At 40.0% G+C, this 144,179-nt stretch overlaps 4 protein-coding genes across 8 annotated transcripts; 3 read left to right on the top strand and 1 right to left on the bottom strand.

Annotated features, from left to right (window-relative positions):
* The first annotated feature begins 44,655 nt into the window (after positions 1-44,655).
* SNX16 (sorting nexin 16) lies at positions 44,656-74,492 on the top strand. Of its 5 annotated transcripts, none has more exons than XM_051609908.1 (8): positions 44,656-44,713; positions 49,519-49,981; positions 53,610-53,696; positions 58,768-58,916; positions 64,786-64,855; positions 71,243-71,379; positions 72,560-72,676; positions 72,964-74,492. In XM_051609908.1, exons 2-8 carry the CDS (start codon positions 49,610-49,612, stop codon positions 73,067-73,069), a joined length of 1,038 nt encoding a protein of 345 aa, XP_051465868.1. In that variant the 5' UTR covers positions 44,656-44,713; positions 49,519-49,609; the 3' UTR covers positions 73,070-74,492. The 5 variants fall into 5 exon arrangements, with proteins under 5 accessions (XP_051465868.1, XP_051465872.1, XP_051465871.1 ...); XM_051609912.1 differs by having other exon boundaries at positions 44,674-44,713; positions 49,519-49,804; XM_051609909.1 differs by lacking the exon at positions 44,656-44,713 and adding an exon at positions 45,028-45,416.
* Positions 74,493-82,081: 7,589 nt separating this feature from the next.
* CHMP4C (charged multivesicular body protein 4C) lies at positions 82,082-99,853 on the bottom strand. The gene is made up of 5 exons (XM_051609913.1): positions 99,395-99,853; positions 92,183-92,360; positions 91,153-91,267; positions 87,570-87,678; positions 82,082-85,230 (listed from the first exon to the last, which is right to left on the bottom strand). The coding sequence occupies exons 1-5, from the start codon at positions 99,588-99,590 to the stop codon at positions 85,166-85,168; spliced, it is 663 nt and encodes a 220-aa protein (XP_051465873.1). The 5' UTR covers positions 99,591-99,853; the 3' UTR covers positions 82,082-85,165.
* Positions 99,854-100,887: 1,034 nt separating this feature from the next.
* ZFAND1 (zinc finger AN1-type containing 1) lies at positions 100,888-110,203 on the top strand. Its single transcript, XM_051612025.1, has 8 exons — positions 100,888-100,972; positions 102,296-102,338; positions 104,089-104,128; positions 104,487-104,614; positions 104,700-104,791; positions 105,624-105,748; positions 109,422-109,577; positions 109,745-110,203. Exons 1-8 carry the CDS (start codon positions 100,918-100,920, stop codon positions 109,913-109,915), a joined length of 810 nt encoding a protein of 269 aa, XP_051467985.1. The 5' UTR covers positions 100,888-100,917; the 3' UTR covers positions 109,916-110,203.
* Positions 110,204-115,150: 4,947 nt separating this feature from the next.
* On the top strand, positions 115,151-126,550 carry IMPA1 (inositol monophosphatase 1). Its single transcript, XM_051611146.1, has 9 exons — positions 115,151-115,254; positions 116,956-117,037; positions 118,173-118,306; positions 120,207-120,311; positions 121,245-121,290; positions 121,432-121,540; positions 122,251-122,359; positions 123,803-123,954; positions 124,697-126,550. The coding sequence occupies exons 2-9, from the start codon at positions 116,975-116,977 to the stop codon at positions 124,813-124,815; spliced, it is 837 nt and encodes a 278-aa protein (XP_051467106.1). The 5' UTR covers positions 115,151-115,254; positions 116,956-116,974; the 3' UTR covers positions 124,816-126,550.
* The last annotated feature ends 17,629 nt before the right edge of the window (positions 126,551-144,179 follow it).

The raw sequence follows: 144,179 nt of genomic DNA, 5'->3' as shown, positions 1-144,179 counted from the left end.
CCCCCGAGCACTGCTACTTTCAGCTAACTATTGTTAACTACTGCAAACAGAAGGAGGTTTAATATAATCCATTCAAACAATGGGGAAGTTAAGCTTCAGCTAGTAGACATGAGACAATCTCAGCTAAACTCAGTCGATCATGAGCTCTGTACTCACTGCCCTAGGGAGCACAGCACTGCTGAGGTTGGAGAAGGTGGCAGAGCCTGGAGGCAGAGCAGTCTGCTATGTCCTGCTCTTGACAAAAGACCAGAGGCACCTCACATCCACCACCATCCTCAATTGGCAAACAAACAAACAAACAAAACCAAATAAAAACCCAAACAGAACAACAACTAACCTAGCAAAAGAGGACCAGGAAGCTATAAACTCTGCTGAAGCCACTTGTGCAATGCTGATGCAAAAAAGGAAAATGCAAATCTGGGGTGTACAGGTGTGGGTGCAGTTCATCAGACATGGAGGTGGCAATTTAGGAAGCCAAGTTCAGCAGAAATCAACAAGACTGATAAACACAATATATGAGGAGTATACAGCAGTGGGACTGGTTTAGCTTCAAACAGAGAAGAGGCATAATGAGAGTATGTGAAATATTGTCATAAACATGACAGTGATTAATTGTTTCCTCTGTACCCTCTGTAAACAAGAAATTGGCAATGCTGGTAAGAAAGAAGATTTATGCGAGTTGTAGGGAAAATCTCTCTGTTTTTAAGGAAAGCTAAGGCCTGAAGCAGCTGGGGAAGCTAAGAAATCCTTGTTTTCAGAGGTTTTTAAAAGCAGATGAAGCATTATTTGGACTCTTGCCATTTGGACCTGTTCTTACAGTCTCAGCTCAAGAGATTCAATAATATCACTGATTCTCTTGCTTATTTCTTATCAGTATTTCTTTAAGTCACGGGTAGATTAAAAGAAACATGACCATAATGCAAGTCTAAATGGAATACAGAAGAACATATGTGCATTATTTCTTTCTCACATTTCCAAAAGCCAGACTAGCCACACTGGAATCAAGGCAACTAATAAAAATCAACAGAGATACTCAACAAATTTTTTTAATAGAGAAACACACATGAAACCAAGACATGTAGACATCCTGACAGACAAATGCTTTCCCTTCAGGACCATCATAGCCTATTCAGTGCTATCCTATAGAACTGGATATTCAGAAAATGGAAGATGCATTTCTGATTTGCAAACTGATTATCTAGGGCCTGATGCGGTGATGCATATTTAAATACCTTAGTGCCACTTGACACACACTAGGATATCTGACAAATCCCTGCAGTGCTGGTATATATTTCACAAGACTTCTATGAGACCTATTCCTTTCTGAAAGCTGCTAGAGAGATCCTGCTGGATAGCTCAGATAGCACTAGATGTTCATGCTAAGCAATCAAGTCTAAGGACACTAAATTTGGACTTCACCCCTCTCAACTTATCCACCAGTCTAGAAATGTTGAAACCTTAAGAGGAGGTGCTAATATAAATAGCTTCATACCACCTTGTTAAATCTTCTTGACAGAATGGGAAGGAGCACAAAAAGGGGTCAGGGATGGGGAAGGCAAGTCAGCATTGCTTCACTCCAAGGATAAGCAGCAGATAATCTGTTTCTTTGGGTAAAAATACATGGTCTGAATGAAAAAAACACAACATAATGTGGACATCTTTCTATGAAGCCTCTTGAGAATACGAATGTGATCACCTTGTTGTTGTTTTAAATAGGTTATTACATACCCCTGACTTCTCTAAGCTCTATAGCAGTATTACTTCACAAGGAAAACAATAACCCAGTGGTAAATTATAATATTTCTATGACTAGTGTGAGGAATTGTGGATAAGAAGAAAAGATAATCTCTGTTTAATCTTCAATTCATGTGCTACCATGATATAAACCCATTGGTAAATGGGGGGCAGGTGAGCAGAATAGATGCCTTGTCTCCTACATACAATACAGAGTCATCTGAAAGTTTGCCTCTTACTTTGCTTTAGCACTATAATTTCTCATAAAAGGTTTGTGAGCTTACAATAATTGGAAAATAACTACTAAAAAGAATGGCATTTATCTTCCCTTTCTGGCATGTTCACTGTGGATGCAAGAGCCTAGGGAAGGAAAGAAATACTGCAGCTGAAATGCCCATTTGTTTTTCAGTACAGGAAAAGGGGTCCTCAAGGGGTGACTAAAATACCCAAAGGATGCATCTTCTAAACATCCAAACAATCCTTAGTTAACTCTCTGTAGAACTGCAGCAGCAGGTAAGGAAGCTGCTGAAAACAAGTGTTTATTCTCTGCAGGGCATTTTTTGTCCCTCCCTGCTGTTAAAACTATTCTTACGACACCAGACACTGCATAATGTGACATTTCAAATGTATGCCACTCTGACAATGATGTATGAGGAAACATTTACAGACTCTGGCACAAGAAGCAAAATTAATACTGGAAAGCAAACTGCTTAGATTGGCTGCTGTTTCTCAGTTTGCAGAGTAAATATTCAGCGCAACAGTTAAACTTGGGAACACAAATAATTGATAGCTTTCAAACAATGACTGTAAATATTTACAGCCTACCTGCTTAACTACCTGTTTTCTTCCAGCACCAATGTTATTCTGCTGCAGGCATGTCTGGCTATATGCTCAAATGGGGCTCAAAACAAATCATATAGTATGAATTAATTATGTTATTTATGTAAAGAAATAATTTTTAAGATTTCAAAGAGAAAAGGTTGCAAAAAAACAACTGCAGGGAATAGTCCATGGAAGTCACTCAAGAGAAATTCTGAAAAATGGAAATTAATAGAGTAGTTGTCCCTGGCCAAAGCATTAGGTCTTCTTCTGGACAATTTTTAAAACAATTTGTGAAAGGAAAATCAAGAATAATACTAATTTTTTCTTACATGTTTCCTTCCCCCTCTGCCCTTCCATGGGTAGCACCTCCTGTTCATTCAGGATGCATCCTCACACTCAGTTTACCTTAAGCTCAGTAATTTTAGAAGAGTTATCTTGAACCTAAAGAAGAAACATAAAGCATGGATCAACATGAAGGGAAGAGGAATAATCTAAGTGTGGGTGCCAAGAAGGAATCAGAAAGAAAACAAAAATGTTCTGCTTAGCAGAAGCAGGACAGAGAAAACAAAGCATCATGCTTTAAATTGCAGCCTCCACCCAATCATTTGGTTATTTTATATTGGCAGAATAGATCATGCAAAAATTACAAAAATACCAGTAATACATCTAATGATCTCATCATAGCTAACATTAGTACAAGGAATGCTTTGGTCTACATTTTCAAGTGGGTAGCTAAAACAGACAGCTGTGTTGCCAAGGACAATGTAGCAGATGGATCTTCCCCAAATCTGTTTTCTAGGCTGACAAGACAAAAGCAAGACTCATATGGCCTTGAGCACTGCTAGATGAACTGTTTGCAGGTGATAAAAGCTCTGTAATCTCTAGAGTGCAGCTGACTCAGCACCACTACAGCACATTGCTGCCTCATACAGTCACAGCCAGGACTTTGAAATGGCTAGAAGGTTGTCAGCCAAGATCTTCCTAATAGAAGATTCAAGTCTTGATATACCTCCTGTCAACTGGATCTCAAATACTGTTTGTTGAAAGGTGTTAGTTTATACACTTGCTTTTAAGAAACTTTGAGAAGCTTTTGTTCATTTATGACTCTGAATGCAGACTTCTCCAAGTGAAGGGGATCAGAAAGCAAGGATTGCATACTCTCTTCGGATATGGGTCAATCCCAGATCAACAAAATCCTGACATTCAGTTCCAGGGCCAATGTTAATTTATGTTACTCTTCACTATATTAAGTTTTTCAACAGCTAAAGAAAAAACAAACACTGGCATAAACATTTTTTTGGTCATTTTCTAGACACTCGGTTCTACCATCAAATATCTGACTAGGTTTTGAAATTTTGATAATAAAAAAAATAGTAATCTTTCCTTCAAATCGGGTCTTTTAATGTCCTTTAACAAGTCCTGTAAGGTCTTAATTTATATTTTTAGTAACTGTTAAAGAGCTCATTAACTGCTCAGTTCATTATATAATTACAATAACATAACTTATTTCTAAAGTGGAAACTGAAAGCAGAGTAAATCTCAGCCACAAATTCTTATTAAGTGCCCTCCCAACCCTGAAAATGAAATTACATGGAGAAAAAATGGCATTGGGTAAGGAGAAGAAAGTCCAGAGAGGAACACAGCCACATTGCCTGGTCCTGTGTTGAAAGGACTCTTGTCAAGTCTCTACACAAAGTTCTTTTCCTCCTGTAAAAGGAATGATCAATAAATATCAATTTTCTTTAGAAAAAAATCTCAGTCTGTGAACAACTTCTCATTAAATTGGCAGCCCTTTCTTTTAAGCCCCCACATCAGAGCTATTGGACTGCATTTTGGTGAGTGCTGTATCCTCTGGGAACATTTTCAAAGTCAAGTGATCTCTCACCTGTAATTTACATCTAGGACTGGCACTGAAGGTACTTCACCTGGTAGCAAAGACTAGCATCCCCAGTTAGATCCTGCAGTATGGGTGGCTCCAATGAGTTCCTGCCCCATCCCTTTACTGAGACGATGCATCAAGGCAGGATCTGTTCTCTTCCTAACTCAGATGACTTCCACACCAGCCTATCAGCAGGTCAGGTTCCACTCAGAAGCTTGGAAATTACTGTCTTCTGTGACAATCAAGAGAAGCAGATTAATAAATGTATTATATACATTCTTTTTTGGCAGGTTGGTAGTGTTTGGCACTGAAAATAGGAGTGTTGTGGGAGGGAAAAACAATACTTGCTTTCCTTTGATTTTCAAGCCTTATGCTGGCTTCCGGGACCTTATCAAAAAATGTGATTCTTTAAACTAAAAAGACTATCCTGTATAGGTAAGATTAATAATTAATAAAGGCACCTATTTGGGCCAAATAGCGAGACTGAAACAATCCCACTAAGTTTTACATTATTATACAAGAAAACACTTTATAAATGCTGTCACTCAGTGTGTAACCCAGCCCACATCACAGTTCTGTCCAGAGGAAAGTAGCACGGTGTTTGATCTGGCAGTTGTGTTGCTCAACAACAGAGTCAACCACAGCCATATACAACTGTGAGCTACTTAGGGCAGCACTGGAAGTACAGAAAAGGAGACTGAAAAAGAGACTTCCTCAAGACAGGGAAAGGATAAATTTGGGAGTGAGAACATGGACCCAGATAGTGTTTATTGCATGACATATCCTAAAAAAGTTGTCATAACTCAAACATAAAGTTCTGTTGTTGATACAAAATTGTCTGGTGTAAGGGGACAGCTTGTATTTTGCTGAGGGATAGATTGCCTCATCATAACAGTATTTTCTGGAAGAAAAATCAGCAGTCAGCAACAGAAGAATTTAGTACTGTTCACCTTGAAAGGATTCAGAAGTTTCCAGGAGTGAAGTAATGTGCTCCTATTCCTAGGTCTGAAGCAAGAAGGTGAAATGCTGTAATTTTCAAGGTAATCTTGAGGGTTTAATATTTTGCATGTCTTTTGCAATCAATCACTTCCTTAAAATAATGCAAAGTTACTATATAAGTTAATTTAAGCCAAACTGTTCACTTGAAATCATAACAATTAATAACCTTCAACATAATCTGAAAGAATAATAAACTTTAACATGAAGTAGTAGACTGATTTGTACAGCATAACTTGCTTGGTGCTGTTAAAGCCAAGCTGCATGAAAAAAAAAGATTTATGTATTCTTCAGTATGAAAAATGTCAAAAAGTATTGGCAAAAAAAAGCTATGTTCAGTCTAGCAGGAAGATAATTCACCATCCACCACTTGTAGTCATTGAAGTCAAACACATTCATTACCCATTATGCTGAGGATTTTTATTTTTCCCCTTCTGGTGAATAAGTACTGAATTACCCATATCACTGAGCCATCTCACTAAATGCTGCTGCTGCTCTTCACCAAAATAATCATTAAAAGTTTATCCGAGAGGAATTCCAGACATTTAAATATATGGAAGCTGCCTCTGCTCATAACAGAGATTTACAGCCCATTCTGAGAGGGGTATACACAAGTTCTAAAAATCACCACTTGGTAACAAATGCAAATATACATGCTCAGGGAATTCTTGTGGTTTAAGACTCTTCCTTTAGTAAAAGAGAAGCATTTAGCAATTTTCAGTGACAGGGTCAATAAAAATGTAAACATAAATCACTAGATAAGGGCTTTTACTGTTCTAAATCTTCAGGGTCCCATTTTCCATATGGATTGGATTTTGAATTGATAGCAAGATGCTGTTCTAAATATCAAATTTACTATTTTATGTAAAAAGTAATTTCATTTTTTCTCTAGTTTCACTTTAGTAGGATCAAGTGTCTTCTTTAGTCCATTTACTCAACAGTAGTAGAATGCAACCGGTAGGATGGATTTTTCACCAGTCTATGTGTTTGAATATAGCTAGCTTGATTCTACCTATGTATTGTGTTTCTATTATGAAATCTATTTAAAATAAACAATAATCACTTAATTCAAATGTAGTGTTGCCATCACCATCTGCTACATCCCACACAGATCTGCTTATTAAGGTATCTGTGGAGCTTGAGAATAAACCGATTTACACTGCCTGGGTGTAATGGAACTGCACAGGAGAAGCCTCCCAGCTACTATGTAAAAGGTTTTTCCTTTATTTGCTGCTTATATGCAAAGTTAACTGCTGAAGTGTTTGCTGAAACAGGGACAATGAGGTAGTTTCAGAGATTCTATTATAAATAATGGAATAAGGACCAGTTACATTGTCACTGAATTTGACTCATTTAGGACATTCAGTTTTTGAACGTGCAATTTACTACGTCTTGTTCTATTTTGGATCAAAAATTATGTATTAATCATGTGTATTTAAGCTATGATAAACATAGCCATGAAAGACACCCATCAATTAAAAGTTCTTCTAATTGTATATCACATTTTTGGCCATGTATTTTAAATTTCTATGTGGCTTTTTTTCTGCTCTACTTAAAGCCAAATTCTATGCACCAGTCCAAAGCATGTCTGGATACCTGCACCAGCACTGGTTGGGGCCGGCTTTCCAGAGCTCAGCTGTAGCTGCCCAACCAAGTTACAAGCACTGATGAAACCAGAGCTCACTTGTTTAACCTGACCTCAGAGCATTTGGGAAAATAAATCACCTAAAAGCCTAAAGTCATAATGGCTTGGCTCTTAATGTTTTCCTTTTTCTTCCTGGCAAGACAAAAACAGAGAGCTAACAAATTCTATACAATGTGTATATACATTACAAATCCACAAGGTATCCGTAAATAATGAAATGACACTATCCACCTGAAGTTGCTTTGATACTAGATTAGGAAAAAAAACAAAACCATTTCTGTTTGGTCAGAAAACTAATACAAGTGGATATTTTTGTATACTAATTTACAAAATGAGATACTCAATATAGACACAAGAAGGTCTAGAATCAGACTGAAGCATCATTATTCACAGCCCTACGCTTGGAGAAGTACATGGAGCTTTTTAGTACCATTTGCACCACAATGTAGGAATGGAGTGCAATGTTTGAAACACGTAGTTCACATTTTCCTAATACTTTAATAGTGCTTGATTACTGTCTGCAGTCTACAAAGTCACATATTCAGTGTTTTCAAAAACAGCAGAAAAAGCAGGCCAAAATAATTCACCCATTTGTTTGGTAACTGGAACAAGGATGGGTGATAGAGGCAGGTCAGATCCTCACAAAGCAAATCTCAGTCCAGACTCAATCCTGAGCTTGCTGTAAATTCAGCTGCTGTTTGCTTTCACCTTCAGACAGTTCAAGGCCAGGTAGCAGAAATGTAGATTTCAATCATTTGTCAGACTCCTGTATTGAACTCCATCAATTGTGAATTTAGCAGAATTCATGAATACCTCAATCATTTCCACTCAGTCAGATTTTGTCACCCTTTATTTCAGTGGAACTGCTTTCCAAGTAAAGGACTACATCATACATGGTATCTTAGTTCTCATAACTCATGTACAGTGTGAAGACAAAAAAAATAACAGTCAAGCCATGAATATAACATCTCAGCTTGCAACTCACTGGTGCAATCAATACATAGCAATAGGTAAGCATGTAAAAAAAAAAATAAGGCTAAGTAACTGACATTTATTTTAAATATTTTCATCTTTTACTATTCTACTGAGTATCTTGCATAATTTCATAACAGAGACACAAGGATTTCTATAATTATTCTACAGAAATGAAAGAGAACTGACTTCTACACAACTGCCTTTGGTTACTGGAAGTGAGGTGCTTGTCCACAGCTTTGTCTCTGCCAAACTGGGCTGCACCTGGTCTTACAGAGGAAAGATGCTGTACAGAAATCTCAGACATTTATAAGTGAGTAGCAATTTTAATTCTGAGTCAGGAGAAAGACAGCAGATAAAATTACCTATACAAGAGGCAATATTAAATAATTTATTGATATAAAAATGTGTTCTGTGTAATCAGAAGTTTAGGTGAAATAAATGTACAGCATGACATAAGAATGATAACCTGTTTTATAAACTTTTTTTCCTGCCCTCTAGGGATCTGCCTGTCCTGTGGTAATGCTAATTTTTTCTCAGCATTTCCCAAAGAACAGCTCTCAATCTATCAAAAAATGTTCAAAAACATCTGCAAGAGCTCTCCATGGCTTCCACCTGCTCTGTACGCCCACAATCACTTCAGGAGACACCTGGCAGACACATGACCACATACCCTCTCCAGTTCTGTGATCTGAAACTGCCACTCCATCACAGCCAAGGTGTGCACTAAACTCGAGAACTCTGAAGATTTCAATTCAACAGCCCAGACATGGTCTGTGGGGGCATATCAAGTCATTGATGCTTCTCGCTCCCAGAACAACTCTTGAGTTTATTTTAATCAAGCTTCTGAGGAAAATGCGCTTTATAATAAGCTCTCTTTAAACAAATGGATTTAAAGTAACTTTAATCTACAAAAAAAATGACCAAGACCTGTTTTCCCCATTTTTTCCTTTTATTCTTTGGTGTTGTGAATGAAAGTGTTTTTAACTGGCTTGGTCTTAAGATAAAATCAACCCTTCAACAATACTCATCACAAATTAGCTGTGGTTACAAAATCGGCATCTATTACGTGCATTAGGATTATACTGAACTTTCTGAGTGAAAAAGGGACATTTTAAGGTCCTCTTTGATTCACATGTACATTCACTGAAAAAAAAAAAACAAAACCAACAACCAAAACTACTCTGTGTGAACTGCTGCTATCTATTGGAAATTAAATAGAAAGGCATACGTTATATTTATGGCTAGTAAAAAAAATAAACAATAAAAAAATGAAGCAATATACTCCTTAGACTACTACCAATAAAACGTGTCCTGCTAACTTAGTTTTAGGTATTCATGTGATTGCTCCAGCTAGACGCATACACTGATTTGGCTGAACTCTTTAGGCTCTCTGGGATTTTTGAGTTTGTCTTTTTCTTACACAGTCTAGGTTTGTTCCCACGTATCACCTTCTTATCATTTTAAACAAGCTGTTATTTATACTAGGTAGTTTAGATCCTCTGACTAGGAATGTGCTTTTTCTCTTGCTGTACCCTGAACAACAAATGTTCCACTGCTTATATGCAGCTTCAAACACCAAAAGATGCATCTCACTGAACTTCAGTTGTGTAAAAGACTGGCATCAAGTTCAATGTAATCATTGAAGATCCTGCTGTGCAGTCAGTGGAGAAAGACAGACACCTCTGGAGTGTGACTCATCTCATCTAATGCAGAGTAAGATAAAGCACCCACTGGAAGGACCTGACTCTCTCCTTTTGAGGCAACCTGCACAACCAGTCCAGAGCTGATTGATAACTTTCCATGGCTTTCAGTTAAATGAGATGAATCCCACCCTTACTGCCTAAGGCTGTAGCAAATTACCAAGAAAAGAGCATGCTCCAGGATTTTGATTGCCCAGCTGGGATCCTGCTGGAGGTTGCTTGGCTTTCCTTTCTGCTGAAATCAGAGCAATGGGATGCAATGAGGAAGCAGCCCTGTGCACTCCAGGGTCATAGCCTGAAAAGGAGCCAGGATGCAGGCTCAGGCAGCACTTCAGTAAGGTTAGTAATAGCAGCTTACACTGTACAACCTTTCATTGCTGGACATGTGCCCACTCAGCATGGTGCAGTGCTGCAGAGAGATCCCAGAGGCTCCTTGGAACAAGCTAGTCCAGAAGCAAGGTAGCTGCCCTGACCCAGCCCTGTGTATCAGCTTTTCATCACAGCCAGTTAGCTACTTTAATTCAGCACACTGTCCTCGTTATATGCAAGCTATGTGGTTCAAAGCCAGCTTATATCTTAATTTCAGATACAGCCTGCAAACTCACACAGACTTTACTACTTGGTACTTTAAAAGTTGCCTCTGCAACTAAAGGATTGGAAACACATTTCCCCCACATGAAAACTTACTTTCTGGAGCATAGTTCAGGCTCAGGGGAGGTAAGAGAGGAAAACTGTACAAGGACAAGGCCTGAACTACCAGAGGCAGTCTACCAAACCACAACAAGCAGAAAATATTCCCGTATTGAGGAACCTACGTGACTCCAAGATCAACTTGTTCCCAGTGCTTATATGCTCAGATAAGCTTACAGAGGCGGAAAACAAGTGTCCCTTTCTATCTCTTGAAAAATTTTGAATGCTAAAATTTTCAATCACGTTATAACCAGGTATTATGCAAGCACTTGTACTTTTTTATCTGTGTTATGAAGGGTTTTTGATGGGGCAGTCCCTTTGTGACCTCCAGCAATGACAGCACCACACTTGGGCCTGCGATAGCTGAGGCATGGCCACACAGTCACCAGAATGTGACTATCACATTCTGTACTGCTTGACTTCTTCCAAAAAGTGGTATAAATAATAAAATTAACTTGAGGCTGATCCAGTAGTCACTGCTTAGTGGTGAGCAGACATAAGCCTTCAAGCAAAGCCTGATCCATCATCAGTGAGAGCCTGCCTGCTCCCACCTGGATGATTACACCTTAACTTTGTAAAAATACTGTTTGTCTGCAGCTACCTCAGCACCTTTAGTTATCCTGGGCCCCTGAGATCAAAGCAGCAGATAAGCAAGGAGTTGAAAATAATGTATCTTCTTTTTTGCATTTTACCTACTTTTCTTGGGTCCACAGCCTGCTCAGCCATGCACTGGAGAACAATGGCCTTGACCTCCCCGCAGGATCAAGGCCAGAGCGAGGACCTGCCACTGCAAAGTCCAAAATCATTACCAGGAAAGGCAGAGAGAGTCACTCAAGAGAATTCTGACTCACACTTCCCTCTGAAAGTCAGCAATGAAATGACTTTTTCAGGATATTCATGGGCAGACATCAGAATGACATGGAACATAACTTTGATATATATATTTTGGCAGTACCTAAGGGCAAGGAGCAGCTTAATTCACCTACAGCACGTAAGGCCAAATGCTCTACTTCCTAAGTGCTGTTCATGGTCTGCAGAAAGACCAGAAATTAGCTCTATATTCCCCTTCTGGTAATTCCCCAGGCACAGGGGGCTCAGCAGAAAGAGACCCACAGCATCACCTTTCCAAAAAGCTCTAAAAACAGTGATGGAAACTGACAGGAGCACAACACTTTCTGGCAGTCTCCAGCTGGCATGGAAGCTATTGAAAACCAGTAAAACTCTCATTTTAGCTTCAACCTTCATATTATGCCACCACCAACAATGGCAGCTGAGCAATCCTCCTTTTTTCCCTTTCCCCACAGCAGAAGAGAATCCACAACAGAAAAATTTGATCCTTTATCCACCAGGAACAATAACAAAATTTGCTAGAAGTAGATCGGGCTTCTGATGGCTCATTCAAGTTAGATCTGTGCAATAAAACTAACTAACTTTGAATTCTGTTTTCTAAAGATGATATGGTATGATATGAAAAGGAACCAGTATTGTTCTGTGGGATTCTGAGCACAGTAACTGCACAAAACCTGCTAAAATCTTCCATTTTAACTATCACAATAAATATATTAGTACACTCACTGGCATTGGTTACTGAATATAAGTGAACTCATAACAATTTACTTTGCTAAAGCCTGATACACTATGTCAGTGAAATCTCAGTGCAGTTTATTTAAGACCTGTAAGAAAGGATTCTGTGGTACATTAGCATGTTGCTACTGCTCAGCATGAACACATTACTCAGCCACTGAATAGAGTCACCTTGTCTCCAAATACAGTCTTGGAAATAAATGTCAGGTATGCTTTCATCTGTACTCAATCTGAATCAAATCACCTGAAAGGAAAAGATACCCTTTCACTTATCCATTTACCCAGAATAAAACACTTTCTAAGGGGTACCTGAGACTGGGGAAAAAAACATGGCAAAATTAATTCCAGCTCTGAGAGAAGCTCTTTTTTTAAATGTATGGGTATGCACACATTAATTTCTCTGCCTTGTTTTAAATGTCTGATGGAAACTGTCTTCACAGTTGATGCCACATCTTGGTCTCATGGGACATAAGGAGAGAACAGCTTGATCTACAAATGGAAGTGCAATGAAAGTCAGTTATATCATGCTTTAATTTTTAGTAACATGGGAGGATCAATCACACACAGTTTACTCTGGAAAAGAAACACCAATGAATACAGGTGAAAATGATATGACTAAAAAGAAATAAAGGGAAGCCTCAGTACCTTTCTAACCAGTCTGGGGAGATTCTCAGTAAGATAGATTAAGTAAGTTTGTGCATTGTCTTCCAGAAGGATGCCTAGCTGCCCACATAGAGTTGATTCAAGTCAGATTCAACGTACTGAGTCCTTGAAGCAAACACTGTTGCACCAACTATAACATAGATTTTTGTTTCCTATTTAGATAATTCTAATCCTCACTATCCTCTTATGACTCCTACCAATCATGTATTAAGGAGAAACATGTTTATCAATTCATTCAGTTTATCAATGCATTTCTTATAAAATTAAATGAATGCTAGCTCCTCAACATTCAGGAGAAATGCCCTGAAGAGCAAGAATTTTGTTTATAAACAGCTTGATTAAAACCGAACATAATGCAACTGTTCATAGGTGATGAGAAGCTAAAACACTCCAGCTCCCTTCTAGGTACTGGCAGAAGAAAGGGGATTCAAAATGCAAGATGAGTTTCATACTTAAAAATGAAATTATGTGAGCCATTCAGACCTAGTGTAAATGCCCCTGGATGTTCAGCCAGATAACCTTCCTCTCAGGAAAAAAAAATTAAATTAAATTAAATTTGTGTCCAAGCATGGGATTAATTCAGTAAAATTACAGTCTAGCCTCCCTTCCACCAACTCTAATCATAAACAGCCCAGTTCTGCAAAAGACCAAATATCCTCCTTTCACACTGCCAATAATACCAGTGATGCTTGCCAGGACTGCATCTAGGGTTGTTATTCATAGCATGTTTTGCAATAAGGAAGTAATCATACTCATAACCAAATACAGAATCAAAATAAACTTATTTTGCCTTTCAGGGGTTAACACGATTAAAATCTCTTTTAACCACAACTTTTTCTTCCATAGTGAGAATTTTAGTTTAATGATGTCGCTTCTCACAGTGTTCATGGTCAGCACTGACTGGCAGAGACATCAGACCAGACCTGACTTCACTGGGCTGTTTGGCTTACCATTAGCTTAGCAAGATGGAAACAGCCAAGAACTCACTGTCCCAGTTTCTCAGGCAGCCTGAGAGGAGCTGCTGACTCCTCCTTTGGAGGACAGGGAGACAAAGTCATTCCCGATTTAATAGGACCTCAGAGCAGTTTCATATGCAGCCCTGGTACAATCGTGTTGAAATCAAAGAAACAGACCATAAATTAACCTTCTAGTGTGAGAAACAGAAACCTCAGCCCACCCTCCCAACAGGCTTTGGTAATAGAACTAATGAAGGTCCATGTGCAAGGGAACAGTCCAAAGAACAGCACCAACGTGTGAACATGTCTGTGTAGACATGAAAAAATGTCCTTTCTCTGAAGAGAGCCCAAGCCAAAACAAAACATTCTTGCCACTTAGATTATCCAAGTGACCTTGTACAACTCCCCCCACAAGCATATGTACCATTCAAGCCTTCTGAACATTCCTCTCTGGCAGGTGCCCCTACACAGTGTAGGAACATATGCAGACTCTCAAGGGTGCTTCTTACCTTGAACAACCTGTCCGTGATCCTGATTCAGGAAAGGATTTAATGGCATATATCCATGCTTTTTTAAGCAAAGCTGGAAACATGTACTTGAACTAATGATACAGTGGCATCTAAGTTATGTTTAAACACTTCTCTAGAAGAAGAATGGAAAAGGGATGAACCACCAACCCTCCTCTGATCTTTAACAGACAGGGAACGAGGTATAAAGTAACTTGCCAAGGACCAGTCAAGAAGTCTGTGGCAGAGCTGGGCACTAAAACTAGACTGGCTCTTAATCAGTTTGGTACTTTAAAGCCAAAACATTTTCTATTAGAAGACTAATAAAAAATTATATTGATAATTTAATATGTAACTGGGTAGAAGAGAGGACAGTCAGGTGAAAGCTATGCAATACTGTAAAAACAAAAAAGCAAGCCTCCATCACTGAAAAAACATGAGTCATTGTAAATGACCTCCATTTTATAACATTCAGCCCACTGATCATATGGAAAAAACTACTTTGAAATCATTCAACAGAGTAAGTCTGTTGAAATTCAAAATAATCATTAGGATCTGCAAAATATTACTTAAAATATTGCTATTTAAGAATTTAAAAACCTGCACTACTCTTGCATCAAGAATCTGGAACATTCTTACCTATATAGTATTCCAAGTAAGCAGAGAATCACATCAAAGAAATAACTAACAAAACATTCCAAGTATGCAATTTAGTCCACAGGCATTCTTTTACTATTTTTCATTCCTTGCAATCTCTTAGTAAGTTTTGATTTTAAAATAAATTGCTTCAGAAGTTGACTCCATTCTTTCACTTCAAGAAAAATGAGAACAGTTTCAGCACAAATTCCTTTGCATCTGTAAAATATACCTTCCCCTTCAGCTAGAACCAGTAAAAAGACATTGTCCTTATGTCAAATTTTGCCAGAAAAACTGTAACTCTAGCTCAGTTATTTTCATTTCTATTCTCAGCTACTTGATAAGTTCAAATTAATGTAACTGGCAAAGCTGAGTCATGTTATCTGAGCTGCAGCTCAATTAGTTCAAAGGCAACTGGGAGCAATAGGCATCTTCCAGGACAGGTACAGAGAAGCAGAGAAACCTTCACATTTTGTTGTGGAAAATCAGCTTCCAAAAGTTTTAGAGAGAATTAAAATGGGCAGGAATAATGTTCCATTTTATCAGATGCATTCAACATTTTTTACTGAATGGCAGAAATGCAAGCTCAGGATTTCCCCCTTGCTGCCTGCCAACGAAGTCAGACCTTCAGCTCTTTTTTTACTTCAGTCTATTTAATGAATGGCAACACAATGCAAAATCTCTGATTCAGCTCTGAGCCAATTTACAAACCATCAGCTCAAGAAGTAGAGTAGATCCTGAGCATTTTGTTAATAAACTAAACTCCAAACAAGCCCACCCTTGCATTTGACATACAGATGTTAGCAGAGAGACACCATTTCCCAGGATAAAAACAATGAAAATTTTTTTACATACCTGATGAAGCTGCAATGAACTCTCACCTACCATATCAATAAGTCTAAACATCTATGTTGACAAGCGTAATAAAACTTCCAACTTTTAAAACCACAAGTTATAACACTTTTTCATCTCTAAAGAGACATTAGATGCCCAGTACGTAATTCAGTCAATTTGAAGATGCAGATCAGAGAGCTGGCTGAAGATCAAGCCAGGCCATATTCTCAGGTTAAAGGATATACTAAGGAGCCAGGTGAAAAAAATGTTAAGCTTAACTTAATTTCTGACAAAAGTTCATTTCACACAAACATTTCCAGAATGAGACATTTGTAACTTCAGTGCTGAAAAGATGCCTTAGATCTGTTTGCCATTTCAGAGGATGGGTGAAGAATGACCTAAGAGGAGAGCCAAATGGCAAATTATGTTGTGTTGGCCTCTGAAAAGGGGGACAACTATGTTTAAGTCCTTGTTCCAAGCCAGAGAAAGCAGAGATTCAAACTTCTATGTCCTATAATGTACTTTTAGTGTACTAAATACCTGAGTAGTTTCTGTTCCAAGATAGCAAGCTTCCATTTTTGCCTTCATTACTTTCTAGCAAACTTAAAAATACCTAAAATCTTCCCCACATTAGACAAAGACCAACAAGAAAAGCTCAGTTCATATGGTATTTTGCACACACAGAAAGCTTTGCAAACCCAGTTCATAGCTCACAATGCCATACTCAGCCTTGGCATAAGTGATTCCACCGATGCATAGATATGTGCCCAGTTTCACAAGGTCTGCTTAACCCTCATCTCTAAACTGCTCTTGGACAGACTTCTCAGCTGCTTCCATTTGTTATTTTGTACCACAAGCAACTATTCCACTATTCAGAGTCAATCTGAAACCAGTTGCAGAGCACAACAGTCAGCCAATTATCTAAATATACCTCAGATAGGTAAGGCTCATTTACACTGGAGGTGTGAAGAGATATATAGGAAAGATTCATCACCAGTTCAGATGGATATCAGTAAACGATGTAATCAGCAAGGGACTGCATGGAATATAAGAATGTGGACACATTTTCTGGGTTCATTCTCTTGTATTTCATTTAATCTTTCCTTCACTTTTTTCATATTGATGAATTGGATGGAGTGAACAAGACGAGACTTTATAAGTAGTTTAAGTCTGTGCACAAAGCCCTTGATCTAGCCTGTAATTAACAGTGAATGTTTAGGCCTTGTTCTTGGTAGTCTTATTCCAATGACAGGCTCAACCAACACCCAGAACACTGGAAAAATTTGTCTTGGACAGGTGTGGATTTCACTGGTGAAGCTACCTGCATGGATTTCCTTTACCATCCCCAAGGCCCATCAGAGCAGCCACAGCAACACTGCAGGTCCCAGGCACAGGTCAGCAGATTGAGTGGTTGGCAGGGCATACCCACACCTGGCAAACAGCTTGCCATGGAGCACACCTGGGCCAAACCACCCAGCAGGTCACCAAGCATGGAGAGAGGAGCAGCAGACTAAGGAGGATTCAGTGTGACCAAGCAAATGGTGTGGAAACTCTGACTGTGTTCTCAAGTGCTCTGAGAGTGTGCTTAGAGATGCTGTGCAATAGACCAGGAATCCTGACAACTCATTTACATGATATCCTTGTTAGATACTAATAGCAGCTCAAGAGCAATGGGAGAAACTTGCTGAAGGAATATTCCGCGTGATGAAGACCAAGCCAATGGAAAGAAAAGGGAGCCAAATGGGAAAGTTGGGGCCAGGACTGGGTTTCTTATTTGAACTTCCTCCCAGGAGAATTTTCTTCTTTTAGAAGTGTTTGACCTATTTATTGTCCCTATTTGATAGATGCAAAGATAGCTGGAGTTACAGATTCTTCTTATACTGGAATTTCAATTTTGTGACACACACAACTATAGAAAAGCAAGTAAAAAGAAAAGAGTTTGAAGTTATTTATGGTCAGTCGAAGCCCCAGATCCACTTCATTTGTACAGTGGCTTGGTTTTGGTGATTTTTTTTAATTTAAGAGCAATCAAATGCTTTTCTTCTAGATTCAATAATATGGAAAGCTCTCTATGCAAACGAGTTTTTATCAGTGTAAGCATACATTCATCTTTTATTATTGCTACCACTATTACTATTATGTGCTTTTTCTTCAAAGCTTTGTTACTGGTGGAAGTTCTATTCTTATCTATCATGGAATAATTTATCAGTGCCTTACTGCGGGAAAAGGAGAGGTTTCCTTTTCTTCTTCATTGAATGTTATCTTCTCCAAGACAAGATATAACATCTGCTGGGTTTTATCAATTATTTATGAATAGAAAACAAACAAATAAAAAAAAACACCCCACAACATTATATCTGATATTGTATGTCTTTGTGAATAAGTCAGCTATTTATATTTTTCCATAGAATATACAATCAGTATATAGACAATAGAATCAAAACAAAATAAGGACCATGCTAAATCTGCTTTTGTAAGCAAAAGGAGTAGCAAATGTGAAAATAGGTCACTTTTTACACAGTCTTCTGGCCCTACAGATGTGCAGACAGGCTTCTGACAGATGCTGGAAGCTCTGCTGGGGGTGACAGGCAGAGGCAGGGACTGCTGGTGTAATGTAGTGCCCAGCCAAAACCCTCACTGGGGACCACAGCCCTGCAGCACACAAGCCAGCCTCTGGGATCACAGACCCTCAGGACTGCTCATTGCCTGAGATGCTCACCTCCCTATATGAGGTTTGCCCAGCATTCAGCACGCTCTGTACCAGGAAGCAGGAGAAAATTTTTAACAGACATTTAATAAGCAAACTGCAGGAAGACCAGAGTGATTCATAGGCTGCTAAAGAACGTTGATACATTCTGTATCTCATTTTGTCAGAAGAAACACGCTGAGCCCAGCTGGGGATGTAAGCCTGTGCCTCTGTTTACATCCTGCTTTCTTCAACGTGCACAGACACATCCTACAAACATTTCCTGGCACTAAGAGGCCTTGTGACTGACACATCTGTGCCAGTGAAGATGCATTTATTCCAGAAAAACTGTATGTTTGCAAAGAGAGCTGAAAGCATCCCATAATTTTCCTGTTACACACTGTGCCCAGAGCAAGAACACTTTGATAGCAGAGATCAGGACAACCACACCGGCATACCCATACCAGCACTACATCTGGCCTCAGGTCCTGCTGCTCAACCCCTCTTTCCTCTTCAGCTTTTACCTGTCCGGATCACAATCTTTCACTTTCTCTTAGAGCTTTCTACTTCAGCCTTGCCCATCAATTGCCCTGCTGCACAAAGGATGCTGAGGCAACATAACGCACACAAAGATTTATTGTCAGCATCCAGTGCTGATGATGCGCATTGACTCTAACAGACCAAGTATTTTGAGGGGGAAAACAAAAACAAAAGCAGAGCAGAAGGGCAGAGAAAAAAGGACAGGAGAGGGGAAAATGTGGAGAGGAGGAGGAAAAATTCAGCAGAGGCCAGCCAGTAAGGGCAGCCATGAGGTCCCAGGTGAACATCATCCTCTGGACAGTGTCTCCATTGGAGATGGAGGCAGGTGGTGAGGATGAAGAGGAGGAGGGGGACTTTTGCCCTCTTCCTAAATGTTTCATTGAGACCCACTCAAATTCCCAATGGCTTGCTCCTCCTTCTCATGCAGTTAGCTCTCACCAGAGTAAGCTAATCAGATGCAAGTGCTGTACTTTGATTGATTGGTAAGATTTTGTCCACATATATTATGGGATAATGTTGAGCATTTGGATTACTATTATCTACTTTGTTGTGCAGAGTATTTGGTTTCTTTAATATAAATTGAAATTATAACACAGGAGGGAAACAAAGAGGGGAAAGATTGGTGATTCTCAAACCAGTGGTAGCTACTTCCATGAGATCCCACCATAATAAAGAACTGTCAGGATTTGCATTTCGAGCCCATGTGAACAATACAAGAATAACAACATGAAAACACTAATGGAAAGATGGTGGCATAGAAGCTCCAGCCAACAGCTCAATGGCTTCAGGAGGGGCTTACAGAGCTGCAAGGAGCCAACTCTTGCTACGGCCACAGCATTTGCTCACCTATCGTGCTGTGCAACATCCCTGCAGCAGAGTATGTCTTGAAATCCAGTCACTCCCCTCCACCCCTCAATATTTTCTTTTGTGGAATCAAACCAGGCCTATTTCCAGTGAAATTGATATGATTCATATTTTAGTGATTATATTTCTCTTTCAGTCTTCTCCAACACAGCTTTCAACTTGTACAGAGGTAGCAATGCCAGAACTAGGCATGAGTCTGCAGCTTAAAACAGAGTTGCGCTTTCTGAATTCCAAAGAATCACACAGAATCACAGAATCCTACGGGTTGGAAGGGACCTTGAAAGATCATCTAGTCCAACCCCCCTGCCAGAGCAGGATCACCTAGAGCACATCACACAGGAACGTGTCCAGGTGGGTCTTGAATGTCTCCAGTGAAGGAGACTCCACAACCTCTCTGGGCAGCCTGTTCCAGTGCTCTGTCACCCTCACAGTAAAGAAGCTTGTTCTGATGTTTACGTGGAACCTCCTATGTTCCAGTTTGTACCCATTGCCCCTTGTCCTATCACTAGACATCACTGAAAAAAATCTGGCTCCGTCCTCCTGACACTCACCCTTAACGTATTTGTAAACTTTGATGAGGTTGCCCCTCAGTCTCCTCTTCTCTAAGCTAAAGAGACCCAGCTCCCTCAGCCTTTCCTCATAAGGGAGATGTTCCACTCCCTTAATCATCTTTGTGGCTCTGTGCTGGACTCTTTCAAGCAGTTCCCTGTCCTCCCTGAACTGAGGGGCCCAGAACTGGGCACAATATTCCAGATGCGGCCTCACCAAGGCAGAATAGAGGGGGAGGAGAACCTCCCTTGACCTTCTAACCACACCCTTTCTAATACACCCCAGGATGTCACTGGCCTTCTTGGCTACAAGGGCACATTGCTGGCTCATGGTCATCCTCCTGTCCACCAGGACCCGCAGGTCCCTTTCTCCTACACTGCTCTCAAGCAGGTCAGTCCCCAACCTGTACTGGTACATGGGGTTGTTCTTCGCCAGATGCAAGACTCTACACTTGCCCTTGCTGAATTTCATCAAGTTTCTCCCCACCCAACTCTCCAGCCTGTCTAGGTCTTGCTGAATGGCAGCACAGCCTTCTGGTGTGTCAGCCACTCCTCCCAGTTTAGTGTCATCAGCAAACTTGCTGAGGGCACACTCTGTTCCCTCATCCAGGTGATTGATGAAAATACTGAACAGCAGCAGTCCCAGTACTGCCCCCTGAGGGACTCCACTAGTCACAGGCCTCCAACTAGATTTTGTCCCATTGACCACAACTCTCTGACTTCTTCCTTTCCTGCTAGGTATTCTGTTCCTCCCACACAGTGTCCTGAACTCCACCATCTCGTGATCACTGCAGCCAAGGCTGCCATTGACCATCACCGCTTCAACCAGACCCTCCTTGTTGGTGAGCACAAGATCCAGCAGCACTCCTCTCCTAGTTGGTTTGTCCACCATTTGTATCAAGAAGTTTTCATCGATGCATTGGAGGAACCTCCTAGACTGTGAATGGCTGCTGTGTAGGCCTTCCAGCAAATACCTGGGTAGTTAAAATCCCCCATGAGGACCAAGGCCTGTAGTTGCGAGGCTGCTTTCAGTTGCCTGTAGAAAGCCTCATCAACTCCTTCATCCTGATCAGGACATCTGTAATAGATCCCCACAGCTGTATCACTCATGCCAGCCTGCCCCTTAATTCGTACCCACAGGCTTTCCACTTGCTCCTCATCAGCCCCTGGACAGAACTCAATACATTCTAGTTGTTCTCTCACATACAGAGCAACTCCACTGCCTCGCTTCGCTGACCTGTGCTTCCTAAAAAGCACATAGCCATCCATGACCACATTCCAGTCATGTGAGCTGTCCCACCATGTATCTGTAATTGCCACCAGATCATAACCCTTAGACCTCTTACTCCTCCTTTTTATTCCCCGTGCTGCCTGCATTGGTGTGCAGGCATTTCAAGATTGCCAACAGAATTTGTACCATCCTATCCTTGAATTAAACTAGTAGGCTCACTATGTTTCTGGTTATTACAGGTGCAGGAGGTTTATGTCGGAAAACAGAATCCAAACCAGCAGGGGAATCTCAGCAAGGAGGCCAAGGACTGAATGCACATGGTGAGTAAATTATCTTCTCATCTTCTGAACTGCTCCCTCTGGATCGTTTTAATGACATGCATTAGTTGTGTGCACCAGCACAGAAAAAACTGAGCCATGTTTCTGCACGATAAATGATCTCTTTATCAAGAAGGGATAGGTGGTCTATATGGACAGCAGCAGCCAGACCAATAAACTAAGTTGTCAAATAAACAATTTGTGGACTTCATCTTACTTCCAAGGATTAACACCAATGTCTCAATTTGGATTCTGTCCTTAGCTTCCATTATAGGCAAGGTAAAATTTCAAGTGTTTGTAATATATGCAGCATTGCTAAACCACTTCCCATGTTTCTCTGAATAAAGAGTGGGTTTCAATTATTAGCATTCCCAAGTTAACAGGAGAACAGAAAGGACAGAAAATATTTGGAAAGCCCAGAAAACCCACTGAATGTCCAAAACAGTAATTCAAGCAGTTACTTTCTAGCATTATATATCTACCAACACTGTAGATTGCTAAATATACTGTGAACCCACAGCTAAAGCTGAAAGTGAAGATCCAGGACAAAACAAGACAAGGTGAACAAGCATGAGGACTCCACTTCAGCACCTGAAAAAGTTACGAGTGATTTACTACCATTGGCATGGCAAGAAAGGCTCACTGCCTTGTGTCAAGGTGGTGGGCTAGCCCATAGGGGTGGGCCCTGGAGCCAGGCACCAGGATTTCCTACTCACTCATACCCCAGAAGGAGGGAACAAGGGTCAATGAAATCCATTCACTGGGAGTCACGTCTGTGCTTTTCTGGTGCTGCAGCCAGGTACAGCACATGCCACCGCCTCCCCGAGACCAGAGGGTATAAAGTCAGTTTTCCCCCAGGGAAAGGCTGGTGGCAATGCCAACACCAGACTAGTGACTAGGAGCACCCTGTGTGTCCTTTGGGTTTTCTGCATTCCCTGCTGAAGAGTCCCAGTGTAACTGACCTCCAGCACACCCTGTGGGTGCTACGCTCTCTAAGCTGCCCGCAGAGAGAGCAGGACATTCACCTCAGGAAGAACATACCCTCCTTTAATTTTTTTTTGCCAATTTCAAGACATTTCCAGACTTATTTGTACTACTCAATGTTCATTTTCAAAATGGTGATATTTGTAAATATTGGTTTCTTGGGTTTCTTCTAAACAACTCTAACTAAATTTGCTAAAAGGTATTCCAGCAGATGAAACTGTTTACCAGATTTTTTTTCACAATCAATCTATGAACTTCATTTGGCAAAGGAATAAAAACAAGACCAAAAAAATAGGGTAAAATAGTAATTTCAGACAGCTGGTAACAAAAAGCACGTCTTCCAGCTCCCACAAAACCCCATACATTTAAAAGCATTAGATTACACACCATGGCAGTGCAATAATTTATCCCTTCAGTTTTTACCAGTAGTCAATAACTATTTACAAAAAACTCAATCTTAACAATTTTGGGAATATAATATGTTATTAACTCAGAAGCTTATTAGTGTGACATATTTTGCAAAAAAACAAAACAAAACAAACCAGGAAAAAAAAAAAAGCAGGCATTCATTAGAACAATAATGTAGAGAATGGGACAACAGCTTTATATTCCATTAGGCTGTAGTTGCAGTTACAGACAGGACAATCATTCTGTACTCTACATTTCACCATTACAAAAGTTTGGTATAAACTAGAAAGCATCACCCAGTTAGAAACTTTTATAAAGGAAGTCTTGAAAAAAATAAACATAAAACTATTTGCAGCAAGCCTCTAGGTCTTACTTAGATGTGCACTCAACTTTGAAGAATCAATCTACACATAGTCTTGGCCAAATAGTGCTACTGCATAAAACTAACAGACCTTTGCTAAAACTGGGATTTAAATAGTCCTGGGTTATCTTAAACTTTTCAGATGACCTCCTGCAGCACAGCACCACAGGAGTGAATTGGTTTCAAGCACACGACATCCTTCAAGAAGTACAAAGTTACTACGAGAGCCTTATTTCTGACCCAGAAACCGAGACTGCCTTTTTGTTAAAGAATAGATGGTAGCAGGAAATCAGCATTAAAAGCACGCATCTTACAATTGGCATTTAGCACTGCTTCCAGTTTTTAAATGTGGTTTTTCTCTGAAAAATGCTATCAAACTATTGTGAGAATTGCATTTTTATCTTCTCTTATGGATTTGCAGGTTAAATATATCAATATACCAGAAAAAGGGCTTTTTCTTCTAAATCTCAAGCCTACAAATTCACTCTGGAGAACTGGAAGTCAAGCTGGGTTGTTTCCATCTTAAACATTAGTACCAGAAATAAAGGCTTCACGAGCCAAATTCAATTCTCAGTTGTGCTTCCCTAAATTCCCTACTTTTAAATCAAGCTTTTAGTTTTGAACACCACATTAGTTTAATTGTCTTAAATGGTTCTCAGGGTAAATAATTAGAGTTGTTGGAGCTGAGATTGGAGGGATAGAGGTTTCCCTGAGCACTGCTCATGTTGGGATTTGGGACACTGATGAATATTGTCCTACCAAGGGTCTCTGCCACTGGTCAGCCCCAGTCTGCACACTCTTACTTGAGTCTCTGAACAGGGATTACTGCAATAGAGAATCATAGAACCACAGAATGGTTAAGGTTGGAAGGAACCTTAAAGATCATCAGGTTCCAACCCCCTGCCATGAGCAGGAACACCTCATACTAGAACTGGTTGCAAAAGGCCTCATCCGACCTGGCCTTAAACACCACCAGGGAGGGGACTTCCAGAACCTCCCTGGGCAACCTATTCCAGCACCTTACTACCCTCATGGTGAAGAATTTCTTCCTGATGTCTAACCTAAATCTACCCTCTTTCAGCTTAAAACTATTACCCCTTGTCCTATCACTACCCTCTCTGGTGCAAAGCCCCTCCCCAGCTTTCCTGTAGCCTTTTCAGGCACTGGAAGGCTGCTATAAGGTCTCCCTGGAGCCTTCTCTTCTCCAGGCTGAACAGCCCCAACTCTCTCAGCCAGTAAAATCTGCTTAAGTCTCCAAACTCTTTTGGCCCTCAGACTGCTGACTCAGAAACCTCTTCACATTTTTCCCTGAGGAATAACATGGATGATATCCCCACACTGGTGGGGAGGCAGCATGGCACAGCCCTGCAGCCATGCCTTCCCCACTCAGCACCCACTGAACCAAAGAATGGGCTAAAGCACAAAGTGTTCCCCCAGCCACTCTCTTCTGCACACTCATACTACCAATGTCACTTGTGCCACAGTGACCTATTTCCCACAGGCGTGCTGGCCACAATACTGGTCTTCCTGTTCTACACAGAGCCACATTACATGACTTCAAGTCATTGTGGCACTTGTGGCAAGGGACGGAGGCTAAGCAAGAGCAGGCACACCTATGCTTAGCTCTCCTTCCTGATACTAAGCACACACTTTGCTCACGCTAAAAATTTGCACAGGCCCATTCCCCAGCACTCCTCAGTGCTTGCAGAAAGCTGCTTTGGAACTGGCTTGGGTTCAGAGAATTTGGACCAGTCAGTTTTGGATCAAAGGCAAACTCAGGCCTGCACTGGCAACACAGTCTAACTGCTGGTTAGAGCTGCATAAAGAAAGATTTGTTTCACAGGTAGCAAGGGAAAAATTGCCACACTTGCCAGTCGAGGACATCTAATCCAAATGAGTATCACCTTCAAAGCCTGTCACTGAGTCTTTTGTAAGCCCATTCTTTTCAGACTAGCTCTAAAACACTGCAGCAGAAATTCCAGAAAGCCCAGAAAATTTTGCAAGATAGCATTTTTTACCTGTTTGTGAAATACTTCCTAGTAAAGAAGACAATGTCTTGACTGAAGGAAGCCTCAGATAAATCCGGCAAATGTCTCTGCTTATTTGGATGCAGAAAGCTCCACAACAATACTGATATATGAAATAGCTGGTGGCAAACCATGCTTATTTATTTGTTCAGGTCTACAGGTTTGGATTGCTTCAGCTAACTTACTTGGAACTAATGCCATTATAAATGTTTGTAAATGTCAGAGATTATCCTCTTGGTTGATTTTATATTACTTACTCTTCAGTGCTTTAAAATGATACAGTGCTGCCCTATTTAAAAGTAGACTTTTTCAAGTATATGTAAATGCACCAAATTCAAGACTTCCATATGGTTTTGAAGTTTCCTGAACGGGAGAAAAAAATCACCATCCTGCTTCCAGAAAGGAAGCTTTATTGTACTTCCATTGCATTTACTTAGGAAAAAAATTCTGCTACAAATAATAAATTTAGATTGCAGACCTGGGAATGTGTCATGGTTTAATGCTGAGCTGGCAAGTAAACAACTGACAAGTGCTCTCTATTAATCCTTCTCCCCTCCCAGAAAGGGAAAGCAGAGAGAATAAGGGAGAAAGACTTATGGATTGAAAACTAAACTACACAGATTTTATTAAACAGTAATGATTTAAAAGAAAATAATGAAATAGATAGAAATATATACAAAACCACTAACACACTACCCTCCAATAGCACTCACATCACCACCGAGGCTGCAGGACAGGCCCTGAGAAAAGTCCCAGACTAGGCTCCTGGAGTCAGTGGCAGATGGGAGCTGGATGGAGGAACACACGGATCAGGATCAACGGCAGATAAATGGATGGAGTCCTCCCAGGGTGCCAGCCATGGGTGAAAAGAGCTTGACCCTCATGATCCCTCAGATTTATATTACAGGCATGGTATTACATGTATGGGATGGAATACTTCTTTTGGCCAATTTTGGACACCCATCTGGTCTGCTCCTCCCCACAGGAGAGTGGCTGCAGTGACCCTTCTACTCTCTTTTGTTTCCGGAGTGTAAGATGTTTTTCAGAACCCAGCAGTGGCCTTGAGTCTCCATACCATTCTCCAATGATAACTATAAACATTGAGTCTTAGCAGTCCTAGAAGCAGACACTGACTGGAAAGCATGCTGTTGAATTCATCAAGTGCAGCTACTTAGAAGAGATTTAACTGAAAAGTAAAATTATTAAAAGAAAATTGGTCCTGTCCTGGCTCAAACTAGGACAGAATGTGAAAGTTCTTACCTATCTATCAGGGAATGGGCATAATTAAATATATAATTTATAGTACAGACTGAGATTTACTGCAGTTTAACCTCTCTTCCCCAGAATTATCAAAAGAAGATAAAGAGGTACCAACAGCATTCCTAGGAATGCAGCCAAAGAGTTTGATTTGAAAAAAATAGATTTTCCTCCCTATTTCATATTTAAAATCCCTTTTATAGGAACACTTATAAGGGAAAGCTTATGAAAATGTTTATTAAAATTATACAAAAAAATAGCCCAGGTCAGGTTATAATACAATCACTCTTGTCATAAGCAACACCTAACATCACATAATGGATTCAGACTCAGTGCATATTATGGTCTATTTTTAATTCTGAATTTTAGTTATGCTTTGCTTGAAAAGTAAAGCAATACCTAAGAAGAAATAGGACCCAGAACTGTCAAAAGACACAAAACCAAACCTTACCTTAAGCACTAAAAATTACACAGCTCTTTCTTACAATCAGTATGAGCCTTACTACTTAGAGAATGGGGCTGTATCCAGGATATGACAGTAGAAATTCATATATTCAAAATACACACATTTTTCTGCTTCTCCTTCCTTTCATATTCTTAAAATAAAATAAAATTGCTTCTCACCCTAAGAATTAAGCATGTATATTACTGTAAATATTCAGTAACTCACCACAGCACAACAATCCACTTTTTAATCCTAAAATAATGTGAGCCATAATCTAAGCAGCAGCACATTTATTTTTCTGTCCAACCACTTAATGAAAATTATGTCATACAAAAGCAAAAACTAGCACTGGAACAGAGGAGCAAAGAAATTACTTCGAAAGAGCACATATACAAAAGCACTTCTATAATTTTCAATGTCCAAAAATATTCATTAATGTTCAGATTTATCAGCTAATGTTGGTGATGAAACTAGATAGATTCTAGAAATAGGAGCCTCACTGTTTGAAGAGGGGAAATGAGGTAACAGAGACAAATCAGAGGAACTACCTTCAAAATTACATCTTTGCCAAGAGAATTGAGTGTCACTATATTTAACTAAAACATGCAACTAAACCAATCTCACTGCAACATATACTTCTTCCTAACTAGGCACAGCTTATGAAAATCTTGAGACTGATATACTTTATTACATTCAGTAAGCCCCTACATAGTCCAAAGTAATTCCACATTTATAAAATTTTTCCTTATGGTAATTCTATTTACAATAGCAGCACTCCTAATCTAGACTCCCAGATGTTAAAAACAGTCCTTTGTAAATACAGTTAATTCCATTCTAAAATAGAGTTTAGATTATGACAGCAAAAACACTTTTCCCAGTATAATAAACATCTTCCTTGGAAGATGGGAGAAGTTCACCAGAAAATCTTTTTAAGTCATGACAGAAAGCAATACTTCTGACATCCATGATATATATGCAAGACACAAAATAAATTCTTTATTGTCACCTCGTGAATGAATGAGAACATGAGTTTTCTTACATGCTGGATGAGTTCATAATATCTCCCTTATGGTTTATTTGAACTTTTCTAGAGAAGAATAATGATTTGCCTGGCCACATTTTATTACTTACAGCCCAGATTAGAAGAAATCTTCCTTCCTCCCTGAGACATTGCAAGTCTCTGCCAGTGTCCCCTGAACACTCTTCTTTTGTGGGAGTCTTTCTTTAAAAATGGGAAAGGTGACCCCATATAAATGAAAGACGAGATGCAACAAAAAAACTTAAGCATCATTACCTATGGATATCACACTGTTTTAGGCAAACTACCAAAATGAGCAAGCAGTGTGCTGGAATGTTCAGTGTATGTCTATGAGAGGATCAGGACAAATGCATACCATGCATACCAGTTCAAAATGCCTTCCTAAGTTCATGGAAAAGTACCTTCCTCATTCGATTCTCTGAAAAAAGATTATAGACACAATAAGTGATATTAGGGACTTTCCTAGGGACTTCTAGATTCAGCATATTATGTAAATGCTGGAATTCATAACTTTTCTACATCTAAAATATAATTATAACTCTTCTCGGTGATATAGCAACAGACGATCCTTCTGTGCAAGGAGACAATCCTAATCAGGTTAACCTGAATTTTGACCTGATTTGCATAGGAAAAATATTGGGACCCTGACTACTTATGCATAAAACAGCAGTTATCTGCCTCTAAGACATTTCCTACATCAGTACTGATCAGTCACCTTGCATGACTCTCCCAGCCTCCAAATTGAGCTTCTGAAGTGGTCTGATTTTCACATCACTGTTCCAAAGTCAGCAGCTATTACTCATAACTAATATAATATGACAACACTCCTCAACACCCCGCTCTACAAATGCCCTTAGTAATTGCCATCATTCAGTATTTAGAATTATGCATGCTGGGAAAATGAAGCTCTTAAGTATAGTGTCTGTTATGCACAGAAGTTTCTCTCAAATCTTTCTTCTTGAGCTCTCAGAGGTTATGTGAGTTCTGTGAATGTAAGTGCTTCAAAACAAATACATTTCAAAGCAATATTTTCTTCTACAGAGAACATCCTTGAAAATATAACAGAAAGCATTTTGACCAAATTGTCTTCTGTTTGCCTGCTGCCGATAAAGGCAGATCACGCTCAGTTCACATTACTTAAGCCATTCAGGTATGCCAACATCCCATTAGAGTCACTCCTGAGCTCTGCAGCTAGCTTTGCCAGCACCGCTCTAGATTACAGAAGAGGAATACTGACAAATGATGACATATAATCACCACTTGTGTTCTTCAAGGTGTGTTATCCTGCTGACCTGTTCTTTCTTTCCTAGTGTTACATATTTCTTTTTCAACAGCTCTTCTTCTGCAACAGAGGCAGTTAATATCCTATTTCCCACTGGGCTTAAGTGCAGGCAGCCTGATTTTGCTGCCCTTTCTTACAGAAACAGACCCACTTAATCTAGTAGTATTTGTACAGTAAAGTATTGCATGAAATTGAGTCAGGGTGACAGAACCGAGAACTTCCCATTTAAATAGCGCTTAATTCTCAGGTACACACCATTACTGCCTGTTTATGCTGCTCCAGCAGCATAACAGGGCCTTGAAATGGGTGCAAATATGAATGTTAGATCAAAACCAGGCCCACCCCACAGACATTTAGTATATGGATACTGCAAAGCCGCTGTGTGAGGTGCACAGCGTGTGTGATGGAGATGCAGGTGCTGTACTAGGAGTAACTGGGTGTGCATGATCAAATGCTGTCAGGAGTAAAAGCAACACATTAGTCAGTGCTCCACTCCTTTGTCAGAGGGTCAAATAGGGAGCTGCAGATCCCTGCATAGAAAAGGGGGAAAGTAAAATGCCCTACAACAACAGCAATTGCAGCCCTTAGACCACCAGTGGGAGTCCCTGAGCTCATCCGAGCTCTCCTAGTGCTTTCTGTTACACATTTTGAATAAGTCATATTTGTTTGTCAGAGATGCTGAGACATGACTGCAGTCCAGACAATCACTGCTCAAAACTCAATAAGAGAAAGGCATCACACACACAAAAAAAAAAAACCAACAAAAAAAACATCATCTGAGAAGATTGGCTCTGAAGGACATGAATTCATTTTCTACCAAAGATACGCAATGTTGTTTTATTTAGGTCAAGGCAAAAGAGACAAGCATGAGTTAGAAATGTAGAAGTGTGTTCAGGCAAGCTTCTTTCCAAAAAAAAGACAGAATTCACCTCACCTGACTTCTCAGCACCTTGCAGTGAGAGAAGCATGAACAAAAGCAGTATTTTTGCCTCTACCCTGAATTCTTGAGACTGTGACTTGGTCAGTCATCTGAGTGATCAACTCACCATCCCTCCACCATCAAATATTTGACAGTGTGTTATTTTATCAGTGCGAAGAAGCGCTGATGTCTCAATTCATAGAAGAGAGTTTCTAAGGGTAGAAGTCTTTTCAGTCTGCAGACCACATGAACAGGAATACCTGGAGAAATTTTTTTAATAAAGAAGAAACAAGTCAATTTCCAGGTATTTGACTGGAGCTAAGTTTTTACCATTACTGTCCTTTAAAGTCTCTTCTGTTTACATGGAGGAAAAAAATAGGGTATTTGACTGTATTAAATGCAAAATTGCATTTATCAGTGTCTTTAGTCTGCATTAAACTATGTATGTTTTAATGTACTTCAATAGAAATAATCAAATGGACTCAAACATAAGGAATAAGTTAAATAGGAACAGAGAGTTTTGTTAGTACTAACATGGCCCCATTTATTTAACAATGATTTTTCCCTTTTAGAAATGTTAACCTATCTAAAGATCAGGTTAATTTTGCTTTGCTTTAGGGTTTTTAAAGAAACACAAAAGAAAGTAAGCATAAAGAAAAATAATAATTGTTTAAACGTCTTGGGAAATGGCCAAATTTTCAGCTGATACTTAAGCATAGCAAATAATAGAGAATGCAGAAGAGCTTTGAACTAAATTCTCAAGCAAGCAAGCAGCCTATACAGTAAAAGGGGACAAACATAGAATGAGCCTGACAGAAAAAAAAACAAAACACAAAACCCACAAAAAACCAAACCAACCAAACAAAAAACCCAACCAAACCTCAAAACTTTTTCTGCTGAACAGAAAAATAACACTAAGCTAAGAAAATAGGGAGAAAGAGAATACAGACTTAATGACAGCAAATTTTCATTACTATCAACTAATAGGTCCAAATGTTTCTTATTGCCAGAAGGAAAATTTAGCTCTGCAAATGGGACTAGTTAGTCAGGATTCAAACTCTGCTTGCTTGCATAAACCTATAGATGATAACCAGGGATACAGTCTCTGGTCTTTAGGGAAAATGTTCTTTTGAAGAATAGTGGACATCCTGCAGCTAAGAGAAAACTGGAAAGTGTTAAAGTAGAATATCTATGAACAGGATCTAAATGTCTTGGGGGAAAAAGGCAAATTTTTCCAGTGTGATTAGATCAAATTAGTGTTAAGCTTTCATTAGAAACCTTTTTTTAAAATAAAGTCACTACACATTTTCCCTTTTTTATGATGCCTTTACAGAACAGCTGGGTGCTTTAAATTTATTGCCTTTTATTAAAAAAATGAGCTAGCTTGTTGCACCTTTCAGCACTAACTCAGCTACAAGAAGACAGCAATTTTGTCACCCAGGAGATGTGCTTGAATTATTGCTCTGCTCTCAGTGTGGCTGATCCTGCATCTAAGTAAATCTCACAAGATTCATCAGCAAATCACACAGCATGCTTTATTCAGTGCCTACCACTAAATTATCTCTTAGGGACCCACACTGAGATTTCATTAGTCCTATTTCCAACTTTTAAGAGTTACATTCAGAGATTGCTTCAATCTTTCTTTCCTTTACGGGGATTCAAAAATTCAGATGTGAAACTTAAAGGAAAGCTCAAGTACATTTGTGGAGAACCTGAGGCAAGATGACATGTTTTTTAGGCCACCCAGAAAGCTGGGATGTTTCATCCTTTTCTTTAACCATACTGACACAAATCATACATAACAATAGAGAGTTAGCACAGAAAAAGCTAGTCTAATTTAGCACAGCTTTGTGAGAGCATTATTCTTTTACTGTTGGAAAGCAGAGGGAAATAGTATTCAGGGCACATTGCTCCTGAAGAGGTTGCTGAGATATCTGTAGAGATTCACACAAGGAGACTGATGTTGTAAATTACAAAACAGTACCTCGCAGAAAAACAGAAAGAGTTATTTCTGGAAGCCAAAGTAAGAACAGTCTTTTAGTGCATTTATCTAAGCAATCACAATTCACAATTCAAGGCAACAGAAGCAGTAAAGTAAGGATAATCAAAGAAACTCACTTGCCACTTGTCTAGATACTTTTAATAAATCATGTGGGGGGGTTTCTTTCCTCAAGAAAGAGTCCTGGTCTGCTGGTCTTTGCCAACATGTTTTCTCCTGTAAATTCTGGTAGTTGACAGGCTATATAATATTCCCTGCAATACAGAAAAAGGGTATTATTTTCAGTAGAGAAAACACACACACCTGCTAGGGTTAGAGGCAAAGATGTACTGTCACCCAGAAATCAATCATGTTATGGTTAGTTACCCTTTTCCTAATTAGCAGAACTGGCTGTAGAGCAAACATCTGGTCCAGACACATGGATTTTAATAAGACATGGCAATAATTTGTTTTCCAATTTCCTGTAACATCCAAATATATCACCAAGAGCACAGCCTAGAGTAACCCTTCTGCTCTGTATTTTCACTTGGGGGGGGGGAAATATTTATTTATTAAGGCCACAAGCAAAAAGGAAACACAAGAGAGGGCTCAAAAGTTGCAGCTGAAAAATTGATGTACGGCTTATAACTCTTTGCTGATAGTTGCATGATTATGCAAAGTCTGTCTGTTCTGTCTATTTACAAGAGATCTTGGTGCTTTGAGAACATAGAGCACATTCCCACCCCTGTTCACCTGTAAATCAACACTGCATTTTGAAGTAACATTTTCCAAGGAAGATAGAAAGTCCTGTTATTCCCATTTTATTGACTTAGAAACTGAAATAGAGAGCTAAGCAGCTAACTTAAGGCCCCAGAAAGAAGAGCTATCAAAAATAAGATTACACTGCAGGAATCTGTAGAATGTCTGTTCTCTGAGTAAAAGGAAACACTGCTTTCTGCCTTCAGAGTCAGTTTCACCACTAACATTTTCAGCGCCTATATTTAACATCATTTAAAATGTTACATTCTCCTTCCTTGTCTTTTTCATAGGAAGAGCTTCCCAGAATACATAGTATTTTGTCTTCTGTGAATCTCTGCTCTTAATCTTGTAGCCATCAAGGCAAAGTTTAACCCACATATAATTTTACTTAAGAGTTTTTACATTAATTTCCTCTCTGGGCATATGAATAAAATTGTGACACAGCTGTTTTTGCAGGAGGGGACAACCTGGAGTTCAACATTTCTGAATAGTACTATATGGAGAAGCTGAGAAAAGTGATCAAAAACATCTCCAAAATGGTAATCTCAGATAAACTGAAGTCCTTTGAAAATGCTTTTGTCTCTGTATGGGCTATAAGGGATGCTAGGCAACCACCTCAAACATTAATTTAGATAGCTAAACAAGGAAGAAGTAATCTTGTCCCCAGGTGAGTATTTAAAGACACTGCTGAAGTGAGACTAGTTTAGATCACACAAAGTCAGCAAAAAGGACAAGCTTCCCTACCACTGTACATGACTCACTTAACCTGTGTTAACTACAATTTTCTCTCTGCAATGAATCTCCAACCACTACTTAGTCGTTGGTATCAGTTGCATGGTATGGATCCCAGGGAACTTTATTTGTGATGTAAATAGGAATGAGAATTAAACAATCCATTGGAATCAATCCGCCATTGAAAGGCATCAATGACTTAGATAAGAAAGACTCTTTATGACATTGGCAATCTTTTGCCCTCTACTTGACTTTGCTACGATCATTCAAAAACTTTAATCAGGGAAGAAAGTTAAGGAAAGATGGCTTGTGATGCAGTATCAGATACAGTCCTTCAAAAACTTCAGCTTTCAACCACATTTAATTTTTAACAGTCATATCCCATATTATTTATTTTTCAGACAAGGGATTAAGTCATTGAACAACTTTATGAGTAATTTCCTTTACCCTACTTCTTCAGACATTTGCAGTAATTTCATAGGTACCAGTTCTTTATGTTATTTTCTAGCTCATCACTTTTACTATCATTGTGACTCAGAGCTCATTTCTTTGATGTATAATAATTTGTTGTGAGAACAGAGGAATCCAAAGGACAGAAATATCTTCATCTAATGTGTAGAATGATCCACATGTCAGAAAGAAATGGTGAGGTTATTATTTATGCTTCCTCTCAACCATCTCTCTTCCACAAAAGTTCGATGGCTACCATTCAAATTACAGCACACAATTCATTTCACACCAAAGAAAGTACATTTAATATCGGGCAAGAATTCATACTCTGAGTTTTGTGGTGTAAAATCCTGTATTCTAAATTGTACAGAGTAAGAGAGGTCCAGCTCCCTGGACATGATTGTTCACTGCTTCTTAAATTAACCTGTAACATTGTCCAGATCATAGGATTTGGGTCCTACAGGTAACATTTCTTACATTTCTCTTTTTCTTCATCTGGTTTATATTGGCTCTTTCCTACTTCTCTTTTCCTCTTTGGTGTAAAAGAAATCTGATTTATCCAACCAAGACAGAACTTCTTTTAATTTAGTTGTCATCCCAAGACCCAAAATGTGGCTGATGCAGGTTTGCTAGGTCTTTGGCTGGATGCTAAAATGGCATAGTGTACCTGTCATTCCCACTTGTGAAGATGCAAGGTAAAAAACTAGCACTGGTAATAAAAAGTACAATGTCAGCTTTTGTTATTCTCTCCTGTTTTGTGACTATTGGTCTTGTTTTGTTCCCAGCAAAGCCATGTGAAACAATAAGCTTAGGAAAAGCAATGGCTTGAATCGACCTCAAATACATTTTTCTTTTCCAAAAAGATACTTGGTAAAGTTTTAAATATCAGCTATAATATAGTTTAACAGGAGGAAGAACTTCCCTCTAAAATATTTTTATATGCAAAGGAAAACAATTAGGGGAAGCTGGTGAAATGAAAACTTTTTACTTTTTATTGTGTCACACATTTTTATAGTTACATGTTTTATTTTAAAATGTATATTTCAAAAACCTTACCTGATAAACTACATTTAAAATGCTTTAATTACTTTTCTTCTTTTTTAATACATCCTTATTAAAAGATTAAAAACATTTTCAGTTGCAATTGTAGACTCCATGGACTTAATATTCCAAGTCCTTAATATTGTACAGTGAGAGAGACAGGCTAACATGTCAGACCACTTTAAAAAATTGCCTTCCTCCTCAGTGCGTAAAAGACATTATTCACTCATCCAACTGACTAATTTTCCCCTTCATTTAAAATTATTGTATTTTTGGGAATGCTGCAATATGCTATGACCAGTTGTGTCCAGGTTTCCAGGTGAAATGACGTTTCAGGTATATATTACTGCTTCTAAGCTGTGGTACCTGGGAGCTCTTCCCTAGTCTCAAGTGAGGGTGTTAAATGTGCTGTGTCCTACTGGCATGCTGGAACCATGCCACCCTCTGCTTTCCTTCCATACACTTACGTTGACTGGGAAATAAGACAGTCTGCTCCATGTAATCATCCATCATAATTAATACTGCTTGATAACAAAACATTATTTGTCAAGGCCTAAAATGAGTGATTGATCTTTATATGATAACCCTTGTTCTCTCTTCAACTTCTACCTGAAATATTTGTTATCATCACTTGTTTCATCCTGTTCAATATAAAGTTACAAATCCATCCAGAAAATAATGATGTTTTTCTATGGGTCTGCAAATGTTTAGCACAATTCTGGGCTCTGCAAGATAGCAATAATAATAATCACTAAACAGTAGCCTCCGGCCCTAGAATAGCCTGCAAATGCTAATGCTAAATCAAAATGTCAGTGTGCAACATACTTTTGAATTGCAATTCACAAGGTAGAGCTGAAATAGAAAAAGACTAAAAGGCTAAATAAGCAGAAAGCAATAGATAAGAGTCCTTCCGAAGGACGGAGATTTTCTTCTTCTTCAAAGCCAAAAGTCCAAATTATCTGGTGTTTTTTACCAGAGATGAAATACATTATTGTATAATATTAATCTAAAAATAACTAACTGCATGTTGCTACTTCACAGGAAAAGAGTAAGAGTATGATTCTATCAAATTTTACATGCAAGGATGTCAAGAATTTCAAAGTCTACCTGGAACAGAGAAGGAAACGCTGCTAGGATTTTGGCTGGCTGATCACAAGCTGAGCACTATGCAGAAGCTCACTGCCTCCCTGGCACTTGCTGGGGCACAGGGTGTGCTCATTTCCATACCAATGCACCACATGTTTCTCCAAGACAAAGCTGTTTCACACGACTGCTGCTATTTGAACTTCGGAAATAAAGGGAAAGGCTTCTGTATTATTGTAAAAAAAACAATGAAACCCACATTCTTTGTGCACAGGATACAGTTAATGAACACTGCCCTTTGTAGGGCTGTATTAGTGACTGTGAAGGAGCCTACTTTAACAGAGCTGTGTGGCATAGGCACAACAAGCATCACTTCAAATTCAGCACAAAGGGTTGTGCAAGTCATAGTAATGCCTTCCAGATTTAGAAGATTATACTCAGTGTAACTTTGTTAGCTTGCTTAATGAGCCTATAGCAAAACCTGGGAAATAACAGCAAAATTATATTGAAGTGATTTGTCCACGGTCACACAGAAAACCATGAAAGAACAGTCTGTCCCACTTATGTGTCCATTTGTGTTTTAACAAGACCGAGTTTCTTCTTTATCCCACAGAGAAAGAAATATTTTTGAGACCTCTCACAAATCAATACCAAAATACATTGTGCCATGCAAAACAGTAAGCTACAAGGCATTAGGAGGGAAAACCAAAATCTTCTACAAAGGCTATACCAAAGGACCAGAAGCTGTGCCACATCAAATTACAATGCAGGGCACCTTCATGTCCAAAGGGTTACTACTGGGAAAGAACCATTCCTCCCTGCAAGGAAAGTGACTGACTGTTTCCATGACGTAAAACAAAGAACATTTAAAACCAATTCTTCTAGCTAAGACGAAACTAATAATTTTTAAACTTGAAGCTTCAAGTGCATGTAATGAAGTCATTATTGTGCATGAATATGACTCCTCAATCAAAATGCCTGTGAAAATTCTGCCAGAATAATTTTATTTAGACTACAATGAAACCATGTGGCCTGCTATTCAATTAACAATTCTTTATTCTCTACTCCCTGGGTTTTCCTTACAATGTCCTTTTCACATTGATTACAAGGAAAAAAGAAGAAAAAAAAACCTTATTCAGAAAAAAGTATCAGAAAGTACATTCAAAGATTACCTGTCAAATTGCAACAAAGTGAATTTTATTTCATCACACAACAACAAATGAGAACAAATTGTGCTCCCATAGTCTTTGAAGAGTAGATGCTTTTAGATGCTTTTAAGAAAATGGCAATAGAAACTGTGTCTGGCATCTTTTTGTTCTGCAGCAACAGCAGGATGGTGGGCTTCTAAGCTCACAGACTTACAGAAGGGTTGAGGTTGCAAGGGACCTTCTCAAGATTGTCTAGTCCAGTCCCTGCTTGAAGTGGGGTCAGCTAGGGCAGGTTCCTTAGGGCTGTGTCCAGTCAGGTTTTAAATATCATCAAGCAATTATGTCTATGGACAACTATCTCCCTGGGCAACATACTCCAGTGTTCCATCACCCTCACAGTAAAATGTGCGTCTTACGTTCAGATGGAATTTTCTGTATTTCCATTTGTGTGTGCCCTTTGACCCTTGTCCTGCCACTGGGCACCACTGAGAAAGCCTAGGTCCAACTTCTTTGCACCCTCCCATCAGGCATTTCTGTACACCCCTGAACTTTCTCTCCTCCAGGCTGAACAGTCCCAGCACTCTCAGGTTCTCCTCATTGTCAGATGCTCCAGACTCACAATCATCATCACCATGGCCCTCTGCTGTACTTGCTCCAGTATGTCCATATGTCTGTTGTACTGGGGAGCCCAGAATTGGACACAGCACTCAAGATGTGCTAAGCAGAGGGGAAGGATCACCTCTCTCAACCAGCTGGCAATACTCCTCCTAATGGAGCCCAGTATTTTGGTAGCCTTCTTTGATGCAGAGCATGTTGCTGGTTCTGGATGAGCTTGGTGTCCGCCAGGACCTCCATGGCATCTTCTGCAAAGCTGCTTTCTAGCTGGTTGGTTCACAGCCTGTACTGGTTATCCCATGGGGTTATGCCTCCCCAGGGGCAGGACATCGCGTTTCCCTTTGTTGAACTTCGTAAGACTCCTAACAGCCCATTTCTCCAGCTTGTCAAGGTCTCTCTGAATGGCAGCACAACTACATGGTATATCATGGCATCATTGTTTGGGCTGGAAGGGACCTCAAAGTTCATCTAGTTTATCAACCACTCCCCACAGTTTTCTATTGTCCACAAACCTGATGAAGGTGTACTCCTTGCCATCATCAAGGTCATTAATGAAGATGTTCCTTCATCAGTTTATCTGTGAGGATGTTATGTGAGACAGTGTCAAAGTCTTAACTAAGTGAAGATAATCCACTTCCACTGCACTTCCTTCACCCACTAAGCTTGTCATCTCATCACAGAAGTTATCAGGCTGGTTAGACATGATTTTCCATTCCTAGCTACTACTCTTGGTCACCTTTTTGTCCCTCATGCTCAGAACTGGTTTCCTGAATTATTTGCTCCATCACTTTCTCAGGGATTAACATTAGACCAGTAGCTCCCCAGATCCACCTTCTTATCACTCTTGAAATTGGAAGTTACATTGTCTTTCTGTCAGTCCTCAAGAACCTCCCCCAACCTCCACAATGTTTCCAAGACAACCAAGAGTGGCCTTGCAGTGACATTGGCCCACATTCATGACCATATCCAGGTCACTGGACTTCTACATGCCCAGTTTGTTCAAACATTTCCCAACATAATCCTCTTACACCAAACTTTCCCACTGATCACAGGGGACTGAAATCCTGAGTTGATTCTACCAGTAAATACCAAGGCAAAGAAGGAAGGGAAAGCAGGACACCAATGGAATATCATAAAATCTACCTATTGTCAAAGTGGGTATTTTGTTCTTTTTCCAGGGGGTAGCTAGATGTCCACAAATCTTTACTTGTCAATTTCTAGGACAATTTTATATTACCTCGTTGTTTATATTTTCATGTGTGTTCTTATTTATTAATTACAAATAATTATTAGCAGGTGGTGGTCATAATTATTTGTGTATTTCAAAGCCGAAACAAGATTACTCAGCTAGGATGCAGGCTCAATTGTGAGACTAAAAAAGAGAGGAAGAAGGAAGAACACAATTTGCTAGGGATCTCAGCTTGCCACAGGACAGAAGGAAATGTTGTAACTTATATTATTTTAAAATCCACACTTATAGTTTGTTCATCTGAAAATTCTTGCCATAACACCTGTGAGATACAACACCCAGAAGCAATCCCCAAGAGAGAAAAAGTCCCTATAACTTAAAGTAAGCCCAGCCTCTGGCAGGCAGGGAATTCATAACTCCTTAAAGGCTGCTGCTTCTGCTTTCTTACTTGAGGACTCCTCTCTAAAAGAGAAGCACAAGAGATATAATTGAATAGAAAGCTGGTTAAGTCCCATCTGTAGCTCAATGAATTTCCAGAATACACAACAGCTGAACTGTACCTGTGAAACTGGTATTCCACAAAAAGTATATTAAGTCTATTTTTATTCCATAAAGCGTCTATTATTAGGATGCTGTTTTGAAATTAATTAAGGTATAAAACTATATTACGAGTAAACTTTATGGCAAGCATCAGAAGCTAATGTATGTTTCCAAGCTGAGAGTAATCAGTGAGGAGACAAAGGGGCAATCAGTATCCCACATCTGAGTGTTCTGGACAAGGGTCAAGTCTGAAATTCAAAACCTGAGCTAGAACAAAGTCCTAGAAACCATAAAAAAATCTAGAGATAACAAAGAACTGGACTTTGGGAGAGTCTTGTCCTCAGCACAATCCTTCGAACTCCAAACAAGGACTGCAGGCCTCCAGGAGCCAATACTGCACAAGTGAGGTGTTTCATGGGGATTTTAAAGTAAGCTTGAACAGTCAGCCACAGATCAGTGAATCACACGAAGTCAGGCCAAACCTGCAAAGAGGCAGCCAGCAATGGAGCTTAAATCCCATCTCTTACCTTTCCCTCAGTCCCTTTTGACCATTGGATATCTGAAACTGTGTATGCAGTATGTATAAAAGACCATCTTTTCCAGCTCTCTAAAAGGCATGGTGCCTCTGAACATGTGCTGAAGTAGTGTCTGGCAGACATAGGAAGCATTAGAATACAATATACACACATGGACAAAATATCTGACGTGGAGACACACTAGAATGACCGCAAGTCCTTAAAGTATTTCAGGATCACAACTCAGGATCTGGATGACCCTATTTTATTAAGTTCCCAGTTTCAATGTTTATGCCTATTTTTAAAATACCCCTCCATATGTCTTCAAAGTTATGTAGTTTTTGAATGCAGAAGGAGCCCCCACCTGAGGCACTGTGTCCAGCTCAAGAAAGTAACGGAGCTATTAAGGTGGGTCCAGGGGAGGTCCACAAAAATGATCAAAGGGCTAAAACACTTCCCTGTGAAGGAAAGATGAGAGAGTTGGGGTTGTTCCACCCAAAGAACAGAAGGCTCCAAGAAGACTTTATAGCAGATATTAAATATTTCAATATGTAAAGGGGACTTACTTGTGAGAAAGATGGGGACAGACTTTATACCAGAGCCTGTAGTGACAGGACAAGTAGTAATAGTTTTATACTGGAAGACAGTATGTTTAGATTGGACAAATGAAAGAAATGTTGTATGATGAGAGTGGTGAGACACCAGAACAGGTAACCCAGAGAAGCAGTGGATGCCCCATTCCTGGAAGTGTTCAAGGCCAGGGTGGATGGGGCTTTGTGCAAGCTGGTCTAGTGGAAGATGATAGTGCTCATATCAGGGGGATTGGACCAGATGATCTTTGAAGGTGCCTTCCAGCCCAAACCATTCTAGAATTCTAGGACCCTACAATTACAGAAATAATTGCCTTTAGAAGAAACTCCATCACTTCTAATGATACTCTACAGCTGTCATAAAACAAATATCCTCCAAGTCAGAGAGTTCACAGTACCCTGACAAAGGCCCAAATCCCACTGAAATATAATGGGATTGAATGCCTGAATTCTTCTAAAATACAGAGGAATTTGAGTGCCTACCACCAATTGAAATGTAATGAGATTTGAGTGCCTAAATCCCATAACCTGATTGAAAATGTACCCTCAGTGTGTCATACGATCATGAGGGCAGGTGGGACTTTGAAAATGTATCACATTATGCCTCAACTAGCAAAGCAGAAGCTACATTTAATTAAATAGCAGATTATCCCAGAGTTTGCACTTATGGGATTACTTGCATTTTTTTCTGCAAGAGAAGATGGAATTGCTGGACCACTACTGCTACACATTTAGCTGTTTCTGCATTCTTCTTCCCAGCAGAGAAAGTGATGGGAAGTTCACAGAGATTGCATAAAGTTCTTTTACATTAATAAGTTTTTCTGATTCTGCAGGCCCTGGCCCCTAAACAAGGTTAAATTAAGCAAGCTAACCAGCTAGCATTAGCAAAAATCATGGTTTTGGCACAAAGGATTACGATGGTCTGATAGGCTTTGATCAGGCCTGTAATATATACACCAATCCTCTGGAAAACCAAGTAACTAGTGGGTGAAGGCAGAACACGGGTGGCATCTGGTACCAATATGTGACGAACAAAAACATCAAATACTTTCCGGGACAGCCCAGCAAGTATTTTGCAATCTCTTACACATCTAGGAACTTGTTTTGTTCCTCTTTTGACTCGATACAAGTGAAATACACGGCATTGCCACAGGGTGGCTCAGTCTAGCCTGCAATGAAAGCCACAGATTTTATGCTTACACAAGGAGCTGAAGCAAGGCAGCCTCAAAGCTTTCCGGACTGCTACAGCCGGAGTACGCAGGGAGGATAAAGAGAAAACCAGGAAAGGCACAGACCTAATTTTAATTCACCTTTAGCCTGCGCAGTTCCTCTCACCCCACTGAAGCAACAGTTTCTCCTGATGACTCTCTGAATGAATAGCACCTTGTGACGTGAAGGGACTGAGCCCACATTCCTCAGCAGCCAAAAATTCCACCGACTTCCTTGGAATTCCCAAATGACCCAGTAATGCAGCCTCATGCCTTGTTCCAATACTTCTTCACCGTGACAAAAAAAGTCCTATTCTCTTCAAAGGATTCGGGCTAGGACTCTTGCTTGATTGATAGTGTCATGGTGAAAACTGACCTCACTAGCACTGGAAGGCTGTTAAAAATGTCATGTTACCATGTACAATAAATGTCATGTCACCAGCTGTTAGAATAGCTGACTAACAGACTAAAAAACATGCACTTATAACTATTAAATATTTCTAGAGGTGAAATACTCTCATTTGCTTTTTAAAAGTAGCTTGGTATGAGTAGAAAACTTTTAAAATAACTATTGACAGTAAAAACAACAACAAAACAAAAAAACCACACAAAACAAAAACAAAACAAAACACCATAAAATAGACAACTAAACTATTGTAATGCTCAGATGTGATCAACTACCATAGAAAAAAACTTTCCTGAACAACTAGAAGTTAGGATTCTCTTGTTTCTAGCAGTTATTTTCTCCTCTGCTGCTATATGTTAGAGGACATTTTCATCCTGAGGCAAAGTTTAAAGTTCGTAATAGTTACATGCTCAGCCTATCAGGTTCAGCAGTACAATTTTCAAAATCCAATTTATTGAATTTCCCCTGATTTAATATATGCATAAATGTAATGCATTTCAAAGCTCCATTTCTTCTGAGCGCTACGTATTTAAAACAGAATTGGGAATTTAAAGAGAGAATTTGATTAAAAAAAAAAAAAATTCCCATGGCATGGCTTCTAAATTAGTCTTTCACAAGTGCTTTTCAAAGCTATTAATTCTGCTCACGATGAATGCCAGCTACCCTGCCAAATCTGGGAAAATTGCCTGACAGGCCAACATCCATAAAAACCACCACGTTCAAAATTAATTCCAGTCTGATCTACTGCTTGAACAATACAACACAGGAAAAAAACAAGGAATCAAATTCCCTAGGACCCTAAGAATGCAATTCCAGCGGAAGAATAACTCCATTCTGGCGGTAAGAGTAGCCCCCAGAGCGGTACGTCCTGTCAAGGGAAACACAAGTCTCTACCACTGTTTGCAGTCACAGCTCAGGTCACCATACCGGTGCAGCTTTGATACACGATTTGTGTGCCCACGCCGCGCAGAAGAGACCAGGTTTATTTGAACGGGAGGGGCACTATTTTCTGGAAGCATCTAACAGAAAGCCGGGTGCGTGGTAACCTTGGAATGAAAACTCGACTGAAAGGCTTCCTCAGAAACCCTCGGTATCACACTTTTGTGCGACATACCCATGGCATTATTTAAAGAAAATGCACAGTCAAACACAAAAGGTGCTCGTTTTCTCCAGAACATGGTGTCCACAGGTCACTATGAGATGGCGAGATGCTGTTTCATTCCCACCGCTCTTCAAGGACAGCGATTCCCTCCTCCTCTCCCCCGCCCCGACTCCCGCCAAGTCACGGGTCACTTCTACCCGTGACACTTCACGCGGTCCCCACGGTGACGCCCCTCACACGGCCACAGAAGACACCGGCCCTGCAGCAGGACTTGGTGCTGTGACGTGACACACGTCGACACCCCGCACTTGTCGGGGGTTCCCGCGGTTTCCGCGGGCTGAGACCCGCCGCCTTCCCGGCCTGCCCGCGGGCCGCTTCCCGCCGCGCTCCTCCCTCCCCGCCGCCCGCAGCCCCGGGAGCCGCCGGGGGGACACATGCGGGCGTACCGCCGCCGAGGGCCACCGCGGAGCCCCAGCCACCCGCTGCCCTCAGTAGCGCCCAGCCCCGCGGAACTACAGCTCGGGGCGGGCACCGCTGCGCCCGCAGAACTACAGCGCCCGAAATGCAACGCGGCAGGGTGGTGCCCCCCCCCACCACCACCCGTGCGCGCCCGCCGTAGCCGCCTCGCGCTGCCTGCCGGGAAATGAAGGCTTTCCCGGGGCGCGAGGCACGCCGGGACTTGTGGTCCTCCGCCGCCCCTCCCGCCGCAGGTACCAGCCCGCTCCCCGCCCCCGGGCCGGGGCTTCGCGCCCCGAGAGGCGGGGCCGCCGCGGGGAGGGGCGGCCCCGGTGGCGGCGCGGCGGCGGGAGGCGAGCGCGGCGGCGAGGAGGTGAGTGGGGGCGCTCGCCCTCGCCTCCCTGCCCGCCCGCCCGGCAGGAAGGGGCGAGCGGCGCGGGAGGTGCCGTGGGAAGCGAGCGGGTCAGGCGGCGGGGAGCGCGGGCTGGGGTGGCCGGGGCGGCGGAGCCCCGCGCCGGGCAGGCCCGCCCTGCTCCCTGCCGCGTCCTCGCCGCGTCGGGCGGGGGCGCAGCGCCCGCGCACCTGTGCGGAGGCGGCTGCGGCGGTTGCGCCGTCCCGGCGCGGGGGGCGCCGCGAGGAGCGTGGCTGGGGCGCCGGGACCCCCCTTCCCCGGGCAGGGCAGGGCGGGCGGGAAGCGGCGCCTCACCTCAGGGCGGCTCTTCAGCCGGCGCTGCCGGGAGAGCTGCTGGTTTCCCAGGCTGTGTGAGCGGCGAGGTTTGCCGGGCCGCGCAGCTGCGCGGGGTCGGCCCCTCCGGTACCGCCCGCCCGGCCGCCGCTCCGGCGGGGGCGTAAAGCGGCGGGAAGCGGCGGTTCTGCGAGCGTGACGGCCCGGAGGCAGCGGGAGGCGCGTCCCCTCCGCAGCCGTGCCCCGCACCCGGCACCGCCGCAGCGACCCGGCGGCTCGGCCCGCCCCGCGCCCCGGGTTCGCTGCCCCAGGGCCGTGCCGGTGGCCGAGTGAACGATAGCTGCAGACTTTCCTTGGTTTTCGTCTGTTGCAGAACCATTAAGTCACAGAGGTAGGCAGCGTCAGCACATCCTACTCTGGGATTGCGGACGCGGGGGGGGAAGTTTCTTTCAGTTGCCTCTAATCGGGGAACAGACTCCAGGCAGGACTTGCCCTCCTCTCTGTGCTTTGGTGTGTTTATGTACGAGGTATGATAAATAGGCCCCAATTTTGAGTGCCTAAACAGGTGAATTACGTTGTTAAGTAACTTGGTTGACACGCAATACTAACACAATTAGTATTTTTAAAAAGCTTTATAAAACCTAACCCGGCAATTTATCTGTCAAATTCCCCTGGTTCTTCAGCTGACTTTCCATGGTAGTGCTTAAATCCTGTACAGCAGAGGTCAGCCTGGCTGCATTGTCCAGAGACAGTAATGTATGTAACCAGATCACAAACAGAATTGCATAGCTGAAAGTCTTCGAAATCCAATTAGAATTGTTAAGTAAGGATTGTTTTGTTTCTTATCTATTATCCTTGAATCGTGCGGCTTGCATGTTTCTCACTGAGCACACAAACCATTAGCTTAAAAGGGTTTGGAATTGCGATAGCTGCAAGCTGGAGGCAAACCCTTTTAAAGTGGTTTTATTATAGCCTATTTGCTTCACCGCAAAAAGGGAGGTGGCTGTTGTAAACACCCGGTAGGGTAAGTTGGTGTCATGCAGTTTTGTAGCATGTGACTGTAGTGTTCCTGGGACTCTGTCCTATCCTGTTTCAGATCTAGCAGTTCTGTACTTGAGCAGATGTTCTTTTCGTTTCATCAACGCATTGTTCTTAACAGCATTCTTAATTTACACTTGGGAATCAAACTAGACCAAATACGGGTTTTTAACGGGAAACAAATTTCTTAGAAAAAGTAAAGCAAGTATGTATCTACACAAGAAACAGGGTGCAGTTGCTTGATTATCTCTTGCGTGTCATGAGCCATCTGTTTGTTCAGAAAGTTTTTGTGGTGCAATGATTCGACTGGTTTAATGCAGTGACATGCCAGACCAGTCTGTAGTGAAGCGTGGGTATTAACAGACCGTGCACTTAAATCTTCCCTCTTGCTGCACTGTTGTAAGCAAAGAGTGATATGGTTTATCTTAAAGTGTTTTTTATTAAATTTTCTGTTCCCTTTTGTTGCATGAATTAGCAGTAAACTTCTGTATTCTTAGAAAAAGTTTGAGTCCTAAGGTTGTGACCCTCATTTGAGCTTTGTATTCTTTTTCTAGTGTTTAGCCTTCACAGAGTGCAAATTATGTAATTTTAAACCCTATTGCATTTTATGGCATGTAAATATTTTACATACTTGAAAATTTCTACACTTTTACAGTTTAAGATTGTTTTTATGAGTCTGATATATTTTGTCAAGAAAACAGAAAAAGAAGGAAAGGTATCAGATTAAATTGTATACCCTTTGCTCACTTGACCTGGCATTTTTGTTACTTCACTGATACTTACATTACTTCTGAGTGTTAGGAATTGGTGAGATACTGGTAGAATTAATCCCATTTATTTATCTATGGGTGTGTTTACTGTGTTAGTTTGAGTCAAGAATGTTCTTTAGAAGCAAATACTGTGATCATCAACATTTAATATGCATTGGCTCACAATTTAGGATGGTCTTGCAGAGTGCAAAAGAAACTAAACCAGAAAATGCACTCTGGAAGCAGACCTAATGCAGTCCAGCTGCTAATAATCATTCAGTCAGTGGTACCAAATTATAGCCAGTCTGACATAAAATCTGCTGAAGCATATGCAGTGCAGTTACTGGGTTCTTAACACCAAGTGCTTTATTCTACAGGTCTGTTCATGTAGAGCTGTTTTGGTTGCCAGTATAGGTACAGACTGTCAGTAATGCCTGTTCATTTAAGAGTAGTAGTAAATATGTAAGCTCGCAATAGTAAGTTCTTGACTGGCATTTCACTTGAAAGAAAGAAGTTCTTCTAGAAAGACACTGTTCACAAGTACTGCAACTGGCAAAAATGGCTTCTTTTTTTTCTTTTTTTCTAAGAAGTGATGAAAAGTACGGGCTTTTTTCTCCTCAAACTTCCAACTCCTGAGTGAACTTCACTAAGTTCCCTGAGATATGGACTTATCTTCCTTTCCTAGTTCAGATTCATAAAGTCATGCAGCAGAATATGATAACCACTTTTAATTATTATTTACAGATCCTTTGATTTGTTGCAAATCTGGACTCAATTGGATTCTTCTGTTTACAGGGATTCCCACACCTCCCAGGAACATAGCTGGGTGGGGGGGCATTCTTTTAAGGGGTTGCTTCCAGTTTCTTATGCTGCTAACATGAAAGAGTCACCTAAGTGTCAAGGGCAAAAGGAGTTCCTTGTTTGGTATTTTGTACAGACTAGAATATTGGTAGAGAAAATCTACCAGAGAATACTTAATGTCTCAATATTTCTACCTCAATTAAAAAAAATACTATTTTTATTGTTTAAGGCAGAAAATCTCACTTATTGAGATAAAGGTGGGAAAATCTTAGTCTAGCTACAAGAGGATGTCTTGTCTCCAAGACAGGTGTGACTTGACTTTTTCAAATTACATGAGGCTGAAGCAGGTCATCTGTCTGACACGTGGAGTTAAGTCACACAAACAAGCACAGGGCTGTGCTGCAATAGAAACAGGGGTTTATGATACTGACCTTTCTGCTCCCTTTGGTTCTGCTTAGTATCCAGCCTCACCTCACCCCTTAGTGAAGCAGAGGTACTCTCTCGGAGGCACTGTAAGTTTGAAATTGTTCTCTTTGGTCAAGTTCCCTGAGCTTTCTAACATACAGTGTGTGAAGATTTCCCTGTGTAGGTGAGAGGATGAGGAAGTTTGGTTTTTTTCTTCATTCAAGGAATTATTTTAAGAACGTTTTTCTTTCATGTTGATTCTGGTTCACTTCATATTTATTTCCTTATTCATGCTTGCTAAGATTTATTTAGAGCAACAGAATGCAAACATCACTTCACCCTGGCAATTAGGAAACTCATTTGGTTTTTACTCCTGTAGATGATTGATTTTATATATATGTGTGTGTGTATGTGAATCAGTTGATGGTTTCCCATTTCACAGCAACCTGCAGCCTCAAAGTTGATTGGTGTACTCTTGGGTGAAATGGGTGGTGACTCAAATCCTATTAATCCAAAAAGATGGCATCTAATTTGCATCTTGTAAGAATACTGCTTAGGGTACTTTGTTAAAAGGAGGAGATTTTTTGGCAGTATGATACTGCTGTCCTAAAAGTATTAAGTATTTAAATAGTATTAAGTATTAAATACTATTAAGTATTCTGTCCTTCTTTTGCCCTTTTTTTTTTTTTTAGAAGTGTACACACATGCTCACAACATAGTAATTTTGGCTTGAAATTGTTTCCTTGAAGAAGAAGTATCAAATCTTTTCTTTATCTTTTTTCCCTTAACTTGTTTTTTTCCATTTTAATGTGCTGGAATGGAAAACTAGCTGCTATTACAACACTGCTTTTGATGTGCATGCTTGTAAAACTTAATTGCTCCAATTCAAGCTACAGAAAATGGGCCCAGTTAATGTCATTACAAATGTCTGCAGCAGTACGTGGAACAAGAGTTGTTTTGAAAAAACATTTCGCTTTGAAAACTGATCCATTATACTTCAGTGAATATGTAATATATTCAAATATGTTTTCACCTAAGTTGTTAACTGTGTTGTCTTTTATTTTATGTAATGTATACTGTTGCATGCATGTTTGGCTCATGTAGTCTGCACCAGCTGTCCTTCAGAAGCAATTCTGAGAAAAGCTTTTGTACTGGTTATATAAATCAGCCACTGAAACTACACCAGCTTCTTCAATGTCTAAAAATTGCTGCTTTTTCAGTCAAACAAAGTAGCACTTAAATCAAAAATGACAAAAAAAATTTATTCTTATGTAATCTTACTTTAACTTTCTGTAATTTACATTTTAATAGCTGTGAAAGACACAGAACTGCTGTAAAGCTGTCCAACAATTTATATGAAGCCAAATTCCTTGTGAAAAAATGTTAAACCATCAGTATTGCTACCTACCATCTCACTGCTGATACAAATTATTCCAAAGCAGTATCTTAGCGTTGCTTTCACTTAAAAACTACAACAGTATTTTCTGTCCTTCACTGCAGATACTGTTCTTGAAAAGGAAAGAAAACATGGCTTATACAGTGAATGAACCTTAAACTCCTGGACCAAAAACTGAGGCTTTTTTCATGAAGGATGGCAACACCATATGTTCCTGTTCCTATTCCTATTGGAAATTCATCATCCAGCTTTACAAACAGAAACCAAAGAAGTTCTTCTTTTGGAAGCATCTCAACGAGTTCCAGCTCCTCAAAGGGACAGCTGGAGGACTCTACAATTGGTAGTTTTAAAAAGATGAACGTGCCTGACCAGCTTGGTTCTACGTCATCTGTATGTAGTAGTTCACTTGTTAGGACTAAATTTACTGGTATGGATACATCCATAGAGTACTGTACTCAACCCGTAGAAGAAATAGAGCAGAATACAGATTCCAGGAGTTGGGAGGATCGACCGTCCACACCTACTATACTGGGTTATGAGGTGATGGAGGAAAGGGCAAAATTCACTGTAAGTTTCGGGGATGGTATAATTCATCCTGTAATGACAAGATAACAATTGAATGTGCTTTGCATTCTCTTTCAGTAATTAATCCCACCATTCAGGGATGTTGGAGCACTTTACAAATGCAAATTTAACTTCAAAAAACTGCCTTCTGACAGGAAAATATCATTCCCATTATACAGGTGGGAAAATTGAGACTCAGAAACAGGCTTTCCTGTAATTGCGTACGTGTAATAGAAGGGATTAATTTTACTTCTGGCATCAGTTTCTACTAGGAAAGTTAGGAATTCCTTGCAAAGTTAAAATTTCTTGTGAAACTGGACTTCTAGAAGTTCTGGATAGTTGAATGTCTTTAAAAATGTAGTCTTTTATTTTAAATTAATTATAAGACACCCTGATACTTCACTTTTACAGACATTAAAAACATACAGTATTTTAATTAAAGTGCATACATGTAGTTTACAACTTCTTGCATTGCTAGGCTTAGTTTCTAGGAAGGGTTAATCTGTTCTGAAAATAACAGTTAGGTGTCACGTATGCAGCATCTCATGACAGAACACCAGCTTAACTGATTTGTATTGATTTTTCTCAAAATATACTGTAGCTGGCAATTCAGTTTTTTACATCCTATAAATACATTAAGGCATGTGTGCATTTGTTCTTGTGGATACAGTTGAACCATTTCTTTGAGATAATTCAGCAATGTAAGTCTTTTTTTCCTACTTACTGTGTTACTTCACGAGATTAACATTATTCACAAATAGCTGAGGAGGAAACAGAGGATAAATTTTTCTCCTACTTTTAAATATTACAAAACTGTGGAAGCTAATGCCTTTGTGATACTTCAATTACTAGTAAAGTAATGAAGTCCTTTTTGCAGAGACCTGAATAATGCTACTTTTTATTTTTTTTACATGTAGATTAAGAGGTTCCTTTAAATAATATTCTAAAAACTAAATACTTTTTATGTTGACAGAGGTTAGACTGAAAATATGCCAAGGCATATTCCAGTATGCATGTTGGATGCTTTTTCACTATATTTAAAACAAGGAGTTAAAGTTTTCATTTTATGTAGGAGACCAGGTTACAGTACAACTTAAATGTTCTTCATCATTAAAATGCTTGGTTGCATTTTGGATCTTTCTGAGTTCCCTTCTGTTGCTATGTTTGCTTCTGAAAGCAGATAATTAACTTTGTTTTCAGTTGCATGCTGACAATAAGCTTGCTATTGTGCATTAAAACTATCATGTAATTAGTGCTAGGAGTTTTGGTTGAGCAATGCAAAATCAGTGAGATGGAAGACAGTGGAAAGTAAATTGAAATAATCTGTAAAAAGAGGAGACTCAGTTGGTGAAGTTTTATTACTGCTAGCATCTCATAGTTCTCAAAAATAAAAATCTGAATTACAAAACCTGGGTAATGTACTAACTTCAGGAGTTAAATGTCAGTGCATGTTGGAGCATGTGGCTGCTGAAGCCTATGGCAGAAAAAGCCTAGACTGAAAAACATCTCTGTTTGTAAGCAATTGGTTTCAGTGAGTTGACAGTCCTGAAATGTTCAGTTAGCACTTTGTTTTAAGCCAACTGGAAATCGTTATGAGATGCTGAGTCAGCTGAAGATTGTTACTAATTGGCATCTTTTCATTGAATATTTTGTATTTGTGGAATAAGGCAATTCAGGATTGATTTGCATTACTTGAATTTGTTAATTTGTAGTTTTTTGTGAAAACCTTGTGTGAAGGAGCTGACAACTAGTTTTGTAATTATCTAGTTTTTCTTGTTATTCATTACAAATCTTGATTATTAATTATTTTTTGGTAATCCTTCATTGAAAAAAAACAAACTACAACCCAGACTTTTTTCAACTTTGGCAAGAAAACCAAGGATGTTTGTTTCAGGTTGACCTTTTGGTTTTTGTGGCCAGCAATCATGATCTCATTGCTTTTCTTATGACCATAATTTGTGAAGACTTTTTTTTTTTGTCTGTTACTTGCTTGGAAACCATTCACAGTGAGGGTCAAACTAGCTGGATTTTTTCACATGTACGTTTGTAAGCTATGTCTCTGCAAAACTTTTAGCAGAATGAAAAAATAAAATACTAATCAGCAAGTAAATCAGCAAGCATATTCCAAACCTCTTGTTTGATGCTTTGCTGTGTACAAGCAAAGAGTCTTCACAATTTTCATAAAATAAAACTCTTTTTATGCTTTTGGTATTACAAGAAAGCTAAAACATTTGGACAAACATTTATGCAGAAAATGCAAGGCAGAAGAATTACATTTTAATGCTGGCTTCAGAGGCGTGTCTCACAGCATGACTTTTAAAATATAATAGCTTTTTGTTAGTGACTGAAATACTGCTTCTATCACAGTCCATGACTTCCACAGATGCTGCTGCTTGAAAGTGGAATTTTGTGTTTAAAAAGTAGGTAAGAAGTATTTGCTGAAAAATTATTTTAATTTGCACCATAGTTATCTGCAGTTTGTGTAATTGTCTGCAAGTTCAATATAGTATACAAAAGTGCTAAAAACAGTCTTGCATGTGTACAAAAGTTGTCTAGCAGTGGGGTTACCTTATCTGGGACTACAACAAGAAAAATAATTTTATCAGCTAAGATAACCTGCTGTGAAAACTTGACATGCTGGGAAAGATTTTGTTGTGTAGCATATTCGAAAATGTTTTAAATAGAATTTGGCTAAATAACTATAAGGGATTGTTTATCACTGTGATTCCAAAATTACCTTTTTCTTCCTTGTATTTTATTTTTTTTAAACTAGGGAACACCTAAACTGGGAAAGCTAACCCAGTACAGAGCCTCTTTCCTTGTGTTGGAAATACAAAGTTGTGATATGAGAATCCTTCTTTACTAGACACCAGTTAATAATTTTAGTTGAAATTATGTGCTGGTAGATTGTTTGTATTCAGACATTTGAATATAAGTCCTCTGAAAAGGTAATTAGTTAAAAAAAAATATTAATGTTGTATTTATCCATTTGCCTTTAAATAGCAGAATGGCACTGCTGTGTTGTTGCCTTGCTCAATCATGATTCAGAGAATCCATTACTTCAGTATAATTGTTCTGATGTGGTTATTTAGGCAAGTGGTCATATTCACCTGGAAATACAAAACCTAATGCTCAAAACAAATGGAAGCAAAGCAAAATGTTATTTTTATCCTGCACCACTTTTCCTTGTGAGTCAAGTCAGATGAGACATCTTAAAACAATATAACACTCAGTTACTGATTATTACAGCCATCTTAAAAACAGATGGGCCTCAAGGATTGATGAGTAAAACTGTAATTCAGCACAGGTTAAAGTAGATCACTAGAATATACTTCACTTACCTCTTTGATAACTGAGACTTGGGTTTTTTCTGGGAAAGAGTTGGGATGCAGTTTTTACAGTTTCTTACAGACATAAAATAGTTCAATGTATTTAGGAATTACAGAAACTGAATTCTGAAATTAATTTATATTGTTTGTACTGATAATTGGGGGGGGGGGCATTTAATCCAATTAAGGATTTTTTTTTTAATCGATGAGGTTTTTTTTCATTAAGAAATAAATACCAGCTTTCCAATCACTGCAGCCTTAAGTTCTGCACATTTTTCTGATACTTCTGTTTTTCTGCACAGGTGTACAAAATACTGGTAAAAAGAAGTCCAGAAGAAAGTTGGGTGGTTTTCAGACGATACACTGACTTCTCCAGGCTTAACGACAAGGTGAGAACTGTACAATACCAAATTTCTCAGCTAACTTGGCTCACTCTTCTCACGTTTCATTTTCTTTGTCTCACTTTTTTGGCCCCTTTTTTCTTGTCTTGTCTTTTTACTGCATATGAAACATACTATCATAAAGAATGAAAAACATATGATTCCTAATATTTTTCAGAGATACATGAAATAACTAAACTAGAGTAAAGAACGTATTTATTCATATTAAGCTGTTAGTTTGCTTAATACTTTATTCCTAATCTATGTGATAAAGGAAATTAATTCTTTAATAGTTGGATCCTCTGCATGGAAGTAGACCTTTTATTTAGTCCATCTTAAGGTATGTCTTCCTGCTAGCAAAAGCCTGACTTCTTCCCAGATGATGAAGTGTCATATCAGAATATCAGAAGCCAATTCATAAAACAGTTCATATTTTGGTCAGCTATGTCAGATAACAGGCCAAGAACTGGCTTACATGCATTGATTTTTTGTGTGGTTATCAGTAGTTTGAAAAATCAAAACACACCAATACTAATTTTAGAATAGATATTTAGATTTTTACAGGTGAAGTCCTTAGTCTTCAATCAAATCTTAGACAAAAATATTAGGCTTTAACACGATTTATAGGTACTAGGATTTCTGTTAAAAAGGAAGAACTTCTTTTTTCCCTTTTGTCAGTGAAGCTTTTTCATCTTTCAGTTCATATCTAGGCTTTTATTTTGTTACTGTTCTGTAATTCTGGAGAAGCTTCAGAGTTACAGTGTGTTTCAGTTCCTGGAGCTGTCATTTCTCTATTATGAGAAGCATGATCTCTTAGAAACTGAAGAGTAAATGGTTATATGCACACATCAGTGATTCAACAGGCATGGCACAACACTTGCAATTCCTTGCTTTGTAATGGCAAATATACACACAAAGTTGTATGCCATGTATACTTTCAGGATTTTCTGAATTCTTACCTTCTAGAAATCTAGCATAAACAAGAAAAATATACTACCTTGTAAATCCTTTTCTTCACCATTCTTCCTGAGGTTGATGGCAATTTATTCATTCTCTGAAGTATTAGAAGCTTGGCGTTAAATGCCAACTGAATTGAATAATCAATCACTGTGTGCATTAGTTTGAAGTATCAAGAGGGGATATTGCATTTCAGGAAGACTAGGAAAAGGCAAAGAAGTACTATGCTTTGTATGTGTCAGGCATATGTGACAGTTGGAGTTTAACAGTGGCTAAAAGTTGAGAAAGTGAGAATAAGGGTAATGTCACAGGCAGGACATGCATAGATAAAACTGGGTGGAGATGAATGAGTGCAGCTCAGCTAACTAATAGAAGCAGTGTGAACTTAGTAATAGCATTCTTAATTTGCCCTGATCTCTCAAAGAAAGTAAATAAGGCAAATACTTTTACTAAGGAACAGCTAATAAAATAGAAATGAATGGGAGTAAAAGTGCTGAAAGCTGTGAACTCTTCGTTTATGGATGAAGCTAGTAAGTGCAGCAGTAAGAAGGTTAAGACTTGAACAGATTTCAAGTGTAAGCGACAAGTTATTTGAATGTCAAAGGTATTTACTATCCAGGCAATGAAAAGGTTATGAAAGTACCCTATGTACTGAAAGAAGACAAATGGAAGATGATGGCAAAATAATTGGATGCAGTGGAAATACGAGATATTGCCAGTATTGGTACCACCACTGGTAGACATGGTGATCTCAAAGTCCAAAGTAATTTTTAAAAGTACAAATAGAGCAGTACAGGCAGTGTGCTGCAGTGGCAAAGAAAGCCAACAGGATGCTGGGCTGCATCAACAAGGGCATCACCAGCAGAGATAACGAAGGCATCATCCCACTCGGTGGTTGTCAGACCACACCTGGAGTATTGTGTTCAGTTTTGATCCCCGCTCTACAAACAGTATGTAGACAGGCTGGAGAGGGTCCCGAGAAGGGCCACAAGGATGATCAGAGGACTGGAGGGCCTGCTATGTGAGGAGAAGCAGAGAAAACTGGGTTTGTTCAGCCTTGGGAAAAGAAGGCTTCAGGTAGACCTTATTACAAGTGTTCCAGTACTTAAAGGGTGACTACCAAGAAGATGGAAACTCCCTGTTTACAAGCAGTTACATGGAAAAGACAAGAGGTAATGGGCACAAGTTGCTCCTGGGAAGATTCCAATTAGACACGAGGTAAATTTTTCACTATGAGGAGAATCAAATGTTGGAATAGTCTCCCAAGGGAAGCGGTAGATTCTCCCACACTGGACAGTTTTAAGTCTCAGCTTGACAGGGTGCTGAGCAATCTCATATGAACTATAGTAGTACTAGAAAGGTTGGGGCAGATGATCCTTGAGGTCCCTTCCAACCTGGCATTCTATGATTGTGAAGACTGAGGCAGAAGTGCTGAGATGCAAGATGGGCTGTCACAGGATGTGAAGAGCAATAGGTAAAGTTCTATAAATCATTAGAAACCAAAGTAAGGGAAGGAGGCAGTAAAATAACAGATCCATTACTTGAGAACCAAATACGGGAAGCAAGTTAACGAATGATATAGCAAAGACTGAAATACTGCCTTTTACTATAATAGTAATAGGAAATTTAATCTTAGTGGATCTTGAAACATGATGGGATTTGAAGGGGTTGGAGCAAAGGATAAAATACCTGGCTAGATGCATAGATTTTGTTTAAGAACACCTAATGAATTGGAGAAGTATGTGAAGAATACTTACCAGTCTAAAAAAACAATGGGAAAAGACTGTTGTAAAGTTTTTTACTGTGCTGGTAGAGATGTTGAACAAATAATTAAATGGCCTGTCTTAAGAAATGAGAGGTTAACTGTTTCTCTTTGAGGCTATGCCTCATGTGACATCCATAATCTTGTCATGTGGTGATGTAGGCGAGAGACATCTAGAAAAGCTGCTGCATCCAAGCAAGCAATGACAGCCAGCACAACTTGTCTGACCCACAGTTTTTACTGCTGTATCTGAGGAGTGTTAAAGGAAGAATGCCCCAGGACAGTGCTGTTGAAAATTAGTCTGCTGACAGCAGATAGCTTCCTTACACTTTGTGGATCTGTGTATAGGCATATTCTTTCCTTAGAAATAAATGACATGATCTACATAACTAGGCAAGTGAAATGACCATTAAGTAGAAATTTGTGTGGTTGAAGAGCTTTCTGTGGAGTGGTTATATGTGGTCCTCTCTACAACTGAAACAGTAACTCATTTTGTTAACCTTTTCTGGGTTCAGTTCTATTCAGTATTTTATTAACTTAAGCAGGATTATGGAGCATAGAGAATAGTTACTTATCTAGTATTAGTCTTAAGAGATTAAGGAACTTTGAATGACCAAAGATAAACTTAAAAATATCAAGAAGAATCTAATGTCAAGGTGAAATTCAGTAAGACTTCAGTAAGTTGTAAGAAAATAAGAAACTAGTAGTTATACTGAGCTATTTAATACGCAATGCTTGTCATGTTAAAAAAGTGCTTTTATGCTGTGAATTGGTATTTGTATGAGCAAGGGTGATCCGCTAGCATGGTTCTTCCTTTAAACTGTGTAGAGAGATTTTAGCTGAAGTACAGTATTTGTTTTAACTTCTTAAAAACTTAATCTGCTGAAAAAGCTAGTCATAAAGAAAAAAGACAGGGTCCAAAAAGAGTAGTTAAATAAATAGTTTTTTGTCAAAAGGTTTAAATTTTGCTGTGCAAGGATCAAGGCACCCACTGAAAAATTATCTTGGATCTATGTACTGAGTGCTAAACTGTTTTCAAGGCAGATTCTAGAATCCTGTCACTGGAATATTCATACTAACATATTAGGTGTATGCAGTACATCCCCATCAGAAGTCCACTTGATTGTGTCTTCAGAAAAAAGTCAAGCGTTTATTGTGGCAGCTGGAGTAACACTGCATTTTGTAAAGCCTTTTTGCTTTTTCCAGTCTGAGATTTTTCTGTGTCAAGAGGGGTGACCTCATCAATGTTTACAAATATGTAAGGGGTGAGTGTCAGGGAGATGGAGTTAGGCTTTTCTCAGTGTTGACCAGTGATAGGACAAGGGGTAATGGGATCAAATCGGAGCATAGGAGGTTCAAGGTGAATATTCAAAAAAATTTTTTTACTGTGAGAGTGACAGAGCACTGGAACAGGCTGCCCAGAGAGGTTGTGGAGTCTCCTTCTCTGGAGACATTCAAAACCCACCTGGATGCGTTCCTGTGTGATGTGCTCTAGGTGACCCTGCTCTGGCAGGGGGGTTGGACTAGATGATCTTTCGAGGTCCCTTCCAACCCCTAGGATTCTATGATTCTATGAAGAATCCCTTCTAAGAAAGGCATCTAAAAATAGTTGTTGTTTTTTTTAATCTTCATGCATATTAGAAAAGTGATGCATATCTTTATTGGACAGGTCCATTGTTACATAATTTCATGTTCCATCCACTTGCATATTTCATATTTTAATTTGGAGAAAAATTCTAGATATTTCTAACATTACATGTATTCCATTACTATTTAAGTAACTAAAAAATACAGTTTTGCATGTTAGTACTAGGATTTGAGCTTTGTCCATGCATAGTGACATGATTATTTTCTGGGTGTACAAGGAGCAGCTCTACTAGAAGTCTCTCATCTGTGTGCTGTAATTCATTCTGGTAGCCCCCTCTAAAAAGACAAGTTGCAGAGTTGTAGATCTGCAATGGGTTTTTAAATACTTTATTTATATAGTACTTGGTATCCTTGAGTGCTTTAGAAAAAACACCACTGAAATGCTTACTCATCTGATGCTTCTTGCTTATGTACAATTTTGTTTACTGATTCAAAGGTGTTAAGTAGGAGACTCGGAGACATTAAATAACAAAGCAAAGTTTTTCATTCTTGTTTCATTTGATTGTGTAAACAGCACAGAAGTGACAGAATAGTGTCCACAATTCATGCTATAATTTGTTTTGTACTTATCGTTGAGGCTTCCCTTGTGCTTGAACTTAATGGAAGACAGAAAGATTCCATATTTCTGAGTAAATTCAATGCCTGTGTCAAATTCAGTATTTCATCAAGTCTTTTTTCTTGGTTTTCTTCATTTGTATTTGCTTTCTATTTCAGCTAAAAGATATGTTTCCAGGCTTTCGGCTCGCCCTTCCTCCGAAGCGCTGGTTCAAGGACAATTATAATCCTGACTTCTTGGAAGATCGACAGTTGGGACTACAAGCATTCCTCCAGAATTTAGTAGCTCACAAAGATATTGCTAACTGGTATGTGATTACGCTTTCCTTCTGGATTGAGATTTTTTTTGTGTTCAAAGTCCTCATATAGGTTTCTAGACTCTAGCAGTGTATTTTTGAGCAACATAGGAAGGAATTGCATTAACATGCATGTTGTGCATTTGTTCATTACATTAATTACTTGGTGTGCTATTAAAATAATCCCCTCTTAATCTAAGAGAAAAGGGCAATTGGCAATTGCAGTATTTTGAATTGTATATTGTTAACTGCTAACTGAAAGCTGTAATATTTAAAATATTGGACTGATTCCATGCTTGTTCCTATACTGTACACTGAATACAGCACTGATACAGTGTTAATCATAGAATGGTTAAGGTTGGAATGGACCTTAAAGATCATCAGGTTCCAACCTCCCTGCTGTGAGCAAGGATGCCTCACACTAGACCAGGGTGCACAAAGCCTCATCCAACCTGGCCTTAAACACCTCCAGGGAGAGGGCATCCACAACTTCCCTGGGCAACCTATTCCAGCACCTTACTGCTACCCTCACAGTGAGAAATTCTTCCTGATGTCTTAATTTATATTGAGATTGTTAGGTTTTCATAATGGAAAGTACCTACTCTATTATGGGATTTATTCTTAAAATAAGTATAAAACTAAAGATTTCTAATTTACATGACATGGTAGTTATAGAAATACTTTTATAGATTGCTTTACATAAGTAAATAAAAACCACAAATCAAAAAAGGCTTAAGGAGAGTAAAAAACACAATGTGTTTAAGCAACAAAGTGCAGAAGACTCATTGAGCAGTAACTTTTTTCATACAAAGTGGAAGATTCTTTCAAATCTGGAAGATGAGTACAATATAATTCTGGCAAATAAAATGTAAAAATCATTTTTAATAGGCCAAAAGAGAACTTTAGTAAGCAAGTTGCTAGATGCAGAGCAGTTAGTTCTGAAAACTTTTTCCAACATCAGAAATAAGCAAGTTATGAGGTTGCTATACCAGAGATTCTTTGAGGAATGAATCTGAGGAATGAGGAACTATCTTCGTTTGAAACTTTATTAAAAACTTAAGAGTAGGAAATTATCTAAAGTAAGCAGCATTCCCTCAAGTATTTTAAAGGAACTAAAATGTAAAATTTCTGAGCTGTGGTGTGAGACCATACAGTGCTCATATCTACTTTACTTTTTAGTGGATTGGCTATTATTACATTTGGCACTTTTGTATACAGCATTAGACTGTTGAGTCTGGGAACTAGAGATTAGTAATTCTGACTGTTGGTACTGCTTGTAATAAAAAACTCAAACTGGTAAGCTGGTAAATAAAAGTAATTCTTGGAAAAGAAATAATGTCTTTTGCATAGGGAAATGTATCTTACAAGTAGTTACGAGGGAGCTCGTAAAATGGTTGAAAGGCAAGGTGAACAGGATTTATGGAAATTTAGTGTATTACATATGGATTGTGTGATCACATTTATCAACGATGTTCAGAATATCTGGAAATAATGAGGTCATGAAGTATTGTAGAAGGATCCCAAAGGACTGAGTGACTAACATAAAATTTAATGTAATGAAGCGTAAAACGCTAGTAAGTACATAGAGAGAATTATAAACTCAATTGTTTTTACAACCTGGAAGATTACTGTTGGTATTAATAGTTTTCTGAATCAGCTGAATCAGTTACGTATTCAGTAATAGTCAAAAAGTTGCATAAAATTGTCGAAGAGGAACTTGAAAGGAAAAAAGTTACTATTGTGGGAATCTGAATCTCACTTCCACATAGTCCAGTGCTAAAATGCAGCATTCCTTTCAAAAGAGGGTCTGTTAGAAATAAAAATACAAGCAAGAACAGATGAAGCTACAGACAAACATCCTGCAATAAGAGTCCTGTTCTCTTTACTCTGTCATCTTGAGAAAGGGCTGGCTAAACTGGGTATATGAAGTCATCAAGGGGATAAGGAAGGTGAGTAAAGAAGTTAGTATTTTGGATGATTCATAGTCATCTCTCAGTCTGTCACAATGAGTTGTGAAGTTTTTTTGTGAGATGTCAGAGACAAAGCTTAAATGGTTTTAAAAAGAAATTTGGATCAGCCTGTGAGTTTTTGAATGTTGCTTATGTTCTGCTGGAGACAGACTAGTGCTGGATGGACTCTTAGTCTGCTTGACCAAATCTGAAGACTTTGTTTCCTTTTGTTGCAGCTAGTTTGGTATTTCAGCTACCTGGTTTGAATCTTGATGACTGTCCATATTGGACAAAAGAGTATTTGTCATAAGGCAACATGAACCTACAAAACGTAACTTTTAGACTGCATTGGTCATCACATACAAAAGGGAATGTAAATGTTTATAGAATCAGTTTGCGTTTTGTTTAAACATAGTTAACTGAAATGTAGTGTTGAGGAAAATTCTGATCTTGACTGTGTAAGGCTCTGAATGAAGATTAAGTTTTGAAATAAACTGTAGAACATAAGATATATCAATACGTTATAATGTTTAGATCTGTGGAAGGTCTGGATTCCTCAGGAAGTGATTAAAACTAAGCAGATGGGAATCTGCCTGATTTTTTACTCAGTTATCAGAAAATAAAAGTGACTAGGGATGGAAGTTATTATTCACACCTTATGTGAGCCACAGTGATCATCTGACCCTGCTTCCTTCTTAAAAGCTACCATCTACTTCTACAGTTTTGCAAGTAATTCAAGTTGTTTGGGTCACACCAAAACCAAATGAGCCTTTTCTCATTGTGGAGAAGTCAGTTTCATTTCTCTTTCTGCACTGTATTATCATTGAGGCATACTGACAGTGGGAAGGTTGCCCGTAAGGGATAGGAAGCCTTACTGGGTATACCTGTTTTTTAAGATAACCAGATTCACAAAGTAGCTTGAAGATGAAAAGTAAGGTAGCGTGCAGCTGACTAAATTTGAGTCGTCATTTTATTGTGCCTTGTATTGAAGATTTGGTTGAAATTGAAATCCACCCACCAAGCTTAATGTGTTCAAGAAAATGTCATGCAATCCATGAAGTGGGAGAAAGAAGTTTAACTTGCTAAACAGAAGTGTCATCTGGGTTTATACAGATGAGACAGCTCTCCTCCTCCTCCAGCCTGTGTGAGGAGGAGGTTGAAAGGGAGGAACTCGGAGTCGTGTCAGGGATCCCATGTGCTGTGCTGCCCCTTGCTGCCGTTCTTAATGCTGGTGTACACTGGCCTTGCTGCCTCTCTTGAGAAGGATGTCAGCTAGCATAGGAGAAAGAAGCCACATACAGCAAGTAATCTCTGTTACATGACTTTGAAGATTCCTGTGATACTTTAAGGCAGAATTTTCTCCTATTTGTTAAAGGAAAGGAAGAGGTGTAATGCAGGAAGGGGAGAGCAGGGCAAAGCAGACTCAGAGTAAAGCTAGGCTGCAAATTAATGTTTATGCCATCAGATGCACATTTTAGATAACAAAAAAAAATGTTTTCAGTGACCTGTGGCTTTAAAGTGTCTTGACCTTCTTATGTAAAATAATGAATCTACAGATTTCAGTTTCAAGTAGTTTCAGAAACTATAGAACAAGACACAGTTTTCTGTCAGCAGCTCTAGGGAAAACAAAACCAAAAGAAAGGGTTTGACATGATGTTAGTAGATGATGTATATAGATTGGGTATTTTTGCACACTTAGTTTTCTGTACACTTCCTTTTTCACTCACAAGCATTGCTGCATGTTATGCCATTTTAATGTTACCCTTTAATGACACAATAAAATTACTAGCAACATGTAAAAATTAAATACCTTTTAAATTTGTTTGAACCAAGCTATGTAAGTATGAAGATACTGGAGAAAAATGGTGAGCAGAAGTGTTTCCACATAATGAATTCTGCACTAGGGATATGAGTTCATTCAGCATCTTTATGAAAAGAACTATGCAACCATTAAAAAATGGACTTAAGCATCATGTGGGAAAAGTGTCACTACATAGAATGATAAAATGGCTAGATTTGGAAGGGACCTTAAAGATCACCTTGCATGGGCAGGGTTACCTCCCAGTAGATCAGTTTGCTCAGAGCCCCATCCAGCCTACCCTACCCTTGAACGCTTCCAGGGATTGAAACAGATTAAACTATTTGGAGAGGAAAAAAACAACCATGCTCTTCTCCTTGAAAATGTAATTCATGTGCCAGAATAACTTTTCATTTGGTTTGCAGTTATGTTTTCTAATTAACTAATTAATTGTTAACATCTACAGTTTTTTATGCTAATTGGATTTATAATCTTGGTATCAAGAATAATAGCAGAATTTTTTAAATATTTGAGTATATGGGAGAAGCTGTTTTAGTAGTTCAGATTTAGGCCATAGTTTGCACAGATCATGGATCGATTTAAAACAGTGGGGAGTGTTTGAAAAGAAAATTTTGTCATGTTTGTCACATAGATTAAGTGGGAGGAAATGAATTATGATTATATGAGAACTTTTTTCAGGTTTATGTAAAGGCTGGTGAGGTGAAAGTGGATTTGAAAACAAGAATTCTCACCAAATATTGGCCAAAAAAGCCCCACCTGTATCCTTCACATGTGCGATAAGTACTTGAAAGCAGGCTTACAAAAATCCAACAATTAAATAAAGGTTCAATGTATTTTATATTAATATTTTTCAGAGCTTTTCTGAAACTAAAAATGATGGTATAATCAATGATCAGTGTTTAATGAAGAAATTTTTCCTCATTTTGCTTACCAAACCTGAAGCTATTTGAATAGATTGGCAGCTGAGTAAAAGTTTCATTACTTGGTTTTGTATATTGTGTCTAACTCATTTGAGAATGAGCAGATGGCAGAAAATTACTTCCATTTGCCCTCACCTTTCCACAGGACTTGGGTGAGAGGAAGAGATGGGGAATTAGTCTGAATTCACATCTTCCATTTTTGTGCATTCGTTGCAGTAGGAGATGATTTAATGATGTATAGTAGTGAGTGCAAGTACATAATTGTTAATACGCTACTACTTGCTAATTAATTGTGAATATGGTACTCTGATTGGAGGCTATTTATAGAAGAATGAGTAAAAAGAGCAGGAGAGTCTCAGAAAAGTGAGTGAAGGGACATGTTGGGAGATGTTGAAGAGTTCTGTGAAAAGTAATCTAAACTTAGGAGATAAAAGGAGCGAGATGTTCAGAATACTCTGTAGCAGACCACAGAATTGCACATACTTCCTTCTTCTGGCCATTGCAAAACAATGCACAGAAAGAGAGGACAACTGTTAACAATTGTACACAATTTTAAGTTGAATGTATTACTTTGAAATGCATGTCTAGAGACACTATGTACTATATCCAGGGCACATTACCCTTGTCACTGCTTAATGTTTTGTAACTCAATTATTCTTATATATCTATATAATATATAGATATAATATATATTCTGTATATATGTTGGTAGATTATGATCTTAGCAAAATGGAGATGCAAGCATGTTTCAGTGCCCATGCTTAGTTCCACTGATGTTTCCTGGAGGGATCTGTGTATGGATTTTAGCAGCATACTTTTCCATCCATCTTTTAATACTTAGTTTTCACCAGGAGACTTCTTCAAAACTCTTCAATACCAAAGTGGTAAACCTGCTTGTCAGTTGTAATGTAGCCACAAATTCTATGAAGAGTAAAAAAATCATGTTCTAAAATAACTGTTTGAAAATTCTTAAGTACACTTGTGCAATTTCTTAAGTCACATTTTAAATACTGTCCCTGGTTGAGATATTACTGAGATGTAATAATTTGTTAACATTATTTTAGAATACTTTGGAGTAAATTTCAGGATAGGTATTTGTGGCCCTTAAATAGGATGATACAAGGGCAATATTTCTGAAGTGTTGTTGGTGTTTTTTGTACTTCAAGTAATTCACTCTCTTTTATTTGGTAAAGTCTTGCAGTGAGAGAATTTCTTTGTCTGGATGATCCTCCAGGTCCCTTTGACAGTCTAGAAGAGAGCAGGGTAAGTGCTATATAATATGATAAAAGCAGAATGCAAAAGACAGTAGTTGCTAGAATATTGTCATATCTGCTGAATGGTATGGAATGAAATATTTTTATCTGTTCTTTTACAACACTTTGCAAATGGATTTATTTCTAAAACTGGCATGGTCTGATTACTGGTACACACTGATAATGTTTCATTGCTGTACTTCATTGCTATCCCAAAATAGAATATCTTCCTTTTTGCCTCTTATGACCAGTTGGTGAAATTTCTTTTTAAGAAAACTACTGACTATTAGGAGAGCTTTTGTGTTTACATTCAGGATGTTACAATGTATATGCCTTGGACTTCAGGTCTTGCACTAAAATGATCTTGCTTTGAAATGGAATTAAAGGATTAATTCTGACTGCCAAAGATAGTGTTCTTGCAGATAACTTAGTAGTGTCAAGTAGTAAAACAGCATTTAAAATGCACATGAGCATGTTGAAACATTAAACAAATAGTACTGTGTGCTGCAGCTGATTTTATTAGAAGTAGATTTTGCTGGCATGCAGAGCTGTTTCAAGTCTGTCTGTAACAGGTGGTCTTAGTTTTCTTCCTTTATAGAACAGCAGTATGGTTTCGAATTGCACATACATTGTTAATGATGTAGAAATTGTGAATGTTAAGTGATGCTCTTTCAACTAAATTTGTATTTACCAGTTTGTTTTGCATGTAAATTAGGAGTGCCTTGGCTATTGTTACATTACTATATATATCTGAAGCATTTGTTACGGTTTTTGGTGTTACAACCTTATATTTGATTTCTGTACAACACTTTTTATTATATGAAATGAAAATTATTTAAAATTACAGGAATTATTTAGATAACTACTTAAGAAATTTAAGTGCTTTTTTCATAGAGATTTCGATCATAGAATCATAGAATCATAGGGGTTGGAAGGGACCTCGAAAGATCATCTAGTCCAACCCCTCCGCCAGAGCAGGGTCACCTAGAGTACATCACACAGGAAGGCGTCCAGGCGGGTTTTGAATGTCTCCAGAGAAGGAGACTCCACAACCTCTCTGGGCAGCCTGTTCCAGTGCTCTGTCACTCTCACAGTAAAAAAAATTTTTCTGATATTCACCTTAAACCTCCTATGCTCCAATTTGTATCCATTACTCCTTGTCCTATCACTGGTCATCACTGAAAAAACCTTAACTCCATCTTCTTGACACTCACCCTTTACGTATTTGTAAACATTGATGAGGTCACCCCTCAGTCTCCTTTTCTCCAAGCTAAAGAGACCCAGCTCCCTCAGCCTTTCCTCATAAGGGAGATGTTCCACTCCCTTAATCATCTTTGTGGCTCTGCGCTGGACTCTTTCAAGCAGTTCCCTGTCCTTCTTGAACTGAGGGGCCCAGAACTGGACACAATACTCCAGATGCGGCCTCACCAATGCAGAATAGAGGGGGAGGAGAACCTCTCTTGACCTACTAACCACACCCTTTCTAATACACCCCAGGATGCCATTGGTCTTCTTAGCCACAAGGGCACATTGCTGGTCATGGTCATCCTCCTGTCTACCAGGACCCCCAGGTCCCTTTCACGTACACTGCTCTCCAGCAGGTCAGCCCCCAACCTGTACTGGTGCATGACATTTTTCTTCCCCAGATGCAAAACTCTACACTTGCCCTTGTTAAACTTCATCAGGTTTTTCCCCGCCCAAGTCTCCAGCCTGTCTAGGTCTCTCTGAATGGCAGCACAGCCTTCTGGTGTGTCAGCCACTCCTCCCAGCTTGGTGTCATCAGCAAACTTGCTGAGGGTACATTCTGTACCCTCATCCAGGTCGTTGATGAAGATGTTGAACAACACCAGTCCCAGTACCGACCCCTGAGGGACTCCACTAGTCACAGGCCTCCAACTAGATTCTGCCCCATTGACTACAACTCTCTGACTTCTTCCTTTCAACCAGTTCTTGATCCACCTCACTGCCTGATCATCAAACCCATACTTGATCAACTTATCTACAAGGATGCTGTGGGAGACGGTGTCAAATGCTTTACTGAAATCAAGATAGACCACATCCACCGCTCTACCATCATCTATCCACCTAGTAATTTCCTCATAGAAGGCTATGAGGTTAGTCAAACATGACTTACCCTTGGTAAAACCATGTTGACTGCTCTTGATGACCCCCATCTCCTTGATATGCCTAGAGATAGTGCCAAGGACAAGTTGTTCCAGCACCTTTCCAGGGATGGAGGTGAGGCTGACCGGTCTATAGTTACCCGGGTCCTCCTTCTTGCCCTTCTTGTAGACTGGAGTGACATTTGCTATCCTCCAGTCCTCAGGCACCTCTCCTGTTACCCATGACTTACCAAAGATGATGGAGAGTGGACTAGCAATGACCTCCGCCAGCTCCCTCAGCACCCTTGGATGCATTTCATCCGGACCCATCGATTTATCGATGTCCAGATTACTCAACTGATCCCTAACCCAATCCTCATCTACCTGGGCAAACTCCTCCTTTATCTTGACTTCTACTGGGGCTATATGAAACTGGGGCTCACGGGGAAAGCCTGCAGGAGTAAAGACAGAGGCAAAGAAGGCGTTCAGCACCTCTGCCTTCTTTAAGTCCTCTGTCACCAGGGCACCCACCTCATTCAGCAGTGGGCCTATATTGCCTCTGGTATTAGTTTTGTTGGCTATGTATTTGAAAAAGCCCTTTCTATTGTCCTTAACCCGACTTGCAAGGTTAAGTTCCAAGGAGGCCTTAGCTTTCCTAGTTGCCTCTCTACATTCTCTGACAACATTCCTATATTCCTCCCAAGTGACCAGCCCCTCCTTCCATGATCTATAGATTTTCCTTTTCCACTTGAGTTTGCCCAGCAGTTCCTTTTTTAACCACGCTGGTCTCCTAGCTCCCTTACTAGATTTTCTACCCATTGGGACACACTGATCCTGTGCTTGCAAGAAGTGGTCCTTGAATGTTATCCAGCTATCTTGAGCCCCTTTACCTTCTGTACTCTTGTGAAGTCTCAGGGTTATTTTTCCACCATAGGAATTTAGGCAAACTATTGAAATAGCTATGCTGTTATAGTTTTGGCTGGTAACGATTTCTGTAAAGTTTTTAGGAACAGCTGTCATAAAATTCTGTTCTCCAAGGGATACCCCACCTTATTATTATTGAGGTTGGAAGGGACAGCTTGAGATCATCTAGTCCAACAGGCCTACTCAAGCAAGGTCAGCTACTGCAGGTTGCCCAGGCGCATGTCCAGTCAGGTTTTGAATATTCTATAGAGGAGACTTCATGACCTCTCTGTGCAACCTGCTCCAGTGTTTGATCACTATCACAGTAAAGAAGTGGGTTTGTGTGTTCAGATGGAAAATCCTGGTGTTTAATTTGTGCCTGTTGTCTCTTGTGCTGTCAGTGGGCACCACTGAAAAGAGTCTGGCTTCCTTTTCTTCATTCCTTCCTATCAGGTATTTATACCCATTAATAAGATCACCCTGAGCCTTCTCCAGACTGAAGACTCTCTGATCCTCTTCTCATGTGAAAGATGCTAAAGTCCCTTAATTTTCTTTGATTATGATCTCTGAATCATGTGACCTGGGGTCCTAGTGTACAAGAAGCACGAGATCAGCCAGCTCCCTCAGCACTTAGGAGTTCAACTTGTCAGGCATCAAGTATGTCTAATTTGGGAAAGTGCTCCCTCACCTGGTCCTCCTCTGCTGAGGGTAACTCTGTCTTGCCCTTCTCTATCTTTCCTTCTGGTTGCAGAGGTCAGATTCCTGAATGCTGATCTTACCAGTCAAGACAGGTAAAAATGGCATCAAGTACCTTAAACTTTTCAGTATGATTTGTCACAAGTTTCCTCACACCATTCAGCAGCAGGTCCATGGTTTCCCTAGTCATCCTTTTGTAGATTATGTACTTGTAGAATCCTCTTTTGTTTCTTTTCATATGCCTTGCCAGATTCAGCTCCAGGTTAGCCTTCACTTTCTTAACTCCGCCCCTGTAAGATCAGACAGCAGCCCTGTACTCCTGGATCACCTGCTTCCGCTGGTAGCACGTTGCTTTTTATGTCTGAGTTCAATTAGGCATTCCTTGCTCATCCGTACAGGCATTCTGCAACCTTTGCTTGATTTCGTGCTTCTTGAGATGGACCTTTATTGAGTTTATAGTGGTGATCCTTAAATATGTACTAGCTCTCCTGGGCTGCTCTTGCTCATCAAGGGGGTTTCCCATGGATTCTTTCTTCCATTAAAATTTCTGAAGAGATAGAGGTGTGCTCACCTAAAATCCATGATTGTGATCCTTCTTTTTTGCCCTCCTCCTGCCTGTTAGGATGTTGAACTGTTATGTACCCAGGAGCATCTTTTTCCTTCCCTCACTTTTTTTTTCCTAAATAGTGCCCAACTACAGGATAAGCACTATGGTTCATGTACTTATTCCTCAAGTTAATTTTTAAAGGCATCTCAAAATCACTTCTGTTTCACTGTACTGTACTGCAATACAAAGCATTGCAAAAAATGATCTTTTGTTACCGTTTTCCTGGTAATGAAAAAAACCTGTATCTTCCAGTTGGTTTACGTTTATTCTGTTATTCCAGTTCAGGAAGGTTTTGCCAAAATATAAATATTTTTAGGGAGAGATACAGGTACCTCCCCTGCTACAAATGGGAAATTAATCACAGAAATGTTGGCAAAATATTCACTAAAGCTATCTTTTTTTGTCATATCTTTAGTAGTTGTTTCCACTGGTCCTTTCCCAGCCATCAGTGTTTCATGATCCACTGAAGAAGGAAGCAAAGCTCTCCTCCAGCTGGCCTAGTTCCATTGCCCTTTCAGAACTTACAAGGAAAATGGGTCCCACCTGGGCACTGGAACCATACCAGACTCCAGGTGTCCAGCTCTTCGAGGAGCAAGATATCTCATTACAATTCCCTGATAGGCCTTTCTCAGCTTTAGTTCACCTTTCTGCTATTACAGCATCCTTCAGAATAAGCTGATGTTTTTTTATTCAGTTGTGAAGAAGGAGCGTGTTCCTTTTCTTGGTCAGCTGATTGCAAGTAGAGATGGTCCAAAATGATTTTTTTCAGTTCTCATATAGAACAATGAAAATGTTGTCAACCCACATGGGATATTTTTTATTATTCTATGACCAGGGAAATCTTCATGTGTGTAAATCTAAAGGTAGAAATAATGCAACTTAATTACATTCTTAAGGAAATAATGGCCAATTTTCAGCTAGGGTACCAGCAACCCTGAACAATTTTACCAAATACACTAGAATTCACTTAATTGGCTTGGATAAAACAGAATGCTTGCTTCAGTGGAATGGTTGTGAAAGCAATCAGTAAAAATGGTATGTGAATAATTGATTATGTGCCACATGTTCTCAGCTCTAATAGATGTGAATGAAGTGGTGGCTTAACTGATGATTGGTCTTCAGTGCCTGCCAGCTAAGAGAAATTTGCTGTATGAGTCAATAAAATAAATTCTAATGCAGTGTAAAAAAATACCAAAATGGTTATTGGATTGAAAAATACTACATTTGTTTGAATTGTATAATTACAGAAAAACATTTTAAAGAAGTTGAAAAGTCTGCTTCAATTGAAGTAGGGAATAGTATCCTCTAGATGTTTGTAGCCCATTTAAAAACTTCATTAAATAAATCATTGTCATAATGGCACATTACTGTTTGGTAGACTTGCTTTTTCCAGTAATAGAACAGCAGGCTCTGTGCCAGCCCTTCTTTTGCTTCCTGTGTTCAGTGGATGTTGCACTGTGCGTTGGCTCTTCACGTTGCTCAGGAGAGTAACGCAGAGTACTTACTGTGGTCGAATAGTTGGTGTGTTCAGCATTTCATTTAACTTCTTCAAAATGTTTTTGTATTGGTCTTCTGACTCTCATGATTGTCCTATTTATAACAGCAGTGTGGTACAGAACCGTACAACTTCATCTTTATCCTGGGAAAGGGAAGAATATCCACTTTATCCACATATTTCTAGCATTTTAGGAATAATTAGGTAATTCAAAATTAACTTCCAAGTCATGTGAAAACAAAGCTTACATGAGGGGAAAGAGATGTAGAGAGCTCAGCTGATGTTCTATATATGCAAAAAAAGTTGAAAATTAGAGGATCAAAGGAGAGAAATTCTAAAGTGTCTTGTGAGACAAAGGAATAATGCGATAAAGTATTTGCATTATAGTTCAGCATAATAAAACCATGGTTCAAAGCAAAGGAGCATTGTTTTGTAAAGGACAGAACTTTGAAAAAAGTTTATATAGCTCTCTATGGTAATCAATGCAAGGCAAAGCAGCTACAATTCTGTTACAGATTGATATTTCTAGAGCAAAAATCAATAAAGGCAGTCCACTGAAGCTAAATGGACAATGTTCTTAAACTTGTCTTTTAGGCTTTCTGTGAAACTCTGGAGGAAACAAACTACCGTCTACAAAAAGAATTGCTTGAAAAACAAAGGGAGGTTGAATCACTGAAGAAATTATTAAATGAAAAGCAACTCCATATAGATGCTATTGAAAGAAGAATTAGGTATGTACAAATCTTAGGAGCTGTTTGGGTGTTTTCTATATATAGTTACAAGCACCAGCTTTAAATGTATTCTTGGAAACAATTTTCCCCACTTAGATAACCACACACAAAGCAGTATTTTCAGTAGGCTCTTTCTCATATGCTGACTATCAAGCTTTTGTTGAATGCATATGACTGAGAAAGTGTTGTTTGATCTTTTTCCCTCTAAAGTAACTGGGATTATGTTTCCTAATCCTTTAAACCCTGTAAAGATAAGGAAAAGGCAAAGATTCTCTTCTGCTTTTGAAATGTTGGGTATGTGAAATGTCTGTCCTGCTGGAGATGAGAGCAGTAGAAAAATTGCTTTGAGGTAAAATTCCACATGTACTTAAAGCTTTGACAGAGCATAGTGATCAAGCAATCGTATGTCTGTATTTATGTCTTTAATTTTGTTCTGTTTTGCCTGAAATGATGCTGCAGATTGTCCATTAAATCTAAGGAAAAAATGGTGGAGTTTAGTAAAGAGTTTTATGGTGCGGATCTGCTAAATTTTGTAGCAGAACCAGAGGAGTTGATGTTGGGCTGTTCAGTGTCCTACTAGACCTTTTGAGTCAGTCATTTTGGGGTTTCCTTAACAGAGGAGTAAATTCCTGTGGTCCCTTTAGATGTTATTTACTGATTGTGTTGTCAAGTCTAGAATATCCAGGCTGACCAACAAGTCACATCTTTGGATATAAGGCTTAAGTCATATAAAATAGCTACATTAGGAAAATAATTTAAATTGATCTGACTACCATATTCAGTTTGTCACTTAACTTCTGAAGGCAAGAAAGTGCATTTGAAATAATGCTTTCCCTGTTTGATGAGAAAATTCTGACTACTGCTGGCTTAAACAGTGAAGTAGCCAATAAAAATTAAATAACTCAAATTTGGCTAAATGTTGTCTTAATTGAAAATAACTCCTGTAGGTTTTAGTTGTAAAAGTTACCAAGTAAACCCATGCTCTTGTTTAAGAAAGTCAGCTTGTCTTGGGGTAAATGAATCTGAAGGAAATGGGTCTCTTTCACCTTGTTGAAGTGGAATTTTGATCTGATGGCCCAACAAGGAATAAATATCTTTTGCCTTTACACTCTACAGTCAGAAACAAACAGCTGAATGTTTGCTGTATGGATTGGTGGTACTCTGTTCTTATTTGTTGTAGGGATTTATCTTTAGGAAAAATGACTCGACAAATGTCAGGAGAAGAAAGTGAGTGCAGTGGTGAGGTGGAGTCTTCTGCAGTAGAAGCAGACCAGGGTACCCTGGCTGAGGACAGCTGGTAAATACTATTATTTTACTTCTAATACATTTTAGGTTTTCATAAAGTATGTTTTTAAATGTTGGGCCTTGCATAAATTCTGAACAGCTGAGGAAACTGGCATTTTATTGCACCTCTCTGTAGCTATCCCATGTTTCATGAAGACCCTCAGGATAGTTAATTTTAGATCTGGAATAAGGTAGAAGTTGAACAAGCTTTGTAAAAGTTTTGTGGATTGAGGGCATAAAATGACTATGGAGAATCATGTTAGTTTCCATTTGACAAAGCCTATTGATCTGTTGTTGCAGCTCAGATAAGGAGAACCACGAGGCATGCTGGAGTGGCTCTTTGGCTGAGAAGTCTGTACCAGAAATTGAAGTTGCTGAAGTAGCATATAGCACTGATGAAGAGTAGATCAGCAGCAGCTGCTGTTACCTGGGACAGGTTTGTGGTTGGGACATCCTCTGTGGGCGAGGGCATGGAGCAGCTGTGAAGAGTTTACAGCAAAGAGCAAGAATGCACATATTGAATGTTTACATACATCCTTACAAATTATTAACATAAGAAATATACCCAGTGCTGCTTTGATATAAGTTTTTATCTAGCCTTTATATATTTAATATATTAAAGTCTAAGAAAGGGCTAAAGTCAGCTGAAGTTTTGATAGTGTATATAAACGATTTGGCTGACTGTCCTGGCGGAGTGACAAAAACTTCACACCAATCAGCAAACACACCTAACTAGCATGTCATACGTTGCCACTGATGTGACAGGTTCGATGTGTTCATCTGTTTGGTATTTGTGTTTTCATATTCTTATAGCCATAAGTTAATGCTCGTTGAAGTAAAAACGGACTCATCTTTCGTTTAATAAGATTGTAGAATGTGTTGGTTTTAAATTGTTAAGTTGAAGAATATTTCTCTGGAAATTTTAACGCAATGCAATACAGTGGGAAAACTTACAGTACCAAGAGAAAAGTACTTAAAAATGGGATAATAGTTGGACTTTTTTTTTTTTTTAAATGGTCATTTTTGCTGAAGGAACTAATATGAGACCCCCAAAACACTGTGTATTTTCATCCCAAAATAGCATGCCTGTAACACTTTTTGTTTGGTAATGCTGCTTTTAAAATCTGGGATACCTTTGCTATATACCCATGTAACGATAAAATTGGTGAGTTTGCCTTTTACTTGGAACACTACCTCTTACCAACTTGCTAATACATTCATGTTTGCTTAAAAATATTCCAGATTATATGGAAATGGTGGAAAGACTTGTAAAGAAGCCATATTTTTTTCCTGCACAGTTCATAACTAGATTGAATCTAGTTGCAGTGTATTTTTGTTTCAATATATTGTACACATGGGGATTTCACACCCATGTTATATAGCTTATTTTTCAAAATGTATTAAGACAGGAGATGCACTTTATGATTAAGACTCCATTGTGCCAAGTTCAGTTGGCTAATTGGTTGAGAAAGGGTAGTTGCAGGGAGAGGTTTATGTAGTGCCTTTTTGTATTTTACTTGTTTATTACTGCAGAATTTTGTTACAGTGCTCTGGGTCAGCTCTGTGGAATCTTTAATACAGCTTGTTTCTGTTCTTCACTTATTTACTGAAAGTGCCTTGTTTTATTCTGCTTTTCCAATAGGAAGAATGCTGTTTTGTTAAAATCTTTTTTTCTCCCTATACCACCCACATTGTTGTTTAATGTTGTCAATATGCAGTGTCTCTGTGCTGGAGTTTTCAAAGGGAGCTTTGTACTTCAGGCTGTGCATACAATGACCTTTATGCAGAACTATATAAACCTTCCTGGTGAAATAAAACTCTGGACAAAACACCTGTCTTCTCTTCTCCATTGTAGGAAAAAAAAAAAACAACAAACAAATGTTCAATGCCTTGTCTAGTAGAAGGATAAAAATACTGTTAGGAAGAGACATTTCTTACCTCAGTGATTTCCTGCAGTTACTCAACTTACAGTCTGAGTTCTTTTTGTCTTTGTACCAAAAGCTGTCTGCATGAGAACAAATGAAAATGCTGTAACAAGACACCAGAAAACTTACTGTACTTCTGTTGAAGATGAAAATATAAAAAGAACTGATTTTTTTTATATATTCTACATGAATCCTCATAGATGTTGAGTGAACTCAATAAAGTTTTGACACCTTATTAAAAACCCATGTAATCTTTTATTAGATGTTACTTTCATACTTGAAAAGAAGGTTGAACTTGTATATATTTAAATAGTGTTAGGTTTATGACTGTAAGTCTTTTTAAAACCTTGAAAAGATGCTTGGATACCTATATGCTAGGAATTTCTGAGGTACATCAGGTAAATCTGCAAATCTAGTCACTAAAGAAAGCATTAAGCTAGTTTACTGTTAAGTCATGAGAGGGAAAAGAACTGGAAATTGCTGTGTTCTGTCTTTAAAGTTTTTAAGATATTTTGCTGACCCAAAATATTTAGTATCACATGAATAGACATATTCATTTGATTAAAAATCAAGGTCCCCTAAAGTGAGCTGTAGCAAATGAATAGTTTGGCAGCCATGTGCTATCACTTGGCCTATATTATTGATTAATGAATTGTTACCTGCACTAAGGGGCAGGCAGAATTTGGGGATGTATGACCTATGGTGGCCTTGAACATCCTGAGGAAGGTGGTTTCTAAGTCTGTCCCATACTGATTTTTTTCTAGTGAGCTTGCTTCCATTCTGGCACTATTTTCCACCCATTTCCTGCTCGTTTCACTCACTGCTACAATTTTAGTATATAAGAAGCTGACTTCCAAATTCTCATGAATTATGTAATTGACAGTGGAATTCTGTGCTCTTCATAATTATCAGAGGAGTATTCAAGCTGAAACTGTAGCAAAGTAGCCTAATTACAAGAATTGCAACAAGTAATGCTTTGTTCCTTTCTGTTTCGGTTAAATCATTCCAAAGTTAATAATTATCTTAATATTTCAGGCACTTATTTACAGTGTGAATTTTTTTCCCTTGGTTTTGGACTTCAGTATATTATACCAACTTAATCTTACTGGGGTTATGCTTTTATATATATATATGTGTATATATATATATATATTGCATCTTAAACTTAATAGTCCTGCAGGATTTTTAACTTCCAAAGCACTTGCAGTCTGCCCACACCACTTCTCTGCTTTTGATTTGTAGACTCCTAAATCCATTAAAATGCTGACTAGTCTTGAATCAAGAATGGGTCCCTGTAAAACTCCCACTTCATACCTTTCCCCCTGCCACAAACATTAAATACTGTGACTATAATAGTCCTATTGAACCAGCTCAAGGAAGGGAGCAAATCGATTTAATTCATGAAACTGCACCTGACAGTTACAGGAGCAGCCTATAGAGTGTGTTTTTCAGTAGGCTGCTGTCCTCACCTCTTTGTGTTAAGCATCTCTCTTGCTCTGGGGGGGCACAGTTGCAGAGAAAAGGGACATGGAAAGCTCCTGTTCTAGGTGGTATGTCTGTCCCAAATTAGTTTTAAACTGTGTACCTCATTAGACTATTAAGTAGTTTGATTTTTCTCTCTGCTGTTTCTACTCCTTCACTGAAATGTAGCTGTGAAGCAGTTGCAATTACCCTGGGAGAAATTTGCAACTTCCTGTAGTAAGTTTTATGTGGTTTTGTTTGTGGAGGTTTTTTTCCCGTGGTACAGCAGGCTCTAGTACACACCTGGGGGCAGGTGGGGATTCTGAAGAGTTCTGCTCACAAGTTGCTGCTGCTGCAGTCAGGTTTTCTTAGGAAATGTCAGAATACAAATAATAGTCCAAGGTCATGAATCACCAAGGAAGGAAAGAATCCTATGAGAAACACTCCCTTTATAGAATACTAGGTCTAGGGGTTTTTCTTCCCATCATTCCTTTCTATATTTCAATGAAATCTTTGTCGCAGAGATCAGTACAGTCAGATTTCTAGATGGGTCCAAGATTCAAAACTGGATATTTACTTAATAATGAACTTGTCCCCACGTTGTATCAGAGAGGTAAGTATTGCATTTCCCTCTGCTTTGCAAATAGGAAAAACAAGGAAGAAAGCAATTATGTGATTCACCTTAATTGCACAGTAAGTCAGTTGGTGTAGTCCTAGTGTTACTGCTGATCCCATAGACTTGTCAGCAGGTTAAAATTAGATGATTTGCTAACCTGGTGAGACTCCTGTCTGTATAATAAAGGAACTGTGTCTTGGTTTTCAAGTAGGTCTAAATATCCTTGCTCATGAATTACTAGCTTCTTCTAGGTTTTATAATATCCTTTTCTTCTACAAATCCAAACTGAAAATGCTGGGACATTTGCATTAATGTGGTGGAGAAACAAGCCTCTGCTTCCACCCCAGCCCCCGTGGACTAATGCTTTTCATCTAGAAGAAACCACTGCTGCCACAGCAGTTTTATGAAAATGTTGAGGATGACAGTGAAATGTTGCTTGTGAGTTTGTTCTACAGTTAATGTGGGTTTGTCAAACATTGCTCATCTGGTAAGCGTGCAGCCTTCTCCCATTAGGCACTGACTTTTCAAGATCTCATTACCACTTTGCATGTTAAAAAAAAAAAAAAAAAGAGAGAAACACAGTTTAGGAAGCAGTGGTGACATGTGGCAAACCTCCTACGGGATCTCTCCTCCCAAATTTTCTGTGGCTCTTTACTACATGTTCTCGGGATTTCTGTTTATAGTGTCACGGGGTGGAGAATTTGTAATGTGAAGGGGTCTCCCTTCCTCCTCACTTTGTAGTATAAATATCCCTGTTACAGGGATGAGCATAGGCATTGGGCAGGACATCTACCCTATAGCAGCAGTTTCTTTGTACATGTAGAGAAAGTCTTGCGCTGAGTTTATTTTTTGTGTTTTGATGCGCAGTGTTAATTTAAAAATCTTGCAGCAGTGCTTGTAGGATAGTGTAAATCTAACAAAACCATAATGGTGTTCCTTTTAGATTTGGGTTGGGCAAGAGGATAATAATGTGCGTGGGAAGAGGCAAATGAGAAAACTCATTTTATCTAGTCTTTTGAAAAACAGTAGCATCAGCCCTTCGGTAAGATGCTGATGTGCCTATAGGGGTGTTACTTCTGCTTACAAGACCTTCTTGTGGAGATCACTGCTTTTTCAACTCGCACCAGTCATATCTGACTCAGTCAGTCCTACTTGAATAGACAACAGTAAGTCAAGAGAATTGCAAAAATTAATGTGGAAAGTGATATGTTATGAAGGAGGATTAAACAATGAAAAATTAAGCTCATCCTTAGTGTGAGTTAACCTGAGAAACAGAATATGTGCAAATAATTGCTTTTATCAATCTTTGCTGTTGGGATGCTATAGTCAACTACTGGCACCCTCTGTGAGAAATGTGTTTTAGTTCTGAATCTGGAAAACCACAGAAAGACCAACGTCTTTCACTTCTTAAATGATGTGAGTTACACAAGACTCGTGATCATCCGAAGGTCAGAGCACAAGATCTGTGTACAAAGGGTCTGCTCAGTTCTGCTCTGGTGAAGCAGCTGTTTGCTCAGATTTCAGTTTATTCAGACACAATATGTGCTCTACACAGAGTCTTAGGCTACATAAATTAATGTCTCAACTACTTACCATTTTCCCCCATCATTTTTTTCACCTATTGTCTTCTTTGTGAAATAATCCCCTTTGTGTTCAACCACAAGTGTCTGACATACCATACAGATCTGTTGTCATGTTGATTCTATTACAAATCTTTTCCAGAATATCTTGGTCCATGAAGGAGGATTTTTTCCAAGCTCAGAAGACTAAATTGCTTAGACACGATTTGCTGACAGACCTTGCAAAGCATCAGGAGCTGAGGGGTTTAACCTGAAAAGTATTAGGTGGTCTCTGCTACCCATGTTTAGCTATTGACTTCTGAAACTGCATTACAGCTATAGGAAGGTCACTAGTAACATAATACATTTTACTTGTGCATCCATGCAGAGTTTCCACTGTACTGGGGTGTTTTTTAGCAGAAATTACTTGAACCCAAGGTAACTTGTTTGTTTTTATCTGCTTTTGCAAGCAAATTTGATATTCGCCACTGCCAGCGTTTCTAGCTTAGCCAAGACACTCTGTAACAACCTCTCGTAGCAGAAGGTCTGAAGGGCTTTTTCTCTCAAGCTGTTGCTTGTGCAGAGTAAAAAGTACATTTGCAGAGCATGGTGAAAGAATCAGGCATGATCTATTCCACTTAACTCTTCTTGATATTCTCTGATTATGGTTTCCTCTTTCCAGTCTATTCCTTCAGGGGAAACATTTTGTAGTGCCTTACTTCAGGCCTCTGAAGGAGGCTGTATGAGCTTCAGTATGTCAATACTTCAAGCATGGTAAAGCTTTTTTGGGATTGTTAAGTAAATGACCCTAGTTACAGACAGACATAGCACCAGAACAACTAATGGGGCTGCAGAGATTGCTCCTTAGTGGACAGAGGGCCCAGACCCAATTCAGCTCTGCTGTGTAGGCAGTCCTGAAAATGGGGCCCATCTGCTCAATGTCTCCGTTCAGACTGAATTTCCTTTGAAAGACCCCTCCTCAGTAAAATTACCTTTACAGATCTACATTCTCAATAAATCAAAGTGATTAATTCTACACTTGAACATCCTCAACAGCCTCAAAACCAACAGTTGCGATACTTCCTATAGGCATGTGCCATGCTCCCACCTAACCCAACGTAGCAGACATTGCCACAGAAGTACAAACATGCTCTGATCCCTAGCAAGGACTCAGAGAGACAGACTTTTGACTGAGAAATCCTGCACTTCAGAATCCTCAAGGTATTGCAATGACATCCAGCTTGCAGCTGGTCACTGCAAAACACAACTTGCTGAACCAGTAGTAAAGAGGTTAAGTCCCTGTGCTGGGCTGAACTTCTCTTTGAAAATGGGTACTGATTTAATCTTTGTCTTAGCTTCAGTTTTTAAGTGTGTTAGGAGGGGGCTGGCAAACTTCTGCATGAAGATCTGCTGCCCTGCATGTTTGCAAATCCAGAGTAGGGAATCAAGCTGGCTCCCAAGGTGGCCATGGACAGGCAGAGGTAAGAGACAGAAACCAGAAAAGCATCTGAGAAGGTGGATTAGTATTTAAAGAAGCACTTAAGCTTTGTGAAAAAGTGGGGATGAGTGGGGGGAGAGAGGAAGCTGTGAGGGTTCCCCTTCTGCTTTTTGAGCAGCACTTCCAAGCAGGCCCTTTGCCCTCCAGCATGAGCAATAAGAAACAGTGAAATCAGATGCTGTGTGAAAATCGCAGCCTTCTGAGCCTGTTAGGAGTTCCCTTGCTGTACTCTGAATCTAGAGCTCCTCCTGGAGGTTTGCAGAGTCCAAGCCACTGCCACTGATGGAACTCATCACTGCTGCTCAGCACCAACAGCAATGCACTTGAACAACCCTGTTCACACGGAGGGTATGTACAATGGGTAGGTATAGCACCCCTATATATGCCTATACAGGGGCAGCCCTGGCTGACTTCAGGTTGTTCAGCAGCTGCACCAAAGTCTCTTTGGCAGGTTGAATCCAATCACAAAAGTATATATAATACATCTGAATAAATTTACATACTAAATACTTACATTCTTTCTAAAAAGCATATTTACTTTTTTGTGGAGAGGGTGATACACTCGGGTTGGAGAGGGGGGTCCATGCAATCCTATTTGAATCCACAGAACACTCCTTTCCCACTAAGGCAGTACATCTTTGAAACCTGCTGTCAAACTAATGAGAGTCATCAGGACTCGGTAGCTACATGAGGTAAGACCACTAGCTCAGACCAGCTAGGTTGCCACCTATTTTATTAAATTTAGCTCACTTACAAACCACAGATCCTCAGTTTAGACACACACTGCCATTCAAGTCATCCAGGAGAATCAAATGCCTGCTCTTTGAGAAAACTGAGTGGGTACCTACCCAGCTCTGCAGCCTTAAAAATGGCCTGAGTCACAGCAGCTGGCAAGAGAGCACAGGGGCGCAAGGGTCTTGGAGAGTGGATGTCCCAGTTGCCTCAGAGGGCACCTGCCCAAAGCTCATCTTGGTGAAGAGGAAGACAACAAAGAACCGTATTAAACGGCAACTGGGGAATTACCAGGAAACTTTTAGTTGGGGGGCGGGGGGGAATAGAAGTCAGCTAAGCAGACATAGAAGCAGAAAATGAAAGCACAAGGATGTGTAGTGTGTAAAAGCAGGGGAGCAGAAAATGGGGCCACCATGACCCTGTCAGACACAGCCATCCAAGTTACACAAGGATATTTAGAAACGTCTATGCACATAGTAACATTGCATCAGCATGTTGTCTAGCTTTATCTGATGCACTGCAGATATTGATCCCAAGTGTATCAGTGATGACCAGTTCAGGATGTGTTGATAGCAAAACAATAAAGCACTTAAACTGTGATCAAAAATCACATGAGAGGGACAGGTTTTCCCTACAATATACATTTGACTGAGCAGAACTACAGTGGTGGATCTTGCAATGGTCTCTGCAACTGGGACACACATGAGAAAGTATGACAGCTAGATAAGATTAGACTTAGGATATTTGCCATTTCCTAAGATGTTCAAGCTAGTCCCTGCTATTAAGTAATTTTTGAGACAAAAGCTTCCTCCTTATGTTTCTTCAAAAATGACATGATTAAAATAATGTAAGCTCTGCATCATGGAAAACTTCTCATTGGAAATATTCCCCTGCTCTTCCACCCCCCACAACTGTACACACAGCAGGCATGTGTGTATATGGAACAGTTCCTTGCCATTTTGTGATGAAGCCTTTGGACTTTACAAAGCAGCAAAGATGAGCTGCCTGAGCAAGCAAACCCTTTCCACACTAGATTATCAATGAAGGTCTTTAATCACCAACCCTTTTACATAGGTGTAAATATGTGTACGTGTGTGCATAAAATGTGAGATACTATAAACACACTTTAAGGAGAGTTTAATACAATGCATGAAAAAAATGTCACTATTTTATTTGTTTTAATTCCTCTTTACCTATAGTAAGTTTTCTTTTTCATGTCAAAAAGACCTGACCATTCTTCCTATTAACTAAGTCCTAGAAAGTGAAATACACACATTTCTAAGCAATTAAGAGATCTTTGAGAGCCTTGGAGAATGGTAATTTGGACCCATCAAAATATAATAAAACATTTGTCTTGCCAGGGATTTTTTAAGTGTGAAAGACTGTAGCCCAAACATCACAGCATACTTGGCGTTTTTGGTTGCTTGGCTGATTGGGTTTTTTAACAAAATCACCTTTGAGGAATTCTTGAATTCTAACCTGCTGCTGGAAGATTAATAGATTAATTATGTTTAAAAATATCCTTACATCCTGTAAAGAGCACTGTATCCTAATGATAGCGTAAGAAGAGTCCTTAAAGAGTTTTGGCCAACAGAAAAATAAATTTAATACAATTATATAACACAGATGAGACACCAAAATATTTATTTACAGTATATATATATTAACTCTTTTCAAATTTTATTAATATTTTTTTCCCTGTTTAAAGCTATCCAGATTAAACATGTCCAGGCCTGTTAAGAGAAGAAAACACTCGAAATAAATAGGAAACAAGAAAGGAAGTTGGCTATAGTACACCACCTGCTGCCACAGTCATCTTCTAAAATATGGTCCAGTTAATAGAGAGTACATTTACAATGACATGTTGATACTATTGACTCTTGTCTGCTTACATACTAAACAAATACTATCTTGGCACAGAGAGACTTATGTTCAAAAAAGCCATCTGTCCCAATGTCATGTGAATTCACACCCAGAAGAGCCACCTCCTCAGCTGAATTGAATTCCTAGAAATCCTGTGCTTTTGCAGAAAACCAGTGGTCTACTATCTTGCAAACAAATACAGCAACAAGCACTCCAGTTTGGGAGGTGCAGACTGTATTTTGGATTGTATACATGACTATGGTCTCTCAGAGTACAGCTTCACCAACCACTCATCCTAGCTTGTGAACTGGTTTGTGACTGTCCTCCAGAATTACCAGCTACTACACACAAGCTTTTAGAGAAGCTTACCCAAATAACCAGTTTCTTTTCTTCACCCTTCACAAATTTGGTTCCTAAAGTGCCTGGTGTGAAATCAATAACCTGAAGACACTTGAGGTTTCCCAGAATCAACACTTGGACAAAACACTGCTGGAGGTCAGCAGTCAGATGCTAGCTTGCAAAGAAAAAGACCTTCCGTAGGGTTTCTTTTCCCCTGCAGGCATGGAAAGTTTTTGCACAAAGCCAGACGGTCCACATTTTCCAAAGCAGACTAAAAATCAATTTATTTTCAAACTGGAAGCTTAGAGACCTATTTTGGTGAGGTTGTAGAGCACTTTAAATAAGTGCTATGTGCCAAGTATTGGAAAACTTCAACCAAGAACAAATGCTAGCAGCCAGCTTTTCCAAGCTAAGCAGGGGACTATGTTGGCATTGCCTCACATTTAGAAATAGCAGAAGTGCCCACAAGCACACAGCCAGCCTCACACAGTGATGCAATCAGTATACACTTAACACCTTCTGTACCCAATTCAGAGAATTGCATAAACTGCATACTTTGAAAACAGCACTCCAGCCTAAACGATTAGCAAATGGATCCTACATTACTCCAAATATTTGTTATTTTATTAAATAAGCTTTCACAGCTGGCATCTCATCCTGAATTTCAGCAAGGACTAAAACCAAGGAACATTTTGTTAGTGTTTGGTTTCCCACTGAGAGTACAAAATGTATTTTTAAATTTAAGGCAGATGTTGAATTTTTGTTTAAAAAAAAAGTTTCTTAAAGAAAACTTGACTCATTTCAGGTTTTCTTTACTCTCAAGAGAAAGGGACAACTTTCCTGATACCTTCAAGCTCTGGGACAGAACTAACACACTTAAGTTTTCCAGGAGAAAATCTACACAAAGTGGCAAGACTCTCCTTTCATATGGATGCAAACCAAAACCAATTCCACTTCTGAGAATGAAAAAGTCCTTAAAAATTGACTATGTCCACAGGGTTTGTGAATTTTGAGATTCATCCATGACACTCTGTGCATGCCATGTCCAGAACCACACATTAGCTTATGCTTAACCTAAAATCCAGTAAGCTGAAGCCGCCTGTAGCCTAAACACCCAGCAAATCACAGGCTAAAGCCCACAGGAAAAGGGGTCAGTCTTCTGTTGTAGATGCACAGAAACCAAGTCTCCCGCTGTTCACCAAGTGCTTCAATCATCAGGAAATTTAAATTAATTTGAAAACAAGAAACCTAGATCAACGCAATTCTGCTTCCCACAACCCTAGAAACTCTACACTGTTATACTATTTCCTTGTGCTTGACAGCAGCCTACAAGCATAGAGCTTAAGTCTTTATTTAATAAAAAGTGTGTTAGAACAAAGCAATCTATTTAATTTTTGGTTTATATTTGAACAGTGATTTCTCTATATATGTAGTAGTTTAGCACCCAGAGTGGCATTTGTTCCTTAAGCCAAAAACCTGTCAGTTAGACAATAACACATCAATTTTATAACTAAATCAGAATCAGCCTTTAACCAGGGTTAAAATAATTTCAAATACAACATGCTGATACTTTTCCTGTTCAGATACTAAGTAAGCATAAAGAACTAATGCTCAGAAACTAAAATTATTTTGAAATGGAATAATTTAAGAAAATGTATTACCAATTTCTTTAAGGATGGGTATAATCATACAAAGTAAATACTCACCCTAGAAAGACAGTGGAGAAGAACATAGGAAGGTCAAATCTCTTCCAGATTTTTGACAGGGTTAACAGAAAACAGTTTTGTTTGGCAGGGATCTATAAAAACTTGGACATTTAATTTTCCCCAGTCACCGTAAAACTGTTCTTTAACTGAGTTGGAAATAGTTCAAAATATTATTTAAGCTGACCTACAGAAGTGCAAGGGATATTCCGGCCAAAGTTAAAACAGAAAAACTTACCCACTTCAAAAAATGTATCGAAGAGTCTCCTCTTGGTATCTAGGACACTGCAAGTTGCTCCAGGCAGACTGTTTAAATCGCCAGGCCCAAATGAATGGCTATTAGCTCTTGGGCTCCAAGCAACTTGCAAGTCAGGACACGTCTAAAGCTGTTTTCCTAATATTCAAACAGTCTGAACCAAATATCCTTCTAGAATACAGACTTGATAGTTTAACTTTTTCATTTCAACAATTAATCCAGCTGTTTGCATAAGTGAGGCGCACAGGTTTTAAAAACCAGCCACATAAAGTAAAACATTACCTAATAAAAAACGGTATTAATAACAAAACAAATATGTGGCCAAGCCTGGAAAAAGCTTTGATTCTTGGAGGTTTGAGCAACTATTGCATTTTTAATTTGTTTTAAAACTGGTTTTGTAATAGGGCAGTAAACCTATTTATTCTTAGCAAGATCTGCCATAAAAAAATCTCATGTCTGTGTGAAATGCAACCACACTAAATTGGTACAGTTATAAAACAGCTCTTTACATCTACATTATAATGTCCAGTGCTATAAAAAGACCATGCTCTTATGAAGCCCAGGCAGCTAGCTGCTTCATTTCATCTTCATCCTCCACTCTCTTCCTGGTCGATGCTGCAGAAAAAGAGAGATTAACAATAACCATCAACTAATGTAACAGTCAGAACCATTTTATTTGTTAGCATGAAGACTTGCATAGTGCTTTTCAGTTTGAAGATCTCAGAGCAATTTACTAAGTAGCAAGCTAAATACAGGTAAAGCAGTAATGAAGCTGATGAGAGATGCGACTACTTTGCCTGACTGTTATCCCACATATAAACCTGAGGTTAACAGTATGCTCTGATGTAACTCCTACTGTCTGTAGACTCCCACAGAAAATACATTTGATCTCTAAAAGTTGTCACAGACAAGCACACACAAGAATGCTGCCAGTTCTCTCACAGCCTCTTGAGCAGGCACAAGCAACTTGGAATCTTACAGTCATCAAGGTTGGAAAAGACCTTCAAGATCATCATGTCCAACTGTCCTTCCTACAACCACTAAACCATCTCCTGAAACACCACATCTACCTATTTTTTTAACACCTCCAGGGACGGTGCCTCCACCACCTCCCTGGGCAGCCTGTTCCAATGTCTCACCCCTGGCTGGCTATGCCTCCTGCTACCTTTCCAAATAGTACTCTGCATGTCCAGGTCCAGTTTCCAAATAGACTCACCTCATTTTAATGAGAGGTGTAATTTATTAAAAGTGAGAAAGACATTCCTGGCCAGCAATTCCCAGCTCCGTACCAGGTCCCACACACACTTTTTCTTATTTTTTTTTAACCCAAGTCTGCTATCACACATCTTTCGCATTCCCTGAACCAAAACCTCACTAAACAGTCTTCATTAACTGACCTAAACACCGCATGCCCTACAGCCCAGGTTCAGCCTTAGACTGTCTCCATCTGTGGGCTGTGTACGTCAGGATTTGCATAACTTCAAACATCAGTGGAACACAGTTACTGGGTGTGATATCCATGTGCGTATGTTTACTGCAGCCAGTTGGCTCCCACCTGTGGCAGCTATACAGTTGGAAGCCATCATCTTGAGATGGGCTGCAACTACCACCATTGGGGACTAAAGGTGGGAGAAAGACATGAGATAGCAGGGGTCCAGTCCCTACTCTTGATGCAAGCACCACTGGATCACTTTTGCAACTAGAGAAGGCCACTACGCCTTGCTCCATCTCAGTTTCCTCATCTCTAAAATTGGGAGGGTAACATGCATCTCCAACTAGAAGCATTAGAGAACCATTAACTGTTCTCATTCTGCCATTGCTGTGTAACAGTAAGCATCCAGTTTAAGAAAAAATAAACTGGTTTTGCAAGGCCTCAAAGTCTATAAGTGTAACCAGCTAATTTTGCCAGAAGCAGCCACAAAGACAGCTGATGTAGCAAATGAAGATCGTGAGAAGCACGTGGAGATGGTCTGGGTTTAATAAAAATGTCAACTGGCACAGCTGGATCTGGAAGAGGATGTATGAACAAGCCATAAATGTCTACATTGTAATTTGCACTGAGTTCTCCTAAACCCATTTTTCACTAGCTGTTCTACAATTTACTTATGCAGATGAGGCCACAATCCCAGTTTTAACATTTCAAACTCCTTCTCAGGGATCTAAGAACCGTCTGCCAAAACACACCTAAGAGTCTTTGAGCTGCACTTGTCTAGGTAATGTGTCCTGCAGCAGAATGCACCATAAACAACCTGTGACATGTGTGCTGTCCTTGTCACTGAGTATTTATATTCTTTTACCAGCATCAGTACACAGCAAGTCTTTCAGATGATACAAGTCAACAGGGACACAGTGAAAGGTATAGTTAAAAGTTGACTGTTTCTGGCTTAATTAAAATGAACAGAGCAGAACTACAGGAAAATAAGAACACTACTTAATGCCAGGAATGAGTTTGTTCTGCAAAAAGCAAAGCAAAAGAATGACAGTATTTCTTTAAATGTGTACTATCTACTGCCTCCTTCATTTCTAATTAAAATACCAGCGGCAAATATCAAACCACTACCCTACAAAGCTGGATCTTTGTGACACAAACATTTTGAATCTAGGTCAGACTCTAATTAAAAAGACTAAGGATTTAATTGCCAAAATGAAAAAAAAAGTCTTCCCAGTCCTCAGTGATGTCATTACATTTCAGTAGGATATACATCAGTACACATGCAAGGTCAAGCTCCCAAAATTTGTCTCCCCAAATCTACAGAGAATTTGGTCCTAAATGCTTCATAGCCAACCAGAACCCATGCTCTGCTTTTTCTGATAAACAGATACAAATATAGAAAAAGGAATCTATAATACTTTAAAAGTTAAAATAGAGTTAAATACATATCTGATAGTCTCTCTTCCTCTCCTCACAGCGCGGCTTAATCATGAGAAATATAAAATGGCAAGCAGCAATTTACCAGGGCGAGAAGGCAGCGATGTGGACGGAACACTTGGCAACCTGACATCTCTCATTCCCTTGTTCAATTCTTCTTGCTCCAGTTCTTCCAATTCTGCCATCAACTCATCCTAAATTCAAGGAAAATAATATTTACATATTCATTGTCCTGACAGTTATCTCAGGCAAGGGCACATTTAACCACCATGAAGAAAAGCACTACAAAAAAACCTGTTTACACTCAAAAACAGATATCAAAATACAAAATCACAAATATAATTTTCTCTAAGTGTAGGTGATAACAATACACCTTAATTGAATGTTGTAGGAAGGCAAACGGAAGTTAGAAACAAGACAAGGAACAAAATTAGAAAAAAACCTGCTGGCAGTGTAGTACTCAACAAAAATGCAGAGGAAAAGAAAAAAAAAAAAAGGCCCCTCTGCCTTCCTCAGGTTTCTTCCAAATCTAGAGCCTGTACTTTTTAACAGATTATATTTTTAATGTTTGATTTCTTCCAGTTTAAAAAGCAACCAGCTTCCACTGGTTATAAGGTAGACTGTCATTAGTCATTGTGCTTCAGCCCTATCACACAAGTTGAGGATTGTATATTATTTTAAAGCAGCACTGAAATCAGAGCTGTCCTCCTAGGTCCTGTTATTCACTCCTGAAGTCATAACACTCTTGGGATTTTAGGTGCAGAAGCCGATTTGGACAGATGATCCATCCCGCTTTTATAATACTAAAAAGGCTACACACTTTTAAAAAGCCAGAGACTTATTCCTTGGCTGGAGTTTCCTAAAGAAAGGAAGCTAAATATTACATATTTGTAGATAAATGTGCCTTTGTCACATTCATTAAATGGTTTACAAAGAAAGAGTGGGTAAATTAGCTGTGGGAAAAGCATCTGTATCAAAGGGAGATCTACTGGCTATTGCAATGGGCTTTGCCTACCCATTTTACCTTGCTTATAACCAACATGGAAGTTCAAATTACTATGACTAGCCACCACAGGCCTACCTAGACTTACTTTATCATGTATTTAGCCTTTTTTTGGCCATTTGCCTATCTGACGTAGTTCACAGTGCAAATCCTACGATATAATAAAAGAAGTTGAGCATCATGTCTATACCTGATAGAGTTCAGTTGACAGCTGATCTCTCAAAGAAAAGTGTACCTTGGGGCTCCATGTCTAACTTACTTAGCTGAGATGCAAATGTGTCTGTACTTTAAGTGACATTTGGTCAATGGTGTGACTACAAGCTTCTTGCAAAGTTAGTATCAGAGTTGTTGTAAAATCAATGGAAACATTTCTGAGGAACTCTCTCTAGGTGGTCATCAAATGCTCTCCAACATCAAAGTAGTTCTTACCAACCTTTGCTGACAGAGTAAACGATTAAGACAAGAGGCTCTTTAAAAAAAAAGATAAAGAAGGAAACAGCAATCATGACCCCTACACTTTAAACATAACTTTATAATATAATGGCCAGGATGTCTGTTCTCAAAGTGGGAGAGCCAGGTTTTAAGTTCTTATAGTCCTCAAGCATTAAGTTAAATCTATGTTTCCCACAACTAAGGAATTGCTCTACAACTATGCTGTGGAGTATTGCAATAGCAAAACCAAATCTCCTTTCTCTTCTTGAACCAAGGTCAAAAAGAAAGCAGAGGGAAGATACCATGTGAATTCTGAGGTGCTAGGCTTTGTCCACTGGAATGTGTGTATTTTGCATTTGATTATCAGACTGAGGCCTCCAGGCAAGGATCACTCCTCCCACTGAACATCCTACTCAGCTAGGACACAGCTTTTTGGCATGCTTCATGGAGTCACAGAGTCTTCAGGGTTGGAAAGGACCTCTGAAGAACATCTAGTCCAACCCCTCTGTGAGAGCAGGATCACGTACAGTAGAACACACAGGAACACGTCCAGATGGGTCTGGAATGTCTCCAGAGGAGACTCTACGACATCTCTGGGCAGCCTGTTCCAGTGCTGTTATTCTCACATTAAAGAAGTTTCATGACATATGCTGTGTGAAACCAGAAAGATAGAACCCTTACATTTTGTGTGTATCTTGAGCACTAGAAATTGCTTTCACAATCTCCTTATACTTGTGGCACAGACATGAAGAGGAAATCCGAATGTGTGGCCAAAATGTCCTTTAAAAAAAATACTAAATATCATCCTCCAACACAAATCACCTCATAATCCAGCAAGTAAGTCATTGATTTTAGCATTCTTAAGCTGAAGTTGCCTGCAAAGCAAGCTTCCTAATTACTGGACAACTGCTGTAACTATTAGGCTCCTATGCAAGAGCAGGTGTTGGTACAATGATGCCCCATGTGACAGTGCCTTACTTTCCCAGAACTGAAAACACATCCATCAACTTAAGATTAGCATCTCTTTGGAACTTCCAGGTCAATCTACAACATGCTTACTAAGTCCAAACTCCTAAAGGTTAAGAGCTGATGCGGTGAGTGACACTGTATAGCTGTTCAGGATGGCAGTACGTTTTTCAGTTGTTTGAAGCCCAGTTTATACAGGCCAAATCCCATTCCTTAATGCCTGTATTGATAAAATGTTTCTTGAATCGTCTGTTTACATTCAAAGTGATTAAACAGGAAAACAGGTAATGGGAATGAACTACAGAAAATCATTACTATTTTTAAAAAATTGTAACTGCTGAATGGAAGTTCCACTCCCCCACTCAAGAAAATATGATATAGCATATGTATTTATCTTTGTTGTCCATTTGGGCACATAGAAATGGATTACCTGGGGAGAGAGTGAATTGTTTGATTCTTCAGGACATTCCTCAAATGATTCCTAGTGCTTGGTCAAGTATATTTAAGACCTCAGCCATGGTTGGATCAGAATTAAGTAATGTCCTGCTTAGATATACAAAATCAAGTCCAGGGACACTGGATGAAAGCTACAGCAACAAATTTTCAGAAGTCCTAAGTGCCTCGTGGGGATTTAAAAAGAAGAGAGCTCAAGGAAGAAACTTTATTGTCTCCAACAGGAACTACCTTCTACCTAATGGATTTACTTCTGTAGAAAATCTGGAAAACAGGGAAAGGACCTGTACCTCCAAGCACCAAAAATACCTTAAAAAAATGATCCAAATATTCAGAATTGTGAACAGCAGCCTGTTCCTGGCATAGGAACATGCACTTAGTCAAACGGATGTCTATTTGGAGCACAAAAATTATATGTTTCAGTGTCCACCTCAAGCAGCACAAATGACATGTTTTAGTGACCTCCTCCTTCCACAGTACAAATGAGAATAACAACTACAGGTGTTCGGTTATAACTGCCTTTAAAAATATATATACAAATAAAAATATTTTAATTTTTTACATTATAGATGTTTATAATATTATGCATTTTGTATTGTTAATTTTCTTTATTTTATATATATATGTGTATGTGCATATATACACACATATAAAAACCTGTAAAAATGTCCTAGATAGGATAAGCTAGAACCAAGGAATTTCAAATCCACACATTTGAGGAAAAAAAAACCACACTGGAACAAGCCACCACACAACAAAAGAATTATGGAGTCATTTAACAGCTAAATTTCAAAGGCTTCACTGAAGTACTAACCTCATCAAATTCATCAGCAAAGCCAGCTCGGTTTGAGATGGCATCTGAAATTTCCTGGGCAACATCTTGCTGTTCAGTGATATCTTGCATCAAATCATCAATTTTGTTCAAGTCCCTGGCAAGATAACATGGAAACATTTTTAAAAGATACGTAATTCAAATCCTACAGCAGACTCAAAGAAACTGGAACAGACCCTGTCTTCTTTTTATGCCCATGGCTGCATAAACCGCAGAACTCACAGCGAATTATTTCCCTCACCTACACCTGAATGTTTCCTGGCCAGCTTCTGTGTGTTTTAGCCAGTCCAATCACTTCTACTTGGGATTATAATAAAAGTCAAACTGCAGTCGCCTGTGCCACTCTGCTCTTCCTCGTACCTCTGCCAGCCAACAGTCACATTTCCTGGGCAGATCCCATCTCCTGCTCAGCATATTTATAGATGGATCTTTTTTGATGTGAAGCTTTCCCAGAACTGGGGGAACTTAACAGGACTATACTCCATTCAAAAGCTTCCCTTTATTGTTAACTTCATTATTGTTTCAGCTCCTGTTTCCTTCTCCAAGAACAACCTTTCTGATATAACTTGGTTTGTTCAGGCAGGAAAACGCCTCATGAAACAATATAGAACTTACACAAATACTACATGCACACACACAAAAACCCTGCTCTCTTTTATTTAAGTCCAATTAGTACTTTGAATCACAGAGTCCAGCTCACGGACTTTGAGGAAAAAGAGTCCATTTAGTTTCTTCAACTAAGTTTTATTCTGGAAAAAAAATGGGCAGAGGCCAGTCTCTACTGCCAAAGCAGACTTAAAAAAAATAGGTACCACACAAATCTCTCTAGTTAGCTGGACTTTCTTCTAGACTTGCTGTTAAGAAAAGATACTTTTCTGCCAAACACAACATTACAGCCCCAGTAGCATTCCTGACATTAAATGCTTAAATCCAAAATGAAGTTAAAACTGCCTGACTTGATACAATAGACTGCAGTGATGAAATACTTTGAAAGTAGTTAGTAAGCACTTACATATTTTCATGCACTTTTTTCATAGCTTGTGCAGCATAACCCATATTCTTGAGTACTTCTGTGTTGGTGTGGGAATTTTCCAGTGCCTCTCTCTGGAACTCAATGGTTGAAAGCGTCCCATCAATTTGACTCAACTGTTTCTCATATCTCTTTTTTCTCTTCAGTGCTTGTAAGGCAGCTGGAAAGCAAAGAGGCAAAGTGCATCATGTATTTAAACAGCAAAATGCAAGGACAAGTAGTTCAGCACCAAGCTAACCTGCAGAATTTAAAATTCTCACTCTCCTACCTTACTAGTAGGGAGACAAACTTTGACCACACCAGATCAGCAGCCTGTTTATCACCAACATGCTGTTGCATGGACATGCTGGGAAGCCTCTTTTAGATTAACTTCTTTTAGCACCACAGGGGAGAGCAGCTTCCTCCTCCACTACAGGAGATCTTGAAATCCATCCTGTATACACAGGCAAAGTGGGGAAGATTGGGAAGAAAAAATTCACAACGAAGTCAGAAAGGAGGAGGCAGTGGAATTAAAGAAAAGAAGCTGAAATACATAAATAAAAACTAAGGAAGACAGAGTAAGAAAATCTATAATGATAACCACATCTCCACCAATGCTGCTTTCCAAACTTTGTCTCAGCAGCAGAAACTGTTAAGTGTAATGGAAAGCCTAGATGGCCTAACCAAGCAGGTGGGGAACCAAAGGAGGCCTCACATTTCTCTGGCTTTCAGCTACACCTATTTCTTACAATCACTTAGGAGCACCATCTTCGAACCTTAGAACTTGAAAACATATAGAACTTTGTAGTCAAATCCTGCTACTCCCCATTATCTTTGAGTTGTTGAGATTAGTCCTTTTTATTTGCTAAGTTATGAAGAGCATAACTTTGCCAAGAGTAAATCATTACCAGAATAAATACACAACAAGCAGCAGAAAAGGGCTTTCTCTTGGCCTCTGGGCGTGGAACACACTATCTTGCCACAAGCACTTCCTGTCCACTGTCCTTTTCAAACCATATGTGCCAGGTAAGAAAAACACCTGACAAAACCAAGAGACTGAGTTAGCCCATTGCTTTTTCAATGCTATTAATACCTGTGTCCTTTCCCTTGTCTCTTGCATCTAATTTTTAAATCAGGTTCTGAGCCAGCAAACAAGAGCTGCACTGCAAACCCTCCAAACTCAACCAACGGCAGCAGTTACTGTTGCTGTCCTATTCAATTGTACATGCACAGTAACACTGAACCTTGACATTGGGGTTCAACACTTTCCAAATGAAGTTAGGATTCCTCCAAGGAGGTGACACAGATTTATGGTGTGTAACAACACACTGAAAATGTAGTGCTTTGCTGACAAATGCTTAAATCAACATGGTCAAAAATTGCTCATCATTAGCTGCACCAGGACAAGCATTCACACAGGTGAAGATACAGTGTCTTCCAGCACCTGCAGTTAAATGTTTCAAGACAACAAACTGCAACTACAACATATTAATAACAATATTCAAGATTTTCCCAGGTTTTGAGGTGTGGTCCAAAGGTCACACATTCTGAAAAAGTTGCATGAACACCAGATGATGTCACGCAAATGGCAAATGTGAGAACTTCAAAATTCTCATTGGCAATTCCAAAATACATCAGTTTGATTTAATCACAAATAATCTTTTTACCTACTTACTATTTTCCCACTTATTTATGCTTATTTTTGGTAGTGTTAGAATGCCAGCCACTTCCTTCCTTCCCTTCAGCTGAATCAAAATTTGATCTTGGATTCCTAAGCGAGGAAGCCAGACATTCCAGGTAAATTTCACAGTTTGAAACTGCATATAACACCAGCAAATTTAGAGAGTACTCTAAAGCCCCGTGGACTGAGGAGCACTAACTAGCTGATGCAGAAAGGCTTCATTGGAGTAAGTAGTTACCACAGGGAAATATTCCCAGTTCATGTGTTTCAGAAATTAGACCGTGCAATGGTGCTGTTATTATTGCCTGCTCAGAGACAAAATGGATTTCCTCAGTTACACACAAAGCAGTTGTTTTCAAAATCCTGAAGGTTCCTGTTTTAACATTTAATTAAACCACACCCACACTAAGAAACCACAGAAGAAGCTAAACTCTGTGACTTCACCTATTCAAAACAGCTTTTCCTAATTATTGTAGTGCAACGTATCATCTTTATTAATTCTCATTAGTTTTACCAGTGACTTACAGAAAAAAGCACTTCATAGGAAATTAATTTATAATCCATCGTTATCAACCAAAGCACAGTTCTCACATCACATTATATGATTTTTCTCATTTATATTAAGTGACTGCACTTCATTGCACGGTGTTTTGTCATAGTAGCTCCTATAGCCAAGGTATGAGAATCTCCTTGTTATTTGAAATCTGATTTTCTACATATTACAGATTATCATAAATTTTCGTTTTTTTCTACTGCAGATAAAGGCATTTTAAAATATGTGTGTGACTCTTACAAGAAGACAGAAGTGCTTCACAAAGATGCTACTGCATGATAGTAACCAAACTGATGAAGAACACATCTGTCAAAAAATAATGAAATTAAGTAGAGAACAGACTTACTTCACTGAAGGTCTAAGAATGGCACTAGAAAAGCCCATTGCCCATTCCCAAGATTCAAAAGAAGGAAGACAGCTCAGGGATGAAGAGTCTAAGCAGGGGTAGAGTCTGAGGAAGCAAATGTAATTAATACAAATTCAACCAGGAAGAGGTGGAGGTCTTCTCCAGAAGAAAAAAAAAAAAAAAAAGAAAAAGCAATCTCATACACTGTCTCTGTTATGCTCCAAAGCAGCCAATTCAACTCCTGTGTTTCATAATTAAGTGATTAGCAGTTGGCTGGGCTTTAGCTCATTTCCTGTGCCTTACTTCTGAGTCCAGCAAGCACAACACAGTTCATAGATTAGGAACCACTGTTTTTAATCTGAGTTCTTAATTGTATTTTCAAGATAAACGGCTGAAACAACAGCAGACTATTGTGTCAGTTTAAGTATCCATATTAATGAACTACTGTTATTTACATACAGAAAGACACTTTTCCAGTATCACTACTATGCTGATACATTATTAAGGAAGCAGTAATGGCCATCCTGGGCAATAGTAATCCCAGCCACACTGAATATTCAGATTTCTAAAGGAAATAACAAAATTAGTGACACAGAAAGAGTTGTGGTACCCTCTTCATGGTTTCACGACAGATCAGAATGAAGAGACAGTACAGTGATAACAACACCTTTACCTGTCAAGCCCAGCACCAATGTCTGATTACCAGTGGGAATAACCAACCTTATCTTCTGAGGCAGAAATAAAAGCACTGTCTAGTAATCCTTAAAATTCCCAGGGCAAAACTAGGAAAGAAGGAAAACAGTGCTTCTTCCATAGATGTAATACCATTGTGAAAATACTGGGTTTCTTTCTTGGATGCAGTTCAAAAACCTCCACTTCAGTCCTCCAAGGGACCAATGGATGACAAATATCCCTTACACCAGGAACAACCAAAAGAAATGCTGCCGAGACCATAAAAATAATACCACCTTAAGTAAGATAATTATCAACATTCTTAAGCCTTAAAAAACTGTGGGAGAATTCACATACAGTAACAACTGAGGCACCAATTCAAAACAATAATGCATTTGACTCATTACAACCACACCAGGTTGTGGCAAGACACTCAAACGTGATCATGGAGATCAGAGAACAACAGCTGTAACTCACAGAACAAAGACACACTAAGGGCTTTCCTCATATCTCCCTGCCAGAAACCCTCAGTCTCAACCTGTCATACACCCTACCATAGGTATTACAGCCCTGTCCACACATTAACACATGACTGGTTTCAACAGCCTTCTGGTTACACCTAACTCATTGAAAAGGAATGCCACATGGCTACATAAGCCCTGCCCAAATGTCCCACAAAACATATTCAGAAGCATGTACTTGTAAAAACCTACCTGTTATTCCAACTTGCTATATAGGATTTGTTCTCAGTAGTGCTGTGTGGCTCTTTATAGTTAAGATTTAATCCTACTCTGGATGGTTTCTTTTAACGTAATTATTTTCATTTAGCTGTTTTTTAGGATCTGTGAAAGATTCCAAGCTGAAACAACACTTCTTCATCTGTATGCTATTTTCACAGGCACACGTACACATTAGAAAACAGATTTCCTTTTAAACAGAGTTCTTAAATATTCAGTATCACTTTCTCTCCTTTAAATTTTCCTGTACGGCCTTCAAAATATTGAAGATGAAAGGCCTGTTTGCAGACAGAGTTGGCAGGTGTGCACTGGCTGAGAATGAGACACCAAAAAAGTACAAGATGAGATATCAAAAAAATAAAAAATAAAAAATAAAAGAGTTTGGATCTGGAATGGGGTGACACTAAAAGGCAGTGATAGCTGTGAAAAGAAATACTGCTTATAATGACATAACCTCTGCAGGAGGAATTCCACCACACATCACTGTTTCTAGAACCCTCAAGTGGTCTAGCTACAGTAAGATATTAATGGGGAATGCTGGGGATGTATCACCCCAGAAGTGTAGCTAACCTCAGGTTAGGAACAGGAACTGCAGAGATACTCACTTCTTAAAGGACAAGACAAAAATGTTTAAGTGATGTTTCACATCTATTTGCATAGCTAACATGTTAAGGCTTTTAAATCATGTTAAGCTTACTGATATCACAGGAACCCATTCAAGAATCATCTGAACTCATGAAAAAATTGCCGGTGCTTGAATATGCTCTCTCTTGTGTCAGTGTAACTGACTCAGACTCACGCACCTGAAAATCAAATGACATCATGCTAATTGGCTGCATTTTCTATAGATAGATTCATTTTGCTCCTGTCTTGGACGCTTCTTTTAGTTTCCACAGGCTTCTCCACAGATGCAATTATGAAAAAAAAACCACTAAAAATTACCTATGAGGTCCCTTTGAAACGTTCGCTTTAACAAGACAATGTAGATCAAACCTTTTATTCTCTCCTGTGTATACTTACAGAGCACTACAATAGACACTTGTTAGCCCATATTGCCTCTGAACTATATAGTACTTTATACCAGCTAATATGCTGGTTTATGTAAATCAACAGTAACTCAAATGTAAAGCAATTGACATATCAAATTAAGAGGTGTTCCTGGGGATTAAGTCCACTCACTAACCTGCAAAATTCAGGCACTTTGGCACAGCAAGGTCAGTTTCTCATGCTTCTCCTCTGACTGTAGTTACACTATCCCATTTTGGCTTTAGAGTCATTTTGGCATGAAAAAATTCCCACTCTGCACTGCTTGCCCTACTTCTACTCCAGGTTGATGGTTGGACTCAATGATCTTTAAGGTCTTTTCCAAGATAATTCTGTGATTCCTGTCTCTTTACTGTCCTTAACTGTAGGTAGATAAAAAGGAGTTCTTTTTAACCACAGTCAGCTCAACAATCCAGTTTGTAGCACGACTCTACATAACAATGGCATAGATAAAACTAGGGGAATTGTATACTGAGCACAGCAATGGAAACAAACATCTGGCAGAAAAACTTCATATGTCAAATGCTGCACACCTGAAGCACAAGGCTGTAGTCTGACAAACACCTGGAACCAGCATCAACCAGCTAAGTTAAAGGAGAAGGAGATCCACCTCCTCCCAACAAGTATTCATTCCTGCCTTCTCCACAGGTGCCTGAGCACTTGTGCCACTGTGGACTCAACTGGGTAAAGTGGAGCTTAACCTACCCTGGCTAAAAAAATAACTCAGGCAAAAAAACCCACAGCATCTTTACAGCTTCATCCAGCTTTCTGAAACACACCCTTTAGGGAGCTCTGCCACGGAAAGGGAGCAGCATGGGGGCAGGAGCGAGGCAGGAAGCATTCTTCTTCCTGCAAACATGCCAGCTTAAAGTCCATGCTGGGGATGAAATTCCAAGGTGTCTGGATCAAAACAGGAATTGCTACAGTCACAGAAGCTGGCCTGCTTTCTTGTGTCAGCTCTGCCTCTCAGGCTATTGCACAGTGAAGCAGTCCCAGGAGCTATCTTGTCACTCCATCCCACAGCAAATTAGTTTTCATCTTGATCAACTCCTCGAACTAGCTCACTGCACCAGCACAGAGGTGCCAGTACCTGCACAAGGTGACAAGGCAGACACTCCGAAGCCAGGGGAATAGAAAGCATGGAATCAGGACAACCCTGGCTGCTCCCGTGCTGCAAAGCAGCAGGCTCAGTTGTGCTGCTGAACTGGCTTTGTACCTTTTAGTCTGTCCCCTATCAACCAATGCTCTTAAATCTTTTCCAAATAAATGTGTTTTGCTAATGATTACTAAATGCTAAAGTATTACAAAGACATTAAAGGGCTAACCAAAGCACCTTTAACACACAGCTTCTCTCAAGTTCTAAGTAAGTTACATGGCATTAACTTTTAAAAATTATTCAGCAACAGAAAGAGTTACCTTCTTCTTATGTTAAAAATCTTTAATTTGAAATGTTTTCTTTCTGTTTTGAAGTTCTTAAAGAAAAATAAAGCTCAAAGTAGACAAACAGAACTCCAGCTGACTTTAGGAAGCCATTAACTTGTCTCTTAAAGGCCTGACTATCCTCAAGACATTCGCTACCATCGTTTGCTTCCCAGAGATGGCAACATTAGCATACACAGGATCCAGACCTTATTATCCCTTACTATCCTCTCCTTTGCAGCTAGCAGCAGCCCAGACCAGTAGGTCACTAATGCTCTGAACCATCCATTTTTTAGTGGTATCATGTACTTCCTATGTGATTTAAGGCAAATCGTTGAATCACTTTGCTCTTCAGTTGCCAGCAGTATATTCTCCAGCCCTCACAGTGGGAATAACGTGAGTGTACATAACGAATATACAGGAGACCCACAGACGGTTCAGCTCCTCCACACAACCAGTGCTCAAACGTCCAAGCTGTGCTCCCCTCCCCACGCTGAACAGTACTGCCTTTCCAGCTGATACCTGCATTAACTGTGGTGCAAAGCCTGAACAAAAGCGTTGCACAGGGAACCACAACAATCACGCAGCACGCAAGGACACACACCCTAAGAGATGCCGAAGCCACCATCGCGCCCAGCGTGCAGGCGCTGCGGTGACGCCTGCCTGGAACGCACCGCGGGGCCAACAGACGCGACCCAGCAACAGCTCCAACTCCCCCCCCGCCTTCTTAACACAGCCCCGTACCTAAGGGGCTCGAACTCACCTCGCTTGTTCTTGGTGCCGTACTGCCGGGCTGCCGCCAGCTCCCGCTCGATCCTCGTCTCCAGGTACTCCTGCTTCTTGCTGAGCATCTCCTCCGTCTCCCGCAGCCGGGCCAGAGCCTCCTGCGGCGAGGGCCGCCCGCGGCTCTTGGAGGCGGACGAGCCGCCCCCCTTGAAGAACTTAGAAATCTTGCTCATGGCGACGGCAGCACCACCGGCTCCGCACTCGGCAACTGAGGGATCTACCGGGCCCGCAGGAGCCTCCCCGCCCGGCCCAGGCCGTGTCGGCACTTCCTAGGCCCGCGGACGGCGGCACCGCACCTGGCGGCGGGGCGGGCCCGGGCTGCCCGCCCCGGGGCGGCTCCTGGGAGGCCGGGCAGCCGCTGCCCACCCCGGGCCTCACGCGTGTCCTCTGCCAGCGCCGTAACCTGCGAGCTGTAAACCAGCCTCGCGGGGCAGCCCGCAGGTCTCCCGGGGGGCGAGCGGGCAGAGCCCCGGGCGGGGCTCCCGGGGGGCGAGCGGGCAGAGCCCCGGGCGGGCCTCCCGGGGGGGGAGGGCGGCCGAGGCGGGGCCAGCGGGGCGAGCCCGTCGTGCCCGCGCTGCGGCGGCAGGCGCGGAGTTTGTGCTTCACCCCGATTTCCTTTCAGTCTCGTGCCGCAAGAAGGTGCGTTTCGGGAGGGCTGCCGGCGCTCGCAGCCTGGCCCAGGCAGAACACCCCGCGTCCGGCGAGCGACCCGCAGGCGGCGGGGGCGGCCCGGGGCCCGCGGCTGCGGGGCCGGGGCTGCCAGAGCGGGACCCGCCCCGCGTCCCGGCCCTGGCCGCTGCCGGAGGAGTCTCGAGCACAGGGGTGCAGTCGGGTTGGAACTGAGAAAATAAGCTCTAAATTCTTGAGTGTGGCTTTTAACGTGTAGTCTTACAAGTAAAGGTGCATCGCTAAGGAAACCACAGTGGTGTAAAATTAATAAATGACACGGGTGCAAGGAGGATCCGGGGAAGCCGCGAGCCCCTCCCCTCTGCCTCTCGAAACGGGCCCTGTTAGGAGGCCTGAGGCAACTCGCGACAAGACACCAACAAATGCTTGTTTCCCCCGATTCCCGCAGCCGGACGCACGACCGGCCCCTGGCGGACCAGGAGCCTGAGGCACTGCCAAAACCGCCCGCCCGCGCAGCTTTCCCGCAGCCCTGCGGGGCAGCCGACCCTGCGGGGAGCCCCCCCGCCCCGAGGCAGGGTCTCCGGGCCGCGCTCCGGCGCCGAGACGCTCCCGCCGCTCCGCCCCCGCTGGCCCGGCCCTCCCGCCCCGCGGCGGGACTCCCGCCGGGCTCCGCCTCCCGCCGGGCTCCGCCTCCCGCCGGGCTCCGCCTCCCGCCGGGCTCCGCCTCCCGCCGGGCTCCGCCTCCCGCCGGGCTCCGCCTCCCGCCGGGCTCCGCCTCCCGCCGGGCTCCGCCTCCCGCCGGGCTCCGCCTCCCGCCGGGCTCCGCCTCCCGCCGGGCTCCGCCCGCGGCCCGGCAGCCCCTGCGGACGGCGGATGGCGGAGCTGTCGCTGGGGCGGCACTGCGGGGTGCCGGGATGCCGCCGGCTCGGTAAGGCAGGGCCCCGGCAGGGACGCGGGGCTGTGGGCGGGCCCCGGGCCCGGTAGCGGCGGTCTGAGGGCTGCCAAGTGGTGCCGCTCGAGCGGGGCGCGGTGCTTATTTGTAGCGCTGTTCTGTCCATGTATGCCTTACTTCTTGCTTGCTTCCGTAGCCGCTGATGGCTGTAGGAGTCGGATATAAGTCGGATATAAGAACGCGATGGCTTTGCTACTGGTAGACAGGTCTGAGAGGCGTCATGTGTACAGGGGCAACCAGAAAGACAGGAGAAGCTGCATCATTGAAAAAATCCAGTTGTAGTTAGTAGCGAAGGGCAGGCGTCCCAGAGCCAGGTCCTGTTGCTGTAACGTGCAGCAGCCCTGCCCGATGATCGCCCTTGTGCCACCAGGTGTTTGATCCCTGCGTTGCCCGCTGTTAGTGCCCTGTGTTTCCATTCCTCGCTCTCACTTGCCTCTCCTGGTCTCGGGAAACCATGTTCGTGAAACTGTAACTTTTCAGAAAGAGGCAGCACAAACGCTTGTACTGACAGCTTTCTGATGGGAGCACTCAGTCTTACAGATGAAGTGACCAATCTTAGTGAGCTTTGTACTCCAGTTGGTCCATTAAGAGTCCATTAAGACCCAGTCTGAAAGATGGAGTCATGGCCTGGGGGTGGGCATTTGCTGCCACTGGTGATGTGGCCGAGTTCAGCTGACAGGGAAGTGATTGTATGTGTCAGAATTGATGCAGTAGATGGAGGGTGTGTGCAGGGATTTAAGAAGTAATGTGCAATTTAAATTATATAAGGATTGTATGATATAAAGGATGAAGAGGAAGACATAGGATCATCAGGACTGTCAAATGGAGGAGATGCTGTCTTTTTGGAAGGGATAGCATCTCCTTCAGTTGGCAATCCAAATAATAAAAATGTAAATTGTCCAGTGCTTCAGCAGTCAGTAAATAGAATCCTGAGTGCTCTCGCAATAAGTTTGATCTTTAGCATAAGTGGTGAGTTTGATGGCTAGCAAAATGTTCAAGTTTCAAAGTCTGATATTGGGAAAAAAAATAAAGAATTTCCAGCATAATTCCAGCTTCTGGAATGTATATAACTATAATTTATCTATTTGTATGTTTTTCAGTAATATTAACTAGAGGTGTTAACAGTGTAACTGTGTTACAAAAGCCACTTCTAGGTACTAGATCCATTTGCTAAATGTCATTGTAAGGTCACCTACCCCATTATATAGGTAAGCAAAAGTTAATGTAAAAATTAAGGTAGAAACTATTAGCAAAACAACAACCATGTTGTCTAACTGAAAACAAATATCTTTGTTTCAGATTTTCTCCCCTTTGTATGTGATGGCTGTTCAGGTGTCTTTTGGTAAGTTCACAGAATCACAGAATATCTCCAGTTGGAAGGGACCCATAAGAATCGTTGAGTCCAACTCCCTGCTCCTCATATGGCCACCTGAAACTAAAGCAGATGAATAAGAGCATCATCCAGATGCTCCTTGAAGTCTCACAGACTTAGTGGTGTGACCATTTCCCAGGGACCCTGTTCCAGTGACCGACTGCATTTAAGAACCTTTTCCTGTTGTTCAATCTGAACTTTCCCTGACACAGCTTTATCCCATTTCCTTGTGTCCCATCACTGGTCACCACAGAGAGGAGATCAGCATCTCCCCCTCTCCTGCCCCTCTTGAGGAAGCTGTAGACTGCAATGAGGTTACAACACCTCAGCCATCCCTTCTTCAAGCTAAATGAACCAAGTGACCTCAGCCACTCCTTTTAAGTCTTGCCCTGAAGAACTTTCACCATCTTGATTGCCCTCCTTGGAACATACTTTGATGTCCTACTTAGGCTAAGGCACCCAAAACTGCTCACAGTACTCGAGGTGGGGCCCCACCAGTGCAGTGTAGACTGGGACAGTCACTTCCCTCGACCTGCTGGCTATGCTGTGCTTGATGCATCCCAGGACATGGTTGGCCCTATTGGCTGCTGTTAAATCTCATGCAGTTGGTGATTTTCAAGCTCTCTAGTCTTATCTAGATCTCTCTGTAAGGCCTCTCTACCCTTGAGGGAGTCCACAGCTCCTCCTCGCTGAGTATCACAGCAAACTTCATGTACATGTGATCCCTGCACCCAGTTCATTTATAAAAACATTAAAGAGCACTGCCCTAAAACTGAGCCCTGACTCACTGGCCACCATCCTGATGTACCCCTGTTTACCTGTCAGCCAATTGCTCACCCAACATATGGAATTGTCAAGCTGTGTGCTGGACATGTTGACCAGTAGGTTACTGTGAGAGGCAAAACCACAACATGTGCTGGTTTCCCTAGGTCAACTAGGTGGGTGACCTTACAATAAAAGTCAATTAAGTTGGTTTTCCCATAAGATCTTAGTGTGGCAGTTCTGTCAAGCTAAATGTTCTATAAATCATACTGTGAGTCAATTCAGATACATTAAGTTAACAAAAATAATTGTTTCATTGAACTTGCCACATTTTTCCTGAGCAGCTGTTGTGGAGCTTTGAAATCAGTGGGAATATCTCTAGAATATAGGTAGATTATATTGGAAGACATCTACCTTAGACCCTGTTCTGTACTGATTTTTTGGGGCTGAGGGAGATCTTTTCTCATGTAGAAAAAACCTAAAGTTTCTTCCAAGGTTCAAATCAGTTCCCGCACTTCGGTTTACTCTTCAGATTAGCAGAGGGCAGCTGAGCTAAACTCAGATAAACTGAGGGCAGATTTCACTTTAACATGTTAGAAGCCTTAAAGGGATTTATGCTGTTGTGGAAGGTGATGCAAAATCCATTTAAACGAGGAAACTCCGATTGCTTGGAGCTGAATTCTTACATTTGCTAATGTCCTTATTCTGTTAAAATGGTTTGTTATCTTGGGCATAAGTTCCAGGAGTTAAATGTTTCACATATTCAGGAAGAATATGATCAGTCAACTCAAGATGTGAAATGCATAGGTTAGAACAACTTTTGGAGAAGATTCATTATTTAATTGAAGTGTTCCTATGATAAAACTTGTCAGATTTAAACACTTAAATATTTTCACATGCAGTTTTCTTTTCCTGAAATGGTGATAATGGTGTGATATTTTCTTCTTTTGCCACAAAGCCTTCAGCACAGGAGCCGGGATGCTCATGGGTGTTCTGAGGTAATTTAATAATATAGGACTACCTTAAAATTAAAATTCCATGCAACTTAACTGTCTATTTTCAGATTAGATAATATACATTAATGTAAGTTTGAATTATTTAACTGTGAACATGACAAGCTTAAAAAAAATGAATCTGCTCTTTTTCTGCCTGTCAGAAGTAAATTGAGTCTAAGTAGGATGATGGTTCTTTTTCTAACTCTGAGCTTGACTGAACCAGGACAAAATTAGGAGAAAATCACTGGACTGCGTTTGTTCATTGAATGGAGAGCTAGCACAGTTCTTTTGGAAGCTGGGGTGGTGGCTTTTATCTGCAATACCTGTTTATTTACACAAAACATTTTGTACTAACACCTAGGTGAATATAAGAAGCAGTTCTGAGAAACCAGATCAGCACAGATCTTACCCATGCTCATACAAGAACTGCAATGGAAAGGAGCTTTTCCCAGTTTTATGTCCTTATTGTGAAAAACATTTTTGTCTCAGGTGAGTGGAACAGAGTGTTTAAATGTCAATACTCATTCATTAGTGTATGGAAAAGGTAATACAAGTTTTACACTGTTGTTTACAGACACCGGCATCAATCAGACCATGAGTGTGAGAAACTGGACACACCAAAACCTCAAATGGCTGCCACCCAGCAGCTAGTGAAACATCTTATAGGCAAGTAAAGTGAGATATATATTCTGCAGTTTTCTTCAGAAGGCTCTTTGAGCTTGTGACCTCTGAGGGTTCAGGTTGGACCAAATAAGAAGAGAGGATGGGGGCTCCTTGTTACATTAGCCCTAAACTCACATGTCAGCATATAATACTGTTCATCTAGACTCAGACAACAGTAGCATATGTCTATACAGAGAATCTTTAAAGATTAAATAGGGCTGAAGTTTCTTTCAGAATTGTCTTGTCCTCATTCTGCAGGTGCTGCAATGTAATGAATTGCACCTAGCCATTATTATTTGCATATTAATTCATATGCAAATAATGCAGTTGTATTGGGTGCATATGCCAGTCTGCTGGGATTTTATCTACACAACCAAGCTGGCAAAAAATGTGAGTCTACCAGGTAATGTTTTGCAGCTTTTAAGCAAGATCTAGGGCTGGAAAGAGAATAAACAGCACTACCTGTCTGGACAGTGGAGTTCTGTGTAGACAGGAGAACCTGAAGCTGCTGCATATGAATGCTGTAATGGCCACAGCTCTAGGAGTTTCGGAATTATTATATATTATATATATAATATATTATTATATATTATAATATTCTATATTATAAACCTGTGTTTACCTAATGGTGGTGTTCACCTATTTTTCAATGTAAATAAATTCTGTTAGGACTGTAGCAATTCCAAATATTATTAAATAGGAGATATTATGGCCTCAGGAGGACATGAAAGGAATGGGAACCTTGGAGATACAATGTAGCCCAATAGGCCAGTTCCAGGATAGGCTCAGGAGACAGTCTGAATCATCACACTAACAGGAATAATATTGTTTTCAGATTCTAAAAAAAGTGAGGAAGCAAAAAGCAAAAAACGTAAAGGAGCAAAAAACAGTGAGACAGCAGCAAAAGTGGCATTAATGAAACTGAAAATGCACGCGTGTGGGGACAAGTCCTTGCCTCAGGTCAGTCATGTTTCTTTTCCATATTTGAATTCTCAGAGTAAATGGGAACTTCTCTACATTTCTTGTTCATCATTTAGTCCTCTCAGTTTGGTTTTGGATTTAATTCTCAAGCCTACAATTACTTACACATATATTTCAGCCTGGTGCCCAAAAGCAATCTCACTAGTTTTAATGTTCCCTATAAGGTCTCTGTGTGGAGTTCAGAGCAGTTCAGGTCAAATTCCATTATTTTATACCAGAAAGGTGTTTTCCTGCCATACAACTGTCATCCAACACTGCAGAGACAGACAGGTTCTTCTGGGGATCCCTGGCAGAATTATGACAGTGCTAAGTTGTACTTAAAATTCAAGCTCTATTATTTTAACTGAATTTTATTATCAACATAGCATAGAATTTTATGATCCAAGTAGCACAGGATTTTTTAAATCAGATTCAGTGTAGCACGATTAGCACAGCACAGGAATTGTATAGCACAGCTTATGGTTCCTAAACATCTGGACCCTCTGCAGATCAGGTCAAATCTTAATACTTGGCTTGCAGTAGCAATATCCCAGTCATCATCCAGACTCAAAACATGAAAAAGAACATGAGTCACTCACTCAGTCCTCAGAGGAAGCATACGACAGTGGAGGTGTCCCTGTGCAACGAGGGATCATAGGTTTTGCAGTCCAGCAGCAGTTCTTGTCCAAGTCCCACTGAGAGCTTGTAACTGCTGCTACACTTTCCTGTTCAGGTTCATCAGCATCGGGTTGGCCAGATGCCTGGGACCTTCAAGGCCCATAAGGAGTGGAGTAGTTGGCCTGGTGCCCAGTGACCAATAGACAGTGGGAGAAAAAGTCTGCCTGTCCTGTGCAGGACCTTCAGAGCCATCAGGAGAGGGGACTGATACAAGACCAACATTTTTTAAAGCATCCCCAGTAGCATTTTGGACAATTTGAAGCATAGCATAAATACCTACAATAGGTCTTTTCAGCTCATCAATACGTAAACTTTGAAAATAGTACTTGTAAATTGATTAAATGTCATTCTTTTTCCTAAGGGATTGATCACAACACAATTACTGCATACAGGGTAATGCTTGTCTAAAAAGGTAGAATACAGTGGGTGTTGTTATAATTCCTTGGGCACACTCCAGGCTGAAGAATGTGTCTCAAGTATAGTTCATTACCTGAAGCAGTAACAAATTGCTCAGACTTGGGAATTATCCATGCCTCTGAAAGTTAAAGGGAGCCCCCATTTATAAACAGTTTACCATATGCCCTTTTCTCAGGGAGCTAGTAAAGTGGCAGATATTTTAACCATCAAAGGGTAGTTAATAAGAACAGTGTCACCTTGAGAAAAACAACAGGCTGACAGTGGGGGCTTTAAATCTTTTATGGGTTGGAGACCAGGAAAATTATCTTGTTCCACCAGGCATCCAGTGCATGTCTGCTTGTTATTTAAGCATCTGACAGCTTTAGGTAGGGCTTTACACTATGTTCCTGTATATAAACTTTGCTATAGAGCTCATTTTAGTAGACTATTCCACTTTTCAACTGTGCCATTATTTTGGAGTCTGCAGGGTAGGTGAAACACCCTGTGATGTTCACACCTTTCTGCAATTTTATTTTTTTTAATGAGTGCCATTGTCAGACTGCACAGCAGAGGGCATGGGAGTGTCAGCAAACCATTAAATCCAGCCACCATGTTAAGACCATCTGCTTTCTGTCAAGCAAAAATTTTCCCTAAGCTCCATATTATTTCAGCTCCAGTAAGGATATAATGCCACCCCTCAGCTATTCAAGGGAGAGGTCCAACCTAATAAATTTGCCAGGTGGACCAGGGTACCTATTTCCTACCCACCTTATCCATCTGGTTCCCAAAAAGAGGACCTCCTGGCTGGGGCCCTGGCATTGCTTCTTCATCAATTGTTTCAACAGCCCAGTTAGTGTTGTCCTGTATCCACCTCACAGAATATTGATGCCAAATATATTTAGGTTTCTGACTTGCATATGCATTTGGTAGGGGGAGAGAGGCAAAAGGGAAGTTTCAATTTTACCGTAATAATTCAATAGGGAACCACTGCTCCATTTACTCCAGTTGCTAATATTTTCTGATGTTTCAGAGGTATAGCTCCAGGACAGGCTTCTGCTTTAAAAATTAATAGTTGTGCTCCAGTATCCATGAGAAAATCAGACTTTAATCTATCACTTACTATGAACCAAAATGGTGGGACTTGGTCCTTGAATGGCAGAGGGTAGGACCGCTTGTACCTCTGCCAGTCCAAGCCCCTTGTATCTTTGCGATGTTCAAAACTTGTTTGGATCTGATTTGGAGCAACCTGATCTACTTTCATAGTCAGGTCCAGCTTCAGCATTCCCCCCTGCTCTGAGCATGGTTTTGGACCACATGACACCAGAGGTCCTTCCCAACCTTTCTTATTCTAGGAATATCAGGCTATCCTAGAAATACCTTTTCTCTGACCTCTTTGTTGAGATTAGCTTTCTGCAAATGATTGCTTCTTTTGGTGTCAGACCTGATACGAGATACCTTTCTTGAGACTGACCAGCTCAAAACAGGAGAGCCATGCTATAGAATAGTGTTAGCTATTGTGTCCATGGCTGACCAGTATTTTCTTGGATATGGCACAGAAAATCCAGGAGGCATATCCCATAGTTAGGGATGCAACAGCAGAATGAGCTGTTTTGTGAATTAAGTTCCAGTGAACTGTGGGAGACTGTCTTGTCGACCTTAGAACTGGAAGAGCAACTGTAGGAAGGTGCTAGGGCACTGACAGCAGTTGAGTGATGTGTGTGTCCATAATAGGATGGCTGTCGTGTTATCTGTTTTACAAGTTGTGGTCATTTACATTTTAGCAAGATTCAGGTCCTGCTTCCCTTGCCTCTTTTTAATGTTCTTGGGTGTTAAAGGTTTTTGTGTGTGTGTGGAGAGCACTCAAATTTTTAGGAAAATGCACAGATTGAATTTCAGACTCAGTGTTACAAACATAGCTGGGGGTGAAGGGTAGTTCCATATTTTTCTAGGGAATGCATAGAACAATTCTTAAAAAAGACTTCAGTCTTGTTTGATAGTGTCTGACAAGGACAGTCTGAATTGATGAATATCTTCTGTTGAAAGTCAAAAATAAATAAACCTGAAGAAGGGATTGTCTCAGTCCCATTAAAAAATCTCTCCCTCATATGTTACTCTTGACATTACTTAAGTAAATGTTTCGGTCTAGTAGATATTATATGAAAGGACATTTATTACATAAAAAGAGGAAAAACAGGATAAAGGATTAGCTGGTCATGACCAGAATGTTGGTTAGTGACATGAGCATTTGTAGAGGTGAATTCTTCTGTTTTAGTTGTGTTTGCATTCCAATTTGAGATACTATACTGCTGCCAAAAGCCAGCACTGCTTAGTTAAACACACCTTTTTCTTCCCAGAGCTGTCTAGTAAACCCACAGCAGACACCTTTTCATGTCTGTCTATAGACATCAGTTAGCTGTGGAACTCCAGCAAAAATCAACTTTTCTGAACATTTAATCTGCAGTAAAGTAGGGCCTTGGTCCTGATGGAAAAGAACAAGTTTCAGCTGAAGTTTTTACTGAAAAACTATTAGATGTGTATGACTTGAATTGTGTGCTTCTTTTGTGAATAATTTTTTTGTTTATTTTTCATGTTTTTCTAGACAGAAAGAATTTACTTTCAAGTATTTCTACCAAAGGGGAACAAAGAGAAAAGCAAGCCCATGTTCTTTTGCAGTAAGTGGAGTATTGGGAAAGTAGTAGATGTTGCAGCTTCCTTAGCAAGCCTTAAAAATGACAACAACAAATCAACAGCCCAGGTGAATCAGTAAAAATAACAAACATTTTCCAGGTTGTTGGGGTTTTTTGTTTTTGTTTTTTTTTTTGTTGTTGTTGTTTTGTTTTGTTTTTAATCTTTTGTCCCTCCCCCACCCCACTTCTTGCATCTTAAATCTTGATGTTAACTTTGGTGCTATTTGTCTTACAGAAATTGAGATTATGCCATACTGCCTCTGGAGAAGCCTTGCCATTTGAGCACATATTGGAAACATGGCTATCTGATAAAGACTATCCATTGTACAATGGTGGAAACATAATTTTAGAGTATCTTGATAATGATGTTCTGTTTATAGAAGATACAGAGTCGTACTTTAGTTAATCAGCAAATTATCACAAAAAAAAATAAATATCTTTTAGAAATGTGGTATTCAAACCAAGTCCAGTTTTCTTTTAAAATTACTGGTATGCCAGAATCTGTCCTCAGTTATAAAGACACAGTTCCCATCAATTTCTCCGTTGCTTGACTGACAGAAGATCTATGTCTTGAAAGGAAAATAAGTTATTATAATAATAAATATTTCAATATTTTTTCTTAAATTTTATATTTATTTTTGTGTAAATGATGGAAAAATTGTGTCTTGAAATTAATAAATAATGAAAATGTAAACTTGCAGTGTATCAGTACTCTGAAGTGAAGAAACACATTACACTATTGTAGTGTCTTTTCTACATCTATGAGAACAGATCTCGTGTTTGTAAATCTTGGCATTATTGTGTGATTAGATGGGGCACAAAAAGAGAACTTAGAATTACCCTTTTCTAATTCTAATGTAAAAGAGAAAGAAATACAGTTCAGCTAGAATCACAGGATTCAACAGCTTGCAGTTTCATCCTGGTATTTGTGATCTTAGGTAAATCTCTCGTGTTTATTCTTCAGCAATCGGCAAGATGAACTTACTAGGTTTTAAACCAGTTGTTCAGTGTGATTGTACATAACGAAGTTACACCTCTGGGTGCATGAGTATGGTGCATAGAGACATAGAAGTGATGGCTTTCTCATTTGCCAGTGTCTTGAAATTGTTTGGTGCTCCTTAAGAAGATTGTTCAGAGTATCAGTAGTTGATGTACTCCGGTTTTTGGATCTCTTTTGGTGGATTTCAGAGCTGGACTGTAAATTCAAAGTGAACATAGCAAGGAAGAACCACATTATTTTTATTATAGTTATAGCTGTATTGAAATACTGAAACATAAAACATGCAGTGTTGCTGCAATAGGGTCAGCACTTCCCTAATCATAAGTTCTGATATCTAACCAAGGAGCCTTGCTTCATCCTTTGTGAACAAGCCTGTTGCAACCTAAGCTCACTTTGTAATGGCCTTGAGCCTGTCTATTTAAGCTAGAGGAGCAGAGCCCTTTCACGACTAATCCCTCCAATTTGCTTTCATCAGTTTACAATTTTTCAGCCAATGATCTCCAACTGTGAGTAGCTGGAAAGGCAATCTTCAATGACAAAAAGGACAAGGTATGAACAGGTGTAAACAGAGCGATGGGAAGCACAATCCTAAGCTCCCTTTGCAAACTGTAGCGTGTCTACTGCTCTGTGGTGCTGTGCAGTGTGAATGAACTACTGAGGCAAATCTATTCCTCTGATAATAGGCTAGCAAGATTGTCAGCTGCAGCCTGTGAGGTGTCATCCATTGCAACTGAAATGACCTACTGGCTTGTGGTAACGGTGCAGTATTCAGGCCGAGGGGGAGAAATCTCTGTCTGCCACAGTCTAGCTAACTGCCAGAGTAGTGTGACTCGCCATCCACCCAGTGTGAAAAGAGAAAAGATACCTGTGCTGGAGCAGCCTGTTCTCGAAGGACTTGCAGCCCATGGAAAGGACCCACACTGGAGCAGTTTGTGAAGAATTGCAGCCTGTGGGGAGGACTTATGTTGGAGAAGTTCACGGAGGACTCTCTCCCGTGGGAGGAACCCCACAATGGAGCAGGGGGAGAGTCTAAGGAGTCCTCCCACCTGAGGAGGAAGGAATGGCAGAGACAATGTGTGATGAACTGACCACAACCCTCATTCTCCATCCTCCTGCTCCGCTGGAGAAGGCAGAGAAAATCAGGAGTGAAGTTGAGCTTACAAAGAAGGGAAGAGTGGGGGGAAGTCCTCATTCTCTCCTCACTCCCTTCTTCCTTCTGCCACTGATTTTTCTGCTCTAGCAGTTGCAGACAAAATAATTAAAATAACATTTATTGTGGGTAGAGAGAAAATATGACTCAGGATGCAGGAAGTAAATCTTTGGGGAGGTCTCAGAGGTTTTACCAGGAAGGTTGCTTTCATCACTTGCCAGTTATTGCTACGGGCTAGCAGCCTGTAAATGGCAGTACAAATATGGCAAGTCACAGTTGTTAAGACTCTAAAAATTTTCACATTCCCTTTCATCTTACTCCAAGAATGTGTCTGGGTTTGTATATAGAAGCTCATTCAACCTAGTTTTTAGAAACAGAAGCAAAATGAAATTAAGCTATTCTGACAGACAAGTAATTGAAGAGAGGTGAAAACTCTGTCCTAATCATCAACTCCAGGAACAAAAGTAGGAATTTTCCCAGAGCTTCAGTATCTCGCCTAGGCTGGAATTGCTCACATTTTAGCTGTTTAGCATATTTTTACTTGGCATATACAGCTTCTTGGTTTTCTCAATCTTATTATCTTAGCTCATTTTCACAGGGAAAGTTAAACAACTGGATCTGAAGAAAAACACCCACACTTTGGAGGAGACATTTGAAACCATTGGTAATTTTACAGGCTTGTGTTCCGAAGATGCTGAACTGTTTCACTTCGAAGTTAATAAATAAACGATCAACTCACTTGTAGTAGATGCAAAGAAAATGTGTGAAAAGTTACTTAACTGAGAAGAGGAATTTGTCAAAATTAATACTTGATGATTTTATAATAAACAGTATTTACAGTGAAACTACTAAAATAGGCAAATATCAAGCTGTTTGGTAGATATATATTAATTTTTAGAGAATGCCCAAGGTTGAGGTTTTGCAAACATTTTACAGCTGAGAAGGCTCTCCGTAGCAGCTTGTGACCTTGTTCCAGCTCAAATACTGCTACAAAATTGCATGCCATATATTTGTGATGTTCAACACAGTTTGGAAAGGATTATGTAACATTAAGAGCTCAATTTTGCTTGTATATGTGACCTTTTAGATCAGCTGGGCAACGCTGTAGCAACAAAGAAATAATACATCACACTAAGAAAGCAGGTAGTAACTCTCATACTTTTGTTTTCATCAGTTTCCTTGTGTGTGCCTGGTTAAAAAAAAAACAACAACACAAAAACAAACAAAAACAAAACACACACAAAAAAAACCCAACAGAAAACTATGTGCCCTGGAGTGGAATCAGTCTGGAGACTTATCAATAGATCATCTCTGTATCTCTCTTCATGTTGCTTATCAGGTGTCACATAAAAATACACCTCCCTGCAGTTCAATTCTCCTCATAGTAGCTTCTTACGTGAAACACAACATTTCCTTTCAGCTAGAATGGAAATTAGGGTTTTTGCATTACAGAAGTTATTACAACTAGGAGGTGAGAATGACAGGTATTTCTATTTGTTTTACTTCTGCTGATTTTCGGATCAATGCAGAATTTCAAATCCCCTTACAGGGCCTGTAAAGCACTTGTTACTTGTTGTAATGTCAAATATACTGTTACCAATGTCAAAGAAGCCTTTTTCCACAAAACCAGTGCAGTCTGAGGCCTGTTTGGCACCCTGCTTCAGCAAAACCTGAATCAGAGCGAAAGTGCTTCTTTCAATTCGCTGTTGTGCTTTTAGTATAACCTTGTAAAGGAGGACTTGGAAAATAATTCATGAAAACATACCCTCTCATCTCTGCAGTTCTTTAATAAATGCCAATACTTTAAAAAAACAGACTTATGACTAAGCTTGTTCAAAAAATGGAAAGGAAGAGATACAAAGAGGCACAGTGACTTGTCCCACACAACAGCACCACTGGGAATGGAAACCGTACCTTCACGGATGTGGAAAGGACAAAACCACCCCCGTCTGGCCTTGGAACAAGTGTCTAGATGTGTGCTGGACTGGCACTGGGGAAAAGGAGTAAGGCTGCTTCTTCTCGTGGTGCAGACATGTGATCATCATTGTAAGTCATACAACAAATTACAACCCCTGTCCTGTTTGCAGTGAATCACCATTTCACATCTGACAGTGACTTACATCAGTTGCAATTTGTGAACATGTGTCAGTACCTTTACTTGATGACAAGACAAAAGGGGCAAAAGACCACAGGAAAACAATCACACTGGTAACAGCCAGTCTTGCAGAGTTTTTTAACCTCTATACCTTTGATTATAGTAATCTTAAAAATGCATTGCTTGAACTGCTAATTGTTCTCACAACACTTTGTCTGAAAGCTAGGGAGCTTCATGGTGTTAGAAATGAAATGTAGTGTTGATTTTGCATTTTAGTGTTAGAAACATAGTCGGGTTTGGTTCATATATATATATATATATACCCTAGTGTTAGGAATACATAATTTGTTTGAGATAAGTGAGATATCTGCACATTCCAATTATACCAGGAGTGGTTTACGGCCCAAGAAACTAAGGGACTTAATTGGGCTCCATCTGGGGGATCTGAACACGGAGAAGGATTTATGGCCCAAGATAAGAGCGAACAAAGCCACTTCTATCTTGCTCCTAGGGGCAGGATGGCACCAGTAGGTATAGATTATTTTGTTAATTAGGAGGACAGCCAAGGGGGCAAGAAAGGTCAAAATTTTACCTTAAAAGGTAAAAAGTAAACAGCTAGAATGGAATGTGTAAACAGGGGCGGGAAACTTGTAGGATAATTTGAAGTGTTGGATAGGCTGTAAACCCTGGAGTACCCAGCCAGTGGGGAAACAGGGGAGGGAACTTTGCGTCGGAATAGGGAATATAAACCGTTATTCACCTTGCTAGGGGTGTGCCTACTTGTTTAGGTCACCCATTCTTGCAAGAATGTAAATAAGCTGTGCTTCACTGAAGGATCTGTGGGCCTGTTCATTGGTGCGAGAAATGTTTCTCACAATGGAAAATGGGTTTACATTTTAAAAAGTATCAGTTGTCTCTCTGGTTACTTATTTGGAATTATACTAATCACAGAACAGTCAGCAGAAGGGGCTAGTGAGGGGGCAAATAAAGCTGTTTCATGGGTATTGACAGTTCTCAAAGAAAAAAAACTGTAACAAAGAGCCACGTATCACAAACTTGCTCCTTTTCCTGTTTTTAAGCGCTGTAATCTGAATCGATTAAATGCTGTTACACGTACGATTATTTTTAGCGGGCCTTCATGCTTCTTTCCACACATTGAATAATTCGTTTTTGCCGGGGGCACCTGCAGCCCCTGGAAGCCCAAGTAAACGCCGATGGCGTGCCCAGCGGCAGAGCACAGCCAGCACCTCCACCTCGCCCCGTCCCACCACCGCACAGCGGGCGGGAGCGGCCCGCAGCTCCAACACCGCCCTGCGCGCCCCGCCCGGCCACCCTGCGCAGCCGCCGCGGCCCCGCCCGCGCGCCTCCGCGCCTGCGCACCCGCGCGGCCCCGCGCCCGCCCGCCGCAGGCAGCGCCGGGCGGCGGAGGAGGCGGCGGGAGCGCGGCTGCGGGAGCGCGGGTGCGGGAGCGGGAGCGGGAGCGCGGGCGGTGCCGCTGCGGTGAGTGCCGTCCTGCTTCTGCAGCCGCCATCTCGGGGGCCCTGAGAGGGGCGCGCCGCGGGCCTGGGGGCTGCGCGGCCCTGTCACCGCTCGGGCCGGCCGCGGCCTCGCCGCCCCGGCCTCGCCGCCCTTCAGCTTCGCCAGGCCGGGGTCTAAACCCCTGCTCTGAATGCGCGCCCTGAGCTAGAGGAGCAGACTCGTCATGGGGCATCCCGAGAGGTCTAAACTAACCTGGGCAAAAAAAAAACAACAACAACAAAAAACCCCACTTCTTTCAGTCAGTGTAGGTGCCGGCATTTAACGTGCTCCGGACTTACCGTTTTAGTGAGGTTTTAAATGTAAATTATTGTCTTTCCCTCTGCTACATGAATCTGTGCTGTTGCACTGGGTGTCAGTGCACTTAAGGCCCCACTAATGCTACCAGTCCATAGTGGGTATGGATGTACTATAATGAAATAAGTGGATATCTAGAGTAATTTTATCTAGTGCTGTTGTACCAAGTTTTGTGCCCTGACGTTATTTCTGTGTTTATGTAACAGAGCTTGATCGCTGCCATGATCAGTAAAGAACATTATCAACATAGTTAAATCATCTTACCCTTTGCATTTCACCTAGCTTTTCTAGCCATCTGTACCTGTTTAGGACCAAGCTGAAAGAAGCAAAGACCATTAAATCAGGATGATTGTACTGGGGGCTTGTGGATCATGTTACTTGCACCGTTTTTAAACACCATTTCAGTGATGACTTTTTAATGATCATTCCTCTAATCTTTGTGAATCTGCAAGTGTTACGCAGCTGTTACCCAGGTCATCACTTAAAGACTGAATCACTTACACAGGAAATTCCCAGAGGGCTTCTGAAAGGGCTAGTGCTCAAAAATGAAACAGACATCCAAAATTCGGAATACTGTTTCGTCACTGAATGACTTTCTGGTCTGTTGGGGGAGTATGAGAAATAATGGATAATATGTGGATTTGAATTCCATGTTGCTTATGAAATGATGTATAGAATATAAGGTAGACTGTTTTGTTTTATAATACTAAAGAATGTAGAAGACTGTTTTGAATTACTCTGGCTATCTTGTAACTGTCTCATGTAGAATCAAAGCCATTTCCTATTTGTGTTTGGAATAAAAGCCTATAAAAAGCATGGAGGACTTAAACACAGAAAGGATAGATTTGGGCTTTAAGATTCTAATCTTGCAATGTAAGATATTGAAAGTCATTTAAACCATGCTTAAAAACAGACTAAGCTGTATGTCAGTAGTCTTCTGCAAAAAAATTACAGTGAAGAGTCTAGTATTTTAAGCAAAATGGCCCTGAGCTGTACACTGTATTTGAGAATGTGCTTGTGTGTAACCACACTATTTGTTTTTCAGAGCCTTTATGTACTTTGAGGTCAGTGTCTAAATTCAGAGTCTTGTATTTGCATGTATCTTTCAAGAATGAGGCTCTGTACTTCTTAATGTTTTTATGTTACGCATTTTTCATAAGCACAAAATGTGAGGAAAAAAAAGAATCTGATATCTTAGTCTAAGTTTTTGATCGTTTTTAAGTTATTTTTTTCAGAATAAAGGATTGGACAAACTTTTATATTCCAGCGAGGAGAAAACAGTGCGATCCAGAAAAGAGGGGTTAGAAAATTAGATTTTTTCAAAAAAAATGCAATAATAATTTTTTTGTTGCTCTATCCTTTTGGTAGACTGTTTATCTGAGAAAAGATGGCAGATCCTTGGCAAGAATGTATGGATTATGCAGTTACTTTAGCAAGGAAGGCTGGGGAGGTAAGTATATTTATAAATATTAACATTATTTATTGAGACTAGTATGTATGTAGTTTTTGAAGGGGCTTTAATGTTGGATATTCTTGTGGGGAGTATTTTGTCAAAAACATAAATTAGCAGAATCATTCAGTGATGTTGAAGTTCAAGTTTGGAGTGTCTTTCATGTTTACAGCTTAGCCAGTTTAAGAAAACATCTGTGCACCTTTATTTGGACCAGATTCAACACTAAGAAATACCTTTTGTTTCTTAAATTTGGTTTAAAAAAAAAAAAAAAGAAAATTCTGAATTGTGGTTAAAAAAAAAAAAAGGAGCATCTCTGTTTTTCCCTTTAAACTGCACCTGTCTAGCTTCATGTTTGTTATTAACAGTCTTATCTTGTGAACACCTCCCTCAGCTTTCTATAGTGGCTTGTTTGCACAAGGGACCATGTCATGTTGGCTTTATGAAGACATAATACGAAGCATCTACAAATACGAAGCATCTCTTGCAGTGGGGTTACTTTGCCCATTTTTTATTTAAGATAGCTTAGAAGAGAAAAGAGTTTGCACATACTGGCAGAGCCTCAGCAAAAGAGCGATTACCAAATGTTCAGTTCTTCGTAGTTCTGCGTGGTACATTTGAATGCTATTGCAGCCAGACAAGATGGCACATTAATTAATTCTGTCCCTTGGAGCTGAAGAATCTGCAGAACACTGTCCCTGCAACAACCTCATTAAAGTCTTCCCTGAGAAAAGCTTTCTAAGTTACAGTTAACTAATTTTGTGGGCTGTGAGGCATGGATTCTTGTTTAAGCTGATTCTAATAGTTTTAAGATCATAAATGCATGGTCTGGCTAAAAATAGCTGACTTAAGCTCAGTCTTCAATGTTTTGTTCAACTCGCATTTATAAATCTAACATTCATCCTAACAAAATAGAGCTCAGTTTCAAGTACTAGTGCATCTTCTTGTAGTACTTAGATTTAAGGTCTAAGGGTACGTCCCAGCTCCTGCAGTTAAATGCAGGTTTTCTCACTGTTTATTTTGGATGTGCAATACAGAAAATTACAGTAATTACAGCTCAAATTTTGGGGAAAACTAATATTTTCCATATTGCTAATGGCTAAAGATTTTTACTTTTTTTTTCTTTTGTTAACAGATAATCCGTGGGGCACTCAAAGAAGAAATATCTGTTATGACTAAAAGTTCACCAGTAGATCTAGTGACAGAAACTGATCAAAAAGTAGAAACCTTCATTATTTCTTTGATAAAAGAAAAGTATCCTTCTCACAGGTACAGCTTCTTATCAATACCACTTTTGATAGAAAGGACATCTGACTGGAAGAAGAAAATGGAAAATTTATTATTTTGCTTGGTAAAATTTCATGATGATTGGCCTGCTGGAAAGTTACAGGATTCTCCCCTACCTTCTGAAGTATTTTAGAGTAGTAGTCCTTTGAACCCAGGACTGTAGTAACAAGGTGTCCCCATGGTTTACTGATGAGTTTAGCCTTGTTCAAGACTTATGTTGAAGCTCACTTCCATTTGAGCCAGCTGTAAACAACTCCTTGGTTATTTGCCTTGAGAGAATCAAAGATGACCCAAGTTACCCAGCACCTAAATTCTTTGTCTGCTGTTGGCAGTTGAAACTAGCAGCCTGCAGTGGCTGTGCTGGATGAGTCCCGTGGTACTGAGTGTGCCTCTGGCAAATCTCGTGCCATTTAAGAACATGGAACATCCGAAAAAGAAGACAGAATCTTCTGATTCTGCATAACTGAAAATCTGTCATACAAAATACTGATTATATTTTTTGTTATTATTTCTTATTGCTTTCTTTACACTGTTCTTCTCTTCCCCCCCCCCCAAAATAAGTTCATTCTTGGGGGGCAAATTATATGTATTCTACATATTTTTATTTACATGGGACTTTCTTTCCCATTTTGACATAATGACTCAAATTTAATAGTTTCCTTAAAGTAGGTTTGCTATTTTTTCTTATATTTTCTTGGAGATTTTCTGTTTGTAGCTCTGTATGTCAAACTTTAAATATTCACAAAATTGGAACAACTAAGATGATGCAAAATGTCCTTAACCAAATCAGTGTAAGTATAGAAACTTACCTTGATATAACAATTTCTGTGACAATGATATTTTTAAATACTTGAGTTTCTTTTTTTATTAGATAATTGAAATATTAGACATACTGGTCTTGAATTTATCTTTCTAATGAATTACTCATCCACCTACATAACTATTCAGTCTCTGTATCCTCTTTGTGAAGATCCACTGTTTTTTGGAAGCATGCTGTTCTTTTCTGAGCAATCATCTTCACTTTCATAGTTAATCATAAAACTCCTAATCAATAGTAAAGGGGCCTTATTTGTTTACTCTGAGCAGTTCTCTTCATTTTGCATGTTTGTGGAGGAAAGCATGTGTTAGATGTTTAAAACCATGCAAAAGACATAGAATAGAATTCTAGTCGTTTAAACTTATCCCAGTAATTTTGTGGTTCAAAACAAATATTTTCATGAGCAGCAAAAAATGTGAAATTTGGATTCTGTAGCACTGTGGCTTTTGTATTCATTTGGTTTAGTATTAAGGTTGAGCATTCACTCGTCTTCTTCAGGAGAAGCTCTGTTTGGTTTTCATCCCTTTGCTATGTTACTATTTTTGTAGTGCTTGTAAAACTGAACAGTTTTGACACCAACAACTTCTTGATATATTTGGGTTGAAATCAGACTACAAACTGAACACTTGCTGCAGTGTTCTAACCAGATGTGTATGACCCCAAAGGCTTTCTTTAATTAAAACACAAGCTAAAAAGCAGTGTTTTATAGGACAACTGATCTGAATGTTGTTATTAGCTATAGGTACTCAGACCAAGATTTGATGATGCTTTTACTGAGAAAAATGGTGAGAACATCCATGTTCTGAATACTAAATTCCAGTAATGGATATTAAAATGTAAAGTTCTTTTGCCCACAAATAGTGCATTGTAAATATTGATGCAAGCTTGGTCACATGAGTTTGGAGCTTTCCAGATAAATTTTGTATTTCTTAGGTTTTTACATACCATCACTGGTGGTACAAAAACCTGCATCTCACTGGAAGAATTTTCATTTCAAGAACAATGTTGTAATTCAGATATCCTAAACAGTTTCTTTGCATCTTTTAAATGTGTTTGCCACTCTAGCTTCATTGGAGAAGAATCTGTTGCCGCTGGGCAGGGCAGCATTTTGACAGATAACCCCACGTGGATTATTGACCCTATTGACGGAACTACCAACTTCGTACACAGGTCCACCTTTCATTTTTTTTTATGTTAGTAAAGTTTCACTTCCATAAAAATAAGGGCTTTTTCTCTTTTAAATTGCTTTAAGAGATCCTGTAAAGTTGTTAACAGTTACAAATTGTTTGTGTTTATTGACAGCCATTGAGCAGTTCTTGTAATGACTTTAGTATTTCTGCAGGTATTATAACAGTCTCCATCTGTAACCAACAGTAGCTGTTCTGTGAGAGGCCAGTACTGAATAGCAGGAGACAGCAGCCTTTGGCTCGAGTGCTGAAGATAGGTGGACAGATTTAAACAGTAAAGCAACAGGACTCAGAAATAGGAGTTGCAGCATCCTCAGAGAAACTTTGGCAAGGAACAATAACAACTCCAAGTGCTGATTTCTAAGAAATTTTAAATTAACTGAGATCTAGGAGCTGCTACCATGAAAGAAAGCAGAATCTCATCAGTGACTTTCTAGTGGTATTTTGTACCAGGGTGTGGAGGGTATTTTCAGTGTAATACTGACTGCCTGTTCTTCCTGTATTTGAAACCTCACGTGGAGGTGGGGCAAGAAGTGACTTTGCTTCTTTTGATTGGGACCATTTTAGCCTTCTTGTTCCAAGAAAGATAAGTCCATAGAGGCTTCTGTTGTTTGGCTATGAAATTATGGTCCCTAAGCTAATAACAGTTCTAACATGGATGACAGTCTCTGAGCTGTAACAGGCTTACTTTGAGTGGGTGGGAAAATGTGTATTTTAACAGGTAATTGAGCATTGTTTGGTCCTTTTTCACAGTAAATTGTGCAAGTTCCAGAAAACTACTATTTCCTGTATAATCAAAATTTCTTTTAAAAATATACATTACATTTAATTGAACATTGTTTGTATTAAGAGTAAGCATGGTAATGAAAGAAGCATAGTGTCTCACTATAAAATAGTGAAATGTTTTGTTTTGTAGGTTTCCATTTGTGGCAGTTTCAATTGGCTTTGTTGTAAACAAAAAGGTATTTTTTTTATTACTTAATATCTAATCAATCAAAACCAGATTAATTCCTTCTTGCTAGTTATAACTAAGATCTGTATTTTCACGGTAAATAGGAAGAAAGGGAAAAAAAACCTCAAGGTATTTTTACTTTTTCTTGCAGATTGAATTTGGCATTGTGTATAGTTGTATAGAAGACAAGATGTACACTGCCAGAAAAGGAAAAGGTGCATTTTGCAATGGTCAAAAGCTTCAAGTATCAGGCCAAGAAGGTAAGCTGAACTGAGTAGCTTCTTTCTAGTAATGACATTTATATTGCAAATGAGGCATGAACAGTTTTAGACTTGGACTTATTCCTGTTTCATAGTTTTGTTTTTCAAAGACTAGATATATTTTTTGGCCATGAGTTGTTCAGGTTTGAGAAACAGCTTTTGCATTCTCTTTGATGTATGTAGCATTCTTGTGATCTTTGCAAAATCATGTCTCAGCCATTGAGGATTTTATTCCCTGTGTCTGTGTGTTGTGGTTGGTTGTTTTTAATTCCAGCTATGTCTGTAACTTGTCTGTGATTGTTCTTTAGAGTGTGTAACAGATATACTAAGCAATTCCACTTCTTCCAGATGGGAAATAGTATCATCCACAGTGTCACACCTGTATACTTAACTATCCTATGTAAAGTAAAATCCACATTTAAATTGGGACCTTTCAAGATCAGAGGACTGTTCTGATTTTTATAGCAACAGAATGTTATTTACTAATTCTATTGGTTATTGTATATGCGCAGTTGAACCAGATCATGCTTTGTTCACTATTTTTTCCTGCCATTTTCTATTTAAGAACAGAGTTTTATATATTCAATTTATATAATATTTTTATTAAAATATCTTTTATTCAGTCTTGTAAGAAAGCAAAGAAGTAAACTGTACTGATCACTGTTATAGGTTGTACTGTTGGAAAAAAGTGAGGGTTTTTTCTTTTCCAGACATTACCAAATCCCTTTTAGTAACAGAATTGGGATCAAATCGTGATCCAGAGACCATAAAAATTATTCTATCTAACATGGAAAGACTTCTCAGTATTCCTATTCATGGGTAAGATACTTCCTGGTTTTTATATTTACTGATAGTATTATTATAAATATGTAGATGTGATCACTTTTTGGAAGGATTTGTTGCATTACATTTGACATCTTAAATGTGAAATACAATTTAAATCTTTTTCTCTAGTAACTTCTGCAGAGGAACTATAAATATGTTTTAACTTTTTCAACCTGGGACATATGAGAACTCTTAAGAATCAGTATTCAGAAGCAAAGCGTGCTGGTAATTAGTAGTTAAGAAAATTAAATACAATTTTGTACTTTTTTTTTTTTCAAAAACAGTCAAACTGGATAAACAGAAGTTATATTACATTAGTTTCCTTTCCTTGTAGTAATGAAAATTGTTGGGGTTTTTTATATTTATATCAGAAGACAAAAGTAGATCTCCCGTTCCTTTTTCAACACTGTACAATATTTTTTTTTTTGTCCAAGTAGTTGAAATTGTCCATAAAATGCTCTTATTTGGTTACATTCTTTGCTTCCTTCCCTCCAGATAATCCACAGCCTTAAGTTTCTGCAAACCATTTTATGTTTAAAGGTGGTTTCATTAGGCAGTTCTTGTTACTGAACCCTATGCATGTTTCTGATCTAAAGAGGGATTTTAGTTTTATGCTGAGATCCTCAGAATTCTTATTTTGACACTTAATATGTAGGGCTTTTGTACTTTCAAAAAGTCTTCTAATGTCATTAAAGAATATATGCTAAATTGTAAGTAGGGAATGTACATTTTAGGTATGTTTTGAGTTCAACTTTGATATTTTATTTAGAAACAGTAAATTGAGATTGGAGTTGATTTAAGTTGCTTTTTACAGTAAGTTGGCTGCTGTCAGTTACAGTTCTATGTATATTTTACTGATAATGGAAATAACTGCAATTATTTGTACAAATCACACTTACTTGGTAAGTACATAAATATTTCCAAAAGAAACTTGCAACACAAGGGTTGTGATGAAGTTATCCAGACCAAATTTATGCTGTGTAATTAACTTCTGGGATTATTGCTGTTAGGGTTTTTTGCAGGTCAGAGATGCTTACTGAGCATTACCAGAAAAACTGAATTTTCCATGCTGAGAACAGTGTGCATTCTACTTGAATTCTTGTATTTGAAAAGCAAAGCAGAATATGCTTCATGGGTAGATACCTTCCGTAGTATGTTTTAGGTTAAGAAGGTGTACAAGATGTGTTTTACTCTAAAAAAAAAAAAAAAATTTAAAAGAATTTGTAAGTGTATTTGCTGTATTTGGAGAGCTCTTCAAGCTACTTAAACAAAACTTGATTCCCAATTTTTTATTGGTTTCACTGCCACATTCCACCACGTTTTCTCTAGCTGAGTTCACTTTGTGTATGATGCTTCTGTGTTCTCTGTGCAGTGTACACAGACATTGTGACTTTCTTACAAACCATTCTCTACTGAAAGAACAACTGTCTCCTTTAGGATTAGAGCCGTTGGTACAGCAGCTGTGAACATGTGCCTTGTGGCAACAGGTGGGGCAGATGCCTATTATGAAATGGGAATTCACTGCTGGGATATGGCAGGGGCTGGAATCATTATTACTGAAGCAGGTGGAGTACTGCTAGATGTATCAGGTAAATACACAGGCATGCATGAAACTCATGTCCTTTTAAATAGCTAAATGGAGCAAAACGGCTGAAATTAAAAGAGGTTTTTCAGTCCGATTTACACGTTACCGCTGCTAAACAGAGTTCCCATCCAGTTAACAGACAAAGAGAGAATAAAATTTTATTTTGAAGCTACAAGACAACTTTTACTTCCTTGGCTAAGCACCTGGAAGTGTGTAAAAAGACAGTAGGCATACGTAAAAGAGAATTTAAATGTAGCTTATATGAGATACCCGTTGTGTGAAATGGGTTTTTATCTAGGGGAAAGAACCGTTCATTGCCTGCAGGAAAGCTGGGGAGGGGCTTTTCATCAGAGAAGATAGTGATAGGACAAGGGGTAGTGGTTTTAAACTGAGAGAGGGGAGATTTAGGTTAGATATTAGAAAGAAATTCTTCACTATCAGGGTGGTGAGAAACTGGAATGGGTTGCCCAGGAAGGTTGTTGATGCCCCATCCCTGGAAGTTTTTAAGGACGAGGTTTTTGTGCAACCTGATCTAGTGGTAGGGTTCCCTGCTCATGGCAGGGGGCGTTGGAACCTGATGATCTTTGAGGTTCCTTTCAACCGTACTGTGATACTATGATTCTATAAAAACTTGGTCTTAAATAGTATTGTATCATTTACAGTTGATGTTTCGAATTCTCATTTTCTTACCAACTTTACATTTTCTCCAAATAAAAGCTATTTACTCTGTTTGGTTTGATTTCTAGGTGGACCATTTGATTTGATGTCTCGAAGAATAATTGCAGCAAGTAGTCGAGCTATAGGAGAGAGAATAGCCAAAGCACTTCAAATAATTCCTCTGAAAAGGGATGATGCACAGAACTGAATACCAAAACTACACCTTAAATCTAACTATATAATGTTGTCTCATACTCCCATATTGTGGTGGTTCTACACTGTGAACCTGATAAAAAATAGATAAATCGATGGTAGCCTTTAATGCTGGTGTGACTGCTAAGTAGTGTTTTGAGATAGGACCAACATTCTAAATTATCTCTTATTGTTGAGAATTTAATTTAACATCACAATTACATAAAGATCTATAAAAATAAGCAAATATATGCAACTAATTTTTTTCAGTTTTTATACTATGCTGAAAGGCATAGAAAGAGACTTTTAATGTCTAGATAAATACAAATCTCTAGTTCTAAAAGTGACAAAATTTAATCTCAAAGCACCAATTCATCACATCTTACGCTGAACCCAAAAAGATGAAGGCATTACTTGTTGATGCAGCCTCACTTTCATCTGTTGTTTTCTTAAGTGTCTTCAATGTATCCATTTCCTTACCTTGTTAAAGATTTTATAGAGGTAGCTCACACATTTCCAAACGTTTTTCAGTTGCTTGTAATTTTGGCTCTAATTTAAAACCTTTATTACTTGTCATTGGTTTTGTAGTCATCATCCTGTCTTTCTCATGGTAGATAAACACAATCTCTTATGTGGCCAGTATGCTTTCAGTTTCATTACAGTTGCAAAAATAGTAGTTATTGTGCATCTCCCAGAAATAAGTTCTGAGCCCACCTTCTATCACTAAATGGATTTACTCTTAAGAATTATTTGCATTTGACTATTGGAATCAGCTGATACTAGGTCCTTTATCTTACTCTTGGTAGTTATAATTCTGTTAATTTTGCTTGAGTTTCTCCATGAATGGGTGTGTTTTGAAGATTAAGGAATCATTAAAATCCAAGAGAGTTTTCAGTAACTCAACTGGCAGAAAAATAAGCCCATAGTCCAGATTTTTTCCATAATGTTCTGTAAGTTATGAAAGCAGATTTCCATTGTGTTACAGACTATACAGGCACAGAGGAAGATACATATCTGAACCTTACGGGTTTATAAATCTTAAGACATAATTAGTATTTTAATTCTTGGTGTGAGCTGCTCTAAACCTCAAAAAACTGTATTGGTTCCTCGAATTTTTTGTGTTTAGGATTGTTAAAAGTATCAGTGTACTGTTCAAATAATGCACTTTAAAAAATAATTAAATTAGATCAGTTTTTAAACTGATTTTTCCATGTCTAAAGTTTCATAAAGAAAGTTGTCTCATTGGTGGTCCAGTCAAGACACAGCAATGCTTTGAAAAACCTGAGTTTTTGTACTGCTGTCTCACTGTTTTTAATCTGGAAGATGCTGTTCTCTATCTTGACGTTTCAGCAGATCTCTTATTGTAAATTTCAGTGATTTATATCAGTTGATTTTTTTGCAGATTTTGCAGAAATACTTAATTTGAAGTTGTATCTGATGCCAGATGATTAACATTAGTGAGATCACCCTGCTATTTAAAGGTCTTGTAAAAAAGCCAAACTTAGGTTCGTTTACTTTTTAAATTTCCATTGACATGGATAGAAACTCCTTGAGCATTTCACTGTAACTATTGCTGTAATTGATGTGGTATCACCATTATTTCTTGAGAAGTATGTATACTGAACCATTTCTGTGGCTTTTGTACAACAAATTCTGCATAATGTTTTTAAACTGATTTATTTGTGAAATGGGCACGTCTACAAATAATTGAGATGGGAGAACACATTGGAAATAAATATGCTTTAGCAGTAGCAGCTTCAGATGTGCTTCCTTTCTTAACATTCGTCAGTACAACGCTGGGTCCCAACATTCTGGATTTGTGGGCTTCAGACTCTCTGCATTGAACACTTTGTCTTCTCAGCCTCTGATGTACATAGATCATAAACTTACGCCTTTAGGTTAGTGGGATTATATTTACACCTGCAGTAGGTTTATTAGAGTGAATGTTCAAAACACCTTCCAATGATCTCATGCTGCATTAATCATCTCCAATCTCAGAGCTTAAACTTTACCAATTATCTTGCCTGTGATTTGTTTTGAAGACCCATCAGCTGGCTGTAGCATGCAACTTTCTCACTGTTGGATTTCCTAATAAAACTCTTCAAGGAAAAATGTATCTGAATTTGTTGTCTTGGCCCTCTCACTCTGTTTGCATTGGAGACAAGCCTAATTTATTTTTTGTACTCCATAAATGGCAGCTTTAATCAATTGTCTGCTTTCATTCTAATTTCAGGCTCAATTTTCAAGGGAGATCAGAAATTCCTGCTGTTTGCTACTTCGTTAAGCATTATCTTCTTAGAAAACTCTCCCTCTAGTATGTGGCCACTTCATTGGTCATGTGAAAGGACAAAAAATGGAATTACTAATTTAAAGGCATTTTTTAATTGTTTCTTTGCTAGTCTGTAATTTTGGAAATTTTTTGTAGTGTTTTCTGTAGTAAAACAGAGAAATCATGATTGCTGTGTAATCAAAATGATTTGGAGAGATTATGTATAATAGGTAGTCCCTAAATGTTGAAAACAATCAAATAACTGGTTTTGTTGCTATGAAAGATGGGAGTGAAAGAGATAATAATCTTAGAGGTTTTTTGAATACTTCAAGATGAAGTTATATGTTTACAATATAGCTTTTGCTGGGCAATGAGACAATCAGAAGTGAAAACCAGTTACTCCAGATGGAACAGGTAGACTGTCAAATTAAGATCATTAATACTCCTCATGAAGGCATCAGCAATGCAGTATACAGGCATCTTTCTTGCAGAGCTTTTCAATAAACAACTCATGACTTGAGCCAGCAAATTCTTCTATGGTTTGAATCTCAACTCTCAGTGAAGACTCAAAATTTACAAGTACAAGAAAGAGGACATCAGTTGGACAGATTCAGCAACTGCAGCAAGTAAAAAATTCCAAGAAACACTACTGGAAATTAAAGGACCAAATGGGCAAACTTAACCAGTGCCTTCACCTTTGACAGTTTGACTGAATGGTCAACATCACTAGTTGCTACAGAGCCTACTGCTATTTTTAACAAATTTCTTCAGAGTAGGGGTACTGATTTTTAGCTTAAGACTAAAACAATCAGTATTACAAAATAGGTAACACTGATTTTTAGCATTGATATGTATGAAAAAGGGGAGGTAGCCTTAGCCTACCTTCGTGGCTATCATCTCTGTTCACTAGCCCTCTTGATTTGCTGGTAGTTTCTTACTGTTTTCTGTGACAATCTGCAAAGCTTTGAACCTTCTTCAATGTACAGTGTTCCAACAGATTCAGTCCTTCAGATGATTTTCCCAGCATGAAATATTCATAGAACCACAGAATCATCAAGGTTGGAAAAGACCTTCAAGATCATCATGTCCAACTGTCCCCCGTACGACCCCTAACCCCTAAACTGTCTTATGAAACACCATGTCTGCCCCTTTTTTGAACACCTCCAGGGACGGTGACTCCACCACCTCCCTGGGCAGCCTGTTCCAATGCCTCACCACTCGTCCTGTGAAGAAATTTTTCCTAATATTCAATCTGAACATCCCCTGGTGCAACTTGACCCCATTTTCTCTTGTTCTATTGCTAGTCACTAGGGAGAAGAGGCCAACACCCACCTTACCTCCTCTCAGGTAGTTGTAGAGAGCAATGAGATCTGCCCTCAGCCTCCTCTTCTCCAGGCTGAACAGCCCCAGCTTAGCCTCTCCTCATAAGACCTGCTCTCCAGACCCCTAATCAGCATAGTTGCCCTTCCCTGCACCCTCTCCAGCACCTCGATGTCCTTACTATCCTGCAGTGCCCAAACCTGCACACAGCACTCAAGGTGTGGCCTCACCACGGCCGAATAGAGGGGCAGGATCACCTCCCTGGTCCTGCTGGTCACACTATTCCTGATACAGGCCAGGATGGTGCTGGCCTTCTTGGCCACCTGGGCACACTGCTGGCTCATGTTCAGCCAGCTGTCAACCAGCACCCCCAACGCCCTCTCAGCTGGGCAGCTCTTCAGCCACTTCTCCCCATGCTGGTCCTGATTACCTGGTTGTTTTGCATGTACTGCATAATGGTTCTCAGGATGATCTGTTACATCAGCTTCCCAGGTACTGAAGTCACACTAACAGGCCTGTAATTGCTCAGATTATCCTTCCTTCCATCCCTTCTTACATACGGGGGTTACACTGGCTGATTTCCAGTCTGCTGGTACCTCCCCAGACAGCCAGGACTGCTGTTAGATGATGGAAAGTGCCTTGGTGAGCACACCTGCCAGCTCTTTCAGCACTCTTGGATGCTTCCCATCCAGCCCCAAAGATTTGTGCCCATCTGTGTGGTGTAGCAGATCCCTGACGGTATCCTCCTGGATTGTGGAGGATTGTTCTGCTCTTGGTCCCCATTACCTAGCTTAGGGAGTTGGATTCCCTCTATATAAATGGTCCTGTTACTAAAGACTGAGGCAAAGAAGACATTAAACACCTCAGCCTTTTCCTCATCATTTGTCACCATGTTTCCTCCTGCATCTAAAAGGGGATGGAGGGTTTCCCTGGTCTTCTCTTTTGTTGTTAATATATTTATAGAAGCTTTTCATTTTGTCCTTTACCATTGGAGGCCAGCCCCCAGCTGGGCTTTGGGCCTTCTAATTCCTTCCCTGCAGAGCCTCACAGCATTTTGTAGTCATTGTGAGTGGCCTGCCCCTTCCTCCAAAGGCCATAGATTCTCTTTTTCTCCCTGAGCACCAGCCAAAGCTCCCTGTTCAGCCAGGCTGGTCTTCTGTGCCACCAGCTCACCTTACAGGCACATGGGGATGGCCTGCTCCTGTGCCTTCAAGACTTCCTCCTTGAAAAGCATCCAGCCTTCCTGGACTTCTATACCCTTCAGAACAGATTCCCAAGGGATTCTGGCAATCAGGGTACTGAACAAGTTAAAGTTTGCCCTTTGGAAGTCTAGGGTGGCAGTTTTGCTGCACCCCTCCTCCTGGCATCTCTAAGAATAGAGAACTCTAAACCATCAATAACCTTTGTCTTTTTGTTTCCCATTATATCTGTCCCTATCTCGACTGAGGTGGCACTTGGAGAGCCTTCCCTAGCAGACTATCCTACAAACCCCAGCATGCATCCCCTGGGCTTATTTACAGCAGGATCAGTTTTATCCCCTTCCCCCTTCAATTCTAGTTTAAAGCTCTGCCAAAGAAAAAACCATAAAAGGCTTCTGGCTCTTGCCTGGCCCTGTTAAGCAGCCCTGCAGAAAATTCTTCCCCTGCTACCCCTGCCCCCATGGAAATACGGGCTATTCCTCACATCTGACCAAAACCTATGGTTTTAATTCTGCATAGTCTAATGCCTAGATGTGAACTAGGCATCCTGAGTAGATATAAAACAAAAACAACCTGTTACATCAGTATGAAATAATTTAAACCAGGGAGATCTGTTTCTTTTCCTGAGCTGCTTTCCATCCTCTCCAAGCCAGCCACTGGTTCAGCTCTGTCACAGTTGGACTCAGGATCGTCAATTAAACCAGCATCAATATTGCTTTCAATCCCCTCCCACTCAGGTAGGGAAGGAGAGACACAATTAAGAGAGAGAGACTTTCTGCATTGAAATCTAAACCAGACAGCTTTAATTAAACACTAATGATATATATAAAAAAAATATGTACAGTTACATACAAATGTATTCAAGGGTGTGCAAAACCCTATTGCCTCTCCCCCAGCAACTCCCATGGCATCTCCTGAGCTCTGAGCAGTCCCAAAATGTCCAGGAGCGCTGCTGGAGATAGAGGCAGAGCAGACAGGAGCTGAGGGAAGAGTTATGAGGGTCAGGAATGCATGAGCCTAGGTATCATTGGTGATGGATAGATGGAGTCCTCCCTGGATGCCTGCCATGGACTGGCATCCAAGCCATGGGAGAGAAGGAAAGCAGAAGCAGGAAGGAACTTCGACTTTCATGATCTCTGACCTTGCACCAAGCTTAGGCAGATAAATGGAATGGAATACTTTGGTCATTTTTGCTGTCTGTCTAGTCCACTCCTCTCTACATGAGGGCTGCAGATACACCTCTTCTGCTCCCTGTAGCATCTGAGGCTGCAGATTCAACAAGTAGAGCAGTGACCTAAACGGTGCATGACAAAACAGGCTGCCCAGAGAAGCTGTGGAGTCTCCTTTGCTGGAGACATTCAAAACCCGCCCGGACACGTTCCTGTGTGATGTGCTCTAGGTGATCCTGCTCTGGCAGGGGGGTTGGACTAGATGATCTTAGGAGGTCCCTTCCAACCCCTAAGGTTTTGTGATTCTGTGAACACCAGATGGCAGCCGGAGCCAGGAAAACACCAGGAGGCCCAAGGTTCTTTTTTTAATAGACCACTCCTCCCTCTCGTCCTCCTCCTGCTCTCTGTAATTGTCTTCGGATACAAGAGCATACCTGAGACTTGTGCAAAATAATTAAACCATATATATTTGAGGCCTTGGGCTCTGTGTTGCTGTGACTTGACAAGAAATTTTAAACAGGACTTGTGCCAGCAGCATTACCATTCTCTCCTTTTCAAGGTAAGTATATTGAAGATTGTGGTATCTATCACAAGAACATAAATCTGAATTAAAAATTAGATAAAAGCCATAAAAATGATCAGATTATACTGTATTTAAGGCCATAGTAATTTCCCCTAGATTTTTGCTGTCATAAATTAGGACATGGCATTTAGAAGCCCTCTTTTAAACCTAATAGATAATCTTCCAGGCAAGTGTGCATCAGTCTGCATGCAGGTATACCAGCCCTGGGACCTCAAACCCTGACACAGATGAGCAGCTCTATATGACCTTTGAGATGCAACTGTTTTATTTTCCAAAGAGAACACAAGCCAGGGAGGGGCTTTTGACAGGAGAGAGCAGTGATTGGACAAGGGGTAACAGCTGTAAACTGAAAGAGGGGAGGTTTAGAAATTCTTCACTGTGAGGGTAGTAAGATGCTGGAACAGGTTGCCCAGGGAGGCCGTGGAAGCCCCGTCCCCGGAGGTGTTCAAGGCCAGCTTGGATGAGGCCTTTTGCAACCTGGTCTAGAGTGAGGTGTCCCTGCTCATAGCAGGTAGGTTGGAACCTGATGGTCTTTAAGGTCCCTTCCAACCTTAACCATTCTATGATTCTATGTTTTACCTCCAAATGTAAAGGAACTTTGCTAGCTATGTCTGCAGTATCCCTTACTGTATTGTCTCATTATTTCACGGATCTCTGTACTGCATCCTATGGAAAGTTCTTCTATACTTGTGACCTTGCCCAGGGAGGCAGTGACCTAGAAATTAAGTGCCGATGCATTACTTACTAAGGATTCGCTATTTATGCCAATATGGCTGGTTAAGCTTTCTCAGGAAAAGTCTTTCCTGCCCTCCCTGTAATAGGTCTGGAGATGCCCTCCTAAGAGCACATCACCCAGAACATGCCCAGCATTAGACTCTGCCAAGCACCTCTGCACAGGCTATGCCAACCCCAAGGTTCTCTGCTTCCTAGTAGCGAGTAGCAAAAGAAGAGGTACCTCCCACAGAGTGCCTGCAATGCACTTCCAGTACAGGCCAGGAGAAAGCTGCTGTAGTGTGGATCAGCATGATAAGAACTCTTTTCTAGTATGACTTCTCCATGGTGTTGCAAGAGAGCTATGCTCTCCTTCCTGCAGCTGTACTCCCATTTGGACATGAGAAAAGCTCCAAATGCTGTTTGTGGCAGTGGGGGCCCTCTCTGAGAACAAATAGCTGCAGAAAGAGAGGCCCAGCTGAGGAGATCTGTCAATCTTGGGAATACATGGGGCGTGTAATCTTCAGGAAGGTAGGAGAAGGGGTGGCCAGAGAAAGCCAACAGCAGCAGGTAGCTGCAAAAGGAACAAGAGGTCCTAGTTCAGGAGCAGCCTATATTAGTACTTACAGGAAATTTTTCTAGTTTTAGAAAGGTCATTCTTTTCCAGCTGTCATAATGAACAGGCAGGGTGACATCTGTGTAGTTTTTCTTTATAGCCATAAAGAAAGCCTCTGTAGAGATTTTAAATTTTCTATAGCTTTTACACAACAGAAAAAGTTAATTCAGGTCTAGGGGTTCATCAAGATGACTTTATCATTAATGGCAGAACCCTTCACATTACTGGATGTTTGCATTGGCCTCTTGTAGGCAAACAGCTAAGCAATACTTACTATTTTCACCTCACTACTGAAAGCTAAAAATAATAAAAACTCCCTTTATTTCTGCTTCATTATACTTGAAATTGTGATTACAGTTCTGAATAGTCCTCCAACAAAACACATTTAAAAGAGAGTAGTGGTTAATGTTATTAGAAATTCCTGTTTCAATATTTATTCAGGTGTAATTAGCAATGTATTAGCTGTGTAAAAGTCAGTTGTATCCCACTTCATCTGTGCACCTTGTTCAGCTCACTATGTTGAAATGGAATTTGTAATGATAAACTGTCGTAGCAGGGGGAGGTTAAAAGCCTTACATCTGCAGGCACTTAAACCTTAATAGCAGTTTCCACTGAAAGAAGTGCAAACCCAGACATAATGATTCCCATCAACAGTCATTTGTGTATCTGACACTGGAAAACACTGCTGTTCAGTCAACCAAATCAGTTAAGAGAGAAAATACGTTTTCCACTAGTGCACACTCATGTTCAGTTAATTTCTCCTATATTTTATTTAAATGTAATGGAAAATTAATAACTAGTAGACTCCATCAGAAGCGTTTATTTCTTCCCCTTGTGTACTTGCCAATAACTAAGCCTAATACTTGACATTTAGGAAATCCCAGCCCAACGCTACAGTTGGTTCATTCTGTTCAGCAGGCTCTGTTACTTAAAATTAATCAGTAGGCAAAGCTGAAGAATGGCAACGTGTCTTGAATCCTACTCCGAGCAGAAATTTAAAACCAGACCTCAAAAAAGGATGTAGCAGAGACTGAAGTTGCCAGTGAAAAGAATTCACTGAGTTGTTAAATATAAATCACATCTGTCTCGGGAAGTTCTTGAGCTGAGCATGGCTGATAGCTAGGGGTGTACATGGGTGGTTTGTGGTTCTCCTGTTCTTGTGGTACTGGAGCAGTAACTGTTCATTGGCATGGTCAGAGACAAAGGCAGGAGTCAGAGCATGCTCACAGGAGTCCACATTTTGTTCCTTCTCTGAGGAGACTCAGACCTCCATTCTCGGAGAGTTACTTAGCAAAGAAGAGTTTGAGATTCATTGGCCTAAAGAGACAGCAAGAAAGACTTTAGGAGTGTAGTTTGCTGGGCGAGCTGCACACCTGGGCATGAAATGGGGAGGCTTTGGTTCCAGTTCCTGGTTCAATAATTGCTCTGCATTTTAAATGAAAAGAGTTACAGATAAGATGTACAAACAGTGGGAAGCAGAAGGAAAAATCACAACCTCCTTCTGTCTCTCAGGTAAGTGCACTCTTCACTGGAGTCCTGATTTCTTTAGGCTATGATACCCTCCTCTCTTCCTCTTTAGAGTGACACAACTTCAACAAGTGCAAAACAAGTCTTCTAAACTTCAAAAAGGTGGTGACCACAGCTTTTTTCTGTAGAGTCTGGTCCTGGTGCTGCCAGGCAGGTATGCTGGGAGAACTTCTGGACAGAGTCCTTCAAAAGACTTAGTCTGATTTTTTATCTCAGATAAGTAAAACATTTGCCAAATTGGGGTATCCGAGATGTTCAGCACTGGCACTACATGGCCATTCTGAGCATTTGCAGAGTTGCAACCTCTGGGTACCTGGAGAGTTCTCAAGACAGATAATGCAGTAATAAGAGAGATTAGGAGCCTAGATCTGTGTGATAATGAATGTGAAGACCTACAAACATACATATCACCATGCTGCAGATATGTTAGCACCTTCTCTGTCTGTGGCTGTGACTGCAAGGTGACTGGTACCAGCAGAGGGGCTCTGATCCCTGGGTTTGAATGGGACATGGCCAGCTGTGCTCAGTAGGTACCTCCTTGGTGTCATGCTGTCATCTTCACTCCTAAAAAACAGATGTTATGGGAAAGTTCAGTAATTATATTGTTCTTGAAAAATGGGAAGCCACAACAGATTTCTTCCCTACCACTTGCAGGGAAAAGAAAATATACAGAACATACAGTACAAAACCTGACATTTTCCAGTCACTGGCATGCAAGTAATGGAAGATGCAGACTTGTTATGGAGGGTTCTGTATAACCTTGGCAGTTGTGTGGAGATGCTTGGGTCTTTTTCTCCCATTTTTCCATTCTCCAGGGGTTCTCTGTTCACTGAGAATTAGAATGAAACCATTTCTGGAATAATCTCGACTTACTGGGAAATTTGGCGTTCAATTCAGCAGCCCAGGATCAGATCCACAGTCTGATCCACAGTCTGATCCAGCAAAGACTTTTGCATATACTGAACTGAAGAAAGTGTTCCCTGATTATACTGAGGTGGTTCAGCTGCTTGAGCACGTGCACATACGTTTAACAGACTATCTGTATGAGATCTCTCAGATATTTCTTATTTAGCTTCTATTCTGTGTTAATATGTCTGAGGAAATACCTGGGAAATAAACTGAACACTAAAACCAGTTACTTCCAATTCCGTATGTGGCTCTGCTCCAGACGGGCCTGTTCCCACATGGAGCTCTGCAGTTCTGACGTAATCCAGAACGAGGATTTTAGAGAACACTCTCTGGAAAATAAACATTTGCATCTATTAAAAGAATCATTCTGTTTTAGCCAAACGGCTAGGAAAAAAAGTAATTAGTCAGTTTTTCCACACATACTAAAACCTATCATATTGAATTAAGCTTCACAAGAAAAGGCACCATCTGCAAAGAAGTGAGGAGGTGAGGAAGCAGGAAAGACTCAGTTAGGTTTTCAAGCTATAAAGAGACTAATGTTTTTTAAAGGTGGCATAATTTATAAAAAAAAAACCAACAAAAACAACCCTCCCAAATCAAATTATAGCTGTTGAGATAATGTAAGCACCAAATAATATAAGTGGTATTTGCAAATATATTAGCAATATTATTTGGATGATTAAGGCAAGACTCAAAGACTAGATAATAATGTGGGCAGATTAATAACACATTCTTACAACCTAAGTTGTCTTGGAAAGGAAATTTTATTGTATCAATAATGTCCATTTTTTTTCAGTATTCATCTCTACCTGAGCATATTCATTAAAGATTTGTTTAATTTGAAGGCTGTTTGGCTGTTTTGGGGTTTTTTTACCGACTTCCTTCTTATATTCTGAGATTTCCAGGATGACACGCAGAGACGCTGTCTCAGATGTGTGACTCTGCCATTATGATCTGTGAAAATTTGTCCCTAGCATTTCCAAATGCAGCACAGAAACTATAAATCCACTCCCACTCTGCCTGTTGTAATGTCTTGTCAATGACTTCAGAGAAAACACGAACTTGATGAACTCAGACTGAAATACCATTAAAGACAGGATGTATTTTTTTTTTTGAAAAGGGCATGTAAGGGAGGGCTGTTTTATGAGTTGGCAGACATCTTGCAAGCTAATGGTAGAGAGGACATTTTGCAGTAGCTTTCCACTGAACTGAAGCATCATGCAATAAAGTACACTTGGTTTTGTTTTCATTTTGGCTCTTAGTTCACTGTTTTTTTAAAGCAGACACATTCACAGCAGGTATGTAGGTGGGCCTGAGGAGACCTATATCAGATGCTTTGTCATATGCAGCTAGATTGTAGTTGATGGAATTTGACAGAGTAGGGGAGGAAACATAGGCAGGCAAGGTAGTTCTGTGTGTAACTCCATTGATTTCATGCTGGAACTGTAAGTCATGCATTCATGAGCCACAGAAATTAGTCCTCATAGTATAATGAGAAAAATGTTGCTCTGCCACAATCTATATACTTCTATTTTAGACATATTACTTAGCCAAAGTCCACATACATCAAAACAAAACTGGTTTGGAGAAGCTAAAATTAATGTATGATGAAATTTTAAATTTTTAACTTTAACTTGAAAAATATGAATTTAACTTGTACCCGAAAATTTGCTTTTTCATGGCTGTACTAGGAGATCTGGTGCCAAATATTTTCAGCTCAACACCACCCAGATGCTTTACATCACAGAGCCTCCACTTCTAGCAGTGACAAACCAACTCTGTGTTGCAGAGGAGCAAGCAGCACAGGTGAACAGTCCCTTTTTTCCCAGCTCCTGGGGGGGGACAAGTGCTCAGCTCACCAGCTGCTTGGCCTCATGAGTAGCTGTGTGCTCAGCAGCCCAACCCTGCAACACCACAGATCGGAATGAAGAGACCACTCTTAGTCTCAAACATCTTTAGTGGATGACAGGCCACCTATTGTCCATGTGATTAATCCAGGTGTATTTTGCCTTCCCTGAACCTCCTGCATGACCCTGCCTGTTGGTTTACAGCTTCGTGTACATCAAGCAAAACATTTTGTCACATGCTTGCCTTTAGGTTCACTTGTGTTCCCAGTGGCATCACGGAGCACGCTTAGGGAGACAAAGCAATGGAACGATTTTCTCTGTGTTGCTACTGCTTCTCTTGATAAATGCCTGCAGTTCTGCTCAGCATTTAGTCTCCCACAACAAACACTTTTTTTATAGTTGTCTGCCATGAATGTTGATCCTTCGATTAGCAGCTCCAGAGACTGATCGGTGTCTCAGCAATGCCACTGCAAAGCAAGATGCTTTAACATGAACCACAACAGCAGTGCTGGAGTTTAATTATGACTACAGCTGTTAGAAACAAAGATAAAAGATACAGATAACTAGTGATCTTCACAAACATCACTAACATTTGATGTGATAGAGGCTTTGATTCTCAAAGCTATGTAAGTGCCTGATTCCATAAACCAATAAAAGGGTTCTTCTCTTTTTAAAGTTAGGAAAAAAAAAATATTTTTAATTCTATTTTCTATTTGCAGTTAGTTTTTTGTAATACCTTTAACCATAGCAAAAAAGGAAGGGAGAAAAGAGCCAGCCTCAACTCTTGTTAAAATTGTCCATTCCTCACAGATGTTTGTTTAAGCTGTTATTACAGAACTTCAGTGTTTCCTCCTTTGTGCCACTTATAGTTAGAAATATTTTTACTAGTGTCTAAAATGAACCTTACTAAAACTTCAGCTAATTACTTCCTGTTCCATCCTGTGAAATAACTTATTTTAATACTGAGTAGAAAACTTAACAGAGTTGAGCCTAAGTTAGGGCCTTATAGAAACCCCAGTCCTTCCATTTTGGCAACAAATAATGGAGAAATATAGTTCTGCTTATGCTTTTCTACTGAATTCAGCCTAGCTGTGCCTCCTTAGCACCTTTGTAAGAGCATTGAAAAGCCTTTATCAAGTCAAGGCAGATGGTTTATTACTTCTTCCCCATGTCCTGTCTGGATTTATTTGCATCTGTCCTTCATCTTGTTCCTTTCTCAGTGACAGCCCGTCTCTCAGCTTACCCTTCCATCTCACTGGCTTCCTGTGAAATTTTAGTGATGCACTATGTGAATTTAGTCTAATCTACCTCCTTGAGGTCTATTGTTTTGTTTTTCTAGTCTCCCTTCTTCTTCACTTTTTACTTGTGAGTTCTCTTTCTTTTAACCACATTCATGCAAGCTGCTTTCAATCTCAGATTCTCTCTACTGGTTGTTAATTACTTTTCCAGAATTAACCACATCTCAAATTAAAACAAAAGAGATAAGAGACTCTGTGGAAATTAGGCACTAAAATACACCTGAATAGCTTTATTAGAAATGTGCATCCTTTACTTATTCAGAACACCTAGAAATACCACAGCCTGAAACTCCCTGGGGAAAAGTTTGTAGTAAACTACTATAATTAGATAAAATTTCTTTGATGAATAGTAGCAAGAAGGTTATGTTAATTAATTGGTGTCCTGTTCTCTAAGATGCAGGATAACAGTTTTAAGAGCAATCAACATCCCTTAACACATTACTGGTGCAATAGGACTGAGTTCAGCTGGGGAGCTAGTTCGTGGCATAAGGACATGGGAAGGTTTCAGATCCATAGATTTCTTACTTGGTCTTGGAAAGGCCACTTAAATTTAAATGCAGTTGTTTCCATTTGGAATGCTCAAGATCTTTGTTCATTAGTACTTCACCATGAAGGGACAGGGTTTTTTTGCATGACCTCCTCTCTCTTTCAGCAGCTCCATTGCTGGGACCATTGGGACAGGGGTGCACAGCTCAGCCTCTGCCTTCACTTTTCTAAATCTCCCCAGACACTCCCTTGCCTGTCTTGTGGGCAGGGAAGGTCGCTCTGAACTCCCAAATTTGGGTCCACATGAAGTCCAGTGGAATACGCTGCTTGTCTTTGAAATGCAGCTGGATGGAAAAGGTTGAATGCTCTGCAGCCCACACCAAGAAGTGGGCTACAGAGTTCAGTTCTTCCCTTTGTGGGAAGGGATACAAACCGCCATTGCTCACCTCCCCGAGGGTGTGTAACCAAGGGCACGGTAGGCTCTGTTTCACCTGCTGAACTCGTTCCACTGTGTGGAAGAGTGAAGTGTTCAGTGAGTCACGGAAAGTGAGCATGATTCACAAGAAAAGTGGTTGGGGGTGGAGGGTGATGCCTGCTCTCTCAGCCAAAGTTTGTGTGTGCATTCTGCATGAAATAAATATTGCATAAAATATTGATGCAATCCTTGTGACCAGGCCCAAACCCACTGTTCAAAGCTTCAACGTAAGCATCTAATTGCAGGGCTAAAAAATCAGTCTTACTTTCCATGCAACAAAACTGTTTTCACATCAAGCAGAGCATTGCAACAGGGGAAAACTGCAAGCAGTCTGCAGGCAAGGCACCTTGGTGCAAGTTATGCAGCTGGACTCATTAGGCAAAAGAGGACATTGAACCCAATTTTCCTCATCTTGCATGAGTACTCCACAACTGAGTGATTTATAAAGAGATTTGTTCCTCCTGCCGAGCTATGTTGAAGAAAGGGAGTGAGCTCTGCCACTGGAGAGGCTCCAGGGAAGGCTCCGAGCTGTGAAATGTGCGTGAAGGAAAGCATCACTTCACAGCACTAAGACACCTAGGGCCCAGAGAGGGAGAAGCTTAAGAAAAATGTCAGACCTCAGCACTCCTAGCCACTGAATTTACATAGCTCCCTGGCCAGTCTGCTGCTGCCATGCTTGGATCCACGTGTGTATCTACACAGGTCTCTCTGGGCTAGGTCTTTCAAGATATTTAGGTGTGCTATTCTCCTATTACAGTTCTACTAGAGATAGGTAGAAATAGTGCCTTTCTCTGATCATACTGCTTTCTTCCCTGAAGATAAATTACACATTAGTTCTGTCTAAATTAGACATTAGGAAAATGAGTATAGTCTAACATTGGAATAAATTGCCTGAGGACATCTGTGAAAAGCTTCATCATGGGAGACTTTTAGCAAGATATAAGACAAATATCTGCCAGGTAAGTTGTAGATAGAGTTTATCTATTGTTTGGGTGGGAGGTTGAATGGCTGATCTGTGGGAGCCCTTTCCAGCCATAATTTTCTATGATTCATACAGCTCTGACTCTAAAGATTGCTTCACTCTTGTGCGAATAATAGCCTCTTGATAGCAGCTCTAGATCCAGACATGTTATGTCACTTGCAGCTTCACACTTCATAAAAGTTCATTTACTGAAAACAGCATCTAAAAACCTCCACAGGCACAAGAATGTTAGCCTTGTGTCCAGGCCGCAGGTAAGGCACCCTGAGAAGGGTGAACATACCTGCTGAGTTCTCAGCAGTAAAAGCTGTAAGCATAGACAGAGGAATGCAGGTGTTAAGCAGATGTTTATAAGGAAGAGACACCATGATCCAGATCCTGGGGATGCTCTTAGCATTTCTCCCAAGAGATCAATTTAGTTAAGGGCTCAACCTGCCTCGACCATTACTAAGTGTGTCACATGTGTCAGAAGCACATGCATGGAGCCAGCAGAAGCCTCTGTTTTGCCTTCTGGTGGCAAAGGGAAATATTCTGGTAATGGAAAAATTGTTTCAGGTAGCATTTGAGCTTTTCTGACCTGCTGAGGTTACACTGAACATCCAGCACCCTGTTCACACAGCTTCAAAGCAGCGCCTTGTGTGCCTGCATGTAGCAACCCCCAAATCCCTCTGGTTAGGAACAATCTCTCTGGTTAGGACTGTTAACACCTCGTTGAGAAATTAATCTCTCCTAATCCTGTTCAGTTTCCTCACAAATAACCCACTACTCCTTCCACACATAAATCAGCCATTATTTGACTTTCCTCCTGCTTGCAGGTCTGTACATGGAAGACTGTCAAAGTACTGCTTATGTACAAATGTATTTCTGCCAGAAGGATTAATATGAAAACAAAACCAAAGACTATGACTATGCCCATAAGCTGTTTTTATTCATGTCAGAAAATAAATAAATAAATAAATAAATAGAAGAAGTATATTTAAAATTGGCTTCTGCAAAAGGACCAGCCACAGACGCATATTCAAGGTTTTTTTCGCTGGTTGTTACTGAATAGTGTGCTAAGCATTTATAGCAATGAAGAAGCAGTAAGTTAGAGAAGCCCAAGTGACTCCCAAGTATCAGTGGGAGTTCAGAAAAAAGCAACAGGAAGGATCAGGCACCTGGAAGGCCTGGGCTGTGAGGAAGGGGGGCTGGTAGACATGGATGAAAAAATTGAGGGCACACTTAGCATTACCAAAATGCTCAGGCAGCTGCTGCAAAAAGGAATAAACATTCAGGGGAGATGGAAAAAGAAACAATAAACTTAAACTGCAGCAGGAAAGATGAATTCTCATTAGAAAAAGAACCTCAGACAGATTGGAAAATATTTAATTGTGAGTTATGAATAACTGGTTATGCAGTTATCCATCAGAAATGAGGTGTTAGTGATCATCCCTTCAGGGACAATCACCTCTCAGGGTCCTTTCCAGCCATATTGTCTGTGCTTCTGTAAGATACAAACCAGATGCAGATATAACAGGACACGTCAGCAACTGAAAGAAAATCCATCTAAAGCCTTGCTCTCTTTTGCTGCTGTGCCTCAGGAGACTGGAAGGTCCTTTGGGGCAGTGTGTGAATATAAAAAGCAGACAACCATGGAAGCAGAAACCAAAACTTTTGCTTAAATGATAAGCATGAAGTCACCAAGAAGATGGAAACAAAATCTGCTTTCAGATTGCTTTAGAGTTGGAAAATAAATATTTACAGTAACATGCAATAGTAGACTTCACTACTTGCAGTCTTTGCAATGGCACAAGGAGGGAACAGTGAGGTCCTCTCATAAGTAGTATTCATCCCTGTTACAGTACTCAAGTGATTCTAACAGCTCTAACCGTTCTAATGGCAGCATCATCAAGACCTTAGATATTGTGCAGTTACTTAACCCTCTAACAGAATGGCAGAATTGAGGCCATATATGCAAAATCCTCATCTTGAAGAGGTACGCTGCACCAGATGCAGTGGTTTGGGTTTTGCCCAGCAGAAGGCAGGAAGAAATGTGTTAGGCATTCATGAAGGGAGCTGAAGGTGTCCCATTTGTTTCTGCAGATTTCAGTCTAGCAGGTTAAATCATCCTGAGCTGTTAGGCATGAGCCAGCAGGCAGGAGCTAAGAGCAGTTACACCACTTGAGTACTGGAGTTTTTCTTTATTGCAGTTTGCACACCCAGCAAAAAGCCTGTAATGAATTCAACTGGCTTGTTAAAACAAGACCTGCTGATTTCTGATCTCTGATCTCGGCTTTTTGGACATGCTCCCTCCACACTCAGCCATATTTGCAGCAAAATACAAGCAACCCAGCCCAGGCATTTTGTAATGCAATCAAACACTCCACCTGTTAGGCAATACAGGAAAGGAATAAAAAGATGTTTCTGTAATAAATAAATAAATAAATAAAAGTTACCAGGGTCATGCTAACTTGAAATTTTTTTTTAAGCTGGAATTTTGCAAGTATTCTGGGACAGTTGGATTCCAGAACTGGTAGGGAAGAGGGCTCAAGGATGATCAGTGAACAAATGGAGAAACAGGACCCAAGTTGCAAAGTATGAACAGACACAGAAACCTGAGAGCACACCTTGACAGGGTGACCAATGCATGTCCAAGCAAGCTCCAGGGACCCTGACCCCAGCGGCCCAGAACATTTCTTGCCTTTCCTCCAGCTGCCTGCCCAGGTCCCCTTCACTTACGAGGAAGCTGAGAGAGATAAAGGTGGAGAGTTGGGGGAAGGTAGATCCCTAGGAGTGCATCCACGACAGCCAGCACACAGTTAGAAGAGCAACTAAGCATAGTATGATGAAACTGGAAGTAGGCAAGGAGTGGAAGGAGCCCCACACAGCTCAGATTTACCTGGTTTTTACCCAGGCCAGGGAAAGGGTCATCAATCTAGTCAAGCACTGGTTCTTTTCCTAGAATCAGAGTATTTATTACTCATGCCACAAAACAACTAGCAAGGAATCCAGGATCTTCATAGCTGGAATAGTCTGAAATGGGAAACCCAGGTTAAATTCCTTTATACCCCTAATTTGGCACACCAAGGCTTCCTTCTTTTAAGACTAATGGCCTGTTTGAAAAGCTGCAGGGCACCATGGAAGCCAGTTGCCTCAGCCTTCCTGTCAGATGATGATCTGTTGTGTATGAACCATATTTTGGAGCCAAAAAAAGGGAAAGATTACTGGGTAAGATCTTTGGGCCTCTGTTATATTTGGAAAGAGATTCCCCTCAAAATGCTCTTAAAACCTGTTGCTTCTAGCTACAAACTGGCTAATTACAAGTGGGTGATGCTGAGCATGCTGGATGCTCTGTGATACTAATGTGTAAGGTGAAGGCAGAGATGTGGGTTTATTGGAGCCCCTGCATTTAGACCCTTCAGTTTCAAGTACTTGTAAAACCAACTGACATCAATAATTTCCAAAAGAAAATCATATCAAAGTTCACTTTTAGATGTGCGTGCTCTGCCTGGATCAGGCAGCCCTTGCTCAGAGTGACAGCTGTGGTTCATGCTGGTCTTAGATGCCTTTCCCTGTTCAGCTGCTTTTCAATTTAGTGAGCTGAGCCCAGTCTCTAGTGCCTTTCCTTTGCTTTTGCTGCTTGTATCTGTATGTTGGGTTGACAGTAACATATGTCTTATTTATCAAGAAAATCTCTTTTTTCCTGCCTAAGCCATCAGTCTGACGTCACTGGGCTTCATAAAAAGCTGCCTTTTCTTATGGCTGCAGTACAGCAGTGCAGCTGCAAGCTGCAGAGTGTTTTGCAAGTATGTGTGCTTTCTTTTTTGGTTTTGAGGACTGTTTTGCTGTTGTTGTTGTTGTTTGTGTTTGTTGGGTTTTTTTGTTGTTGTTGTTGTTTGTTTTGTTGTTTATTTTGGGTTTGTTTTTGGTTTTTTGTTGTTTCGTTTTTTTTTCCAGAACTCCGAGTCAGAAGCCAATAAATTGTACTGGACTTACAGCTTCTGTATGAAGTG

Source organism: Apus apus, chromosome 2 (genome assembly GCF_020740795.1).
Source record: "Apus apus isolate bApuApu2 chromosome 2, bApuApu2.pri.cur, whole genome shotgun sequence".
NCBI lineage: Eukaryota > Metazoa > Chordata > Aves > Apodiformes > Apodidae > Apus > Apus apus.
The sequence above is the reverse complement of the archived record's forward strand: the minus strand, read 5'-3'. Positions and strand labels throughout refer to the sequence as shown.

Excerpts from the sequence above, each read along its gene's own strand:
- SNX16 (XM_051609908.1), top strand. The coding sequence starts at position 49,610 with ATGGCAACACCATATGTTCCTGTTCCTATTCCTATTGGAAATTCATCA. Across the intron at positions 49,982-53,609 it reads AGGAAAGGGCAAAATTCACT|GTGTACAAAATACTGGTAAA; the intron begins GTAAGTTTCGGG and ends TTTTCTGCACAG. Across the intron at positions 58,917-64,785 it reads CACAAAGATATTGCTAACTG|TCTTGCAGTGAGAGAATTTC; the intron begins GTATGTGATTAC and ends TATTTGGTAAAG.
- CHMP4C (XM_051609913.1), bottom strand. The coding sequence starts at position 99,590 with ATGAGCAAGATTTCTAAGTTCTTCAAGGGGGGCGGCTCGTCCGCCTCC. Across the intron at positions 91,268-92,182 it reads AAAAAAGTGCATGAAAATAT|GGACTTGAACAAAATTGATG; the intron begins GTAAGTGCTTAC and ends TTATCTTGCCAG. Across the intron at positions 85,231-87,569 it reads ATCGCTGCCTTCTCGCCCTG|CATCGACCAGGAAGAGAGTG; the intron begins GTAAATTGCTGC and ends CTTTTTCTGCAG.
- ZFAND1 (XM_051612025.1), top strand. The coding sequence starts at position 100,918 with ATGGCGGAGCTGTCGCTGGGGCGGCACTGCGGGGTGCCGGGATGCCGC. Across the intron at positions 100,973-102,295 it reads GCCGGGATGCCGCCGGCTCG|ATTTTCTCCCCTTTGTATGT; the intron begins GTAAGGCAGGGC and ends TCTTTGTTTCAG. Across the intron at positions 109,578-109,744 it reads ACAACAAATCAACAGCCCAG|AAATTGAGATTATGCCATAC; the intron begins GTGAATCAGTAA and ends TTTGTCTTACAG.
- IMPA1 (XM_051611146.1), top strand. The coding sequence starts at position 116,975 with ATGGCAGATCCTTGGCAAGAATGTATGGATTATGCAGTTACTTTAGCA. Across the intron at positions 117,038-118,172 it reads TAGCAAGGAAGGCTGGGGAG|ATAATCCGTGGGGCACTCAA; the intron begins GTAAGTATATTT and ends TTTTGTTAACAG. Across the intron at positions 120,312-121,244 it reads ACTACCAACTTCGTACACAG|GTTTCCATTTGTGGCAGTTT; the intron begins GTCCACCTTTCA and ends TTTGTTTTGTAG.